Source organism: Macaca nemestrina, chromosome 10 (assembly GCF_043159975.1).
Source record: "Macaca nemestrina isolate mMacNem1 chromosome 10, mMacNem.hap1, whole genome shotgun sequence".
Lineage (NCBI taxonomy): Eukaryota > Metazoa > Chordata > Mammalia > Primates > Cercopithecidae > Macaca > Macaca nemestrina.
This window is the reverse complement of record NC_092134.1, coordinates 134,618,451-134,762,629: the sequence shown is the minus strand read 5'-3', so window position 1 is coordinate 134,762,629 and position 144,179 is coordinate 134,618,451. Positions and strand designations below refer to the sequence as shown.

Genomic DNA, 144,179 nt, shown 5'->3' with positions numbered 1-144,179 from the left:
CAGACTATAATCAGTTGGATGGTGCTACACAGGAATACGTAAGAATTCATGTGAGAAAGGTGATAGGTGCAGATCTGTGTGACCAGCAGGTGTGGGGGGAGGTTTGAGAAAAGCTTTTGGCTGAAGTGGTGTCAGGTGCAGGTGCTGAAGTGTGATGTCTGGCTGGATGGAAGAGCACATGCCTCTAGGCTGCAGGAAACAGATAAAAGAGGAGGTGGGCACACGTGGGTCATGTCTTAGGAATGGTAGCAATTCAGGCAGACCCAGGATCAGGCTCCCACGGGGGAGGAGTGGACTTTAGGACCCAGGGAGCATGGGGTGGGGGTCATGCCCAGGCTGCTGCAGGGCTTGCTGCTGTGTCAGTAGGGCCCTGTGCTTGGCCTCTTTAAAACTGTTTCCTGATCCATAAAATGGGCACTACAAAATCCACCTTGTGACACTGAAGCTTAAATGAGATGATCTACATGGTGCCTTCCTTGCCTTTCTGACATCATAGGCTCACAGCTATGGTGGCAGTGACAGGCTGGATGGAATGCTGGAGCCACTTTGTGTCTGGTGAAGCCACATGGATTTGTGCAGTGCTCGTGACTGTCTCTGAAAGCCTTTGGTCATGGCAGTGGCAGCCTCGAGTGGCTCTTGGCATATTTCAGTCTGTAGAGTGCAAGGTTGGCTGGAGCTCCGAGGCCATTGATACTATCCAGGGGTGAGCTGATGGGACCCTAAAACTTGGGGGAAGGTCGAGAGGAGTTGGCCGCCAGAAGTATTGTAGATTTCTGGCTTCAAGAACTTGTTGATTTATGGACACAGGAAGGTAAACCCAGATGCCTCCAAAATTTTAAGTCCAGAAGAAAGGTGGGAGTGTACAATTGTTGACTAGGTCATGGTTGCCCTGTCCCTTTCTTTCTGACCATCGTTTCTCCTCCCTCCCCTTGCCTTTGTGGGCAGGAGGGCCTGAGTCTGTACAGTGGTCTGTTTCATGGTGATGATGGCCGATTATTACCCTGCAGTAAGAAGTCTCTCCACTTTATTTTGCAGCAGTAGTTAAATAAATTTAAGGAATAATGGTGAAGTGGAATTTGTTTTGTTTTTGCCTTTTTTTTTTTTTTTTTGAAGTATGATTTATGTGAATGTTCTTCCCAATTTCACTGATCACTTTGAGAGGCCAAAACATGCTTTGGTTTGTTATTTTGTGTTTGACTTTGAGCTAGTTTATTTTCTCACAGAATTACATTCCTTATTTGGGCTTTTACAAAACTGAAACACAGGATGGTGCATCTCCATTGAGGGTTGTTCTGAAGTGTGACTTTTCTTGGCATGCTTGAGAATCAGTGACATTATTTTATAGAAACACTTTGTAACTGACAACAAAGCTTTAGAAGCTGTTGTAAAGGGCAAGGTAGGCAACGTGTTATGCTTTGTGGGTCACAGAATTCTCTGCATATTTTTCTTTTGTTAAAACTTCAAAGTGTAAAAACCACTTGTGGTTCCCTGGCCAAGGCTGGTTCGGGGATCATGGTTTGCAGACCCTTGACAGCACCTTACCTGAAAGCTGATCTCCCTGCTCAATGAAGTGAGTAGGAGCCCACCTCATTGGTTCAGCTAGAAAGATGCTGCCCTCATGCTGGAATTTGCTTCAAACAAACTTGAAAGTTCTGGCACCGCTGCTCATTTCCGTACTGTTGCAGGTCATCTAAAATACGGAGGGTGCCTTGGCGTTTTGATTTTGTTACTCCTCTTTATCGGTTCTGAGATGGCTTATCGAGGGTTAGACATTTTCAGAAATGATCAGGCAGAGCCGCAGCCATCTTGCAGATCAAGTGAGGTTTTTTCTGAAAGTTTGTTACAGGCTTAAATTTCTGATCCCTTTCCATCCACTGATTTTGTATGATTGGTTTCTTTTTGTTCCCATTTGGGTCTATGAAACTTGTTGAACAGCGTCTCCCCACCACGGTAGAACTTTAGCTCTGATTTCATGCATGAGTAGGTATCCTCATTTCTCATTTGCGATGAGAAAGTGCTGCAGGTCCTGCATGGCTTCCGTCTCTTCCCTGCACACGGATGGATGTGGGAGTTATTTGAGGTGTGTGAACTTGCTACCCTTAGAGCCTCCAGGTTCACTCCCCTGGACCACACTCCTCCCTCCTGGTTCACGCCCCTGGACTGTACTCCTCCCTCCTCCCCTGGACTGCACTCCCCCCTCCTGGTACACTCCCCTGGACTGCACTCCTCCCTTCTGGTTCACTCCCCTGGACTGTACTCCTCCCTCCTGGTTCACTCCCCTGCGCCGCCACCCCTGCGCCGCCACCCCTGCCTCCTGGTTCACTCCCCTGGGCCCCCACTCCTCCCTCTTGGAGCTCAGTAGTTTCTGCTGTGCTTGTGCCAGCATGATAAGGCTGAGTGGCAGCTCCAGGGCTGTGGCAGCTCACACAGCTGTGACGTTAGTGCAGAGAACCACGGGGATGCAGCTGCCCTTGCTGTGACGCTTTGAGTGTTGTAGTCGGGGTGGGAAGCTGGGTGGGACGTGGATGTCCCAGGGTGGGACAGGAGCCTCCCCTCAGCCTCTGTCAAACACTTCTCAGCCAGGTGTGGTGGCTCATGCCTGTAATCCCAGCGCTTTAGGAGGCCGGGGCAGGCGGATCACCTGAGGTCAGGAGTTGGAGACCATCTTGGCCAACATGGTAAGACCCTGTCTCAACTAAAAATTAGCCGGGTGAGGTGGTACCCACCTATAGTCCCAGCTACTCTGGAGGCTGAGGCAGGGGAGGATCCCTTGAACCTGGGAGGTGGAGGCTGTAGTGAGCAGAGATCACACCACTGCATTCCAGCCTGGATGACAGCAAGACTCTGTCACAGAAAAACAAAATGAAACTTCTCTATATCATGCTCACAGCTTGTAAGCAGAGGAGAGAATGTTTGTTTGGTAGAAATATTCAGATTTAGGAAGTCTTTTCTGATTAAGAGAATCAACAACTCAGTTAATCCTCTGCCAACTTTCAGTCGTGTTGTGGCTGGGAGCAGGGGTGGCTGTTAAAACAGGTGCCTGTCTTTGGGAGGCCGAGGCGGGTAGATCACAAGACCCAGGAGCTGGAGAGCAGCGTGACCAACATGGTGAAACCTCATCTCTACTAAAAATATAAAAGCTAGCTGGGTGTGGTGGCGTGCACCTGTAATCCCAGCTATTCAGGAGGCTGAGGCAGGAGAATTGCTTGAATCTTGGGAGGTGGAGGTTGCAGAGAGCTCAGTCAGGGGTGGGTGCCGGCTCCCGCAGATAGAAGAGCCAAGCGTCCTGCAGGAGGCCAACGTGTGCACTGGGAGTTTCCAGGTGCGTGTCCTGGTACACGGCCCAGAGGCTCCTGACAAGGCTCAGTGCACCAGGCACACAGTGGACTGTTGGTGCCTGATCCAACGAGGGAGTGAGTGAGGGCCGAGACACAGGTGCGGGGATGCACGGGACGGTGTACAGTCAGGTGGAGAGTCATGCTGTGGGGTCCGGAAGAGACGGGTTCGAGAATAAATGGGACGGGGGTACATGTAGGTGGAGAGTCATGCTGCTGTGGTCTGGGAAATGTGTTTTTGCTTCTATCTGAGAAGGTGGACCTGAGCATTTCTGTGCTTTGGCATTTAATCTGTGCACTATCCTCCATGGGGTGCGTGTCTCTGTGGTAGAGGACACCCCGGGCACAGTGGATGTCAGCGGCCGTGGCTGGACTCAGGGTCCATGAAAGTTGCGTGATCGAACGTGTTTGGTACATTCTCAGCTCCTGCCCAGGTGCCTCCCAAGCATCGGGTGTTGTGGCTCCCCACAGCCTTCCCATCTGCGTGTAGCATGACCACCACCTTCCTACCATGTGTTTGTCCTACCACGGATGCCGTGGCTAACGGACGCTGTGCTCTCCAGCTACTTTCCTATAATCAAAAGCCTTGACTTTGCCTGTGTTTCAGAGACGACAGGGTATTAATCTTTCATGATTGCTCTGAGGATTTCCAAAAGCAAATGCATCTTACAGGATGCAAGATAGAGGAGACAGTAATTACAGATGACTTTTCTCAGTCTTTTGATTGTGGTAAAGTTATATAGCATTTGAACCATTTTTAAGTGTATGGTTTGGGGGCATTAAGTGTGTTCACACTGTCGTGCCGCGATCACCACCATCCATCTCCAGAGCTTCCTGGTCTCCCCATGCTTGAAACTCGGTCTACCGAACACTAGCTCTCCTCCTGCCGCAGCTCTGGGAAGCATACAGATTGCTTGCAAAATAGGCTTTTTCAGTAAGAGAAGGGGCGAGGAGAAGAGCTCTCAAAACTCTCTTGAGATTTGAGGAAGTGTTTTAGGTTTTGCTCTCTGGTTCCCAGTGTAAAGGAGCTATTGAAGACGTGGGAAGGCGAAGGTCTGTGATCTCAGGAAGTGCTGGGCTGGGCAGCTTTCCCGCTGTGATGGGGGCACTTGCCCTCAAACCCTCCTGAGATAATCGCGTGAGGATGGTGCTGTATTGTGACAGCTCTGAACTTGGTCTCCTCCAACGTTGCCAAGTACATAAACTTTGGTGGTTGCCGTCTAGTGTCTGCGAGAGACCTAGAAATGGAACATTGTTGACTTTAGAACACACTCATTCTTATAACACTCTACCTGTTCTCATCAGTAGGAAATACGCTGTGTCCTTTTTTTTTTTTTTTTTTTTTTTTTTTTTTTTTGCTTTAATAGTCTGTGTTGCAGTAGCAGTAGTTGCAGCAGACGCTACTTCTGGTTCATGGTTATTGCCAAACACAAGCTTCTGGAAACCGTGTGAAAAATGAAGGGGAAAAGTGGTTTTTTGCCTAAGGCTCTTTTGAACATCTTCTTTTTTCTGGAATATCTGTTGTGGTGTGAAACATTTTCAATTTAGGGAGTTGTAACGTGTTTTATTCTGGTTAGCTTTGAAACTCCATGTTTCTGCATGTCATGGGGTTGCTTTATCCTGTTATTCTATGATATAGCTGGTTTTCAAAACTATTGGTTATTTCACTTTAAAAACCAAAGCAGCTTACAGTATGAGTGTGATTCCCATAAGAATTTAATTGTAAAATCGATTCGTGTTCAATAAACTTACTGGAATGACTCGTTAGATCAATGGACAAAAAGATGATAAGAACATGTCAAGTCTCTGGGCCAGGAAGGACTTGCAAATAATACACGTGATACACAGGAATTTCTTAACAAAAGATTAGATTTGGTACAGAACTGTTTAAAACCTCTGTATTTTCTATTATAGCCATTCCACAGTGCCCACGGGGGTGGGCTGCAGGACTGCCTATGGATACCAAGGTCTGTGGGCGCTCAGGTCCCTGGTATAAAATGGCATCGTGTTTGCATATGACATACGCACATCTTCCTGCAGACTTTCAGTCATGTCAGGGTTGCTTGTAACACCTATACCATGGACATGCCATGCGAGTAGTTGTTAAATGATATTGCTTACTGAATAATAAAGTCTGAATGCTTGGTACAAACACCCTAAAGTGTTCTCGATCTATGCTTGGTTGAATCCACAGGCCTGGAACCCCGGGATAGAGTACAGACTCTAGAAGCAAAATGAACAAATAAAGAACTTGAGGTCAGCAGTGACGGGTGTGGGATCACACTGAATCTCTTGTGTTTTGCTGTCTGTGTCACTACAGAGTGTAAACGGGGACCATTTTTGGCTTAAGGTAAAATAGGTAACAGGAAACACTATGGAATGGGCACGAAGGCGCGCCCCTCATTACCACATGTTACAGCCAAGCCCCTGCCTCCTGGGGAAGAATCTGTTCTGTGGGGAGACTGGACGTTGATGATTTCTGGACATGTGAAGGGAAATGCCCTCCAAGAAGCGTGGCTTTGGCTGGAGCACATCAGACGAGAGTTAGCGTGGTGTGGAGTTGCCACAGTGCCCCTCACACCTGCTGCTTCTCTCCTCTCCTCACCCCTGGCCCTGGCTCTGACCCTGGCCCTGGCTCTGGCTCTGGTTCTTACCAAGGGAGGAAAGTTCAGCTCCAGCTGAACCCCACACAGGGCTGTGGGTCTCTAGGGCAGGTGCTGCCTTCTCCTGAACAGGCTGCGACAGAGGAGGGTCTGGCCGTACTTGAGCTGTGAGCGATGCTCTCAGAGATCCAGCATCCAGCAAACCCAGGTGCTGAAGGTCCCTTCTCCACCGTCCTGCAGGGAGAGGGGTCTGTTCCTGCTTCCCCTCCACCTGAGCTGACTTCTTGTCTGTCCTGTACACCTCGCTCTTAAGAGCAGTTATTGTTAAAAATAATCATCCAGCAGACAAATACCATAAGGTGACAGCCTGGGAGGGTAGATGGGGCTGGAAGGTGGTTTCCTGAATAACAGGGTTCAGGTTCCTGTTTTGGCGTCACTCGACCCAAGGCCCCCAGGCAATTGAAATATTGTTAGCAAAACACCCATGTTGTATCTGAGTTTTTTTTTTAAGGAATGGGCGCAAACTTCTAACAGGGACCTGCCAGAAGAGAAGGATTTCTTCTCTGCAAAGCGAAGGTCAGGGCTGATTGGCATTTGCCACCTGGGAGTAGCAGGGACCCAGGCTGCTTCCCTCCTGCTGCCCGACCGCTGCCCCTCCAGCTCCTGCCCCTGTTCCTGTTCCCACCAGCAGGAAGGAGAGCGGGAAGGTGCCTTTTCCCCTTTAAGGGGATGAGGTGAGAGTTGCACCTGCCATTTCGCTAGTCCCTGGAGTGCTTCTCCAGCATGGATGGGAGTTGGGTTTGGCGGCCTGAGCCCCGTGAAGCTGGGGTTGCTGTTCCCTGAGCAGCAGGAAGCCGGGACTCTGGGGAGTGGGGTCAGAGGGTAGCCTTTGCTGCATCCCCAGGAGGGGCCCCTCGTCCCAGTTGACATCACTGCAGAAGGGGGTGTGGGGTCTCATGGTCCATTGATAAATAGAACGTTCCTTTTTTTTTTTTTTTTTTTTAAGTACATCAAACCCTAATTCCTTTGGCCTTTACTAAAGTGGCATTTTGTGATTCCACATGATTGCATTATACCCGCAGGAGAGAATGCTTCCTGTAAACCAGAAGCGTCTGAGAGAGTTCTCGGCCCATTCAGAAAGTTCATTTTCCCAAGGTTAAAGACACAGCCTCAGGAGGGGTTGAGGACACACCCGGGACACCAGCCTTAGGAGGGGCTGAGGATGCGCCGTGACAGTCTCAGGTCCTGGACATGTGCCCAAGGTGTGTGGGGCACAACTTGGCCTTACACTTTTTAAGGAGATGTGAGACATCAATATATGAGATGTTCGTTGGTTTGGTCCAGGAAGGAGGGATGACTCGAAGCGGGGAGGGGTTTCCAGGTCACAGGTAGATCAGAGACAGATGCGTTTCTGGTGAACCTTTCTAGAGAAAGCAGTAAGATCTGTATTTGTCTCCGTGTGCAGATGGTGACTTTGAGTTCTGTCCTCTGTCCCTGAGGAATTTCCTTGTGGACCAACGGTTGTGAGGGAGGAACGTAGCTTTTTTTTTTTTTTTCCCTCTAGTCTCTGTTAGGAGCATGGGAGGCAGGTTTGCCCTAAGCCGTTTCCCACCTTGACTTCCCTTTAGCTTAGTGATTTCGGGGTCCTGAGATGTATTTTCACTTCATACTTCTGAACACACTGGCACTCTAAACAGCATAGTAGGAGGTTGTCTGATTTAGAAGAAGAAACTATTTGGAAGGACATGAGCACCTTTCCCCTTGAGAGAAACAAGCGTTTGTCTATTTGCCCCAAGGCTATTACGCTGCCCGGGGTGGGTTGCCTTAGAAAGCTGTGCCTCTCTGAGCACCTGCCTGTGGAATCTGGTGACTTTGAGGTTAATCCAGCAGCTACATGTTTTGGAAAGCAGATTGTCTCTTAAAGTGTTGATTATGATTCTAACACCGGAATTTCAATGTGTATTTTCCACCCTTCTTACTTTGTCTCCTCATACCCTGAGATGCTGCTGCATTTGCCCTTAGGCTTCATTGAGGGGAGGGTCAGTTCTGGCCCTTTCTTTAGGTGTTGATCTTGAATGGACAGAATCGAGATTCAGAAAAACCCTTGAGCTGTGAGAGTGTGCTTGTATCTATGTCAGTGGAATTCATGTGTTAAACTCAGTTAATAGTTTAAGAAATATCAATTCTAGGCTGAGCATAGTGGCTCACACCTTTAATCCCAGCACCTTGGGAGGCTGAGGTGAGCAAATTCAGTTTTGAGCCCAGGAGTTTGAGACCAGCCTGGGCAACATAGCAAGACCCTGACACTACAAAAAATTAAATAGTGGTGGTGTGCACCTGTGGTCCCAGCTACTCAGGAGGTTGAGGCTGCAGTGAATCGTGATAGCACCACTGTACTTACGGTGCACTGTGCCTGAGTGACAGAACGAGAACCCCTGCCACCACCCACACACACACGTCCACACACACACACGCCCACACACACACATACACAAAGTGTCAATTCTAAATGGACAAAAATGAGACCTTTTAAGTGGAAAAACATCCCGTTTGGTTGCTCTACTTGGGTAACTGTTGACTCTTTTGCCAGGAAGAAAATGCAGCGGCCAGGTCTGCTGGGACCACCTGTTAAGGCTACTCTGGGCCTCATGGTTTGAGAAGGCTCTGTCCAGGGGACAGTGGGAGGTGGGAGTGGCTTAAGGCCTAGAAGCCAGTTCTTGTGGTTCAGCGTGACTGAGGGTGTGGAGCTGGGGGCAAGGATCTTCAGGGCATGAGAGGGTAAATGGATGGGCTTCCAGGATGAGCCCCGGTGACTTTGCCTGGTTTACATCCATCGAATACAAATCCACAGGCTCTTACTCTAGAAGCTTCTGCCGGGGCTGATGGACTGGTCTGGGGACAGAGGGTGCCTTCTGGTTTAGGAAGAGCACTTAGTCACCTAGATCTAGGACTTATGGCACTGCAGGGGACTCATGACACTCGGAGCAGCAGCCATCTGCATTCTAGACTTGGTTCTAGGCAAAGTATTTTGGAGCCTGTTGGAACCCTGTGTTGTTTATCTGTAAAACAAGTTAGAGTTGTAAATAGCTAAAACCTATTTTTAAAATTTTGTCACAGAATATGGCAGTTGTGGTGGAGCCTGGCCAGAGACCCCCACACTCGGACACTGCCGCGTGCTGGGGTTGCAAGCGTTGCCTTCATCGGCTGCCTCTCCTGGCGTGTCTGTGTTCTTGACACGGGTGCCCATCGAGGTTCGGCCTGTGGGACTCGTGCAGCCATTTGTCTGTGTTCCTCTGAGGTTCCGCAGATTTCACGGTCCTGTGGCAGAGCGTATGGTATCTACTAGCATCCTGATTTCCCCAAACCCCAGGACAGACCAAGAATTCCTTACACACAGCTGCAGAGGGCCCCAGGGTGTGGATTTGTGGGTGACGCAGCCTTTCCCCAGCTCGGCCTTCATCTCCAGAGTTGGCTTTAGGGCGACAGAAGCTTCCGTCAGACTGGGGGGCCCTGAAGCTTTGGTGGTAGGAACTGGGTGACCAGCACGGATGATACCCCATTTCTTTGCATTTGTAGCAATAGTTGCTAATATGACCTATGAAATGTACAGAGGAAGGAAAAAAGGAGGTTTTATTTTCAGAGTAAGTCTGTGCTTTGGGAAATGTGGTCTCGGGGGAGCTGTAAGCACACATCCTTCAGGAAGGGGGGAGGCCGCGGCGTTAAACGTTCCGGTTTTTGTTTGCTGTGTGTGTTCATCGGGCTCATGGAATGTCTGAACATTTACAGGGAAAGTGGGGCTTCTTCATCCGGTTCGTGGAGTGTCTGAACACTTACAGGGAAAGTCTAGCACATGCGCGGTGAGTTAACCTGTAATATCCATACTCGCCTTGGGGCTAGTGTAACATTTGAAATGAGGCGGACTCAGCGTGTCATGTACAAAGGTGAGTTGTTGGGCACAGACGTTTATGCGCAGCCTCAGTCACAGACAGGACTGGCTCAGGGTCTGCGGCTTCTGGCGGGAAGGGACACTAAAGAGGCCATTCTCTCCAGTCGGCGCTGCCGGCAGGGTCCCAGGGTGGGGCTGTCTGGTTGGCTGGTGTCGGAAGTCCACCCAGGTCCCGTGGGCAGCATTCCTCTAAACCAGGCTTCTGTCTGATGGAGGAGACTTCAGGCTGGTTAACAAACTGCACAGGAGTTAGTGTCGTGGGGCTTCGGGGCTGACCTTCCTCCCTGTGATGCCGATTACATTTTTCTCCGGGCCTCATTGTAGCCACAGAGAATCCACCTCGTCTGACAGCAGGGGGTGCCATGTTGACATAGTAATTTATTGTATTAACCTTTTTATTACTATTTTAATAAAAGACTTTTTTTTTCTTTTTAAAGTGATAGGGTCTTGCTGTGTTGCCCAGGCTAGTCTTGAACTCCTGGTCTCAAGCAATCCTCCCATCTCAGCCTCCCAAAGTGCTGGGCTTACGGTCGTGAGCCACTGCGCCCAGCCTACAGCCATGTTTTTAAAACTCGACAGTTTAAAAACACTGCTCCTTTCACCCCTCAAGCAGGATGGTTGGCCTTGTACAAACTGGGGTGTCAGGACCTTGGTCCCCCTTTTATTTTTCCCTTTCTTTGGCCTCAAGTTCTGATGGAAACAGCAGAAACTAAATGGGCATTAGTTGAGTCTTCCGTTACTGAAGCCAGAATTCTCACTAGTTAGAGATGTTTGTCCCCAGGATCCCAGAAAGCTGTTTTGAATCAAGCCTATGGCAAATAAGTAAGGAACTAAAGCCTTAGTCCTCTGCTTAGTATCTGGGAAATGTGTTGTTGCTCACACCCTTGGATCTGTGCTCACATGTTGCATCTCATCACGGGAAGCAGAGTCACCTTGTGGAATAAAGCCCGGCTTACGGTGGCACGTCGGGATGCTTCGGGCTGTCAATCCCTCAGACGGCGGCAGACATGGAGACTCAGCATTGCATGCAGAGCCCGGGCAACAGGGGTGCATCCTCCTTAGAGACCACACAGCCGGTCAGCAAGGTGGACACCTGGGCAAATGGTCCTGATGGGCTCACCGCACGGTGGTGAAAAGGAATTGGTTAGCAAAGAAATGAAACTCGCTTGTGGGTCCCAGCTACTTGGAAGGCTGAGGCGGGAGGATTGCTTCAGCCAGAAGGTCAAGGCCACGATGAGTCATGATTGTAATACTGCACTCTGGCCTGGGTGACAGAGCGAGACTCCGACTCAAAAAATAAAAGGAAAGCAAGCTCAACCCTTACTCTCCATAGCAGGAGGGAGAATTTATCAAAGTAACTGAAACAAAAATCTTAGATGATGTAATTTCAGTGGCTAAATGAGCTGTCCAGCCCACGTGGCTGGCTCACAACGCAACAGAGCCAGGTGCTGCTGCAGCTGCCCTCCCACCCGATCGCTTGTGGACGTTTTCTGTTTTCCCATATCTCTTTTGGATACGTAGCTCCCTCCTTTATAGTTAAGCATCAGTAAAACAGGTTGTCTATTTTGAGACCTAATTATGGTGTCTTTTAAGGACAGAAAATGAAGCAGGTGACAGGAGCATGGAGATGTGGTGAATAGATTTAGATGAATATTTAGTACTTGGCACCACTCTGATCCCTTCTTCTTCTCTCATGCTTAATTACAGCTGCCGCCTCCTAGCACAGAACACTTTCAGCTCTGTGAGTAGGAATTAGATTTTCTAAATCAGAAGTTTCAGTTAAGCAGTATTTTACATGAATGGCCAGTCCCTAAGTGTTCTCTGTACTGGTGTGTGGTATAGAGGAAGGAACGGGGGCTTGGGGCAGGGTCTATGGTGCAGTGTCCTGGTTCCCATCTGTGAGATGAGGTCCATGAAATGGCCTAGAATGTTCAGACTGTGGAGATTGAATGGCTCTGCCCACTCCTGGGAAGCCTCGAGTCTAACTCGACTTGGGCTGGTTTTAGGGAGATGCCGGCAGCGCTGTCCTCACAGTTCACTGGGAGGGGCTCTGGCACCGTCCCCATCAGGTGTCTCATGATCAGCCCAGCTTGCTCATCTTAGAAGCTGCTGGTCGTGTTCTCGTTCCTGTTTGTTGCGTGTTACTTAAGTTCTGTTCATGTGGGGACCTAGGAAGTTCCACAGTGAGAGGAGAGCTGCTGAGCCGCCTTCCTGCCTGGACGCCAGCCCCACGGAGGACCGTGACTGCTTGAGGTTGGCTTCTGCCCCCGGCGTCACCTGTGGACACATTGATGCAGTGGTAGTTTCTAAGCTCCTGGGGCACACAGCGCGGTTGTGTGGATCCACAGGACACTCTGGCGTTCAAGCACGTGCTCCCGGAGGAGAGGACCCGCCATCTGCGCAGGCCCTCCTGATGCCAAGATGGTCGTGCGATAAATGCACAAAGCGCATCTCCAGCAAAAGGCCGCCGAGTGTCCACATCCAGGATATCCACCACGGTGGCTTTTTGGTGTTAATACGATGAATGTGAGCAGCAGGTGGTCTGCGTTCTGGGGGGGTGTGACTGTGCCACTGCAGTTTTGTTCTCATGTCTTGATGAGCATGAACGGCTCCTGACAAGGGTAGGTAAGGATGCTGTGACCGGAGACTCTGCAGGATTGTAGCTTCAGGAACAAAGGAGGTTTTCTCTCTTGCAAACCCTTCAGGGAGGAAGTTCCAGGCTGGTGACTACTCCATGAGGTATTTGGGGATCCAGGTTCCTTCCAGACCCCTGCTTTGCGTTCCCAAGGACACAGCTGTCCTTGCTGTGGTTGGGACTGGGTGAGTGCCACGCTGGCAGAGCGGGGTGTAGGGGTGAGGCTTAGGGTGAGAGTGGCCATGATTTACCTAATCTACATAATGACAGGGAGCTGGGAGTAAAGTGTAGCCATGGTCTGGAGGACGGATGTTGGTGAAGGACTGGCTGCACTCACCGCAGCTGGCCCAGGGATGGGGAAGGATGGCTGATCATGCCACTCAACGGTGCCTGGTTCTTTCAGATTTGACTTTCTTATGGATTTTCTGCTGTAAAGAGGAGAGAGCCTGTGGTTCTAGGCCAAGCATCTCACTCATCTCAAAGCATCTTATATCCCTTAGCCAACATTTATGTCAAGTTTTAGAAGTCCTACAAACTGGCAAGCATTTCTCAATCTGGTTTAACCATTGGATTTTATATCTGTCTGCATCTCTATTTACATCTATGTGGTTATTTGACACCCTGTAGTACCTTTGTAATAGGTTCTCTTTGGTGGAATTTATTTTCAACAAACCCTTGCTGCTACTAGAATTTTCAAGGTTGCAAATAGAAAGGAGAGAATAAAAACCACATCTTCTCTAATTTTAAAATTTGTTGTTCCTCAAATCACACCCGAAGTACAAATATTACAAATTACAAAAGCAGCCAGAATCAAGAGATTTCTGGGTGATTCTGGCTAATCAGCAGTATTTGCTGAGGTGTGTGCAGCAGAGCAACACACCAAGAAGCCCGGGATGGGGGAGAGTTGGGAGGCCAGGCTGTGACTCCAGAGGTGCTGTTGCCTCAGGGTGAGGAGCTAGATGCAGAGAGGATAAATGGCTGCAGGTGCCACCACCGCCGTCCTTACTGCGGTACGGGAGCTTTTGTATGGGGGCCTTTGTGAGCTGAGTTATGAACCAGGTGAAGGCCGTGCAGGCGTCAGAGAATCCAGGCCAGACACGAGGGGTGGAGGCTTGGCGGAGGTGAAGAGCCAGACAGCCTCACTAAATGCGGTGGCTCACTGCAGACAGCATCCATCAGTCGCTAGACAGACAGGCTTGATCTTCAGCTCCTACGACAGCTGCCCTTATCCTGTCTGCCTCCACCTTCTGAGGCCTATAGGCATCTCAAATGTGTGTTTCTTAAACAGATTTGGATGAGTTGCTTTCTGCATAACACACCTGGACAGACAGAGGCTGGTTCTTCACAATGGCACCAGGGACTTGGCGGGGACTGGCAGGACAGAGGCACAGCACCAGCTCCCTGGGAGAAGACAGTGCCTGTGGGATGGAGGAAAGAAGAGGCACACAGTGCTGAGGTGTGAACTCTAGTTTGCTCTTAGACATGACACACATGCTTTCCGGAGGTTTCCACGAAGCACCGTTAAAGCCACCAGTGTGGACGGGTCCTAAGATCAGGAGACCCAGAACATACGTGTATTTGAAATCCTTCACGTGCTGCAATCTCTTCAAAGAGGACCACAGGTCATCTCTAATAATGTTGTAAAATTAATTTTTTAATAAGTGCCATGGCTTTTTGTGTGTGTGTGTGTGTGGGGTAGGGCTGGTCTGTGACAGTAAAACAGATTCAGTGACATAGCTGGTGGGTGTTGGTTCTGGGCCCCAATTGGGCAGTTGTATGAAAACAAACCAAAAAGTCTCCACAGTGGTATGAACCGAAACACCTGGATTATGTGTTTTCATGTATTTAACATAAATGCACACATTTGTATTCTAAACACACATTTTTCTATATGTAATAAAATTCACACCTTTAAGTATTTAGCATAGAAACAGCTGTGCAGCATCTTCTCCATGCCCGCAGACACCCGGATGTTCTGAGTGGAAACCGCACTGTTGTGGACTTTGTGAGTGGTGAGCCGTGCACAGATACGTGCTGTGTTTGCTGTGTCCGCTGACACAAGCCCTGGTCAGTCCTGTTTCAGGTGGATGTTTTCCCTTGTAGTTCCCTTCTCTTGTTCTGTTTGTAAGTTCAGTAAACTCGGGACCAATGGTGAAGAGTAGGCGTAGAGGAGCACGGTGTCGGCAATTAAGGAAAATCCACGCCAGACCTTGCAGAAGCAGGAGGCGTGTGGAGTTCCAATGCCTGTGTGAGCCATGACTGGTGAGGGCCTCTGGGTAGCAGCTCATCTGGGCTACTTGGAAATGCAGATTCCTGGGCACAGACCTGAGAGGCCCTGGAGTGACCACCCTCCAGGGATTCCGCCCAAACTTGGCCATCTTGTCTTTTGGCAGATCACCCATGCCCAGCTGTCTCATTGAGATGCCCAGCCATCACAGTTATCTGCACAGCTGGTGTGGGTGTGCCAATGGGTGTACGGGACTGGCCTGTCTTCCTTTCTCCCCCTATGAAGTGTTTGAAGGTCTGTTATCCTACCCTGTTCTCTCCCTGTCCTCAGTGGGCAAGCAGGAGCTTCATTTTCACTTGCCGATGAGGAAAATTCTAAAAGTCTCATAAAGCAGGCAGGATCATCTTCAGAATCTTCTTTGTTCCAATCAGCTCTGATATTTTCACTTGGAAAGACTTTTCCTCAAACACTTTGCATTCGTTCTGTATGAGAAGTTCTGTATGAGAAGTGCTGTAGACTTTCCTGTTGTTTTAGTAATTAGGATCTGTTCTGTTGTCCATCACAAACGTATATATTTTCATTCTGAGACACGCTGAGTCAGTCTTTGCAGTCCAGAGGGATTTCATGTGCATTCATAGAAGCTTCCATCAGAAAACACATTCCAAATAGCTGTGGACATACAGCCTGCTTGTGACTTTGGGAATTGCCAAAGTCAAATTCTCTCTCGATTTGAGGCTTTAGGAGCTTTAGAAATCTTGAAATTATAAAATGAAGATGTGACAAAATTAAGTGTATGTCAAACAAAAGAGATACTATGCTGCGGGTTATAAGGGCTGTGGTGCATTATTTCGTTATCTTTAAGGATGTCGTGTTCCACCCAAGTTACAAATACATGAAATAATTTAAATATAAGGTGACCCCTTCAGAACATACTGGATTTGGTCTTGATCTTCTGCCCTTGAAAATGAGATTCTTTTTTTTTTTTTTCTTGAAAATGTGATTCTTTTTTTTTTTTTCTTGAAAATGTGATGGTCCTAAACTGTGTGTGTAGACCATCTCATCTGAATTGCTTTGGAAACATCTGCACGGGCATCTTTGTATTCTTGGGTATAGAGAGAAAGACATCATTATGCTTTAAAATAGCAAAAGTCCCGTAGAGCAGTTTTTCTGAAACTAATGAGCTATTGTTGGAAATCAAGGTATGTAGCAAGTTATAGAATCTCTCAGTGAAAGTGATTATTTACAATAGAAATCTTAGTTTTTAAAATAAAATGCTAATAGAGAACGTTTTGTTCACAAGAATCTAAAATGTTACGTCTTTGTTTAGAATTTAAGGATAGTAATTTGCTTCTGAGATCTTTGTGACTGAGATTTGAAATCTTAACTATGGTTTATCAATGTTTTATATATATGCATGTATGCATATATATATGTAAGGTATATAAAACAAAAATAAGCATGTATGTATTTACATTTATATACCCTTCTATAATGTGTATACTTCTAGTCACACAGAGGTCTAAGTGACTATGACTTTATTTGATGACCAAGAGGGTAATTGAATAATTTTCCTGCTCTTAGCCTTGCTTTTGCATCTGATCAGGGACCCTGCGAAGTGCGCCTCCCATGTTCCAGGCTTCACACAGCCCATGCCAGGTTTTGGAAGCAGGAGTTTGTCTGCAGCCACTTCGGGAAGCAGGTGGTTGCCTAGAGCTCCAGGCTGTCTCCAGTCCAAGCCTCCCTGGGTAGAAGCTGCCCCACTAGGGGCCTGGACATGGATGTTGGGGCCTGGAGCCAGGGACTGCTCCGGAAGAAGCGCTCCTGTCACTGCTGGGCATGAGAACCGAGGACAGGAGGTGGAACCAGCCTCGGGCCAGTGCACGGCCTCCCGGGAGTGCTTGCGGGAAGCCCCAGCCGTCCTTTCCTGCCCCCACAGCCAGCACCAAACTGTGAGATCCCCTTGGCCCACCCCTCAGGTTCCTAAAATGGTTAGGGTTTCCTGGGCTGTGAATTTTTAAGTCTAGGCTAAAAAGTCCTGGGACAGACTCACAGGGTTCTTCATGTAGAAACGACGAGGGTGCTGGTGACTCAGAGCAGGCACTGCACCCTCACTCCAGGGTCCTTTGCGTCAGGTGGAAATGAGCGTGTGGGTCACACAGAGTCCCTGCATCCTCGCTCCAGGCATTGTTCTTTGGTTTCTTAATTAATAAGCCTTGATAATGAAAATGTGTTCTCCCCAGAGTAGAGTTTCCGGTTATGGAGGTTCAACTGTAAATGCCGTGCCAGGTCAAATACGCTGAGATCTGGGCCAGGTCCTGCTTCCTGCCCATGGCCAAGGCAGGTACTTCATTTGGGAGGTGACCCAGAGGGACATCTGAGAGGCCTGCCTGTCCCCGAAGGATGAAGCCGCTGGCCTTCACACTCTGCTCCGGCCTCCATCAGCTCCTTCCTACCTGCAAACTGCCTGCTTTTATATTGCCATCGTTGGAGATATGTTAGGAACTTCGTATGGAGCGACCCCCATAGGACAAGCAGATCGTGGAAAGGTGGGAACCAGGGCTGGGAGGGTGGTGACCATGGCCAAAATGAGAACCGCGGTGGGCTGGGAGGTCCATCTTCTGTCTAAAATGTTTTTTAAAATAGTATCTCAGGAGCATGAGAGGGCAGGCCACAGACGAGGAGAACGTATCTGTAAAAGACTGATCTGATAAAGGCTGTTATCCAAACCGTGCAAGGAACTCTCAAAACAAGAAAATGAACAACCTGATTAAAAATGGAGAAAAGACCTGGACAGATACCCCAGCAAAGAAGATACACAGATGGCAAATCTACACGTGGAAAGATGGCCCACGTCTTATGTCATAGAGCGAGGCGCCAATGCACACCCACCAGCCTGGTCAATACTGGAACTCTGACACGACCATGAGCTGGTGGATGTGTGGGCGTCAGGACCGTCACTCATCGCTGGGGGAAGTGGGGCAGCTGCTGTGGGAGGCATCGTGGCGGTTTTCCATGGAACTAAGCACTCCGACCACAGGAGCAATCACAGTCCTGGACGTTCACTCAGAGGAGCTGAAAATTTACTTCCACGAGGAAATGTGCACACAGATGTTGACAGCAGCTTTATAGCTTTATTTACAATTGCCAAAACTAGAAAGCAACCAAGATGTGCTTCAGTAAGTGAACGGATAAACTGTGTTACGTCAGAAACTGGGATATTATTCAGCACTAAAAAGAACTGGACCACTAAGCCATGAAAAGACACGGATCTTAAACGCATGTTGCTAAGTGAGTCTCCAATCTGGAAAGGCTGCCTGCTGTGTGAGTCCAACCGCAGGACAGTCTGGAAAAGGCAAAGCTGTGGAGACAGTAAAATGGTCAGCGGCTGCCAGGGGTTGGGGAAGGGAGGGATGAATGGGAGGAGCATAGGGGGATGTGTAGGTTGGGGAAGCAACTCCGGATGGGGCTTTCATGGGGGATCCATGCCGTTCCATGTCTGTGAAACCCACAGAGTGAGCAGCAGCAGGCCGAGCCCTTGTGTGAGCTGTGGACTCTGGGTGGTGGTGCCGCGTTGATGCGGGTCTGTCGGTCATACAGAAGTGCTGCTCCGGTGGGGGCAGGAGAATGATGGAGGCTCTGCCTGTGCTGGGGAAGAAGATAGAAATGTGAGGACTCTGTACTTTCCTCCTGATTTTGCTGTGAACTGAAAACTGCTTCTAAAAACGTCTATTGAAAAGGCAAACAAGAAAGAGTGCTAGCCAAAGAGTGCTAGCCAGATAGCATCTGTGTGAGGGTGTGGCCTGTGTTCTACGTTCAGTATTTCCCTGTTAGAATACACATATCTAAATTACTCAGAAGTTAAACCTTTGCATTAAGTAACTCACTACAAAGTTACAGTATCAGCTTGAGCACTGCCAGGATAGCCAGGATCCTGTATCCTGACCAGCTTCTCCCCTTACAGGTGCAGTGACACCCACGGCCTCACCCCAGTGAGCAGCAGGGCTGGGACCAGGAGTCAGGCTTTGGGGGACGGAGAGGAAGTGAGATCTGTAAACCTGTGGCACGGAGGAGCCCATGGCAGGGAGCCGGCAGGGATTTTTTTTTTTAAACCAGTTTTCCTTATCGCTGAGGCCTTCCTAGACTTGGGGAGTTGGGAATCCCCACTCTCGGGCACCTCAGAAACCAAAGGCTGCTCTTAATCCTCATGTTCCAGATGCCTCAGGGGGGGAGGTACCTGGGTTGTTGGGTGCAGTTCATTATTTACTGCTCGGTGGAATTTGCCCCCAGCATTTCTGGTGGTTTTTAAGAGCTGATGCTTAAGCTGCTTAAAATCACACATGGATATTGATTTACCTGTAAAAGTTAAGAATGGAATTTGAGTTCAAAGGTTTGTGAAAATGTTCAAGTTTGTGTACTAATATATACGTTACATTTCTGGAAATATCTAAAAGTCCAGGATTTATATTAAACACTTCTCTTGATTTTTGTAATATCCACCTGTCATATTTCCATTTGGTTAATAGATGTCAGAGGGCTTAAATTTTGAGTGCCTGAATTCACTGAATTTAAAACTTCTTATCTCAAATGTAATTAAACTGAATGTAGCCAACAGTATTATAAGTTTTGATTAAAATATATATAAAAGCACATATCCATGAGCATGCAGATGGGGGCAAGATATTAAACCATGGAAGTAGAATTAGTGTTCTTTGTTTTCTGAGAAGACAAATTTTTAAAAAACCAAGGGGTCTTACAACTTTTTAGTTTCCAACTTATTTACCCTAAAGTGAAAGTTTGGCAGGAGAAGATTGACAGCAGCAGAAGAGTAGATCCTGGGCGAGTGTAGGCTCTGGGAGCAGCGGGGTGAGTGCTGGAAGGAGCTGGCTGGAGGCAGAGCAGGGAGGTGCTCAGGCAGGTCAGGATGGCCTCAGGGAACGCGGCTCAGTGAGTGAGAAAGGGTTCACATTTCCTGGAGAGCCCTTGTCTCTGCCCATGGAAAACCCAGACTCCTTCCAACTGGGATGTGCATCTCATGTAAAAGTTACTACTCCCAGAAAGGAAGCCAGTGGATATATAATTTTTTTTTGTATGCAGAAATTACTTTAAATTTGTTTTTAATCTTATCCTTTTCTTCCCCCATCTTAGTGTCTAGTGACTTCCTGCAGGTAACGCACACATCTTAGGAGAGCGCTGTATTTCAGTTGCTGTTGGCTCTGATGTGACTTTGTGGTGTCTGAGGTTCTGCCCAGAGCGTGGCGCGCTCTGCTGAGCGTTGCTTGTTGAAGGCCCGTATGGAAACTTTGCCTGTAAGCTCGTCGACCCCAGCAGTCTTGGTTCAGAAACCTTTGGATTTGCTGAGACTTCACAGGGCCTTCTAAACTTCTTGCGTGACCTTTTCGTTTTAGTGTTCCCTATTAATTCAGATGTTTTCCAGAAGGTAAGTAAGCTGCTGAATGTAGGGTGGGGGGTGCCCTCCATTGGCCCTGGGGAGAAGCATCGCTGTTTCTCCGGGTGGAGCTTCCCTCCCGCCATGGTGTGCTCCAAGATGGAGCAGGGTTCTTTGGCAGAAGTGACCGTCAAAGGCCCTTGTCTCAGCGGCAGGGTGGCTGTGGGTGTGCGGCCTCGCGGCCATACGGGCCCCTCCCTGTCAATGGCACCGAGGAGAGGAGCAGGGGGAGGCCTGGGATCTGTGCTTCCGAGACTGCGTCGTCTGTTTGTAACTAGACATGCAGAGAAAGTGTTGGAGATAAGCAGGAGACAGTGTCTGTCCCTATTGAGCTCAGGCGTGCTGTCTGAATCGGCCCCCTTCCAGGCTCGCTGTGCCAGCTGAGCGCCCAGGCCTGACTTCCCACCAGGGCAGAGGCCCCGTGTATGTGGTGGGGGGAGGGTGGGGGGGAGGGTCTTGCTTTATTGCCGTATCCAATGCCACGCGGGGTCAGCGATTGAGTTCAGAAACCTCAAAAACTCAGCAGTGCAGACTTTGGACATGACCCGTCCAGCCCTGGGGCTCTTTCTCTGAATTTCCTTCTATGGCATCCTCATCCCAGAGGCTCCTGTCCCCACACGGCTGTTGGCAGCTTCACAGCTTTCTCTGCCTCCCCTCCCAGGCCCTGGTGTGGCTGGGGCAGCTGGTGGCTGTGCAGACCCCACAGCCAGTAGATCGTTGGTGCCAATGGCTTGGGTCTGGGTTACCTGAGCCAAGGACTCCAGTGCATGGCTGAGCTCACCCTGAATGGCTGGATTGGAAGGCCTTGGGCTGTAGAGAGGCAACCAGAAGATTGCGGATCGAAGGACAATCTGCAAAGGAGAAGGGGAAATAGGTGTGCTGGATGGGCAACTGGAGAAGTCTGTGCAGAGCCTGGGACCCGGTACAGATGCAGAGCTGGCATGGGGAATCCGGTGACACGGCCACCGTGGAAGTGGGCAAAGTCAAAGGCTTCAGACTGACAAGGAGGGGCTGGTCTAAAACGATCCTCCTTTTCCTTTAATCGTAGCATCTGCTGGCTTACAGGGTGGGGGAATGAGATCTGTGGTGGTGGCGAGGAGAGACAGGGATTTTAATTAAACCCCTCTTTCTGGGAGAGGGGAGTAGCCGTCTCTGTAGGACGGTGAGCATTGTCATCTCAGGCAGCTCAGGCTGCTGTAACGAAACACCATTGACTGAATGGCTTATGAACAACAGGAATTTGTTTCTCGTAGTTCTAGAGGCTGGAAGGTGGGATCAGGGTGCCGTACGGGTGGGTTCCGGTGTGGGCCCCTTCCTAGTTCACACACACCTTCTCTCTGGCCCTGACACAGTGGGAGGGTGACGGATTTGCTGGGCTCCTTGTCTGAGGCACAAACTCCATTCACGGGGCTCCAGCCTCGGGAACTCATCACCTCCCAGAGACCTCCTGACAGCATCGCATTGAGGGTGAGCATTTCAACCTGTGTTTCGGGGGACAGGCAGGTGGTTCATAACTGTCAGCCTCTTTGTGTATTTCTGACTCAACGTTGAGTCTGCATTGGGCTGTCCAGGGGACAGAGCCTATGTGGACACTGAGCGAGGTCAGAGCTGCAAGCATGTACACATCGGGGGTAGGGGAGCTGCCAGGGCTGCAAGAACGGTGTTTCAGCATCAATCGGAGCTACTTTCCTGGCAAACGTACTCATAAGCTATCCTGGCAACATTAGCTTTTCATGAAGAGTCGATCAGGCAGTGGGGGCAGCAGGCGGTGTTGCCAGAAGCTTAGAACTGATGGTCAGCAGAGAAGGGGCAGAGGCCATGACCTTGGTGTGGTCAGCAGTGCCAGGTGTCTGCCCTGTAGGCCTCACACCTGTGACTGTGCAGAGACTGAGCCGACCGGGGCTTGCCGGCCAGTGTGGCACTCATGCAGGTGATTATTGGGGTGTGCTTTCTATGTAATGTTCCCTCAACCCCATCCCCACCCCTCCAGTTTCTGTGCCTAGCAGAAATCATGCTGCTCTCCTTGATGAAGCATTGAGTTTCCTATGGAGGTGTAGGAAGAGCACGATTTGGCTCACGTCAAAATACTTTGCAGTGAAGCTGCATGGAAGAGGATTTTAGGCTTCCATTTGATGTTTTAGACAATGCCTGAGTGTTACAGGGCCCTCTTGCTTGTTAAAAAACACCAGATGAGAAAGGCTACTGGTTAATAAGGGAGACGTTTTACATTAGCGCAGAGAGGGTGGCTTGAGATAAATTCAGTGTAACGTAGGTGTGTTTGTAAGCCGTGAAAGGGACCATCTCTCTGCTGGCGACACATGTTGTATGGATTTTGTTCTGAAAAAGGATGACTGGCTTTCAGTAGAATCATTCCAAAATTCACCTGGAAGGCGTCCACATGGTGCCTTGTTTTCTCCTGACATTCTGGGCACCACGAGGAATCACTCTTGTCTTCAGCACTAGCAGGAGACTTTTCCTCAACACCTGCTCCTCTTTGGCGTTGTGGGTGTGAAGGGGTCAGAGTGACCCCGTCTTCATGGAGCTTTCGGACACCATGGGGACAGTGTGGCACGATGTCGGGCTCGGGTGGGATGGAGGCTTTCCCCAGAAAACAGCTGCCGATTCCAGGGCGGCCCTCGACCCTTCCTCCCTCTGTTCCTCCACGTCATGTCTGAATTAAGGCTGTTCTATCATAGCGGGGGTGTCATGTTAACTGGAGTGTGCTTTTGTTCTGGGCAGTAAATAAATTAATGGTACATTTGCCAAGGACAGCGAGATTTGATTTGATGAATCCAGTGTGGAAAAGGAGAAGGGGCTTGGCTGGGTGGGGACATGTGTGATGGGAGCAGAAAGGAGCAGCCATGAAGGCTGGTGGGATGGAGGGGCCGCACCCGCATTTCCATGGGGTCCATCGATGTTTGTGCCACTAGACCTGAACCTCTGTCTCCACTTCTAAAACCTGCATAGTGAGGAAGCCCCTGATGGGCCTGAGTTGTTACTTCCCATGGCCATTGCTGGGAAGGGCCCCGGACGCCTCTCCTGGCTGGTGACGGCCCCGGGACTAGACACTGGCTTCGTCCTGAGCTCTGCGAGGGGCTTGGGCTCCACGCACAGCAGGTACCTGCGCATCCCTTTGGACGTGAGATGTTGGCGCTTGGCTTGGAGGCCACCGCGATCTGGGTGTGGTCAGGACTGGCTCATCCTTTGGGGAGAGAGCACCTGCCCGGGGGCCTCTCTGAGGTGCGTAGCCCTGCAGTGCCCTCACAGGATGCCCTGTCCTGCGGGGACTTCCTGCCATTCTCCTGGACCCTCAGGTGTGGGAGCCAAGTGTGGTGTGTGTGTGTCCCGGGTGGGGGTGCTGAGGACAACACGTGCCTGCTCGTGTGAAGACCCGAGGCACTGCATGGGCTCGTTTCCAGGGGACCGTTGGCGTCTGGGGGCCTGTGGGTGTCTTTCCACTGGCAGGAAATAATGGGTGGCCCATGTTACCTTTTTTGTCTTTTTTTTTTTTTTTTTTTGCCAAAAAGCCCTAATGCCAATGTTGCTGTCCCTCTGTGGGAACCACCCATCTCAGGCTCACTGGTCCTTCTGTTTCTGGGCTGTTGCAGTGTTGTGTTGGGATAACAGTGTTAACTTCGTTTGAATTTTCTTCCTGTTCCTTTGGAATAAGTGTCGATAGCTTGTGCTGCTTGTTCACCCCAGAGGCAAGGGTGTCCTTTAGGCCTGGCAGAGCACAGCGGTGCAGGGAGGTGCTGGGCCTTGGCCTCCCTTGTCCGCAGCCCTCACTGCACGTCTGCTCTTCACTCCTCATGCACAAGGCCGGTGTCAAGGGCTGCTCACTCTGCTGTTTGAGATCCTCTGAAAAGGTGATGCTTACACTGAAGGGAGATTGTGGGTGTTCGGCTGATTTTAAATAGGAGGAAATGACGGTAACAGAATGAGCAATGCCTAGCACTTAGTCTCAGGCCTGAGAAATTGTGTTTTAGAAGCAAGGTATCCTCAATTCCGGTTTTCTTCAAATTAAATCTTTTAAAGTGTCCACAAACAACAAATAGTTAAAGCCTAAAACTATGTAACAGAGGGCCTAGAGCCCAAGCCACTGCCACCTCTGACTCCAAGACACCTCAGCAACTTGGTCCTCCTCCTCAGAGAACCCCCCTTCTGCTCCTCCCTCCATGCTCCTCTTCCTCCCCCTCCCTTTCCCTGGACAGCCCTCCCCTTCCCCCCTTCCTCGGACAGCTTTCTTCCTCCTCTTCCCCCTGCCTGTCCTTGGGCAACCTCCTTGGAACTCCAGTGGAAAGTAAGTCACTGGTCTGTGGGGCCGCCCATTTGACAGACGAGCATGCTGAGGCCAAGGCACAAGTGAGTGACTCAGACCCGCACAGAGGCTGACCCAGAGGCCGTACCAACGGGTTGTCACTAATGCAAGAGAAGCAATGATGCGGCTTCATGATCTCCAGGGAAAGCAGGTCGATAACAGGTTATAAACATGGGAACATTTTGGAAAAGCCGTCGTCCACCTGTCAGCTCCATCTCTCCTGCCCGGAAGATGTAGGGAGAACCTGCCTTCAGCCCACCCTCATCCCGTAACAGGACAGAGGACAAGGGCAGAGACCCAAGTCCTGTCAGTGCCCTCAGGAAACCCCCGTTTCCTCCTCGTGGTGGAAGTGGAAACCATCCCGCTGGATGATCTTCCCGGGGAGACCCTCCACCCTGAAAGCGAGGAATCTGGTTTGAGCACACACACATTCTTGGTGCCATCACTTTCTGCAGCTGAACACTGTGTACGTGCCCATTATTCTTGCTAGTCCGGTGTTACTGGGTCCTGGGAGTTTCTGTGGGCTGATGGCAAGTGTTTACCATTGTGTTGAGAGAGAACAGAACTTTTTTGTGTCGAAATCACATGATAACCATTGCCATGTGATTCCTTGGGTTGGTTGGGGCGGGGGATGCTCAAGCTTTTTCTGAGGTCTAAGTGCTTGTTTGAGACAGTCTCACTTTGTCACCCAGGCTGGAGTGCAGTGGTGCGATCTTGGCTCGCTGCAACCTTTGCCTCCTGTGTCAAGCAGTTCTCCCTGCCTCAGCCTCCCGAGTAGCTGGGATTATAGGTGTGTGCCACCACGCTTGGCTAATTACAAAAATTTTTAATACAGGAAGGGTTTTGCTGTATTGGCCAGGCTGGTTTCGAACTCCTTACCTCAAGAGATTGGCCCACCTTGGCCTCCTAAAATGCTGGGATTACAGGCTTGAGCCACTGTGCCCGGCCCGATCCTGACATCTTTTAAAGCTGCCTTCATGTATCAAAAGCCAGTCTATGTTTGAAAATCAGGCTTGTTGAAGAGCCTAGGAGGAGAGGGATATACTTCAGCTAGATAAATAACTATGCATATGTTAAAAATATGGGCCAAACTCTATCCCAAATATTAACTCTTCTGCTTTGCGTTTTATATCCATTTATGGTTATTCTTTCAGTATTAAGATTTTTAAAGATTCTTTTGATAATTGTGGACAAATTACTATTAAAACTCAACTGCATTTGTAACACTTTAAAGAACTAACTAATGACATTATTTTTCTCGGAGGCATTTTGGATAGTTACATAATTGTTTATCTCTTTGCCAGAAATCTTTTTTTCCAGAGCAGAAACCTGAAAAGAAACATTCCTTTGCATTAAGTGCTATTTCACTGTGTGACAATCAAGTTTTGAATGTGAGAACAAGATCATCTTGTATTTTTGGGATAATTCTTGCTTAATAGTGATAATGCTAAGTGTTAAAATTATGGAACAATTTGTTTCTTTGAAAATTACCATTTGCCTGCTCATCAGGTGGGAGCTGATGAGAATGTGGATGTAAAAATTAAATTGTATTTAGCTTGTATAAAAGAAGTTTAAAAAAGCTTTTTTGTTTTGTGCTACTACTGAAGTTGCTTAGCTGTGGAAATGAGGTTATTGCAGGCACCTAGAATTTGATCCCCTTCACTTCCATGATGGGAAGAAATTCTCCAACAAGCACAGGAATCTGACTTTCTGATATTGAGACTCCTAGGCGTCAAGCCCCATGGAAGGGGTGGTGATTACATGAGCGTTGGCGTTGATGTGGGCATCCTCCAAGCCGGACGCAGGGAGCAGGGAAGGGCAGAAAGAACAGGCCCCTCAGGAGCCATGAGAAAATAAAGTGTTGGCAGCAGTGGTGAGGGTTGGTGTCAGGGGCCAGGAAGAGGTGGCAAAGGGAGCATGTGCCTCAAGACGGCTCTGGAACCCGCGGTACCTGCAGTGAGGTCTGGTCTGCAGGGGACGTGGACGGCCACATGGCAAGGCCCACAGACAACCTGGACTCAGCTGCCTCAGAACTCTGATGGACGTTGCAAATGGCCCCACAGGGTTGCAGTGCACATTCCTCGGACAGAAAGAAGATGCTTGGAACTGTTCCCGGCACGAAGCCAGCACCCTGTGAACAGTGGCTGCTGCTGTTGTGACTGAGTGCCATCCAACTGGGAACATTTGCTCTGCTCAGTTCACTGTCTTCAACAAGCTTGACGCATTGAACGAGGGTTCAGTCGATAATGTACTCTGTAAATATGCTCTCCCGGCTAGAGTGAGCAAAGCCCAGGGAGCGGGTGGTTCTTCAGTATTAGCCAGGTGTTTGTGGTGGGGCCAGCTGTGTGGCTGCCAGAGCGAATGTGACCAGGAAGCCTCTGTCCCCCCGAGGTGGCCAGCGATCCTGTTACACGTGCCATAGGCAGAAGGTGGGCACTGCTGGGGAACTTGCTCATGTTCCTGTTTTCTGATTGGAAATTCAAGGTTTCTGAGCATCTTACATTGAATTTGTACATTGCTGAGACCTGTACACCTTTCAACGCTTGTTTTTCTCTGCTTTTCAGATCTATACAGCCTGGCATTTGGCCGTGGCTTCCAGGACAGGCTGGATGCAGAGTGAAGTCCTCTCCTCACTGTCAATGTTTGCAGATGTCTTCTTGTATAAACTTCGCATTTCTTGAGACTTTCAATTAGGTTTTTACTTAACTGGACTTTTAAAATTGCCATGCACATAACTCTACCAGTTACAATCGTGAGCTAACATGGGTTTTTGGTTTTTGGTTTTACTTTGATGAATGTCTAACATTTGCGTGCTGGATGTGGGGGTGGAGGTCATTTATCTGCTTTTCATTTCCTTCTTGGTTATACTTAGTGACTTTCAGGTAAGGTGTGGAAGGCGTGGTACAGGGTGAATTGCAGGCCCCACTGTGGCGCCGTGGAGGACAGGCGCCAGCTGCAGTGGTGTGCACAGTGGATGAGAGACAAGAGACTTCCATCCTTGAGGGAAACACACAACAATTTAAAAAACTGATCATCTAGCTTACATGAGGTCCAACAAATACAGTTTGCAAAGTTGAACTTCCAAGTTAATTTAGTAATTTTTCCCCTAAGTCATTAATTTAGTAGCTTACGTTTAAATATATTTCTTTTGTCTAAAGGAAGTAATAAATTCTAAAATGAATGACTAAACATGTAATAATTTAGGCATACAGCACCTGAAGGGAAAACTGCCAGTATGCTAAAATATTGGATACAGATGCTTACAAAATATAATGTAGCATTCTTACAATGCATGTGCTCTTAGCGTGTAACTTGGTGAGTAGTTTTGAACTATATTTGTGGGAATGTGTATCTTGAATACTTGAGGCCACCACTGCAGATGTGTGTGTGAGATGTATAAATACTGCCAGTTCTTCTCCTTTCCCTTAAATGAAAAACATTAGCTCCTTTTTTATTTTTGAAGAGGACTCTTGCTCTTGTTGCTCAGGCTGGAGTGCAATGGCACAATCTCGGCCCACTGCAATTTCTGCTTCCCGGGTTGAAGTGATTCTCCTGTCTCAGCCTCCTGAGTAGCTGGGACTACAGGCACCCGCCACCATGCCCAGCTAATTTTTGTATTTTTATTAGAGATGGAGTTTTGCCATATTGGCCAGGCTGGTCTCAAACTCCTGACTTCAGGTGATCTGCCCACCCCGACCTCCCAAAGTGCTGGGATTACAGGCGTGAGCCACTGTGCTCGGCCAGCTCCCTTCTGTAATGATTTTTTATACAGTTGTTTTTGCTTTTTGTTTTTTTGAGACGGGGTCTCACTGTGTCACCCAAGCTGGAGTGCAGTGACGCAAATCTAGGCTGACTGCAGCCTTCACCTCCTGGGCTCAGGTGATCCTCCCACCTCAGCTTCCTTAGTAGCTGGGAATAGACACATGTCAGCACACCTAGCTAATTTTTTTTTTTTTTATTTTTTTGTATTTTTAGTAGAGACAGGGTTTTGCCGTGTTTTCCAGGCTGGTCTCGAGCTCCTGGGCTCAAGCGATCTGCCCGCCTCAGCCTCCCAAACTGCTGGGATTACAGGCGTGAGCACCACATCTGGCCCATTTTTTTTTTTTTTCTTCCAGGATTAGAAGTCGACTTTCAGAAAACCCTTCAACCTTGCAAACTTAATTTTCCATAATAATATGCTTCTAGGATAAAAACAAGACTGAAACAAAGAAGTATGTGTGGACTGCAGTTAAAATTTTTCAACACAACATAGCTTAGGAGAGTTAACATTTACAAAGAGCAGGAGGCCCCTTCAGTGCCTTCTAGGCATTGGGAATGGCGGTCTGTGGGTGACCTTAACGTGTGCGGCGTCCTGATACGTGATCGTGGTGCTCACGCTTTTACCGAGGGCCTCCTCCCAGAGTACCAGAGGCTCTTCTTCAGTCGGCCAGCCAGGCAGCAGCTGCTGGAGAAGGAACAAACAGTAAAAGACAGATGTACACGGTGTTATTGTGGCAGAGAGGTTAAAACCAGGCTCACTCTGTTCTTACAGTTTTAAAAAACTAATAATGAACTCCTTGAATATGTATTGCATTTCAGGATTTTAAAGCAGTTATGGGTGTGTCTGTGTGTCTCTCTAGCTCCCGGGTGCTCCCTGTGAAGAGATCTCAGAGACGCCACCTTGCCTTGTTGAGATGACAGGGCCTGGAGAGGTGTGAACCCCGTGGTGAGGGGGGTGACTGAGCTGGGGGGAGGCTGGGTCAGCGGTGGGGATCCACCCCCACTCCACGTTTCTGTAGGGAATCCACAGTTCTAAGTCTTTATGATATGGGTAACATGAACCTAGAAGAGGTGTTATTTTTTAAGAAGTAAGTGCCATGCTCTTTTTTCCTCATACTTCGTGTTTAAGCAGCATTGAAGGATAAGGCACTAGTAGCACGTTGGTTTGGAAACAATCTTGTTGGTTATTTTACCTTGAATCTGATATTAAGGTTGCCTGGTAACAGAAATTTTCCTTTAACAACATGAAACTCTGTTGAATCTGTTACCCCATTGGCTGAGCAGTCTGAAGTCAGTGCTGTGGCAGCTGAAGAGGCCTTGGAGGAAGCCGCTGGATGGGCAGGAGGCACCCCCCTTGATTGAGGGAGAGAGGCGCAGTTTGCAGGGACCCCACGTGGCACTTGTGGCTCTCTTCTGCCCCCTGCTGGCTGGCCAAGCGGCCTCGCCACAGTGTGCTCAGTGTGAATGTTCACGCAGCAGGCCAAGGCTTTTGTTCCAGAAACACTTCAGAGAGGGCCAGCCGAGTGTGTTAAGCATGGCAAGAAAGACTTAAGTGTGTCTTAAACCTCTTGAACAAAGCAAGTTGATGTTTCAAATGCATCTCCAAGGCTAATGACTTTGCTATGGTCAATATTCAGGAGAAAATAGGGTTTGATGAAATAGAAGCACAAGAGTGGCAAGTGAGGTGTTGTGCCCCCTATGACTAAGCGATGTCCTGGCCGTTCCACACCATGGCCTCTCAGCAGCCAGCGTGCAGATACTGGGTCAATTTAAATGGGACTCCTGGAGCTGTCGGCCGTCCGGGAGAAGTACGAGGAGTTCTCTGTGCCCATGGTCATGGTTCCCGCTACTGTGTCGAGCAATGTGCCGCGTTCGGATTTCAGCATGGGGCAGGCACAGCCCTGAACACTATCACTGAGGTAAGTCCCTGTGCGCCCTGCCATTCGGGCGCCCGCTGAGGCTAACCCGAGGGCCCCGGCCCTTTTTATCTACCAGTGCGCTAGAAACAGGCTTTTACAAATACCCTGAATGAGAGCTTCTCGTTCTTTTCTCCCCCCTGGAAAAGTAGGTTTTTAGACTGAACATTTTTGATCTCACTCCCAAAAAAGTTTATCGCCTCTTCTGTGTGGCCACCGGCCCGGACTTAGCGTGGCCAAGACCCCGGATGTGCCCGTGAGTACCTGCAGCGCTGAGGATGGCTGGGCCGCAGTCTCCTGTGATTGCACCAGCATTAAAATCCGCTTTTTTTTTTTTTTAATGTTGAGCCTAAATTTTCTTTGAGCCTCCAATTCCCATTATGAGGAGCCCCTACCTTGATGCTGAGGGTAGAAATTGAACTGAATATTTTATAATTGTAGTCATTGTCCTGAACGCGCCATTGCATTTGTTGTCTCTTTGGTCTTGGCTGTTGACCTCATTTTCCCGTTTGTAAACTGGGGATGTTCAATTACATCCAAGGCAATATTGGGGCTAGTTTAGTTTTTTTGCCAAGAGACAATAATGAAACAAACTTTTCTGTTGGTTTTTTTCTTTGTGAGACAAGGTCTTACTCTGTCACCCAGGCTTGAGTGCAGTGGTGTGATCTCGGCTCACTGCAGCCTTGACCTCCTGGGCTCAGGTGATCCTCCCACCTCAGCCTCCCGAGTACCTGGGACCACAGGCACATACCGCGATTCCGGGCTAAAAGAAATATATGCCTATCCTCATGTTTGTGTGTCACACTTGGTGATTCAGGTGGGAATCTGAAGATCCGTACCTAACACAGGAAGCATTTCATTTTTTTAAAACTTGATGTCTAAAATTTTTCAGAAATTCTCAAGTTTTGATTTGTGCGACTTAGTTCTCACGAATATTTTTCAAAGTTTTTTTTTTTTGTAAACCCTTGGCATGCAACTTATTTCTAGCACTGGTAGTTAAAATAACAAGCTTTTAACATACAGCTCATATGGTTAGAAATGCTTAGCACTCGTTTCTTGCTTTTCTGAGTGTCTTAAACTTTCTTTGTGAAGGAAACCTGCCCAGGTTTTCCCGTGTTCACTGGCTTTGGGGGCAACTTTCACCTTATTTTTGGCAGTCACTAATCTCTGACCTAGGCATTGCTTCAGTAATCCTGGTGACGGGCGTCACGGCTTTGCTGCTGTGGGTCCAGCCCGGCTCTGGACTGACCTTCATGCTGGGAACGTGAACATGAGTGTCTGTTTCACAGAGGGGATTCCAGCATGGCTTTCACTGCTCTTTCACCGGCTTTAGCTGGATTTTTGGGTCTGTGAAAGTTGGGTGTGCAATGGGAGGGATTGAAGCTTCTTTTTTCCCTAATCGTTACCTAATTGGCACTTGCCCAGAGGGAATAGGTGGAGAATTTGAGAGCAGTCACTGCAGTTAGCTGAGCATCTGAAGATGTGGGACAAAGCTGGTGTTGATCTCCCTGTGACTTGTTATTTTCAAGTTTCCACACAAAGCGTAGATGCTTGTGGTACGTGATGTACACTTTCATTCAGGAAGAAAATCTCTCTTTAATTCCAGCGTCCTCTGCTATAAATAATTTTTTTTTTTTTTTTTTTTTTTTTAGATTGTAAATATGTAACAAACGTGTAGGGTCAAAATTTGAAAACCAAAACACGTGAGGCAAACACCCCACAAATGGTCAGTTCCACCCGCTTTGAGGGACTGTGTGATTTATTATGCGATTGTTTTAAATTCAGTTTTTCATTCATTCGAGTTTCTGAAAGCTAGGTTAAAAATTTTTGTTTTCTTTTTCTTTTTTTTTTTTTGGAGACAGGGTGTCACTCTGTTTCCCAGGCTGGAGTGCAGTGGTGAAATCATGATTCACTGCAGCCTCGACCTCCCAGGCTTAGGCGATCCTCCCACCTCAGCCCCCTGAGTAGCTGGGACTATACGTGCATGCCACCATGCGTGGCTAATTTTTTGTATTTCTACAGAGATGAGGTCTCCCTGTGTTGTCATGGCTGGTCTCAAACTTCTGGGCTCAAGCAATCCCCCTGTCTTGGCCTCTCAAACACGGGGGTTACAGGGATGAGCCACTGTCGGACCTTAAGTTAACTGATTACAATAGAGAAAGAACTGGAGCGTGTAGTTAGTTGAGCCTCCCGTTGGCCAGGCACAGCCACCTTAGTGTGTATGTGTGTCCTCATTGCCCTTCTGATCCTGAGCTCCGAGGAATGAGGCGGTCTTGGGAGTGCTGTGGTTCTAGTCTCGTGATGGGTGAGTGATGCCGGCTGAGGTGATCGAGGTCGCCCTGGCGAATGCTGCAGCTGCTCAGGAGCCGGGGCAGGGACGAGAAAGCCGCTGAGGATCCCTCTATGGACCCCTGAAGGGAGAGGGACCGAGATGTGAACATGGCAGCTGTTTTCTCCAGAGCCCTGTTTACTGACGGCCAAACATGCTGAATCCTGAGAAGGTTTGAATTTGGGTCTGAACTGGGCTCGTCTGGCCGTAGAACAGGAGCTGGTGGCGAACTCGAAAAATGAGGGCATGAGGCGACTTGACGTGGGTGACTCCAGGTCACTCCAGCCACTGTCCTGAAGCCGTCAGAGGCTGAGGACGTGTGGGAGTGAGCGTCTCTTCCCTGTCTGGCCACACCCTCTGTGACCCATGACTCCTGGCCTGGCCCTGGGCAGCATTTATGTTTGGGGTCTGTGGATGGCTCCAGTTGTTCAGTCAATTTGGTGATTCTCATGGGGTGATTGTGCCCCAGGGGATGTTTGCACCGTCCAGGGAGGTTTCTGGTTAGAACTGGGAGAAGGGATGCTCCCAGCACCTGGGACTGGAGACAAGGGACGCTGCGGAAAGTTCCTCCAAGCACAGGGCAAGCTCCATAGTAGGCGTCTGGCTCAGGACCTGGTCGTGTTGCACTTCAGAAGCCCTGGGCGGATCTAATGTGCTGAAGTCATCATCTGCTTTAGACACGTGTGTCCTCATCCTCATCCTCACTGATGATTTGCTTCTTGCCAGCATTGATGCTTAGCTGACGCCGTAGCCCCTCAGAATCTATGCGGTGCTGGCGAGTGGGTCTTCCGGGCAGAACGGAATGAATGAAATACCTCAGAGCAGGTGCTACATATTCTCAGGATATGGCTGCAGGAAGTTTCCGTTGGACTCCTTTCATTCCTTAGCGCTGGCTGGTACATTACTCTGTCCTGTAAGCTTGATCAGGTCACATCAGAAACACAGTAGGTGGGTGCCATGCTGCTGTCAGGTGTCGCGAAGGTGGCGGTGACCACAGCCTTGTAATTCCTTGTCATAGTGGCCCCACCACAGACCCAGGGGCCCGGCTGTGTTTGGTCTTGAGAGTTTTATGCTTTCCTGGGCAGGGTCTCCCCTGTCTTGAATCTTCCCTCCCCTTTTTTGGAGACTGAAGGAAGGAAAAAGAGCGATAGGGAAGAGGGGAGAGAGGATTTGCAGCAATGTGGCCATTCCCACAGATTTCAATGTGGAGTTAAGGAGCTGAGACCCCCCCACCTGCCCTCTTGTCTGCCTCAGGCCCCTCCTGGCCCCGGGTCACCCACACCCTCTGGCTTCCAGCCAGAGCTTCTTGGAGAAGCAGCCAGTTCCCCGCAGCCAGTCTTGGTCCAGCCAGTCTTGGTCAGTCCTGAGCTAGGGTATTCCACAGTAAAGGAGTGACATCACCTCTCTGAAAAGCATAAGATAGAGCCCCCCACATGGTGGTGCTGAGGGGGCCACATCCTGGGCACCAGGCCAGCGAGTATCCCCAGATGAGTGTTTCTGGCTGGGAAGCAGGCTGGCATTTGGATTGAAGTCCTGCAAAGACTGCCATGGCCAGAGCCTGTACAGAGCAGCCCAAGAGCTGGGCATGTGCAGAGCCTGGGTGGACGTGGAGGCCATGCCATGGGGCACGGGGGTCCCTGTTCACAGCTCACCTCGTGGTCACCCAGCACTGACCCACCCACCTTACCCTCCTACCCACAACGCTGTGAACTCACCTGCCACGGATCTCCACTCACTGTCCGAAGCCCTTAGCCCACACGGGCTCCTGGCCTTGGGATGCTTTGGGCTGCACCAGGGCTGCAGAGCCTGGGTCGCTCGGTGTCCAACTCTCCCGGGGAGATGTGGGCCCCACCCTGTGTCCCAACAGTAGCATTTCTGCAGCAGATGTGGGGATATTCACAGGAAGAGGGACACATCCAAGTCCATAAATAGTTGGTTTTGCCACCAAGTGGATGACAAAACACCTTGCTGTGTGGGGCCGCTTGGACGTGGGAACAGTGGGCATGTGGACCTGTCCTACTGTTACCTTGGTTAACACCCTGAGGTGGAGTCTGAAAAACCCCGGGGCACACGGGCTTGAGAACCGCTCCCAGTTCTGACACCAGAGCCCATTTCCCAGTGGAACCCCAGAGCAGCAACTCAGGTTCTTGCTCGCGTGTGTGGCTTTGTGTGCGGCTTCCCGAGGGCAGAAATGGCAGCCTCCCGCCAGAGAGCAGAGATGCGGCCAGGGGCTGAGTGTGGCCCACCGGTAATCCAGCTGCCTGCCTCCTTCCCTGCCTGCGCGTGGAGGCCTCCTCTGCACGATGACGGTGGTCACTTGGTGTGGTCCTTACAGCTGTGGGCCCCATCCCACTCATCCTTGCCTGCCTGCAGAAAGCTACAGGACTGGCTTTGCCTTTAAACGTCCTGACCGCCCTGGCCTCCCTTACCCACAATGAGATGCTGAGAGCTGAGCTGTCCCGCTCGTGACTAACTCGCCACTGCCTGCAACCTGCTCTGCTGCTTGCCTCACACCCACCCTGCTGTGCTGCCTGCAGGCCTCCCCTTTCACGAGGACCTGGGCTGTGCCCAGGCAGCCTCCTGTGTCGCTGAGGCCTGTCCTGCTCCCACACAGCCTCCAGAGCTTCCCTGGGCCCCTTGACCCGCATGAATGGGCTTCCCCTGGTGACTCAGGCCCCTCCTGTCCCTTCCTGGACCTCAGTGCAGGCCCTGGGGCTGGCAGGTGAGCACCCAGCACCCCCGCTAACGGCTTGGCCCTGCTGCTTCAGGCTTACAACAGCGCGTGCGACATGGCCAAGGTAGGAAGCCACCATCAGGAGCTTTGCATCCCCCGTGTGTGGTGCCGGCCACGATTAGCAACAATGTCCCAGGCACAGAAATAAGCCTGGGCGCGGACACTGGCCTGAATGCTGTTGTCCAGGTAAGAGAACCCCGTTTCCTTCCATTGCTTTCTTTCCCTTATTTTAGCAACTTGTTTCTTCTGTGCTAAGAATGAGCCAGATTTATTATTACTCTTCCCCCCAACCCTTTGCTAGCTTGGCTTTATGTCGGTCACACTGGCCAGAACGGGGTAAATTTTTAGCTTCTCTGCCTTAGGGAGAGCCTATCTTTATTGATTGAAAGCGAGATGATATATCCAGTCCTTGGGGTCCTGTTTCTATGCCACCTAGACTAGGGGAGCGTTAGCACCATTTCTCTGGAGCCGGCCTCTCCTGCCTGCGTTGAGGAGCGAGGCTGCAGGGCCAGCTGCGGGAGCCTGCAGGAAGGGGTTTGAATGCCTGGTACCTACGAGCTCTGGGACAGAGCCGGGCCCACTGGGGGCTGCTGCCTGGAACCGTAGCCTTCCTGGTGAGATGAGAGGTTCTTTAGAGAGCTGAAATCATGCCCTCCTTGGCAGGCAGCTTCACCAACATGTGCTGTGGGGGGAGTGGATTCTGCTGGTCATGGGCGTGGTGCTGACACCTGCATGGTGGCCCCTCCAGTCCCTGATAAGCTGACCCACCTCTATGGTCAGGTAGTTCCACAGGCCTTTGCTGCAGAGAGGGTCCTCACTCAGCTGCAGACGGGATGGTGGCCACCTTGGCACGTGGGGTCACGTCAGTGGCTTGGCCGCCTGGCGCTTCCTGGAGAGCAGCCGCTGGCCTTTACCTTAGATGTTCACATCCAGAAGGGCTCCAGAGTTTGCGGTGAAAACTCCCAGCCCTGTTGAAGACTCCTTAGTTCAGCTTGGCACAGAACCTCAGAAAACAGTAGTTCTGCTCCGGGTTCTTCCTTCAGAACTGAGTTCCAGTGCAGGGAAGGGAGCAGAGGGGCCGTGAGGTCAGCTGAAGCCTTGCGTGCCTCCCACTCGAGCTGAGGGCCATCTCTCTCCTGGGCTTTTCCCTGTTGCTTTCCCTAGTGCTATGCTGGCCTTGCCGAGGCTGGCCCCGGCTCGTTTCCTGGACTTCCTTGGGCCCCGCGCTTGACTCCTGTTCGTTGAATGCCATTAGGGTCCGGTCATTGCTGGCTTCACTCTCCTTCAGCACCTTGTAGATGTCCACACGTGCTTCCACCCTCGCACCCCGCACGTGGTGCAGCATTACCCCGGCCAGCCAATTTTTTGGTCAGACACTGTTTATCAGGCCGTCATAGGAGATTCCATAGAAAGGCCACAGGTCGAAGAGGCTATTACTCCCAATCACGCAGGGGCCGTGGCTCTACACCCCTCCTGTGATATTGTTAATATCCTAGGGAAGAGAGGATGATACTACACCCAATATCGCAGGGGGTGTACCCCCACCCAGTGATACTGTTCTTAATGTACTCCACCCCCCACCACCAGGGATATTGTTCTTAATATCCAGGGGAAGACAGGATAACATTATGCCCAATATTGCAGGGCAGTGTACACACCCTCTGTGATGTTGTTCCTCCTATCCAAAGGTAGAGACGATGATATTACTGGCCATATCGCAGGGAGTGTACACCCTTCTGTGATATTGTTTTTGATACTCAGTGGGGGAGAGGATAACATTAATCCCAATATCGCAGGTGTACAGACGCCTGTGATGTAGTTCCTACTGTACAGGAGAAAGAGAAGAATATTGCTCTCAGTATCGCAGGGGGTGTAACCACCCTGCCCCCCGAATATTGTTCCTAATATGCAGCAGGGTGGAGGCTGATAGTACTCCCAATATCCCAGAAGGTGCACACACACCTGTGATAGAGTTCCTAATATCCAGCGGGAAAGAGGCTGATTTTACTTTCGATACCGCAGTGGGTGTACACCGCCCCTAACCCTGGGGCATTGTTCCTAATATCCAGGCGGGAAGAAGATGACACGGCTGACAATATCAAAGGGGGTGGACAATTCTTCTGTGATATGGTTCCTCTTATCCAGGGGGTGAGTGGACGACATTACTCCCAATAAAGTAGGAACCTTACAGCCACCCTGGGATTTTGTCCTTAATATCCACAGGGGAGAGGTGATATTACTACCAATATTACAAGGGGTGTACACCCCTCTTGTGATACTGTTTCTTATATCCAGGAAAGCAGAAGATGGCTTTACTACCAATATTGAAGAGATGTACAACCCCCATGGGATATTGTTCTAAAGATACAGGTTGAAAGAGGTTGAGATTCCATCCAATATAACAAGGGGTATACACCCCGCCTGTGATATGCATCATAAAACCTAGAAGAGAGAATGACATTGCTTTCAAAAACACACGGTGTGTACACCCACCCTGTGATATTGTTCCTGTCATCTAAAGGAAGAGATGATACTACTCCCACTACCAGAGAAGGTACACACCCCCCTGTGATATTGTTCCTCATAACTTGTGGGGGAGAGCATGATATTACTTCCAATATGACAGTGGCTTGACAGCCAGTCTGTGACATTGGTTCTGCACACCAACTCCGTGCCCCTCGTTTCCCATGCGTTCTCTCCTCACTGTTGGAACCTCGGGGGAGGCTTTGTCTTTGGTTACAGATGAAGAGATGAAGGGTCTGAGAGGTTAAGTTACTGGAAAGGGGTCCCGATCCAGACCCCAAGAGAGGGTTCTTGGATCTCACAGAAGAAAGAATTCGGGGCAAGTTCATGAAGCGAAAGTAAGTTTATTAGGAAAGAAAAGAATTAAAAGAATGGCTACTCTGGCCGGGCGCAGTGGCTTACTCCTGTAATCCCATAACTTTGGGATGCCGAGGCAGGTGGATCATCTGAGGTGAGAACTTCGAGACCAGCCTGGTCCAACATGGCAAAACCCTGTCTCCACTAAAATACAAAAGATTAGCTGGGTGTGGTGGCAGGTGCCTGTAGTCCCAGCTACTAGGAAGGCTGAGGCAGGAGAATCGCTTGAACCCAGGAGGCGGAGGTTGTAGTAAGCCAAGATCACGCCACTGCATTCCAGTCTGGGCAACAGAGCAAGACTCCATCTCCAAAAAAAAAAAAAAGAATGGCTGCTCCATAGGCAGAGTGCCCCAAAGGCTGCTGGTTGCCCATTTTCATGGTTATTTCTTGATCATACGCTAAACAAGGGTTGGACTATTCATGAGTGTTCCAGGAAAGGGGTTCCAGTAATTCCCAGAACTGAGAGTTTCTGTCCTTTCCTTTTTAGACCATGTAGGGTAACCTCCAGATGTTGCCATGGCATCTGTAAACTGTGGTGGCGCTGGTGGGAGTGTCTTTTAGCAGCTAATGCATTATAATTAACACATAATGAGCCATGAGGACAATCAGACGTCACTCTCGTGGTCATCTTGGGTTTGGTGGGCTTTGGCCGGCTTCTGTACTGCAACCTGCTTTATCAGCAAGGTCTTTATAACCTGTATCTTGTGCCGACTTCCTATCTCCTGTGACTAAGAATGCCTAGCCTCCTGGAAATGCGGCCCAGCAGGTCTCAGCCTCCCTTTACCCAGCCCCCATTCAAGATGGAGTTGCTCTGGTTCTCGTGCCTCTGACAAGTTGGCGTGGGTTGAGCGTTCCCTAGTGTGTGGTTGTTGGAGCTGTTCCTAGGAGTAAGAAGTATTGTCAGTAGGAAATAGGCCTCTATTAGCCCTGGGGCTGGCACTCTGCCCCAGTAGGTCGACCTCATTTTAGTGGTGACCAAACTGGGGCTCAGAGAAATCAACTCCCTCACCCCGCACCCCCAGACTGTGAGTGGTGGGCTGGGGTTTGAATGTGGGGCTTGAAGACCCATCATCTCCTCTGGTCCCCCAGTCTCTGCTGCCCAAGAGGAACAGGATCCCAGGATCCAGGGCCCTCATGGCACCAGCCAGGGTGGGTGGAGATGGGGAGGCACAGTTCCAAAGCCCCCCGGACTCTGAGGCAGGTCGGGGGCCAAGAGCAACCCGGACCTGCGGACCCCACCCTGAGAAGAATGGCTGCAGGCTGGGCCCAGCGGGCAGGTGGTCTGTGTCCTCAGTAAACGTGACGGCGCTTCCCGCTGCTCCAGCCAGGCCCAGCCTTCTTCATGTTTCCAATCATGTGGCCTCCAATTCCCAAGCTCAACCCACAGAGACAGCGATCTGGGGTCAACATGAATGAGGCTTGTCAGCAGGTCTGACCCACTGCTTCCCGCCAGCCCCGCGGCCGGCTCTGGAAAGCTCTCTGCTGCCCCCTGGTGGGGAGGCTCCGGGCAGGGCTCTGGCTGCAAGCATGGGGCTCCCCTGTGGCGCTCCCAGAACCTCCCGGCTCTGTCACCTCTGCTGGGTGGAAAACCAACCCAGGACTGAAGCAGCAGATGGGTGCCTGATTCCTTCTCAGAGCTCCGCCCACTGGCAAGTCTCCCTCCGGGCCTCAGTTTCCCCTTTCATTAAACGAGGGGCTTGGGGGATACCAAGGAGGGGTAACTGCTTAGTAACGATGGGAGGTTTCTTCTGGGGAGATGAATACATTTTGAAAGTAGATGGCGTGAGTGGTTGCACAGGACTGTGAATGCACAATTGCCACCACATGATTTGTGTTGAAATAGTTAATCACATGCGATGTGAATGTCACCTCATTTAAAGTGTTTAAAAGAGGGGCCTGGGAGAGTGCAATGTATGTAAGAATCACGTGGGACACCCACAGTCTCTGAACCTCGGTTTCCTTGCCGTAAACTGGCAAAGAGACCATGTGAGCTGTGTTCCCTGGGGCCAAGAGATTCCAAGAAGGAAAACCTGGGACTCCTGGGACTGGGATGAGGGCCGGGGGCCGGAAGAGGAGGGGTATGTGGGGGCGGCTTGGGGGGCAGCCCAGATAAGGCTTTCAACACTGGACAGCAGTGTCTACACAGGCAGTCTTTGTAGATCCCTGCATCTCACTTCCCGCAGGGCTGACCAGTGGCCAAAGGTGGGACTGGCCAGGCTTGGCCCAGCCAAGTCTGGGAGCAGAGGACACTGAGTGAGGGATCCCGGGGCCACCCTCACGGGCCTGTGGCTCTCCTGACATCACAAGAGAGGACAAGGAGTTGACTTTGGGTCCTAATGGGGGACACCTTCCTGGCAGCAGGCTGGCAGGGTGGTGTGTTGGTCAGTGTACTGGGCTCTGTGTCTCCCCCCCTACCTGCTGTGTGACGGTGGGCCAGACACTTAACCTCTCTGTGCCCCTGTTTCTTCAATGGTGAACAGGGGCACTAGCAGCCCCCACATCCGGGCACAGTGGCCTGAAGGTTAAAGGCAAGGGCGGCACGAGACCTACAGCAAAAGCTCCGAGCAGGGAGCTGCCCAGGGAGTTCCACCACCATCTCCCCTCTGGCCGCCAAGGAAACCGAGGCTCATGGTGACCTGGCCCAGGTGTGTTGGACTCAGGGTCCTTCCCATCCCCAAGATCAGAGGGCTGCCACCAGAAAGGAGCTGGCCCCTAGACACGCCCCAGGAAGCACACAGGGAAGGATGCCCTGGGGACTTCGGTAGGTTATTGGGAAAAAAAAAAAAAAAAACAAAACAACAACCTTTATTGCTATTTGACCCCTGCTTTCATGCCTCCATTTCCCAGAAAATGAGCCATGGAGACACCAGGAGAGGCAGGAGACCATCCTCCTTGCACAAAACCCACTCTCTCAGATGCTGTCCTCAGCGAGGGTGGCTGGGGGCCAACCTAAGTGGGCCCACCCGCAGAGTGGCAGAGGAGGCAGGTGGACCCTGTGGACGTTGAGCTCTGTGGCGAAGGTCCTGGCCTTCTGGTAGAAGAAGAGCGACTTCTCGTGGTCCAGGAGAAAGTTGTGGGAGATGGTGGCCGGCCACGTGTAGATCTTCAGCTGTGCCTCCTTGTTGCCCAGGTCCACGGTGAGTGCCAGCTTGGTAGTACCTGGCTGCATCAAACGGGTCCTGAAGGGGACAGGCCATGGTCAGCAAAAGGGGGACTCGGAGCCTGTCTTCCCAGAGGCTGTTCCTGTCTCCGGGTCCTTCCATATGTCCAGCCAATCCTGGCTCACCCCATGAGCCCTGAAGCCTGTGACACTGCTGTGGTCTCAGCTGCAGGAGGTGGGGATGACCCTGACACCCCTGGAATACTTCCTGAGTGTCCCTACGCCCCCACTCACATGAAGCCTCCTGCCCCAGTCCCACCCTCTCTGCAGGCAGTGGCTGCTTTCCCCATGGACTGAGGTCAGGGCCGATCCTGCCTGCTCTGAGAGTTCCATGCAGGACCCATGGCTCCAAGCCCCAGCAGGGGCACAGCGTTGAGTGACCCAGGCTCCCCTCTGGCCCCTGTCCTTGCTGACCATTTCCAGGCCCTCCACGGGCCAGGCCAGGTACACAACCATCTCCCAGGTGTCCTCTCTGGCAATGTTCTCTGAAATATTGACGGAGTGTGACTCCCCAGACATCCACTCTTGTTTTCAATGCATCTTTGGCTCAAGCTCACCATCCCTGGGTTGGCCTCCCATACCTCCTCCTTGACCGTCCCATCCCCCACCCGGCTTCTCCCCAGGTGCCGCCTCCACATGGGGGTCACCCAAGGGACCTAAGACTCGAGCCTGGCTTGTCCCCCTTTACCATCTCAAGATGGCTCCCAGGGCCAAGGACAAAGTCCAAGATGCAGCAGTCCATTCCCTGACTGCCCCGCCCCACACACGGAGCAGGGGCGTGAGAAGGCCCTGAGTCACCGCCCAGCCGAACACTGGACTCTGTGCTGGGTGTATGGCTGAGCCTAACATCCTTGCTCCCAGGCTGAGGGACCTGGGAGTGAACACTGACCATACAGGGTGGCCCGGGCTGTGGTAGAGGGAAGCCCAGAAGCCTGTGGGGGGCCCAGGAGGCCCCAGACTCAGCCAGGGGTGGGAGGCAAGGGCTTCCTGAAGGAGTGGGGGCATCCCAAGTAAACAGGAAGGAGCCAGCCAAAGCGTATGTCTCTGCGTATGCGTGTGTGTGCGCCTGTGTGTGTCCTCCAGGAAGGAGTTGCTCAGTGCAGGCAGGCCTGTGTGTGTGTATGCCTGAGTGTGTGTGTGTCTGTACATGTCAATGTGCCTGTAGTGTGTGCAGCAACTAGTGAGTGGCAGGCTGAGCCAGGACACACCTAATCCACCCTATTCCAGGGCTCACTCTCATGTGTAGACTAAAGGGGACCCCATTTTAGAGGCAATTGGCAAGGATGCCCATTTACCCCTGCCTCTCCGCCAGCCTTCCAGGCCCCATCCAGCCTGGCTTTCTCTCCCACTCCTCTGGGCCCTGGGTCCAGAGCCTCCTATACAAGGAGGGCGTGGCCTTGGAAAGACAGCCTCCCTTGGGAATTCCGAGGGGGCCTTCCTGTGGGAAGCTGGCCTGTGCTGACAGTATAGTCACAATGAGGCCCAGAGGGCTGTGCCCCTCGCCCCTAACCGTGGACTTTGGCCTCTCAGGTACTACTTGGCCCTTTCCTTCCTCCCTCCTGGGCAGGCGGAGTGGGCGGCAGGCTTGACCAAGAGAGACAAAGGCCTCTTCTGGGAGGCCCGTCCCCTGGATCCCAGGTGAGCCCCTGAGCAGTGAGCAGCGTCCCTCTGGGCCTGACACCTGGCACCTCCCTGTCTGGCTGGGACTTGGGAGGCCACCGGGACAGCTTCTGAGCACCAGGTGTCGCCAGCACTGGGCGGGGGCCTCCCGGGCAGCCCCAGGCCTGTGGTGGGGGATTCGGGGTGGGGTCTTAGGGCTGCCCCTGCTCATGTTGTTCTAAGGCCCCCAAGATCTCGGTCCCTGGACTGGAGCGCCCTGGCCCCTCAGCCCATAAGGAGCACTGACGCGGTGCCGGTGCGATGCTGAGGAGGGGTGGGCACCTGCTGGCCAGAGGGGTGCAGACGTCCCAGGTCTGAGTCTGCCAGTCCCAGCTCTCCACCCTGCAGGGCTGGGGGCAGAGGGAGTACAGGTCCCAGCACCTTTCCTCGAGACAGACCCGACCCAGCAAGGCCTCAGTCTGGCTGGCTTGGGCCCCACCCCATTGCACCTGCCCTGCGCTGGGGTTTCCCTGTCTGTGAAGCACATGGTAAGACACTGGCCCCACCCCACCCTTCCTGGGTGATGTGAAGATTCAAGGTGTCTCGGGACTCCAGGAAGGAGTTGCTCAGTGCAGGCTGGCACCCTGGGCAGGCTTCCTAGAGGAGGCGCTGGGATTTGGGTTGGATCTTGCAATGTGGATTCAACATGAGGATGATGCCATCCTCCTAAGTGTCCTCCCCCCCGACCCTGTTTTTGTTAAATGCAACTTGACACTTGACTGTCAAGACTCAGCTTTGGCGTCACCTCCTCCAGGAGGGCCTCCCGACTACGATCCCCCTTTACCCAGAGGCCACCATTGCCCGCTCATGTGTCAGCCTCCCTGGCTGAGACTGAGTTCTTGAGGGTGGGGCCTGGCCACCTTGGGAGCTGGGTTGTATCTGCTAACCTTGCCGGCTCCTCCAGCTGGGTGCAGAGCTCCAGGGAGGCCACTGGGTCATTCCTAAGGAAGGCTGGAACCCAGGACTCTGGGGTCTGGGTGGAGATCCCACTCCAAGGGGGCCGGGAACACCCGGAGCCCTGCCCCTCCCACCCACCTTCAGGTCGTAGAAGATGATGTCGCCGAGCACCAGGTACACCTTCAAGTAGTAGAGGGTCTCCTGGTCGAACTCCAGCGGCGAGTTGCAGAGCGACAGGGCCTTGAGGGTAGAAGTGCTCCGCCAGCTCGCCGTCGCCCAGCCGGTGGTGCAGGGCAGCCAGCCGGTGGTAGGCCACGCACTCATTCAGCCGGTCCCCTGGGGTGCAGGCCAAAGGGGCAGGTGTGAGGACGTGGCTCCCTGGGGCAGGCAGGGCACAGGCCCCTCAGGAGCAGGTATGCAGACCTCGGGCAGCACCTGGCTTGCCTCCAGGCACCTGTGGTCACCTGGGAAGCTCTGCCCAGTCCCTTCCAGGTTCCCAGACTCACTTTCCCATCTGCAAAGCAGAACTAATAAGGCCTGCCCCCGTCTACTGTGAGGCTTTGGCAAGTCGGACTTGGATGGCCCAGCTCTGCCTACACATAGCCACCTGCCTTTGCTCACTGGTTTTAACCAGGGGAGCCCAAAAGCCATGCAGTCCAGGTGCTCCCGGGCACCAGGGCTCCAGGCAACCCACAGACGTGACATCCGACTCCTGGGTGTGTCACGATCAGAGCCCCCTACCCTGGGAAGTCACTGCGTGCCTGAGCTCCAGGTCCCCCCACAGATGCGCAAACCCACCTAGGCTGTCTCTGATATCCTCCCCTTTTCAGGGCGAGTGCCGTGGAGCCTGCATTCAATGCATTCCCACACAGCTGCACACCTACTGTGTACTGGGACCCGGGGCACAAGGTGCTGGTGCATGTGGCCTGCCCAGGGCTCCCTGTGTCTGGAGGAAGACAGACAACCCTGGCACAGCACCAGGGGATGCCCAGCCTTAAGGGGCAGGCTGCTGGAAGGGGAACTGGGACTTCATCAGCCAGAGAGCCGTGTGGTTGATGAGGGTGGGAAGGGCACAAGAGAAAGGGAATATGCCATTCAGCCAGGCACAGGGGCCAACGAGATGCCTGGCATGTCTGGAAGGCAGAGGCCACACTGGGCAGCCCTTGTGGTCAGCAGCGGGAAGAGGCAGAGGAAGCAGAGCTCAGCCAGGCAGGGGGCTCTGCACCGCGTGAGAGACCTCGGGATGTGCCCCACGGCTGGACTGGGAAGCCAGCTGGGCAGATGTGCCTGCCTGGACAGGAGACCAGGAAAATCTGGCAGGTGTTTCAGCTCCTGCCCTGAAGACCTGGAGGCTGGGCTCTGGCAAAGTGTGGCTCCTGGCAGGGTGGGGGCTCAGGGGACTTACCCAGAGTGATGCTGAGTGCTAGGGCCATGTGGGCAAACTCCAAGCCCTCATGGGGCTCCTCCAGCGTGGCCAGCAGTGCCACCAGCTTGTGCACAGCCGCAGCTCCGCCTTGCGGTTCCCCGTAGTCACTGCCAGGAGCAGCGCCCGGTCCTACCACACAGGCAGGTGGGGTCAGGCGTCCCGCAGCACCCACCTTGCCCAACGCCCTCCTCAGAGCTCGAACATGTGCTTGGAGCTTCCCACGCCCCAGCTACCCCTGGATCTCGACACAGCTCTGTGCTCTGGGATAACGCACGGGTCAAACGCCCAAGTTAGGGGCTGAAGAGTCACCTGAGGCCCATCCAGCTACACCCGGCAGCCTCAGACCAGCCTCTCCCACCTGCGCACCGGGGGTCTGACTGGGGGGAGCCGGCACTCCTCTCTGCTCTAAAAGCACCACATTTATCTGTGCCCAGGGCTGAGCCACACCGTGAGCTCAGAGGAAGGGAGAAGCCGTCCCCGCTTCGGGCTGCATGCAGTCCTGGGCCTCCCACTGACATGCTGTGCCCTTTGACATGTCCCTGTGCCTGAGCCTCAGTTTCCTCATCTGTAAGATGGGGACAGGACTTCCTGCTCATGGTTGCTTGAGATCAAGTGCAAGGGTAAGGCCATTGCCATGTCCAGGCTCCAAGCGTTTGTCCCGGGCAGGGGGCACAGTCAGTATCATTCCTGGTGAGACCACTAGGAAACTAAGCATGTGCATGGGTGGCCCTGCCTCCAGGTGCGAGGCCTCTGCCCTGCCACACCTGTGCCTCAGCCCTCCAGGTGCCCCCCTGAGGCTCACCCACATCAGCCCACAGGCCAGCTCACCCGGTAGAAGGACACGGCTTTCTCCCGCTCCCAGGCCCATTGAAAAAGATGTCTCCAGCTGCCTCAAACGGCTCCAGCCCCAGGTTGAGGTCGCCTGTGTACAGGGCCACATTCTGTGCCCCTGAAAGGAGGCAGAAATTCCCTCAAGACCCACACCTGGCGAGGTGGCCATGCCCACCTTCACCAGCCTCCTTCCTGTCACACACTGCAGGTACACCTGAGCATTTATCAGACCCTGGGCATTAGGGCTGCCCCCACCACTGGCATGAGGACAATGAACTGATGAACCTGAGTGATAGGAGATGACTGAGCAGCTGCAGCCCGGGAGCCCGACACCTGTGAATCCTACCACCAGGGCTACCCCTAGCCCACTCTCCCTGCACTCAAACCAGTCTCCATGGCCCCCAGATTGCTGGGAGCCCATCCCCTGGCTCCTTTCTGCATTGCCACATCCCTGTCACAGCTCCGGGCCACACACCAACAGTGTTTGTGGGTGGGCCTGGTCCCTTCTTGGCCATGAGCTCTTGATCCCTCTCCTCAGCTCAAGGAGGTATACAGCATGTGCTCAATGATGAAAGCTTCATCAGGTTCGTGGGCTTCACAAGTTGTTCCAGATCACACTTTGGGAAAGCCTCTGTAAACAGCCGCTACGATAGATGCATTTTGTAAGGAGATGTGCCACGTGTCGCCTGGAGCAGGTTCTTCTGTGTGTTAACTGAGTGGCCACATTATTTGAGCATGTGCTGTATACCAGCAGGTGCTGGGCACTGAGGGGCCACGCCTCTGCCCTCAGGGAGAAGATGCTGGCCACTGGGGGAGGATATGAGGGAACCAGTTAGACGGAGGGAAAAGGCATACAACAGATGCTCAGCAGTGGCTTAGGAATGAGTGGATGGATGGATGCTTGGGTGGATGGACAGATGAATGGAGGGATGTATTAATAGGTAGATTGGTGGGTAGATGGATGGATGGACGAATGGGGGAATGGATGGAAGGATGAAGAGGAGGATGGATGATGTATGGATGGAAGGATGAACAGGTGAATGGATGGACGGATGGAAGGATGAACAGGAGGTGAGTGGATAGATGGATGGAAGGACAGACAGGTGAATGGATGGATAGAAGGATGAACAGCTGAATGGATGGATAATGGGAAAATGGATGAACAGGTGAACAGATGGATGGACAGGTGAATGGATGATAAAAGGATGGATGGATGATTGATGGATGGATGGACCCACAGGTAAACAGATGATGGAAGGATGAATGGATAGATGGGTGAATAGATGGATGATAAAAGGATGGATGAATGGACAGATGGATGAACAGGTAAATAGATGATGGAAGGATGAATGGATGGATGGACAGAGAGTGAACAGCACAGGGGCCCTCCTGCAGCCCTTGCCACTCACCTGGATGTACAGGTCCACCAGCTCGCTCTGCCGCAGGATGTAGTAGATCTTCCCTGCTTGCAGCCAGGCATGCGCCGCCTCCTTTTTCTTCTGGAGGTCAATGAAAATCCCCAGACTTCGTTTGGTGTAGTCCAGAGCGGATTTGTAGGCCCTGGAATCAGACACGGTGTCAGAACAAGGGCTCTCATCCTCCTGGAACCAGTCTGCCTCCTCCTGGGTCTGGTGACAGATGAATCTGGAATGTGGGGACTGGGAATGGCCCTCTTGTGTGTGCAGTGTTCTGCCCTTCCCAGGCTGCTGGGAGGGCCAAGGTGAACACACACGGCATGGAAAAGATGAAGGACATCCTTCTGAGGGAATCGAGCATCGTGCTGCCCTGTGGCAGGAGGAGTGTGCTAGTCCATCTCCCCTCCTCCCAGACATGGCCTGTGTCTTCTCCAGACGCACCAGGAGCCGTTAGTGTTCAGTGGCTATCTAGGCCGATGGTTCTTGAGATGTGCAGACATCGCAGTCACCCCGAGGCCTGTCTGTATAGCTTGCTGGCCCTGCCCCCAGAACTTCCGGCTTCACAGGCCTGGGGCAGACCCTAGAACTCCCACTTGCCACAAGCTCCTAGGTGACATGGATGCTGCTCTCCTGGTCCAGGCACCACACTTTGAGAAGCATGGCTCTAGCACACTGGCCCATTTTCCTTCTGTGAACCTGAGGCCAAGACTGGAGCCAGTCTCCCAGGTCGCCATGGAATCTGGCTCCTTCCCTGCTCTCTCAGTAAGTCTGACACTCGAGGAGGTGTAACTGCAGCAATGTCACCAGGCCCTGTGAGTGGGGTGACCAGGGCCATGGTTACCCCACCACATCAGGATGCTCGGGGGAAGCCGAGTGGGCCACATATGGGATGTGAGACCTTGAAACCCTGCCCCAGGGAAGCAGGTGACACAACTGGCTCTGTCTTCTGTGGAAAGAAGCCACAGGTGGCTGCTGTGGTCACATTTAAGGGGACAGATGAAGGCCAAGAGTGAAGACTTGGGGCAGGCAGAGGTCAGATGACAAAAGCCACCCTAGTAGGAAGAACAGCCCAGACTGCACGTACTGCCTCTGCTGGGGTTGAGATGACCTTTGGGGAGGTGTGCAGGCAGGGATGGGAAGACGTGTCACCCAACAAGGGAGGCTCAAGCTGGGACTCATGGGCCATCTGCAGCCCTGGGATGACCCCAGGCCCAGCAGCTCAAAGAATCTGATGCCAAGAAACCAAATGATCCCAAGGACAGGGGCTACTGGGGCCCTGGGCCAGCTTCCCTGTGCCCCCCTCCCTGCCCTGCTACCCCACCCCCTTTGTGCCCCTCCCCGCAGTGGGGGCTTGGGCGCTGGGTTCCTGGAGGGTCTCCTTCCAGTCAGAGAATGCCCCTGGGGAAGAAGCCTGGGTCTGAACCCCCACTCTCCTTGGGCAGATGTGTGGGACTGGGGCCCCTTCACACGATCCTTTCCAAAATCTCATCCCTCCTAGGGCCAGGAGTGGGTGACAGGCCTGTGCTGGGAAATGGGCAGATTTAGCCACAGCCCCTGGGGCTCTGAGCCAGGCCACAGGAGGCACCTCTAGTCTCACTATGCCATGACGTCCATCCTGGGAGGATGGACAAAGCGCTGCAAGGCAGAGGGGATCCGCAACAGCATCCCTTGTCTTGGTCATTTCCCTAGACTCAACTTCCTCATCTATCCTCTGCAGCCTAGATTTCGGACAGCCCTGCCCACCTACTGTCCGTTCACTGCTCAGTCTGCAGTGACTGTTCTATAGCACTCCATGGCTCCCCAGTGCTCTTGGGGAAAAGGCCAAGCCACAGCCTAAGGCCCCAGGCCCTGCTTAGCTCTCCAGAAGAGCTTCTCACCATCCAGCACCCAACCCACCCACTCCCAACTCTGCAACTCCCTGCGTAAGCCCGACTCACTCAACCCTGCTCACACTCCCGCTCGCTCACCACCATTCACCCACCGCCACTCATCCTCACTAGCTCACCCCTGGGCCTTCACACAGGCTACACCACCAGCCCCTCCCCGCCCCCACCACCACCACCTATTACTTGACTAAATCCAATCAACCCTCTGGTCCCAGACTGAAGAGTCTTCCCGAACCCGGGGCCAAGTGCTGCCCCACCATCACGCCACTCACCCTTTTGTGGCTTCTCTGGCCTGAAGCTCACATTCCTACATTCAGCCACTGCCAACTGAGGACCCCACAAGCCCCATTTGTGGGTGGGGCCTGGCCCACTCTGCACAACAAGCTTTTGCATGAACTGCTCTGTGGCTTTGGGCAATCACCTCCCCCGTGTCCTCTGTAAAGTGGGATGACAGGTGTACAGGCTGCCAACATACCAAGCAGATAACACGGGCACAAGAACCGGCATTCAGGGCCTGGCTCATGGAGGGGCCCCAAGTCCCAGCTCAGCAGAGCCTGCCTCGACCCCAGGGTTATGTCTAGGGATTCCCAGCACGCAGGCCTTTCAGTGCTCAAGGCAGGATGGTCCCTGGGCAAACCAGAAAGAGCTGGCTGCCCCAGTAGGCACAGAGGGCCTGGCCCTGCATGGGAACGGCCTGTCTCCAGGGCACTTGCCAACATCTGCTGTTGGCCATGACTCAGCACTTTCGATGGTGGAAAAACCACTTGTTTCTGAATCACAAATTCCAGGTGTGCCCTGACCCGAGATGGCACGGACTCCGGCAACAGCACTGGCTTCCACCGCCTGCGTCATGAAGGTGATGGCCGGGCCGTGGTAGCCACGGTGGCTGTACAGCTGGGCCAGGCTGGCGTGGAGAAGTCCGCGCATTGCCTGGCCTGTGCCCGGGGTTAGGGAGGCCAGCGCTCGCCTGAGGTAGTGGGGAGGCTGTGGGCTGAAGGACGTTCTGGAGCACCAGGTTCACGCTCCTCAGTGAGCCGGCCAGCGAGTCCTGTGCCCTCAATGAGGTCACCTTGACACAGCTCAGCACCAGGTGGGGCAGGCACTTGCAGCTGTAGATGTCAGCTAGGAGTAGGTGACAGTCTGAGAGCCACGCAGCCTCTGGGGCTCCCGAGTCCCTGTGCAAAAGCAGTAGCCGCTCTAGGACGGGCAGGGCCTCCTCGGGCTGCTTGAGGTGCACGTGGTGCCTGGCCAGCAGGAAGCAGGCCCGGGCCTCGGCCTGCAGGCTCTGGCCACCCACCGCCCACCGTAGCACCAGCTGCAGGAGCTCTCCCTCCACCTCAGTGCTGCAGATGTGGCCAGGTGTCCCCAGGAGCAGGGCCACAGCTTTGGGAACCACCTGTGTACACTTCTCCCAGTTCTTCTGCTTCCAGTAAATGCTGGCCAGGTTGGCGGACACAGCCACCACCAGGAACAGGTCCCCAAAGCTGCCCTCCAGGGCCCCCGGTGCTTCCTCAAAGTACACCCAGGCCTGGGACAGCTTGAGCCTCCTGCTGCACAGCCGCCCCAGGAGGAAGCAGAGCCTGGCCAGGGCCGTGACGAGGCCAGCTTTCTTGGCCACCCCTCGGGCCTGTGCCAGGTGCCCAGTCAGCTCCTCGTCGCTAAAGCTGCAGAACACGCTGCTCAGCCATGGCAGCGCCACGTCAGCTGGCCTCGTACCCGGGGGCGTTCAGGAACAGCAGCAGTGAGTTCAGGGCCTCTGGGTCCTAACCAGTCATCCTCAGCTTCCAAGCAGAAGGAGGGCTCCTCGGGGTCCTGCAAACTCACGTTGCTGGATGCTGGGGGCAGCCTGGGCAGGTCTTTGTTATATTGTTCCAGAACATTCTTCATCTTCCGCAGGATCTCCTGTGGCCCCGGGCCCAGGCAAGGTGGAGGTATTTCTGCAAGTCACAAAAACACCTAGATTGATTAGAGTCCAGCAGTGAGTCCTTGGTCCACTGGGGACAGGGTCCCCGCATCCCCGCCTTCTGTGTCCCTGGTGCAGCTTGCCATGAGCCCTTGAGAATTATGTGCAATGCAAACCCAGGGCCTGGAGCACGTAGGAACTCCGGCACTATGGGGACAGAATACGCAGGCCTGTGGCCCGACTCTCCTACAAAATCACCCTCCTGTCCTGCTTTGTCACCCACCTGACGGCATGGTTTTAGGGCACTATGTCAGCTCAGTGATCCCTCAGAGATGCCTTTTCAGGCCCCCCGATGGGGTACAGGAATCCATGAAATCCTCAACAGCCAATCAGAGCTATTGATCAGCTCAAAAGTTGCTATGCAAAATTGGTAAAGCCACTGATGGCACAGGACAGGGGTGTTGTAGCCATGTACCCAGCTCCGTGCAGGGAAACGGACCATCCCTGCAGGAAGGATGGGAAAGCTTCCAGGCCCCTGTGGCCACCTTTACCTTGGATGGTCTGAAAACCTGAAGCCCACAGTTCCTAAAGGGTTAACAAAGGCCAGGCTGCTCAAGCAGCCCGCTGACGCCTGCTGGCTTCTTAGCCAAAGCCCCCTCCCAGAGGTGAGCAAACAAGCGCATTTCCTGTTGGAAAACCTGGGATGAAAGGAGGCATTACTGGGAAGGAAAAAACCTAGATTTAAACAGACTCTGTTTCAAGCTCACATGTAAAAGGTATTTTCAATACAAACTGTCTCCTTATTCGTCTGTAAAGCCTTGGAATTAAATATGATTCAGAGACAAATGTCTGACTTGACTACACTAGATTAGCTAAGAAATCTCCCCCACTCGGCAGAGGCACACAGCCCCTCCCAGCCACTACCCTGGCCTCCAGGGCAGCTGGAGAGCCACGTGCCATTGCTCCAGGGACTTTGGCAGAGGGTGGAACTACCCTGTCCCTGAGGCAAACCTACAACAGCCTTCCCTTCCCCAGTGGCTTCCCGGGCTGCCTCTGGGACCTTGTGCCTGCATCCCAAATGTACTGGGATGGATCCCATTCCCAGGGAACTTCCAAGGGCCCTTGGGGCGTCCACATCACCAGGCTGTCCACATACGGACCCTGTGTGATGGGAAGAGACAGAGCCATAGAGGGGAGAAGGGAGGGTCTCCCTGAATCAGCCCCTCAGGAAGGAGCAGACCCTTCAGGGACCTCAGTTGAGGCCCCTGGAACCTAAGGCTCTCAATTCTGCCACCCGCTGAGGGCAGTGTGGCCTCCCATCTCTGAGGCAGAGCACAGGGCGAGCTGCAGCTTCTCCAGGTCATGAGAAAAGAACCCACAGCTACACGTGGGCCCCAGCAGTGGAAAGGATGCCCCACCTCGCTCGGGGACCAGGCGGGGGCCAGCATGTTCACTGGAAGAAGTGTGGGACCCCACAGCCTCCAGTGCCAGAGTAGACGGGAGGTTCAGGCCCACCTCAGGTGACGTCCCCCAAGCCCCCAGCCCACACCGCAGAGGGGTTATAGCCGGATCCAATGCCCACCATACTCAGCTCTGTGACTTCCCCCAGCATTACTCCAAGGCCCAACTCAACCAGAGGAAGCCTGAGCCACCGGCAAAACCCACCTCGTTCCTGCGGCTGCTCGGTCTCAGCTTCCTCTACTGAGTCTGGCAAGGGAGAAAAAAGAAGCCATCAACACCCCCAGCCAGCGCCTCTGGTCCCACGTCAGCTTGAGCTGGGTGTCGGTGCTGCAGGGTGAGAGCATTGCAGGGTGCAGGGATTGAAAGTCATATCATCCTCTTCCCTCCTGGATCATGGGAACAACATCACTGGGGGGTGGACACTTTCTGCGATATTGGGAGTAACATCGTCTTCTGTGCCTTGGAATATTAAGGACAATATCACGGGGGGGGGGCCGTGTACATCTTCTGCAATATTGGGAATAATATTATCCTCTCTCCCCCTGCAAATTCGGAAAGCTATCACAGAGTGGGTGTTCACCTCCTGCGATATGGGGATTAATACCATCTTCTCCCCTTCCGGATATCAGGAAGAGTATCACACGGGGGTGTACAGTGTCCGCGATACTGGGAGTAATATCAACCTCTCGGCCTTGAGATATTAGGAACAATATCCCAGGCTGGGTGTATGCCTCCTGCTCTATGGGGAGTCATATCATCCTCTCCCTTCCAGGATATTAATAACAATACCACAGGGCGGGTGAACACAGCCTGTGATACTGGAATTATTATCCCCTTCTCCCCCTCTGGATACTAGGAACAATATCACAGAAGAGCTGTACCCTCCTTGCGATATTGGGAGTAATATCATACACTTCTTCTGTGAATATTAGGAGCAATATCACCGGGTGGCTGTCCGTTCATTGCTATGTTGGGAGTCATGTCATACTCTACCCCCCTGGATGTTAGGATCAGTGTCACGGGGTGAGTGTACACCTACTGCGATATTAAAACTAATATCATGCTCTCTGTCCCTGGATATTAGGAATGACATCACAGGTAGGTGTACACCCCCTGCGGTATTAGAAGCAATAATATTATAAATTAGTAAACATCAATGATCGATTTTAATAATTATCAGGCTGGTCTCAAACTCTTGACCTCAGGTGATCTGCCCGCCTCGGCCTCCCAAAGTGCTGGAATTACAGGCATGAGCCACTGCGTCCGGCCAACACTTCTTGACATCTCTTTTTGGACCTCAAATTTAGCATGCCCAAAACGTACTTTTGATTCCCTCTGCTATAACCCACTCCTCCCAGTCTTCCCGATCCCAATAACAGCATCTCTAGTCTTCCAGTTACTCAGGCCAAAATCCTTGACATCATCCTTAAAACTTCTTTTTCTCTCTCTTGCCATCCAACCCATTTAAACTCTTCTTTCAAAATATATGCCAGACCTAACCACTTCTCACCTTCCTCATCATTTCCAACCAGGTCCAGCCCTCATCATAGCGCTCTAGGTAACTGCAAAAGCCTCCCAATCGCCAGGCACAGTGCCTCACGCCTGTAATCCCAGCACTTTGGTAGGCCAAGGCAGGTGGATCATGAGAGGTCAGGAGTTCAAGACCAGCCTGGCCAACATGGTGAAACCCCCCCTACTAAAAATACAAAAAATTAGCCGAGCATGGTGGTGGGTGCCTGTAATCCCAGCTATTTGGGAGGCTGAAGCAGGAGAATCACTTGAACTCAGAAGGCAGAGGTTACAGTCAGCCAAGATCGTGCCATTGCACTCCAGCCTGGGAGACAAGAGCGAAACTCCATCTCAGAAGGTTAAAAAAAAAAAGCCTCCCAACGCACCTCTCTCCTTCCGCCTTTCACCCTACCCTGCATTCTACCTTCCACTCTCAAACATTTCAGAAAAAAAAAAATTATATCCACAGAGAGAGAAAGAGAAAGTACAAATGGGGTGAAATGTTTGGGGAATCTGAGGGAAGAGCATACGGGAATTCTCTGTACTATTTTTGCAACTTTTCCAAAAGTCTGGATTATTTCGAATTCAAGAGTTAAACAAAGAAGAAAAACAAAAAAACCACTATCTCCCTTTGTGAACCCATCCTGTCTTTCCCCTGGCAACTGAAGGACGTTCTCAACTAACACATCTATTTTTTCATGAACAGTAAAAGAATCCTTGCCTAGATTTGTCTTTCTGTGCTTGGCAGTAGAAGTGTGTGTGTGTGTATTTCATATATATATGTGTGTGTGTGTGTGTGTATATGTGTGTGTGGTATATATAGAGAAGAAGAAATATATATGTGTGTGTATATATATAAAAATATATATTGTATATTGACAATGGTAATGTGTATATATAAATATATGTGTGTGTGTGTGTGTGTGTGTGTGTGTGTATAATACATACCCCATTAGCCTGTCCTTAACTAGTTCTAAACTTAGTGGGAAAAACAGATACCTAAGCAGAGGATTTCAAAATAATATGATGAATATTTTGACAGAGGGATGCGTTGCTATGGAACACGCTGCTAAGACACAAAACCTCCGAGATGGGACAATGAATGAACTAAGTTTTGTACCTATAGGCACCCCCACTGATATCCTCACAAACTTTTATAGTTACATGCTTTTGCTTCCCCCGGGACCCCCATTTCATAAGGGTTAGTCCTAGAGCCTAGTAAGTTCCTACTACAGCTGGCACACATATGTCATTCAAGAAACAGTGGCTGAGTGAATGACGAGTTAAGAACCATTTGTCAGCCAGTGCTCAGTAATACAACACGCACTGGTATGCAAATTATATTTGTGTTGAAAGCAAGGGCAGGATCACAAATTGTCATTCCAGAGAAAGCAAACCTCAAAAACCTCTTTACCCTACTAAAGCACGTTATAAGAAGTTCCCCTTATATAACAGAAAACCTCCTCATTCGTTACCAATGGCACGTAAACCTAGTACGCCTCCGCCTCTGATGACATCTCTTCCATCCCCAGGGCTAGATAAAGGAGGTTCTGGAAAACCTGGTAGTTGTGAAGGTGGCTCCCAGCTCTGACAGTCTTGAACCCTGCGGGCGCGGAGGTCACACAGCAGAACGACAACGGAGGGAAGCATCAGCAGGCTCCGAATATGTTTGAACCTGAGACGGCAAATAAGCTGCAACCAACTGAAAACACCAGAGATTCACGGTAGCCACCTGAGGGGTTGTACTTTTAAAAAACAAAAACAAAAAATAAAAAGTAAAAAAGTGAAAAAGGAAGGGGTCAAGAATCCATCAGGTCTGACTGAGACATGTATCAGTGACTAACACCACATATGGCAAAAGTACTCCGGTGCACTTTGGGTCCCCACAGCTTCAGCAGTATTCAAAGGTGTGTGTTTCCCTAAGACTAAGCCACGGGAATACCCCCAGCAACTCTCCAAGGAGAAACAGCTCACATGGATTTGGCTAGAAATACAGTTGTCTTTAACAAATTAACACTGAATAAATCCTGACTTACTAGAGCCTGCGAGAATGACATTCTCAATGATAACAGTTATCACTACAATCTCCAAACATCTGCGATCCTGCAAGGAGGAACTGTGACAGCGCAGGCCACATGTCCAGAATGCTTCCCAGACTGCCTGTAACAGAATAAAAGAAATGAAACCCCCCCTAAGAATGTCTTCACTCACATTTAGCCAGTTGTTCCTTTGTGCATCTCTGTGCTAAAATGGCCATTCTTCCCCACAGCCTGAAGTCCTATGCTAAAATAAATGAGACTCACATGAAGCCAGAAACGTGCAGATGTGAGGAAACCCGCACAAAAGAAATGGGCTGGAGAGTGTGGCCAGGAGGATGGTACTTCCCAGGAAGCAATTACTTCATCTCTGCCCACGAAGCAGGCAGCTGTCACTGTCCCCCAGGCCCACGCCAGCCACTCGAAGTAAGTTCTAACCAAACTACCTCCAACGATCAACGTAAATACACCACACAATTGGCTTCTGAAAGGACACCTTGTAAACAACAAGAAACTGTAAGCACAACTTTGAAAAACTGTGCAACTGAAAACCTTGGAAAGGGATAAACATTGCCACATTTTGACTCAAATACTGTTACATGGTAGCACTGCAATAATTCACTGAAACGAAAGAATGAATGAGGAATACCTTTATATGGGAATCAGAGGAAGCATGACTAATTATTTAAAGAAACAGGTCAAGAAACTGCTAGGTTCAAATGCTACCGTGAGACACTGTCATGGCCTTAGGCAAATTCACTTCTCTTGGTCATGTTTCTAGGCTCATCAAAAACCAGCTTTGGACTAAGGAACCTGTTGCTTTCCAATGCCTTCCTTCTGCGATTCCAGCCCAGATTTTAGGACTGCTCTCCCACTTGGTATATGAAAGCGCTTTCAGTGTATAATAGCAAGAGTACATTTCTGTGTTGAATGCGGTCTGGGACCTACTCTATGAGGAACAATATCACCATGTAACTGAAAGCATGACGACAAGGTGCACTCTAGATAAGGATAACACATAAGATGTGGCCACACGCCTGTGCGTGCCTGGCAGGCAGATGGGGAAGTCTCATTTCATAAGGCCAAGGGGGCCGGCTGCACCTTAACATCCTCAATCCACGTCAAGTTCACAACGTCCTTCTGACATCAAACCACAGGTATCACATACTTTTCCATCCTTTCTACCCAAGATTAAAATATGCAGAGCACCGTGATAAAGACGCCTCCATCACCAGCATGTTGGCTCTCGTTCTGTAGAATTACATACTTTCAGTGCAAAATGATCACCAGGCTGCAGCGGCAAGCAAGACTGGCCTCCATGGGGACAGCAGGCCCTGCAGCAGCCACCACTCCTGTCACCACAGTCTGATGCAGCTGCAGAGAAGCTGTGGCTGAGGCCATTCACTTTGTGAGAGAACCGCACAGGAGGGAAAAGGTAGGGAAGGTAGGGAAGAGGGCCATGTCGGCCTCTGAGTCCAAGCCAAGCCAATCCCCTGTGACTTGCACGTATATGCCCAGATGGCCTGAAATAACTGAAGAATCACAAAAGAAGTGCAAATGCCCTGCCCCGCCTTAACTGATGACATTCCACCACAAAAGAAGTGAAAATGGCCAGTCCTTGCCTTAAGCGATGATATTATCTTGTGAAATTCCTTTTCCTGGCTCATCCTGGCTCAAAAACCTCCCCCACTGAGCACCTTGTGACCCCCCCACTCCTGCCCGCCAGAGAACAACCCCCTTTGACTGTAATTTTCCTTTACCTACCCAAATCCTATAAAACAGCCCCACCCTTGTCTCCCTTCGCTGACTCTCTTTTCGGACTCAGCCCGCCTGCACCCAGGTGATTAAAGAGCTTTATTGCTGACACAAAGCCTGTTTGGTGGTCTTTTCACATGGACGTGCATGACAGGCAGGTGCAGAGCCAGGGAAAGACCTGTGATGAGAACAGAAAGGAATGCGCCTCCCTGTACACACTCAGATTTTATGACAATGTGGGCAGGGGGCTGAACTAGATGCCTAAGAACATTCCTCTAAGTTATTTTGCTGATTTGCTAAATATTGATGTAAAATCTGAACTCAGACAAAAATTTTTTAAATCGCTTCAATCAATATCTTTGTCTGGTGCTCAGCATCATGTCTACATGATCATCTAGAAAACCAACTTCTGTTCTAAGGCTCACATCTTCCTATGAAGTCCCAGGGATTTTACAAGGGAATGCACCTCTCATTCGCATCAAGAACACACACAACTACCATTAAAGAAATGCTTGATTTGCTTACACCATTTTTTTAAACACCCAGATTTGAAATACAATTGAGAAGACAACTTTTTGATAGCTCTGCTTTGGAACTGCGAACTGCGGATGGAGAAAATAACCTGCCGTGATTTCTAACCAGTCAACAACCCGTCTTCCCTGGCTGCAGTAGGAGCAGTGTTTCTGAGCTCTTTCTCGGTTCTTTCTGAAAAAGAACCCAGCTGGTTAGGGGACAGATAATCATCAGTTGTCAGTGGGCTTCCTGGGTCCCACATCCCCATGTGATACGTGGAAGTAAAAAGCTATCAATGACCAAGCATCTGAAAGCTTATCCCACCTCGCCATCTGCTTCTCCTGCCACGCAAATTTAAAATTAATAAGGCTGCTATTAGAGAACAGAGTTGGTGCTGCATCTGTCTTCCTAAAATTACGGATAATTACCAGCCCATAATGGCTTCTAATCAGATTTGAGTAGTCCCTTAGACAGGAAGCTAAAGTGCCTCAGCCCTAAACTGAGAAGAAAACAGAAACTAGAAGGCTCTAGGTTTGATTTTTTCCCCCTTGTTCTAAAGTTGCTGTTCCCGAATCTCCTTCTGTTATGCCTAGACCGTTTATTCCCCGAAGAAGACCACCAGAGTCCAGAGTCAAAGCTAAGCAACAAGGATCTTTATTACAGGTTCGAACCTGGAACTCTCCCTCGCTCGTGAAATGAGACGGGCAGGAGAGCTCCCCCACTCAGCTCCGAACAATGTTATATAGTCTAAGAAAAGTGGGCATAGAGTTATTATACAAATCAGATATATGATTGGCTAGTGTTTGAACAAGGCGATTTGGCTAACTATGATTGGTTCCTGCCATTTCTGATATTTTGGTTCAAACTTTGAGGCGGGAGAGCAGGTTTATGGCAGCAAGAGTTTATCTTACTTAAACACGTCTTGTGACCTTGCCTCAGAACTTACAAAATCTCTGGTACGTGCAAAACAAAATCTCTGGTACGTGCAGAAAACCAGGTACTCACAGAACTTACGAAATCTCTGGTATGTGCAAAGATTAGAGAACAGAACAAGGGTGTAGCGGGTGGGGGGCGGGTACACATCTATCTTTGTGTCCTTTCACTTCTACTGTCTTGTTTATAAAATGTATGAGAAACAGGGAATTTAAAGACACTATAGAAATGGCCACTTTTTCTAGGTACAAACTTTGTGAACATGATTTTCAGCTGCTGGGCTTTTCCTCCACAAACTGTGAGCCTGGAGTACATTTTCTCCCTCGTGGTTACACATTCAGAGTCAGGGAAGGTGGCTTTAGCAGTAAAGAGGGGAGTGCAGTGAGAAGTGACCGGACACTGAGAAGGGCAGACAGGGACTCTACCTCGGTGGCCTGCAGTGCTCCCGGGCCTCGGCCTTTACTTTTCTATCTGTACAAGGGATCTAAAGGCCCGTGATTCTAGGCCACGACAGCTCTTCATACACACACACGCAAACATCACACGCCTATGTCAAAAGCTGTGACACGCGGCTGATTTCCTGAAGAAGTTATCTTGTATCATTTCTACTCAAGTACTCCACCTCCTTCCAGACAAGTATCTGAAGATGATGGGCTATCCCACAGCAATGTGTGTAACCTCTCCTGCTTACGATCCCTGTTCACATAGCATTTTTCAAAAGCATTTGGCGTGAAGTGACAGAAGAAAGAAGAATAAGGTTCTTTCAGCCCATTCATTCATTCATTCATTCATTCAACAAATACTGACTAACTATCTACATGCCGGGTACTGGTATATCACCAGGGAGATATACATAGATCTCAGATATAACAGGGAACATATATTTTTGTAGGTGGAGACAGACAGCCAAAAAGTATGTTCAAGAGTGATCAATGCTGTAGAGGAAAATACACCAGGAAACAGGAAAGAACAATACCCCTAGCCACCCTGCACTGGGGTGACGCTAGCATTACAAAATGGAAACAGGGGCCAGGCGCGGTGGCTCACACTTGTAATCTCAGCTCTTTGGGAGGCTGAGGCAGGCAGATCACCTGAGTTCAGGAGTTCAAGATCAGCCTGACCAACACGGCGAAACCCTGTCTCTACTAAAACACAAAAATTAGCTGGGCATGGTGGCACACGACTGTAATCCCAGTTACTCAGGAAGCTGAGGCACAAGAATCACTTGCACCTGGGAGGCAGAGGTTGGAGTGAGCCGAGATCGCACCACTGCACTCCAGCCTAGGCCGAGATCACACCACTGCACTCCAGCCTGGGTGACAGAGCAAGACTCTGTCTCAAAAAATAAAATATAAATGTAAACAGAGAATAAGATGCCAAAAGAAAGAACATGAAAGATTAATTGTAACAAAAGGCTTTGTAAGCTGATACTTTCCTTTCTTGTCCCTTACAAATGAAAAAAAAGGGCGGGTAGGGGGTAGCATCAAAATGATGGTGATGTTTTAAGCTGGCTTCGGGTTTCAGATGTCTGACAGCCATACTCATGTACTTCAAGAAAAAGCTCTGTAAGCCATCTGGGCAATGGTTTAATGTCTTTTTTTTTTTTTCCAGAGAGTTTTTAAAATACAGGAAAACGTGTGTGTTTCTTTGGCTGCTCTGTGCCCGCACACGTGCAAACTGTGCTAACAGATTTTTCCACGTTTTGCTGAATTTGCCAGCTTGCCATAAACAGGCTTCCATGTCTTTTCTTAATTGTCTATAAATAGCACAAACACCCAAAAATGCAAATCAAGACAAGCTGTCCCTTCAACTGCTGCTGCCACGATGACAGCGAGCGACAATTGGCCAAATCAATACGCGGAGACTGAAGCTGTCGGGCAGAGAGCACAGGGCCGACTGCTTTTCCCATAGCGTTTAAAGAAACAAGCGGAAATGGCTCTCCACACAGGACAGACACGTCCTTTGTTCTTTGAATAAATACTGCCAATGCCCAAAATACTTTCTCCATCACACCATCTATATGGAATTCAAGTTCCTTCCAATACCATGAGTAACGCCAGTGATAGACTACGTTTAGCCATAATGACCCATTAGCATTCTTTTTCCTCTAAAATGTTGAAATAATAACATTGAGTGTGCACTCACGAGGTGCCAGGCTCTGAGTTTTATCTCATTTAGTTCTTGTTGAAATCCTGTAAGATCAATACCATATTCTCTCATTTTTCATCAGTGAGGAAACTGAGGCCTAGAAAGGCTAAGTAAGTTGTCCATGGTCACAGGTTATTTAGGAACTTTTCTCTAAACTTTCAAAAGTTAACTACTGCCACTATTACAAATGGGTTTCTCTTTGTTTGTTTGTTTTGAGACAGGGTCTTGCTCTGACCAGGCTGGAGTGCAGTGGTGTGATGATGGTTCACTGCAGCCTCGACCTCCCGGGCTCAAGTGATTCTCACACCTCAGTCTCTCCGGTAGCTGGGGTTACAGGCAGGAGCCACCACACCTGGCTAATTTTTTAATTTTCATTTTTTGTAGGGATGGGTTTTCACCATGTTGCCCAGAGACTAGTTCTGAACTCTGGGCTCAAGAGATCCTCCCAGGTCGGCCTCCCAAAGTGCTGGGATTACAGGTGTAAGCCACTGTGCACAGCCCTACAAATGTGACTTATACAAAGTCCGAGCAGTGACAGGAAGAGAACAGAGACTTCAGCGAGTCTCCTGGCTGTTGCAACACCATATCCCTCCTCCATACTGTAATGTGTCTACACCCACCAAGCTCCTAGACGTTGAAGGCAGCTCAGAGACGAAACAGCAGTTAAGAGAAGATGCAGACATGCATCTTGATTTCGGCTCGAGCGTGCCTCTTTGCAGCTGCACAGGCAGAAACCAGCGGCCGTGAGTCTGAGGCAGTGCGTTTGGTTCCTGGCAGGTAATCTTTTGGGAGACAATCCCATACAATTAGTGTTACACTTCTCAAAAAGGAAGTGTCACTTTTATAGAAAAATCGATTCCATTTGGAAGAAAGGTTTAATAAAACCACAAAAGGATAATACATTCATACAACAACAAATTAAATTCATCCACTACAAACTGAAATCCAAAGCCCTCTGGGCACACAGTTGCTTTTCTGAGCTGAAATTCAACTCCAGTTGAGAAACAGGTCAACTTTTCTAAAAAGATTTCTTTTTCACATGCCTTAAATAAAAATTCCTTTCCCTCACTTGTCATTTTCCAGATTTAATGGCTCTGTTGGCCTTCCTCTCATTTAGGCCATGAGTACTGACTGCATGTCTGCTACAGCCGGGACTCCAAGGGAGGCACCCTAGGGAACACAGATGACCACAGCACAGCGACACCCTCAGGGAGCACACACGGGGAAGGCAAGATGATACAATCGCAGCCTTCACACAGAAAATAACTTGGCATCCATACCCCGTCCCATTTCTAGAAAACAACGATGCTGAGTCAGCAACATTTACCGAACAGCCTGCAGTGTGGAGGGGGCTCCATGTGGGGAAGAGCACCTTCAGAAGGGGGCATACAAGCAACATGGAGGCAGGAGATGCCCCCACCCACAAGGGCCAGCCTGGGGGTCTGCAGAAATGCCCATGCATCTGGGAGGAGGGAGAGAGAACAAGATACTTAAATGCTCCTAAATGAATAGAAGCCTCCCAAGATCCTCCCCCGAAATGGGGCAGGGATTTACAAAAGACCAAACCGAGCATGCGCAGTTACCTGAGCATAGCGCCACGAGAGCGAGCTATCGAGGAAGAAACAGGGTCCCTAGAAGCCTGAGCCTCTACTCCCAGCTCTGCGACTCATTCACCCTATGACCTTGGTGAAGGCTCTTAGCTTCTGTGAGCCACAAGAGAATCACCGGAAAACAGAAGATATGAAAACTGCTCTGTCTTTTTCACAGAACTGCTGAGGGAATAAAATCAGATAATGGATTTTAAAATTCTCTGTGAATTACGAAGCAAAATACAAACGTATGAAATCATTCTTACCATTAATAACAGCACTGTAAAATTAAGAGCAGAGTTAAGACCACAGCATTTTCCACCCCCCTACTCCCGAGAGAAACAGCGAGTCCAGCCAATGTATTCGGGCAACTCCAGTATCTAGGCTTCCAGAGCCTCAAACAGCTCATGAACTCTGACAATATCACTCCAGCCCAGTGCTCATTAAGTTCTCCAAGAGAGCCAACTGACAGAAAATACTACAGCTTTTTCAGCTGGGCTTGAAGCCCTCCAAGCTCACAGCACAGCTAAACAATGAAGAAGAGGTTTTCTGCCACTAGGCTCAAAAGCTGGCTTTTGTAGATTCCCATAGACAGAACATTCAAGGCCAGGCGTGGCGGCTCATGCCTGTAATCCCAGCAATTTGGGAAGTCGAGGTGGGAGGATCACCTGAGGTCAGAAGTTCAAGAACAGCATGGCCACTATGGCGAAGCCCCGTCTCTACTAAAAATACAAAAATTAGCAGGGCCTGCTGGCGGGCACCTGTAATCCCAGAAACTCGGGAGGCTGAGGCAGGAGAATCGCTTGACCTCAGGAGGCTGAGGTTGCAGTGAGCTGAGATCACGCCACTGCGCTCCAGCCTGGGCGACAAGAGTGGAATTCCATCTCAAAAAAAAAAAAAAAAAAAAGCATTCTTTTTTGCTGATGTTAAATTTCCTGTGCTTAACACAGAGAAATCATACAACACTGAAATCCTGAAAAACATATCATAAAAAGCATTTAGTGACTGAAAAGACATTCAATATAATTTGTAACAGTGAGTTCCCCTCCTCTTTCCAGCCAGCTCCACTAACGCTGTGACCCTTAACAATGCTTTCACTAACACAGAGGAAAATTAATAGGACTGCTTACCCCTCTCAGCTGACAGCTAAAGCAGTGCTTCTCCCTGGGCTCACTAAAGATGACCTTTACCCAAAACCAGGCTGCAACGACGCCGTAAATGTTGACTAACAATTTCAAAATTCCCACGTTCTTTGTCCACTCCTAAGGAAGATGAACTAAAGCCAGGTGTCTCCAAGTCAGAACTAACAGAGGCCTTAAATATCAGATGGCCCATCCCCTTCTTTCACAACCGGGGGATCTAAAGCCGAGATTATGGAAGAAAACAGCCTGTTTAGTAACAAAGCGAAAACCAAAGCCTAGTCACCTAACCTCTGGTCCAGAACTGCTGCGACAATCCAGCACCCACACAGGATGCGTCTCCCTAACCGGAAACTCCGAAATCCACAACTTTTTGAGTGCTGACGTGATGCTCAACGAAATGTTCATTGGAGCAGCTCAGACTCTGGATTTTTGAATTCAGGATGCTCAACCAGCAAGTATAACACAAATATTCAAAAATCCAATAATGTAAAAAAATCTAAGACACTTCTGGTTCCAAGCAGTTTGGATGAAGGATATTCAACCTGCATTTTTTCTTTTTTTTCCCTCTAATGAAGGAAATTTAAAATGAGGCCAGAGCAAAGCCATTCAATCCATACTAAAGCCATTGAATAGTTTAATTAGTACCCATTTAAAGTTAAGTGCTACCCACAGATATTTAAAAGGATGAATACATACATGCCTATAATCCCAGAACTTTGGAAGGCTGAGGCAGGAGGATCACCTGATGTCAGGAGTTCAAGACCAGCCCGGCCAGCATGGTGAAACTCCATCTCTACTAAAAATGCAAAAATTAGCTGGGCCTGGTGGCTCACACCTGTAATCCCAGCTACTCGGGAGGCTGAGACACGAGAATCACTTGAACCTGGGGGGCGCACGTTGCAGTGAGCCAAGATCACACCACTGTACTCCAGCCTGGACGACAGAGCAAGACTCTGTCTCAAAGAAAAAATAATAATAATAATAATTTAAATTGTGTTTTCACATGGAGCCTATGTTCTCAAAACACAAGCTCTGCCCTATGCTCCAAGGGCACACAAGGTGCCCCTTTATCTTAATACTCACCATATTGCATGGCAGCCGTTGGCGCGTGTCTGTACATCACACTAGACTTCCTGTGCATGAGGCAGGGATCATATATTATTACTTCTCTGTCCCCAATGTCTGGCCTAGAAGACACTCAGTAAATGATTAATGAACTAAGTCAGTTACTAAGATATGTTAAACTTGTATTAACAAAATTGATTTAATAAGTTTGCCAATGCAGCGTTCATACCACACAGCTTAAATCTCAACCTGCGGATTTATCTTGTGTTCTGCTAGATTATCACCTATTAACATTCAGGAGGCACCTAGTGTGTGCTGGGCATTACTAATTGCTGGGGACCTAGCAGTGACAAAACAACATTCTTTGTTCAAAGAAAAGTTCTAGTGTAAAGAGGAATAGAAGGAACAGGCTAGATTGATGAGAGAGCTAAGAAAAGGACAGGCTGCCATGGGAAGCACCTGGTCTTGTCTGGATGGTACACAGTTAACGAAGTCTGAGTGCTTCGTACAGCGTAAGATCATCTCCTCCAAAGAAGCTAATGAAGCTTTGATTCCCCAGTACCACAAGTCACCGCAAAGGTGCGCACAGCCACATGCTTAGTGTAGGAAGTGAAACCAAACAAACAAACAAAGTTCCAACTTCCAGAGGCAACGGTCCAATTATGAAATCCTCTGGCTATGTTCAATTGAAATTCAAGAGGCCAATACTTAAGTGATAAATTAACCCAACCACTTAAAACTAAAGTAGTCTTTGGTTCAAGGGGTAAGGGTATACTACCTTTTACAAATTTATTAGCTCTTAATATTTACATTAAAATATGATGATGACAGTGTAATAATAACTTCACTGAGTAGTTACTATGTGTTAGGCACCAAACTAAGCACTTTACACACACATTTGCACAATCCTGTGAGATGATAATGACCCCTTGTCATCTCATTTCACAGATGAAAGTCAGGTTTATATAAGCTTAAAAACTTGCCCCAAATGACACAGCTAGTTAGCAAAACCCAGGCAGCCTGACTCCATAGGCTTTGCTTAAAGAAGTAATATTTATAAACTGTCCAGCACAGCGGTGGTACAAACAAGAGTTCAATAAATGCCTAAAGAGCACTTCATACCCAAAATCGTTTCCCGCCAATCAAACTACACTTACTCTGGTTCTGCAGAACCAACTGTCAAATTAATGTTCCATGAAGAAAAGGTGGAATGGGTAGAGGTCACAACAGAGTGAATAACTGGTAAATATACTTCATGGCAGGTAGTAACAGGATGTGGCATTTAGGCTATTTCCACATTTGTTTGCATAACACTTTTTTTCACAGTTCTAAAGCACAAGAGCCATTCTAAGCTGGTGAAAGCATAAGGCATGTCTACGATCCAGGACTCCAATTCACTGTGGATCAGTGGATCTCAGCCTTTACGCTATATCAGAACCACCTGGGGGATTTTAACAGCACTACAGCTGCCCAGGCTCCATTCCTGCAGATTCTATTTCAACTGGTCTGGAGTAAGCACGCATGCTTTTTTCACAGCCCCCCAGACGCAGCTAGGTTTGCAAACCACTGTCCAAGACGCTCTCACACTTCTGTTCAGTTCAACACACACTCATTGAGATTCTAAGCACTACGAATCAGGCTAAGTTAACAAGTCAGGCTCCACTCCCTAATAATGCTGGCAAAGAAACCAATATCAGAGATTTATTCCAGTCCAAACCAAATAAATTGCCGGGTGAAAAAAATGCCCTGGCATAGTTTGCCATACAAAACAACTTCCTGTATCTTCCCGGTCAGTAGCCTGGAGACTGACTCTGAGCCACGAGAATTCAGAATCAGGGGAAAATGCCAGTTTGAGGCATCTGCCACACTCCTAGCACACCCCCAAAAGTGCCCAGCTACATTTCACACCCACTGTCCTAACAGGGGACGAAATAGGGAAAAGCAGTGCAATACAGAAAACAGAGCCTGCTGGACATCAAAAGGCTGGGGAATTCCAGTCCTAGCCCTGCTACCAATCGGTCTGGTCACTTCTCTCTGGTCTTGATGTGGCCAACAGTTACACGAGAGGGGGAGGCATAAAAACACAGATGTTAGGCAAGCTCCAGTATCCAAAATATATAGAAATTAAAAAGCATTAGGGTGATATCAAAGAATGTATACCATCAACCAGAAAATAACTGAAGTAGTCCTTTTCCCACTCTTAAGAAATCAAAAGTGAGGCCGGGCGCGGTGGCTCAAGCCTGTAATCCCAGCACTTTGGGAGGCCGAGACGGGGGGATCACGAGGTCAGGAGATCGAGACCATCCTGGCTAACACGGTGAAACCCCGTCTCTACTAAAAAGTACAAAAAACTAGCCGGGCGAGGTGGCGGGCGCCTGTAGTCCCAGCTACTCGGGAGGCTGAGGCAGGAGAATGGCATGAACCCGGGAGGCGGAGCTTGCAGTGAGCAGAGATCCAGCCACTGCACTCCAGCCTGGGCGACAGAGCAAGACTCAAAAAAAAAAAAAAGAAATCAAAAGTGGAAGCAGAAAATTGAGCAATCAGCCTACCAAGTTGACTGGGGCAACAGAATATACTCACGGATTCTGTTCACAACAGCAGGGCTGACAGACCAAAAGGAGAACTGCAGAGCGTCCCTCTCTCCTCTGTCCACCCATGCCACAAGCACGTGAATGCATCCACACGCAGCGCCCAGTCTCCTGTCCCACTGACGCCAGCGTCCACTCACCACAAGCCTACTAAGTGCCACATGTGCTATGATGCTCCCTCATCTCATCACCATAGACATCCCAGCTGGAGGTGAGTACGTGACAGATGAAAATCACGGAGGCCTAGGGAGGTTGAGACCCGCATTCCCACTGCAGTGAGGGCGTGCTTGAGAGGGACCCCACGGCTGGGCCCTCCATGCCGCTCTCCTCAGTAACCACTCCCAGACCAGAGCAGCCAGGGTGGATTTTCTTCCTCTCACTATTTTCAGCCCCTTGGCTGACCCAGCATTCCCCAGAAAGCTATGGAGTCCTGCCAGCTCTGAGGCCACAAAGCCATAAACGCACGGGACACACAGCCCATCTGTCTCTAAAGGGTCTTTTACTTGTCATGCTGGTCATTTCTAAGAGCAGATGGGTTAAGAAGGACTTGGCAAGTTATCACGAAATGACCCCTCCACTCCTCCTCCCTGGGGGAAGGCTGACTAGCGAGCAGTCAGGCCGGCTTTCTTCCCCCACTCCCTGCATTCCTGTCCCTAAGGAGCCACAGACAATCCCACCAAATATAGGCAGGAGACAGCCGCCTCCTTCCTACAGCTGGAGGGGGGAAGGGTCCTCTCAGGCCTTTCAAACCGCATGAGAACCAAACTGTGAGCTGTACTGACCCGGGCCTCGCCCATGTTGCAGGCATGTACAACACAGGTGCCCAGTGGTATCATCAGGCAGAGCTACGAATGTGCTTTCCATGGTTTTCATAAAATGATTCCAGAACCGCTATCCACACAGCTCCACTTCTCACACATACGACGTGCTTCACGGATTACACAGCATGTTCACCATGCCCCTCATCCGCTCCTCCCAGCAGCCTTGTGTGATCCCTTGAGTATGCTTCCTCATCTCCGCTTCTTAAGAAATGGAGTTTCTGAGGTTATGAAAACAAAACTTTCCCAAGAACATCCATCTAGAATTAGAACCAGGATATGAGGGCTTCAGATTCTAGAACCAGTATTTGTGCCACTATTCCACATGGGCCCCTCCAGGGATTTCTGCCTAATCTTAAAATGCAGACAGCAAATCCGTCTCTCTACAGTCCTGGGGTTCCCTATAGACAAGAAGTCAAACTTCTAACAGAAAGCTTGTACTTATTTGGAAGCCTACTTGGGATATTTCTTTTAAGTTAGTTTGTTCATGTTTTGGAAAGATTGTTCCAATGGCAATGCGGGGCATGAAGTGTAGAAAGGATTCCATGATGAGGCAGAGAAACAATTCAGTGGCTCTTACAACAGTTCAAATAAGGCATGAGGCACAACCAGAAAGGACAGAGGGAAAATGCATTGGAAAGAAATGCAAAATGAAGTCCACTCAGACCCAGGATGGAAAAAAGGGGATTAAGCATGATGGTGGTTTCTAGTTTGAAAGACTGATGAACACGGATGTCATTAACTACTGCAGAGTGGTATCTGGGGCCTGGGTGCACCAGTTTGTTTAACCATTCACCTGCTGAGCAGTCTCCGGGCTGTTTCCAGTTTCTAGCCTTTATAAATGCTGCTGCTATGAACAGATACATAGAGGCTTTTGTGTGAACATAAGTCTTCATTTCTCTGGGATAACCGCCCATGAATGTGAGTGCTGCATCCTACGGCAATTGCACGTTTATTTTTTAAGAAACTGTCAAACTGTTTTTCAGAATGGCTGTACCATCTTCCATTCCCACCAGCCAACTGTGAGTGATCCCATTTCCCCGCATCCTCACCAGCATGGTCTTGTTACTACTTTTTATTTTAGCCATTCTGACACGTGTATAGTGACGTGGCTTTAGTGTGCATTTTTCTGATGGCTGATGGCGTTGAACATCTTTTCATGTGCTTATATGTTATCTGAAATGTCTCTTCTGGTCTTTTATTCATTTTCAAAGTAGATGGTTTGGTTTCATTGCTGAATTTTGATAGTTCTTTATAAATTATAGATATGAGTCCTTTATCAGACATGTGGTTTGCAAATAGTTTCTCCCAGTCTCTAGCTCCTCTTTTCATCTTTATTTTGCATTTTACATTTTGGTCCATGATCCATTTTGAGTTAATTTTTGTACGAGGTATGAGGTTTACATCAGAGTTCAGGTTTTTTCCTATGAATAATCAGGTAGCCAGTAATTTTTTTTAAGAGACAAGGTCTCACTCTGTCACCCAGGCTGGAATGCAATGACAAGATCAGAGCTCACTGCAGCCTCGACTCCTGGGCTCAAGTTATCCTCCTGCCTTAGCCTCCTGGAGTAGCTGGGACCACAGGCAGGTGCCACCATGCCCAGTTAATTTTTTTAGTTTTTGTAGAGACAGGGTCTTGTGTCATGTTACCCAGGCTGGTCTGGAACTCCTAGGCTCAAGTCATCATCCCACTTATATGGGGCCAGGCAGTGGCACATGCCTGTAATCACAGCACTTTGGGAGGATGAAGCAGGAGACTCACTTGAACCCAGGAATTCCAGAGCAGCCTGAGCAACAGAGGGAGGCCCTGTCTCTGCAAAAAATTTTAAACATTAGTTGGGCATGGTGTTGTACACCTGTGGTCCCAGATACTTGGGAGGCTGAGGTGGGAGGATCTCTTGAGCCTATGAGGCTGAGGCTGCAGTGAGCCATGATCACACCACTAGACTCCAGCCTGGGAGACAGTGAGACCCTGTCTCCAAAAAAAAAAAAAAAAGCTAGAGCATCACTCATATTAAAGACAGATATTATCTTTTTGAACATTTAATTACAGTTATATAATGGACATGTAAAATGTCCAGTTTGAAAGTTTGAAAATATATAACTCTAAGTATTCTTACCTTAAAATTCTGATTCCTATCTAAGATATCACATACTGCTTATGTAAGTATCACAATGCCTGGACAACAACTAAAAATGTGTACGAGGGAGAAAAATGAGCATGTATGCCTATTAATTAAGGCACATTTCCCCCTTATTACATAAAAAATTCATCACTGCAAACCCCTGTGACTGTATCCAAAGCAAGCCGACAGTTGTACTTCTCTGTATTAGAAAATGCAGGGCTAAAATTCAAATACTCTACATTTCCTGAAGCCAAGGGTAGTTTACTTAAAATAAATGCCTAGGGTCTATATCAAAAATATGAAAAAGCTAGCTACTTCATAGCCATTCCAATCTACGTTCAGCTTTTCCTTTTTTAATTGACACGTAATTGTGTACTCTACATATGTATGGAGTACACATAGTGATGTTATAATACATGTAATGTATGTGATCAGTGTAATTAGCATATCCACCATCTCAATCATTTATCATTTCTTTGTGTTGGTAACGTTCAATGCCCTTCCTCCAATTATCTGGAACTATATACATATATATATTTTTTGAGACAAAGTCTTGCTCTGTTACCCAGGCTGGAGTGCAGTGGTGCAATCTCGGCTCACTGCAACATCTGCTTCCCAGGTTCAAGCTATACTCCTGCCTCGGCCTCCCTGGTAGCTGGGGTTACAGGTACCCACCACCATGCCCGGCTAATTTTTGTATTTTTAGGAGAGACGGGGTTTCACCACATTGGCCAGGCTGGTGTCAAACTCCTGACCTCAGGTGATCCATCCACCTCAGCCTCCCAAAGTGCTAGGATTAGAGGCATGAGCCACAGCGCCCAGCCTGAAACTATATATTCTTGTTAACTATAGACATCCTATGTTATAGAACACTAGAACTTATTCCTATCCAGCTATAATTTTGTATCCTTTAACAAATTTCTCCCTATCTCCCTCTTCCCCCACCCTTCTCACCCTCTAGGATCCTCTGTTCTGCTTTCAACTTCCATGAGATCCATTCTTTTTTGCCTTTCCCATAAGAGAACATGTGGTGTGTAACTTTCTGTCCCTGGCTTATTTCACATAATATCTTCCAGTTTCATCCACGTTGCTGAGAATAACAGGACTTCATCCTGTGTTATGGCTGAATAGTACTCCACTGTGTATAAAGACCACATTTTCTCTATCCATCATCTGCTGTTGGACACCGAGGCTGATTCCATATCTTGGCTATGGTGAACAGTGCTGCAGGAAACACAGAGGTGCGGATGCCCCTCCGACACTGGTTTCCTTTTCTTTGGGTATCTACACTGTAGTGGGACTGCTGGATCACACTGTAATTTCATTTACAGTTTTCTGAGGAACCTCCATACTGTTTGCCATAGTGGGTGCCCTAGCTTACGCTTACTCTTTTTCTCTTTTCTCTTTGAGAGTCTCACTGATGCCCAGGCTGGAGTACAGTGGTGCAATCTCGGCTTGCTCACTGTAGCATCCACCTCCCGGGTTCCAGTGGTTCTCATGCCTCGGCCTCCCAAGTAGCGGGGATTACGGGTGCCCGCCACTGCACCCAGCAAATTTTTGTATTTTGTAGTAGAGATGGGGTTTCACCATGTTGGCCAGGCTGGTCTTGAATTCCTAGCCTCAAGTGATCCGCCCACCTCAGCCGCCCAACAGTGCTGGGATTACAGGTGTGATCCACCGTGCCCAGATAATTTTTGTGTTTTTAGTAGAGACGGGGTTTCACCATGTTGGCCAGGCTGGTTTCAAACTCCTGACATCAGGTGATCTGCCCACCTCAGCCTCCCAAAGTGCTGGGATATCAGCGTGCGCCCCGCGCCCAGCCAGCTGCTCTAGTTTACACCCCCCTACAGGGTGTAAGAGCTCCCTTATCTCCATATCCTCGCCAGCACTTGTTATTTTTTGTCTTTTTGATAATACCCATCCTAACAGGTGACATGATACCTCACTGCAGTTTTGATTTGCATTTCTCTGATTATAAGTGATACTGAGCATTTTTTATTCACATATTTTTTGGCTATTTGTACGTCTTCTTTCAAGAAATGTCTGTTCAGTTGGGTGTGGTCACACAAACCTTTAAGCCCAGCACTCAGAATGCTAAGGCAGGAGGACAGCTTGAGCCTAGACCAGCCTAGGCAGCATAGCAAAACCCTAGCTCAAAAAAAAAAAAAAGAAAAGAAAAAGAAAAAACGAAAAAAGAAATATCTGTGTCTGTTCAGCTTTTTGACCTCCAAAAATTAAGAGCCCATTTTGGAATCGGACGACCTGCCTGATTCAGAGACAATCTGTGTTTGGTTCTACTCTGCTACTTCCTATGTGACTTTGGGAAGTTCCCTTAGCCACTTTTACCTCAACTTCCCCAACATTAACCAGGAATAAATAGCACCTGCCTCTGCTGGTTAACGCTGAGGACTGAAAGGAGAACCTCCACAACGCCACTTGACAATGCCGCCTGGTGGAAGCCCCTCAATGCTGGACTGCTAGGATCATCTGAAGCCAAGTACAACTTTCCTTTCCACTGTCCCAGGCTCACTCTACATACGATTAGCAAGGAATAGCGAATAAAGGAAACCAAAATAATTGCTTAATTTTTAATAAGAAATTTTTAAAAAGTGGGGGTGGTGGAAAAATAGGAGGGAGAGGAGGGGAAGGAAAAGCAGCCGGTCACAAGTTCTAGTCCAGGGCTCATCCCCGGCCTCCTGACTCAGGTAATCACCAGTCCCCACCTCCTGGGGAGGGGTACTTTCTCGGCTGGCTTCACCCACATGGAAGGCACTGCCACAAGTGTTCAGAAACCAGGAGCACCTTGAAATGGGCAATGTGCTTTGGGTAGGAGACCTACAATTTCCCCAAAGAAACCACGGCACAAAAGTGACCCACATAGGAGGTACCAACGGCTGTAAATACTTAGTGGCAAAAACTGATGTCATACCTTCTGTACAGGAGACACACACCCAAATAAAACTTGCCAAAATAGCAGAGAAAAAAACACAGCAGACATCCAGTGCCATTCTGTTACAGAAATATTTATATCCCAAAGCCAGGGACCTCTCTGGAACACTGTCTTTATTTCCACGTTTCATGGAAGATGTTTGAGTGTACTCACCGGTGTCTCAACAAACTTCCAGCCCCTGCTCTAAACCCTGTGGCTCCTCAGCAAAACCCAAAAACAAGCATCAGTTTTCCTTCCAAATGGGAAACTTCCTGACCTAGCGAAACCAGCATCAAACCCACTTATTATGAGATAGTTGATTACAGGCGAAGCCCTCTAGTCCAGGATGACTCCCCTCCTGCAGGAGCGGGAAGGGTGGGCACAGCACTGGCCTGCCAGACCACATCTCCAGGCAGTTTGAAACCATGGCTGCTCAGGTGAGCCATGACAAAAATCAGAACCAAGTATCTCTGAAAAGTATGTATGTCAAGAACCAGACCTCGGACCAGACTCAGCAGAAATGGATGTTGCAAGATTTGTTCAGAGACCTCCTCTCCATGCCCCCTCTCCCCGGGACCTCCCTCCTTTCACTAGGGGCCCAGGGCCAATGGACCGCTCCCTTTACCTCTAGTCCAGTGCATTTTCAGGAATAGCTCCCAGACTGTACCAGACCCTGAAATGTATTCACTGAATGCACTATTTCTTGAAATGATCGTAAATCACCTGACTATAACAATAATTGTTTTAAAAGTGTTCTCTCTCTTGGGAATCGTGCCATGAGTTTGAGCAAGCAGCTTTGCTTCTCTCTACTGCAATTCTATCATTTGCACAATGTTCACAATTACTGTGTTCACCCATAGCATTGTTGTAAAAAGCCTTAAGAACCACTTCATGTAGCCTGCCTGGAGCACAGACCCTGTCACACGGCAAACGTCCACTGAAGGTGAGTTATCTGTAGCTATTATTACCTAGCACTCCAGCGAACAAAAGGAGTCAATCAGGTCTCATTGTATCACCATGAAAGGATGTCCACGTAGACTGCAGAGTGGGAGTAGGGGGGCTCAATGTTTATCAGGCACTATTTTGTTTTTTACAAAGTGTACATATAGATTTGTAGGTACACTGGAAAAGATCTGGAAGGAAACACACCCAGTGTTAATAGTGACTACCCCAAAGACACATTCATCCAAACACACAACAGAAAAAATTCACCTTCTTTCTGTCTTCCATATCATTTGAACTATTTTCAATAAGCATCTATGGCTTTTGTAAAGTTTTTGAAAGGAATTTATTGCAATTTTTTCTGGAGAAACAAGCAGGAGCATGAAAAAGGTGGAAACAGAAGGTAAAATGGAATGGGACTCAATGGAATTGAGTCCCAGCCAGGCTCAGCAGGCACACGAACCACGGACCTCTCACTACAACTCAACACCAGCTCTCTCTTCTCTTGGTCCAATGGCCCAAGACTTAGAGATAAAATGTCTATTGTGATCACATCAATCACACCAAGGAGCTTGGAACTACCCTTCCAAACTCCTGTGGTTCTGTGTACCTGCCCGGGGCTGTTAGCTTTCCTCCTGTGTCTTCGGCTGGCCTGTAATCCCCTAGTGGTGGAAATGCACCCTGACACTTACCATCATCCCCACAACACTCAGCACCGCAGAGACCAGGGCAGTGATGCCCACTCGGACTGTGATTCTACTTATAAAGCAAAGGACCAGGGGCCAGATGCGACTTGTCTGTGGTAACTCACCAGCTGTTGCCTGAACCAGAACAAAGCCAGGTCTCCTGATGCCCAGAGAAGAGCTAGTGCCTGTCCCCCTAGAAACGTGGTGAAAATGTTTTCCTTGCTGTGAAAAGATGAACTACTGGAGAAGATGGGTGCAACTTCTCACGGAGCCGCTCAGCCCAGATCAGCAGGCAACAGGGCTGCCAGATGAGACACTCAGCCCAGATCACTAGGAAACAGGGCTGCCGGATGAGACACTCGGCCCAGATCACGAGGACACAGGGCTGCCGGATGAGACACTCGGCCCAGATCACTAGGAAACAGGGCTGCCGGATGAGACACTCAGCCCAGATCACTAGGAAACAGGGCTGCCGGTTGAGACACTCGGCCCAGATCGCCAGGAAATAGGGCTGGCGGATGAGACATGGGGCCCAGATCACCAGGAAACAGGGCTGCCGGATGAGACACTCGGCCCAGATCACCAGGAAACAGGGCTGGCGGATGAGACATGGGGCCCAGATCACCAGGAAACAGGGCTGCCGGATGAGACACTCGGCCCAGATCACCAGGAAACAGGGCTGCCGGATGAGACATGGGGCCCAGATCACCAGGAAACAGGGCTGCCAGATGAGACACTCGGCCCAGGTCACTAGGAAACAGGGCTGCCGGATGAGACACTAAGCCGTCCACCAGAAAGCAAATCTGGCAAGGCAGTGGAGGGAAATTCACACGGGTTACCCCGGCCCAACGGCAGCAACATGAACAAAACAAAAAATACCTGACTGGAAAGTCGTAGCCTGGCTAGCAAATTCGAAACAGAGCCACAATCTCCTAGCAGCACACATCACTGCAACACAGAGCTTCAGTCAGTATGTGCACGCTTTAAGTAGAAATGTAAAATGTCCGTGTTTTTGGAACAAGGGGGCTATTTTTGTGTGTGTGTGATGTTAAACAAAACAGCTGAGAAGAAACTGTTGGCAAGGAAATAGAAATAGGCGCCCTTACACATTGACAGTGAGATAACAGTATGGCCCTAATGGAAGGGAATCCAGCAACACCCATCAACATTTAAAATGCGCAGAACCCTGGATCCCACAATTCCATTTCTAGCAATGCATCCTATGAACATATTCTCACAAATATGCAAGAATTACGTACAACTCAGCATTGATTAATCCAAACGGTTGGGAACAACCTAAATACTTACCAGTGGGGAACTGGTGGAGAACAGTGTTTATCTTATGCCAACATCTATGTTTTTAAAAAGAAGACACATAGGCTGGGCACAGTGGCTCACGCGTGTAATCCCAGCACTGAGAGGCTGAGGCAGGTGGATCACGAAGCCAAGATATCCAGACCATCCTGACCAACATGATGAAACCCCGTCTCTACTAAAAATACAAAAATTATCTGGGTGTGGTGGTGCACGCCTGTAGTCCCAGCTACTCAGGAGGTTGAGGCAGGAGAATCGCTTGAACCCGGGAGGTGGAGGTTGCAGTGAGCTGAGATCACGCCAGCCTGGTGACAGAGCAAGACTCTGTCTTGGAAAGACAAACAAACAAACAAAAACTGGCAACAGTGGTCACAGGGCAGTGATGGGAGTAGGACTTCCTTTCACTCTCCAGGACCTTTTGAATGCCGCTCATATTACATATTCAAACTATATGACTACAGTAAGTATTTTCAAAGTAACTATGAAAAACTGGGGGAATAATGATATCTAACACACAGGACTGCTGTATAATTAAAGGATGAAAAACATTAAGCACTATCAGAGTTCAAAGGAAGAAAGATTAATTCTAGCTTGGATGTCAGAGCGGGGATCATGTAAAGGAAGTGAGTGTTTCAAGTCTTGAAGGATGGAGAAGATTTAAAGAGGCAGAAGTGTGGAGATGATGTCCCAGATGGAGATAAGAACATAGGCGAAGACGATGTCCCAGATGGAGATAAGAACACAGGTGAAGAAGATGAAGAGATGAGAAGGTATAAATTCTAAGTGCAGTTCTCAGGCTGGGCTTCAGAACAGGGCTTAGGCAACAAGCTGGAGTGCAAGGCTGATGGTGGGAATGGAAACACTGAAACCCAAACTTGCATATCACGCCCAGATCATGAGCCTTGAATGTCAAGCCAGGGAACCCGTCCTTGATCTTAACAACAAAAAATCACTGGGCCGGGTGCGGCGGCTCATGCCCGTAATCCAGTGCTTTGAGAGGCTGAGGCGAGAGGACTGCTTGAGGCCAGGAGTTTGAAACCACTCTGGACAACACAGCAAGACTCTGTCCTTACAAAAAATTTAAAAATTAGCTAGGCAGGATAGCAAACCTGTAGTCCCAGCTACTCAGGAGGCTGAGGCAGGAGGATCACTTGAGCCCAGGAATTTAGGGTTACAGTGAGCTGTGATGGCGCCTGCATTCCAGCCTGAGCAACAGAACAAGGGCATGCCTCAAAAATAAAATAAAATGAAATAAAATCACTAAAAGTTTGTATAAAGTATAAAATCATACCATATATGATTTAATCCAGATATATAATATAAATTAGAGGGGAAAAGAGAAATTAGGAAGCTATTATAAGAAGACAAGACTCAACTAAGACATGAGCAAAAGCCCTGGGCTCACAGCGCTATCTTTATATAAAGGAATGAACTACCACATTTATTTTCATGGCATCACCAACTTAAATACAGGCTACATTATTCTGGAACCATCTCTGTATCAGTCAAATCAGATGGCCATAATACCACAGGCAAATACCATAAAAAACACCATAGGCTGTGTGGTTTAAACATTAGTCTATTTGTCCAAGATCAAGGTGTCGGCCAACTCAGTTCTGGGACAGGGACCTCTTCCTGGCTTGCAGACAGCCACCTTTCTTCTTGTTTCCTCACACGGGGGCAGTGGGAGCTCTCTGCTTTCTCCTCTTTTTTTTTTGAGACAGACTCTCGCTCTGTCACCAGGCTGGAGTGCAGTGGCACAATCTCAGCTCACTGCAACCTCCGACTCCCTGGTTCAAGCAACTCTCCTGCCTCAGCCTCCCGAGTAGCTGGGATTACAGGCACGTGCCACCACACCAAACTAATTTTTGTATTTTTAGTAGAAACAGGGTTTCAGGCTGGTCTCAATCTCCTCACCTCGTGATCTGCCCACCTCGGCCTCCCAAAGTGTTGGGATTACAGGTGTGGGCCACCACACCTGGCCTGGTTTCTCTTCTTCTAAGGGCACTAATCCTGTCAGACCAGGGCCCACGCTCATGACCTCATCTAACCCTAATCACCTCCCAAAGGTCCTATCCCCTAATACCATCACACTGGCAGTTAGGGCTCCAGTACAAGAATCTGGGGGAGACATAAACATTCAGTTTATAACAATGTCTTTTCAATCCTGTTGAAAAAACAACCAACTGAGTAGGCGAAGAAGTACCTTATATGTAAACAAGTCAGGACTTTTCATATTGCTGCTAACATATTAAGGTCAATTTAAAATGTCTGATAACAAGAGTCAGAAGCAGAGATAAATGAAAGTCAGTTACTCTGCATTTTAGACCCACATTGAGCTGTCTTTCAATGACATTGTGGCACAAAGAACACTGCTTTCTATTCTCGGTTTTGTCACCAAAAAAGCTGGAACATTTCCCTGTGTTTCCATTTATCTCTAAAATCACTAGGCTGACCTAGCAGACCTCCAAGGTCCCTTCCATTCACAAATTCCACAAATAACTTCCTACCAACAGAGGCTACACAAATAAACTACACTGACGAGGGGGAAAGCTAACACCAGCAAACAATGAGATGCACACAAGACAAGACGTATAGAGAACTGGGTCAACCACAAACTGGTGGACGATGAGCCGGCGGTGGATAAAAACACATTCCCTAACGATGGACAGACAGGCAGTGGTGCCGAGGTAGTATTGTTGAAGATCTCCTGTTTTAAATCTTCAAGATAAATGGCCCAATTGTTTGTATTCATTCTGATTAAATGTGAACGTGAAAACTTCCTCCAGGGGACACAGACATCTAAAAAGTTCCCAATGTATCCAATTTGTCATTTGATATTTTTAATGACAAGAGAAATGAGGGACTGAATATACAAACAGACCATGCCTGATCATATGTATAAAGACAGAACTCAGACCACAACCTGTAGCTGCCCACCTAGGAAACCAACCCCCTATCTACAGTAAACAGCCAGGAGGCCAGCCAGGCTAGCACATCAGACAGGAAGCCAGACTGCTCTCTCTCCATACCAACCCAGAAACTAAACCGCAACTCTGTCCCACGTGGCCAGGACTTGACTCAAAACTAACAGCCACCCTAATTTTGGCACTTGTTTCCCAGGTAGGATCATTCAGAGAAAGCCAAATATGCCCCTAACCAATCACATAGGACACCCCGCTTCTGCACAGCCATGTCCAGCTCCCACAACAGCCTCCACTGGGAGCCGTTCTTTTCCATCCTGAAGCTTCCCCACTCCTCATCTGCCACTCACTTGCATGTCAGTCTCTGCCACACGCAAGTGACGGTGCCGACTCCCTTACCACAGCAGCTCTGAGAAAGTCGCCTCTGCCTGTCTCATGTGGGCGGCCTTCCTTTATTTCCCCCAAAGAATAAGTCTTAAATGAGGGGATTCCCTCTATATGGCCAAGCTACACAATTCAGAAGCCCAGCATGGCAGATTCCAAGCCTGGAAAGACCATACACCCCTCAGGTCCTCTTTCCACAAAACACAGCTTCCTGAGTCCTTCAGTCACTCCCCGCCAACCAGGGAAGGAACCACGTGTTATGGAAAGATCAAGGGCCTTGAAGTCAAACTTCTGAGTTCACCAAGTACTTCATCTTTCCATTTAAGAGATTACATGGCCTTGGCCAGGCGTGGTGACTCACACCTGTAATCCCAGCACTTTGGGAGGCTGAGTCAGGCGGATCACCTGAGGTTGGGGGTTCAAGACCATCCTAACCAACATGGAAAAACCCCGTCCCTACTAAAAATACAAAATCAGCCTGGTGTGGTGGCGCATGCCTGTCATCACAGCTATTCGGGAGGCTGAGGCAGGAGAATCACTTGAACCTGGGAAGCAGAGGTTGTGGTGAGCCGAGATCGCGCCATGGCACTCCAGCCTGGGCAAGAAGAGCAAAACTCTCTCTCAAAAAAAAAAAAAAAAAAATGGTGTGACCTTGAATAATCTTCTTAACTTCTCTAAGCCTCTATCTTCATCTTCAATAAAATAATTTTACCTCCAAGATTGCATTAAATGGAATCCCACATGTAAAACAGCTGACAAATATTAGGGGCCCAACAGCTGTGCGCTCCTACTGCCACCCCACTTTACCCCAAGGGAGAAGCACAAGATGTCCAGAAAAAGCCTGTTGATCCCTACACCTCAGCATCCTGTGTTCACACAAGGCACAGTGGTATCCAGACTTACCGGGGTCGCCCAAATACAAGACATGTTTTGATTTTTCAACTTAGGTACACATGGCTTCTAACATTCACCATATATGATCCACAATTTAGAAGAGATTTTCCTACACTACCCCGAGGTTCTATTTTAGCAGACTTAGATGTGCCATAATAGCTCACTCTCTTAAGCCCTCTTCAGTATCAAAAACAAAACTTTAATCTGTAACACAGTTATCAGCAGTGAAAGTGGAAAAGGTACCTATGAGTCAAAATGACCCTCTGCTCTGCCCCGCCCCACAAAAAGCCGTTCAGGAGTATTTGGGCTGGTTATGAGAATGTTGTCTGTATTCCCAGGGACAGACAAATGCCTACCCTGGTTAGAAGCTGCGCTGCTCAGCCTCCAGGGTAGAAAGCTCCCCACACCCTCTACCCAAGGAGAAGAGAAGCAAATGGGGTGGCCAGGCTCCAGGATGTGGACTGTTTTGTGTGGTTTCTGCAGCCCAGGTCACCGCCATGGGTGAAGCTCTTCCTTCCTTCTTTTCCACCCAAGTGGCCAAGGTCCTATGGCTGCTGTAGGGCCTCTTCCCTAGGATGAGTCAGCCCAGCCATTCCCCTTCTTTTTTTTTTCTTTTTTTTTTTTTTGAGACGGAGTCTCACTCTGTCATCCAAGCTGGAGTGCAGTGGCGCAATCTTAGCTCACTACCACCTCTGCCTCCCGGGTTCAAGCAATTCTCCTGCCTTGGCCTCCCAAGTACCTGGGATTACAGGCGCCTGCCACCACACCCAGCTAATTTTTATATTTTTAGTAGAGACAGAGTTTCAACTTGTTGGCCAGGCTGCTCTCGAACTCCCGACCTCAGGTGATCCACCTGCCTCGGCCTCCCAAACTGCTGGTATTACAGGCATGAGCCACCGCGTCTGGCCGAGTCAGCCCAGCCATCCTGACTTTTTGTTCTGGCAAAATTACTCTCTTCCACGTCTACCTTCCAAGTAGCTAAATCAGAGATCTGGCCTTGGGGCAGGCTTGAAGAATCCCTATTTTAGTCCTCAAGAGGTCCTAACAGGGTCTGGGACAATTCCAAGGCTTGTGTTCTTAAAGAGGAAAGAAACCTCATATACACAGCTGTCGCAGAGCTCAGGCGAGCCCGTATCGGAGGCAAGGCTTGGGAGGCGGCCCTAAGGTTTGGGTGTGCATCTATGGTAACAGCTAAGAGATCTGAAGCCAGCTGTCTGGGTTCAAACCTCAATTCCAACAGCACTGGCTGTGTGATGTTAGACAACGTCCCCAGCCTCTCTGTGGTTCCGTTTCCTCACGGTAAAAGGGCCACAATAATAGAGCTGCTCTCAAAATTAAGTGAATTAGTGCATATAAGGTATTCAGAACAATGCTTGGTACATGGAGGAGTTCAACAGACACGTATTGAACAGAGTAACTCAGCAATTAGTAAATATACTCATGCAGGCCAGGCGCGGTGGCTCACGCCTGTAATTCCAAAACTTTGGGAGGCTGAGGTGAGAGGGTCACTTGAGCCCAGGAGTTTGAGACTAGCATGGGCAACACAGCAATATTCTATCTCTAAAACGGTGTTTGTGTAACATATATGTATATATACACTCATATATTCACAGTGTATTTATAATATACAAAATAGTTGGAATACAGACTTAACTATTCACAATGGTTACTTCTAGAGAAGGGGGAATGCAAATTTCAGCGTTTTACCCCACACATATATTCTTGTATCATCTGAAATATTTAAGCCAATTGTATGTATAAATTTGCCCTGAAACACATAGCAGAACAATGTAGTTTTGACACAAAAATCTTCAAATCATGATGGAATTGTTCTGTGAAAGTTAGAGAGATGAAAAGTCTCCCTCCAGCCTAAATGCTCTTTCATATGACCTATGTTACACACACCAATGCAGACACCCCAATCCTTTCCCCACTGTCACAAGAATTTTTCAGTGAACTGCATTCCCCTTTACAAACTAGATGATAGTTAGAGTTACCAGGCAAGAACGTGGATCCAGTTCTGCTTTTTCAAAGCCCAATGTTCCTCACATAATAGCAATGCATTCTTCAACCGGTCAACTGCCCCCAACACCTGAGCTCTCTGTTGTACACAACTCAGCGAGGCCTGGGAGAAAGCAGGTGCAAATTTCACTTACTCAGTAACAACACATCCCGCCTGATTCCTCTGCTGGGCTAGTTCTCAAGTCATCTTTTTCTAAGCTTTCATTCGGCTCTACCACACATACCTAGGCTGGGTCAAATACTTTACCAGGCTTTTTTTTTTTTGAGACGGAGTTTCACTCTGTCGCCCAGGCTAGAGCGCAGTGACACCATCTCAGCTCACTGCAACCTCCGCTTCCCGGGTTCAAACGATTCTCCTGCTTCAGCCTCCCAAGTAGCTGGGACTACAGGTGTGCCACCACACCCAGCTAATTTTTGTATTTTTAGTAAAGATGGGGTTTCACCATATTGGCCAGGCTGGTCTCAAACTCCTGACCTCGTGATCCGCCCGCCTCAGCCTCCCAAAGTGCTGGGATTACAGGCGTTGAGTCACCGCACCTGGCCTACTTTACCAGTTTTATTCCTGAATTAAACCTGTTATTACTATCGATAACGTCAATCAGTGCCATTTCATTCACCGTATGACACACACACACAAAGCACTTCATACTCGCTCCACCTATCTGCTTTTCTGCAATGGCCACAGTGTTCCCCATCTTACATGAGAGGCACAGACAAAGACAATGACTTCTCCAAGGTTCTGTAATTCACAATCAGTGGCAGAACCAACATGCCCAACCAGGTCTGGCCAAAGCCTGTGTTTCAGCCACACCACCTGGTTGCTGCCCCGAAGGTTCAGTGGGCAAGTAACAGATCACTCCGATGGCAGAGGCTTCAGAAATGCCCTCCGCCATGGTACAAGGGACGGTTCGCTCTCAGGAGGGGAGGCAGGGGTGGGAATCAGCACACAGTTCTGCTAGGTTTCTCATGCAGGGCACAGACTATATATTTTGTGCCTTGCTTTGCAGGTGAAATGTCTCCTGCCCCCTGTACAACAGCTTTCTTTGTCCTCTCCACATAAAAGTACAACTGAGTTCCTCAGGGGCAGGCAGTGATCACTGCCCTGTGCCACACCTGACTGATGTCCAAACAGGCGGACACACAGGCTCTTCTCTTATGGCCCAGGCTGCCCCCATCTGCTAAGCATCAAAAACTACACACAGGATTTGCAGAATATTAATGACACGGAGGTGACTGCTTTATCTCTGTTGAAAACTTACTGCACTGTCCTAAAAAAGAGAATTCAGGAAAAGCTGAGCATTTGAGGCTGGCTGGCTGTAATCTTCAGCTGCTGAGAAAGCCTCAGCTGCTCGGTTCCACTGTGGAAATCCAACTCCTCCCTCAAAGTCCAACTCAAGTACACCTCCACTGTGGTGCCTGTCCCTTCCTCCCTTTCAGAAGCACGTGTTCCCTCTGCAGTCCCAGAGCATTCTATCGTCACCTCTGGAGCCACACTGTCCCAGCCTACAGCCAGCTCAGTGCACAGCTGCCTCTCCCTGTGTGTACCTGCAGGCCCCACCTGGGCTGGAAGGCTGCCTCCTTCTCCTCCACACAGAGGCGGCACTCAGGAACTACTGAAGGAGGGAGGGAGTGGATGAGGAAGATCACCCAAGGGCCACAGGGAGTGGCCTGCAGCTCCCAGCAGGAACAGCCCCTGCCCTGCCAATCCGGAGGTGCTGGCTCTGTTCTCAGCAGGGCCGCTAAAAGCTCCGTTATAATAGCTCTAGGCCACAGCGATCAACTTGGTGTCAGGCCCTAAAGACACCAAACATCCTAACAAATAAAGAGGCCGCATAAGCAGCATGCTGGTTAAAAGCACAGGCTTCACAGTCAGAGCTTGAATTCCACTTATGTGACCTTGAGCAAGTTACTCAATGCATCAATCTCATTTTGTCACCGGCAATCACACCTGTAATCTCCGCACTTTGGGAGACTAAGGCAGGCGGATCACGAGATCAAGAGATGGAGACCATCCTGGCTAAAATGGTGAAACCCCATCTCTACTAAAAATAGAAAAATTAGTCGGGTGTCGTGGCAGGCACCTGTAGTCCCAGCTACTCAGGAGGCTGAAGCAGGAGAATCACTTGAACCTGGGAGGTAGAGGTCGCAGTGAGCTGAGATCACGCCACTGCACTCCAGCCTGGGCAACAGTGCGAGACTCCATCTCAAAAAATTTTTTTTAAATAGGGCATAGAACTTTCTCCGAGTGGAAGAAGAGAAATGCACACAGGGAAACTGGAGAGCCTGACCAGGTCCCTGGCCTAGCTAGTCCTGAGCTGATAGGACCACATGCAAAGACCAGATAGAGGCCTCAGGAGCTGAGAGCAGCCCCAAACAGACGGCCAGCAAGGGAACAGACACCTCAGTCCTGCAACCACAAGGAACTATATTTGGCCAAAAGCACTTGGAAACAGTTCTACAGTGAGGAATGCAGCCCAGCCCACGTGGTGATTTTTGCCCAGTGACACCCACGTCAGACTTCTGCCCCACAGAACTGTGAGATGATACAATTTCAATTGGTTTAAGCCACTAAATTTGTGGAAATGTGGTAAAGCAGCAACAGAAATGAATGCAGTGATTTACGTGGAAACCCCTAGAAGAGTGTCTGGCATGGTGTTGACACCTTACAATCGTTTCCTGATTTCCTTACATCGCAAGGCAGGGTTGGCCACACTCCATCCAAAACAATAGATGATAGACTTGTTCTGACAAAACAGATTCAGTGAATTATAAATGGCCCAGAACACCTACAAATTTCAGGTTTCAGGTAAGTGATTGCCTTTCCTTTCACTTAGAAACCTCCTAATGCTCATCTTACTGATAAACTCTAAGTACCAGGCAGGAGACTAAACACCAGACAAACCCAGCCCCAGATGCTCCGAGGGAGCCCATCCCAGCACTCACTCCGCTGCACTGAAATGATGTCCAGGTCAGTTGATCCCACTAGACCAAGAACTCCAGCTCACCAGTGCTGCCTCTGCATCTCTGCTTCTAGGATGGTGCTTCTGCACTTCACAGGAAATCTGTATCAATGTTTGTCAACACTATGTATGACAGTGTCATTTAATATCTGCACAGAAAACATCAATTCTTTGAGGACCAGGGCCGGGTTTATTAGCCTTTGTACTCCCACTGCCACTGTCTGGGACATCAGAGGCACTCGGTAGAAGTTGGTGAAGAGAAAGAAAAGGCAGAGGAGAGAGAGGAAAGCAGGACCAACACCACAGACACAGATTCCGAGGGGGTTGGAGGAGAGGCAGGCAGGAAACTTCCTGGATGCTGGAACGGGGTTCACTGTGATACCTGCTGCTGGATTTCAAATGTCAAAGGTGATGTTTTGCTGACCTTGACCTCTGACTGCCCTTTAGCTTTCCCAACCTCAAGACAGGGCACTTAGAAACTGCAATGTCAAGAAATTATGCTTCATTAAAGCATGGGAATGTTATTTACATGGATGTTCATTACTTCATTTTTTACATGGGAATGTAAATAATTGAAGAGATTGTTAAAGACTAAATCATGCACATTCAATAACTTTGTAAAATATTAATGATAACTAAAACACAAATTTTGATGTTCCCCAAAAATGCTAAAATATAAAACAATACTGGCCAATTAAAGATAGAAAACAATCCTAATGAAGCTCCCCAACAGACACATTAAAACTTCTCTGTACATTAAACACTTGGGATTTCAAAGGAAAACCCAAATTCATTCCATTCTTAATACGGCATTTTTTTGCTTTTTGTTTTTTGTTTTTAAATCTTAGGTAATACAATATTTCATTTAAAATTTACAAAATTCCATTACATTCATAATTTCGTTTGATCCTCAAAACAATCTCCTGAGTTAGGCAGAACAGGTATTACTAACAACTAACTCCATTTTACAGGTAAGGGATCTGAAGTTCAGAAAGTACTTGGACTTAACAAAAGCTTTAATAGGGCCACATATCGAAACCAAATCCTCTGCTCAAAAGAACTAGAGTAAGTTATCTTTTACATATTATTCATACTTATATCCTGTCAATATCCAAAAATGTTTTGAGGTAGCCTGCAATAATAGACACCTATCCAATAAAAACATTAAAAAGAAAAACGGGGGGGGGGGGAAACCAGCAGGTGACATGGGAGACAGAGGAAGGTAGATAGCAAAGACTGAGTCTTATAATCTAAGAAAACTTCATCTCTGACCTTCCAGTTCCAAGGAGATAATACTAAAGGAAATAAGATGGTTTACAGACTCATAAACTGACAAAAGACAAGTCGCATCAGTTCTTAACTATGAAACACTCCTAGCAGCCACAGCAAATCTCTAGGACAACATACCAATGGCATCAAAGCAAGAGTATACTTCAGTGATAGAGTGAATTAAGTTCCCTGTTTGGGACCCTGGCCAGGGCTAGAGAAAAGAATGCTGAAATGTAGAGTTCAAAAATACATCCTCTGTCAGCCAGGCGCACTGGCTCACGCCTGTAATCCCAGCACTCTGGAAGGCCAAAGCAGGCGGATCACGAAGTCAGGAGATGGAGACCATCCTGGCTAGCACAGTGAAATCCTGTTTCTACTAAAAATACAAAAAATTAGCCAGGCGTGGTGGCAGGCACCTGTAGTCCCACCTGCTTGGGAGGTTGAGGCAGGAGAATGGTGTGAACCCAGGAAGAGGAGCTTGCAGTGAGCCGAGATCCCACCACTGCACTCTAGCCTGGACGACAGAGCAAAACTCTGTCTCAAAAATAAATAAATAAAATAAAACCCTTTAGAGAAAGGGTTTCACTCCATCACACAGACTGGAGTGCAGTGGCATGATTATAGCTCACTGCAGCCTCTAATCTTGGGCTCAAGTGATTCTCGCACCTCAGCCTCCCAAAGTGCTGGCATTACAGGTGTAAACCACAGCACCCAGCCTTACTATTTTAAAGAATTAATTACTATATTCCTTAGAGTTGTAGTTCCTTTATAGGTCATTCAACATGTAATGCAATTTTTTACAAGTAGTATTTTTTTTTTTTTTGAGATGAAGTCTCACTCTGTCGCCCAGGCTGGAGTGCAGTGGTGCAATCTCAGCTCACTGCAACCTCCACCTCCCCGGTTCAAGTGATTCTCCTGCCTCAGCCTCCCGAGTAGCTGGGACTATAGGCATGTGCCACCACACTCGGCTAATTTTTTGTATTTTTAGTGGAAACGGGGTCTCACCGTGTTAGCCAGGATGGTCTCCATCTTCTAACCTCGTGATCTGCCTGCCTTGCCCTCCCAAAGTGTTGGGATTACAGGTGTGAGCCACCACACCCGGCCGCAAGTGGTAATTTTAAACTATGCTTCAAACCATTACACAAAGCCAAGTACATCTACTCAAGGCACTCTCAAATTTCCATTTACTCCCGTTTTACTCAACAAAATAAAATGTTAAATTGGAACATATTTCACATGACACTTAAAAGATCAACAAAATGCTCCTGAAAAGTTCTGAGCTCAACAACTCCATTAATGAGAAAAAAACAAACCAACTGGATATAGTGAAGATGCTGCACATAAAACACAATTGTGAAGAATATGCAAGATATTCCCAAAAAGCTGCTTAAGGTTTCATCATAGATACTTGTCCTTAACTCCGAGATAAAGTATATACTCATGTGACTAAACTCGTTTAAAAGGAAAAAAAGGGGAAGAAGAAAAAGAACTTCCACTTTAGAATCCACATTTTCAAAAGCCTCCATTATTTACACCATTGCCGGGAAGAGAATTTTTCTCTGCTATATTTGCTTGAAAGAATTACAGGTGTAGGGCAAAGATTCTTGGAAATTATGTAGCTTGCCGTCCTCAAAAGTAAGAAAAATGAAGCCCAGAAAAGAAGGCCTTCCAGGAAAATTCCAGAGCCGGAGGTAGACCTAGTACATTGTTTTTGTTTTTGTTTTGAGACGAAGTCTCACTCTGTGGCCCAGGCTGGAGTGCGGTGGAGCCATTTCGACTCACTGCAACCTCGGCCTCCTGGGTTCAAGCTATTATCCTGCCTCAGCCTCCTGAGTAGCTGCGATTACAGGCGCCCACCACCACGCCCAACTAATTTTTGAATTTTTAGTAGAGACAGGGTTTCACCATGTTGGCCAGGTTGGTCTGGAGCTCCTGACCTCAAGTGATCCACCTGCCTAGACCTCCCAAAGTCCTGGGATTACAGGCCTGACCCACCGCGCCCGGCAGACCTGGTAAGTTTTAATCAAGTACTCTAAACAATGCAACACTAGGAAGTAATAGAAAAAAAATTAATCTAAAAGCCCTCTGGAGAGTCAAAGAATTGCAGATTTAAAATAGCATGAATACTTGGATTCATGGTATTGAAAAAGGACCTCGCATTTACCCGCATGTACAAACTGCCTGCCCACCTCTATCAGAGCATTTTTCAAGCTGTGCTACAGTTAACTATGTACTACCCAAAGCCAATCTGTCCCTGCAGATCATAAGCTCTTAAAGACCAGGACTTCAGGAGAACAAGCAAAACTTCAGAGAGAAGGGAGCCACCGAAACAGAGTTCATAGCAATGGGTCGGCAGGAGCTGATGCCAAGTGCGCGGTAGCGTTGGGGTCTGGGGCAGCGGAGGGCAGAGAAGGCAAAAGTGCCTGCATGACACGCTACAGGGCTAGGAGCCACAGCTGCGGTGATTACTTCAGTTTTGTCTTATATGCCTGTTACTTATACACCATCTCTTGTTCAGAAAGAACTTCAGGTTGAGTATTTGGACTCCTTGAGCCTTCTGCTGTTTGTCTCCGGGACGTTTAACACTCTTAAAAGGCGGAAACTGTCCAGTTCGATTTTGCTTCCTGGGACATTACAGGTTTTTCAAAGGTTTGATGAAAGCATTCACTAAGGAGTGATTCCACTTTCTTTGGTGGCTGAGAAATACAGCGTCTGAGGGGCAGCATCAGGTCTTCCCATCAAGCTGAGGTCGGAGTCTCCCCACCCATGGACCTCACCCTGGCTCTCTCCTCATAAATCTGACCTCTAGCTGTAACTGCCTCATTCCGTGGGTGCGGATGCTCCTGCTTGAAACGCATTTTCCAGCCCGCCAAATTCTTGGGAGAGTTTCTTCCACTCTCCAGCCGCTGCCAGCTACAAAGTTTAATCTGGCTTTCCAGATTTTTTTTTTTTTCTTCCCATTACTAACCGAAGAAATCAAGAAGCGCCGGGCAGAAGGGCCCTGCTCCCTCCAATCAGTGTCCAGCCCGGGGCCAGGGCAGGAAGCAGGGCGGTGGGACGCGCGGTGACAGCCCCTCGACCCCCGGGACACGCCGGACAGGGCAGAGGTAGGTGCAGCCGCTGCGCGACAGCTCCGGGTCGCGCCTCTCGCTTCCTCCCGCCGGGCAAGAGAGAGGATAAATCACTGGGCGGGGGCAGTGCGCCCCCACCAACCGCGCCCCCTGCGAACGGACCCCCACTACACGCGCGTCCCAGGCAGGGTCGACCCAGACGAGCCACTGGGCGGCGCACAGCCCCACTAGCAGGGCGGCCAGGACCCACGCGAGCGGGTTCACGCAGCGACCTACAGGTGACAAAACACTCAGGAAGCCGTCATGCGGTGCCGGGAAAGAGCCCCCACCCAGAGTCACGGACCCCCTCCTCCGAGGGTCCGCGCAGTCCCCTCGGTGAGTCTGGGGGAGCAGTATCGCTGCGAGGGAGGGCGGGGAGGGCGGCGGAGTCTCCCACTCGCGGTGACCCGGACCCCGCCCCATGAGTGGGTCCTCGCAGGGCCCCCTCTGCCGCACATGGGGACCAGCCACGCCGCGGGAGGACCAGGCAGAAGCCAGCGCCCGGGTCCATGCAGTCCCCTCCGCAGCAGACGCGGGGAGCCGGGGAGCAGTGGGGACCGGCCCCCAACCGCAGGGCGACCGGGACCCCCGCGCGGGCCCACGCGGTGTCGCAGCAGGCGCGAAGCCCTCGGTGCCACCCGAGCCCGAGACAAAGCCCAGGCGCACGGACCCCGGATCCCGACCCCGGACCCTACGGAGCCCAGCTCGGAGCCGCCACGCCCGGGGCAGAGACCCCCGCCCGGTCCGGAGACCCGGTCGCCGGTCGCGCCGTCTCACCTCAGGCCGCCGCCTCGCAGCGCTAGCTCCTCGCCGCGGCGCCTGGGCCGACTGGAGGGCAGCTGAGCAGCCGACAGAGCCGCGGCAGCCTCAACAATGGAGCCCCGAGGCGGGGCCGCCGCCGCCGCTTCAGCCCGTGTTCCCCGCTCAGTATCCGGCTCGGATCACTTAGCTGCACCTGGCGCTGGGATGCGGCCGGGACACACACCGCGCAGGCGCACACGGCCTCGCCCGCCGCCCCGCCCCCAGCGGAGCCGTGCGCCCAGGGCCCGCCCCCCGGCCAATGGGGAGAGAGCTGAACAGAGAGGGCGGGGCCTGGGGGAACAAAGGGAGGGGCGCGCCGCCGGGCGGCGCGGGGCGGCGCGGGGACTGGGCGTGCGGGGTCCCGCGGGAGGACCGGACCCAAGAGCTGGCCGGATCCTGGCTTCGTAGAAGACCCAGCTCAACGTCCACTTGGAGTCTGCTCTACAGGACGCGCTCATCTCAAGCCTAGAACTCAGGCTTTTAGGTCAGAGAGCGAGAGACAGGCTTGCTTTACAAAAAGGGAAACTGAGGTCCAAGTAATAGAATTGCCTGCTGCCCGAAGTCACGTAGTCCCATTCACTCGTTCACCTTGTCATTCAGCAAACATTTGGAAGCACGTATGGTGGGCGTTAGGAGTGAAGTAGGGCCGGGCGCAGTTACTCGCGCCTGTAATCCCAGCACTTTGTGGGGCCGAGGCAGGTGGATCACTTGAGGCCAGGAGTTCGAAACCAGCCTGGCCAACAAGATGAAACCCCGTCTCTACTAAAAATACAAAAACTTAGCCGATCGTGGTGGTGCGTACCTGTGGTGCCAGCTACTGGGGAGGCTGAGGCAGGAGAATCATTTGAACCTGGGAGGTGGAGGTTGCTGTGAGCTGAGATTGTGCCACTGCATGCACTCCAGCCTGGGCAACAGAGTGAGACTCTGTCTCCAAAAAAAAAAAAATTAATAGATGGGAAGTAGAAGCGAACTTAGGCCTTCCCTGAAGGAGCTCGGCCAAGGAGTACCTGAAATGTCTCTGCATCTCTTTAAGGTCTGATAAAGGAACGAGGAGCGAGCACTAATCACTTCCCTTTGCTGCCTCAGAGCTTTCATGTGTTTGCTGTTCCCCGCCTGAAATGCCAAGTACCAATGGTATTTATTTGTTTATAGAAATGGGGTCTCCCTATGTTGCCCAGGCTGGTCTCAAACTCCTGGCCTCAAGCTATCCTCTCGTCTGAGCCTCCCAAAGTGTTGGGATTACAGGCATGATCCACTGTCCCCAGCCTTGATCGTCTTTAAAACCTCTTTCCTCATCTTATATGAGCTTCCTGCATCATGTGACCCCATACCCTTGGTGTTCCTGTCCCTCCATAGTTGCTCCTCTGTGGGTCCCAGGGACCCACCCCCTTCTCTGCCCAACTTGTATATGTCTGGGCTCAGGCCAAATGCCCTTCCATTTGCAGTGTGCACTGCTACAGGAAATCTCATGCCCTTTCGGGCTTCACAAACCATCCACATGCTCTGCTGCCTGCCAGAGACATCCATCCCAGTCAGATGCCCAGCCCTGACCTTTCCCAAAGCCCCAGCTGGACACAGGGAAGCATCTCAAATTTTCTGCGGGCCAAAACAGAGTGCTTTATTAGTGCCCTAACCTGCTCATCCACATTCTTGTGATTCTCTGTAAACAGCCCCTTCATCCACCCAGCTGCTCAGGTGAAAATCTCAAATCCTCCTCCAGTCCTTCCTCCCCGAACCTCTCAGCAGCCCTCTGCCTTCCTAGGACGCTGAGCACCCCTCACTCCCAGCACCAGCTGGGGTGCTGTCTGAGTGGCTGCCTCCCATTCGGCATGAAGTGTGACCTCTCGCCCAGTGTGGTGGCTTACGCCTGTAGTCACAGCACTTTGCGAGGCTGAGGCGGGCAGATCGCTTGAGGCCAGGAGACTGGGACCAGCCCGGCCAATATGGTGAAACTAAAATACAACAATTAGCCAGGCATGGTAATGCCTATCATCCCAGCTACCCTACTCAGGAGGCTGAGGCAGGAAAATTGCTTGAACCTGGGAGGCAGAGGTTGCAGTGAGCCAAGGTCACACCACTGCACTCCAGCCTGGGCAACAGAGCGAGACTCTGTCGCAAATTTTAAAAAAAAAAAAAAAGCAAGAAGAAGAAGTGTGACCTCTCTAAGGCAAGGCCGCGTCCCACTCTGATTCACTTCCATGTGCAAAACAGGACCTGCACCCTGAAGGCACTCTCTCAGGGAGGCTGCTGGGATGGGTGGATGCACAGTTAAGGTCTTCATGGTGGCTGGGGCTGACCCCATCCCCATCGCTCTTCCCACACACACCTGCACACTCATCACTCCCACACTCACACCCACCACTGAAAGCCTGGCTTCTAATCTGATTTGCCTAACAAGGTCCCCAGATGAACAACACATGCTTCCCTACCTCTCCCCTGCTAGGGCCCCACCGTGTTCTGGGATGTACTCAGGGATCAGGAGAACAAAACCTCAGAGAGTGAAAGGACATTCCAGGGTGCAGGCCTCTGCATCCCCCTCCATGCCCTCACCCCTGCCTGACACACCCTCACCCCTGTACCTGGCCGGCTCCTACCAACCCTTAAAGTCTCACCAAGTTCAGTGGTGGCAGCCACACCCTAAAGTGACTGACCCCCCAGTGACCTATGCCCTTGAATAGTCTTCCTGACCTTGGGTATGAGCAAAACCAGTGACTGGCTTCTAACCCACAGAGCCTGGCAAAAGCAATGGGATGTTACTGTCACAGTGCATCACCTTCGCACACTAGAGAGAGAGGTTCCTCCTGCAGGCGCTGCAGGAGGGAGATGCTGTGCTGAGAAAGGACCTTTGGAGGGGCCCCGTAGGCAAGGAAGCAAAAAGCTGGGCCCTTGCCAAGCGGGTCTGAGGAAATGAATTCTGCCAATAACCTCAGTGGACCTGGAAATGGATTCTGCCCTGGTGGAGCCTCACATGAGGATGCAGCCCAGCTGCTTAGCGTGAGATCCCAAGCAGAGGACCTGCTAAAATGTGCTCAACTCCTATCTTGCCAAAATTGGCTTAAAGGTGTGTATTGTTTTAAGCTTCTAAGTGTTTAGTTATTGCCTATGAAAGTGTTAAAATATGAGACAATAACTTAGGTCCCCTCCCCATCACACACTCTTCTTTCTGGCATTCATCACAATTATACTTATTGATTTAAAATCTCCCTCTTGGCTGGGCACAGTGGCTCAGGAGTTCCAGACCAGCCTGGCCAACATGGTGAAACCCCATCTCTACTAAAAATACAAAAATTAGCTAGGCGTGGTGGTGCAATCCTGTAATCCCAGCTACTCGGAAGGCTGAGGCAGGAGAATTGCTTGAATCCAAGAGGCAGAGGTTGCAGTAAGCCGAGATTACACCATTGCACTCCAGCCTGAGTGACAAGAACAAAACTCTGTCTCAAAAAAAAAAAAAAAAAAAAAACATTGTCTCTTGCCACTGGCATGAAGGTCCCTGAGAAGAAAAATGGAAACTCTTGCTCATAACAGTGCCCCAAATGCCCAGCACGGTGTAGCTCTAGGGCAGTTGGTCGATGGTGGACGCTGCTGGTTGGAGGGCCCAGCTGGCCCTCCCAGCTGCCTTCTCCCTGGTCATGTTCCATTATAGAGAACAGAATAGTTTCTTGCCTTTCCAGAGTCCCTCTTAGTGGGCATTGGCCAAGTGACATTGTCCTGCCCTGGGAGACGTAAGTGGAAGTTGGCTGAAAGGTTTCTAGCTGTGGTGTGCTGGGGCAATTTGAACCAGGACATGGGAGCTGACCGTCCATTGTTTGGGAATTCTGCAAGTTGGTTGTTCAACACCTTCAGTACCTAAAAATATTAAATAATATAAACTCGCAAATTAAAAAATGCATTAGACCAGATGCAGTGACCCACGTCTAACACATTGGAAGGCTGAGGCAGGAAGATCACTTGAGCCCAGGAGTTCAAGACCAGCTTAGGCAAAAAAGGAAGACCCTGTCTCTACAAAGAATTTTAAAATTAGCTAGGCATGGTGGTGTGTGCGTGCAATCCTAGCCACTCAGGAGGCTGAGGTGGGGGCATCGCTTGAGCCCTCTGTGCAAGGCTCCAGTGAGCTATGATAGTGCCACTGCACTCCAGCCTGGGTGACAGAGCCAGACCCTGTCTCAGAAATAAACATATTTTATATATTAATAAATTTATAATAAATGTATATTTATATATACATTTGTGTATTATAATTATATATTTAGACATAAATATATATTTTTTATTTTATTTATTTATGTGTTTTGAGATGGAGTTTAACCCTCGTCACCCAGGCTGGAGTGCAATGACGCGATCTGGGCTCACTGCAACCTCCACCTCCAGGGTTCAAGTGATTTTCCTGCCTCAGTCTCCTGAGTAGCTGGGATTACAGGCACACACCACCACGCCTGGCTAATTTTGTATTTTTAGTAGAGATGGGGTTTCTCCATGTTGGTCAGGCTAGTCTCGAACTCCCGACCTCATTGATCTGCCCACCTTGGCCTCTCAAATTGCTGGGATTACAGGTGTGAGCCACCGTGCCCAGCCTATATTATATATTTATATATTATAATTATGTATATTAATTGTATATAATTATATATAAATATAAATATAAAAACTTTCCCTGCCTTCTCTTGTTTTTACCTACAGTCAGTCCCATGACTTCCAATACTATCTACATGTAATAATTTTAAATGTATATTTTATATATATATATATATTTTTTTTTTTTTTTAGACAGAGTCTCGCCCTGTCGCCAGGCTGGAGTGCAATGGTGCAGTCTCCGCTCACTGCAACCTCTGACTCCCGGGTTCAAGCGATTCTCCTGCCTCAGCCTCCCAAGTAGCTGGGCTTATAGGCGTCCACCACCACATCCAGCTAATTTTTGTATTTTTAGTAGAGACATGGTTTTGTCATGTTGGCTAGGTTGATTTCGAACTCCTGACCTTAATTGATCGCCTGCCTCGGCCTCTTAAAGCGCTGGGATTTCAGGCGTGAGCCACTTTGGCCAAAATATTTTTCTGTTTCCAAACATTTTATATGAGAGGAAAGCGGAGAATAAATCATCTGACACTCTACTGTAAAAAAAAAAATCTTTGTACCTCTTTTCATCTTTCCTAAGTGTACATATTACCAAAATGTCTTTAGGTTGAGGTCCCCCCGTGAAAACTTTACAGGGTGTTGTGTCCTCAGCCACCCTCCTGTCTTTTCCTAGTCCTGGCATTTTAGAACTGTCTGGGGATGACCCAGGATACCCACTGTGGCCATGTCTATTGGAGGGTCTAGTGAGTATGAGTATCAGCCCCGGGGTCATCTCATCGCCAAGGACAGCCTGAGGTAGGGGGTAGAGTCTCTCAGGGGAGCAGCTGGATGCTCTTGGCCTTAGAGGAATCTCCTGGTATAGTTTCATCTAAAATGGTGACCCCTTAGGGTTATTAAAATTTTAGGACATTAAAATTAATGGACAATACAACATAATGTCGTTAAAGCTACATCATTAAAACTGTTCCTCCAGCCGGGGTTTTTATTCCTCGGAGACACGTTGATGGTCTGCCAATCGGATACTGATATTGAGAGGAAAAGGCAGAAATGATTTCTGCTCTCTAGATTGTCTCAGACTTGTGAAGAGAGAAAAACTGTCCCAAAGGACAAGGAAAACCCACCCCAGAGAGGATGTGCAAGAACCTGAATATTCAAATGCACTTAAGACACACAGGAGGACAAAGAGCAGTGCCAGTGCCTCCTAGGTACTTTACTGAGTACTTTACTGAACAGGATGGGTGTCCCGAGGGATAGAATGGCCTGCCGTGACACTTAGAAAGGTCTGTGTTGGAGTCAGCACTGCCTCTCCCTGAGTTTGTTACCTTGAAAAGGCTTGTCCGCTTATTTGAGTTTCAGTTTTTCATTGACTGTAAGATACATTTTGTCAGTACAGCTTAAAAGATAAAAATACTATTTCCAAAGAGGCAAGGTAAAATGATGCATTTTATTTGCTAAAAGTTCATATTTATTTCTTCCCCAAAGTGAGTGTAGTAAGTTTTAAAGGTCTGTTCTTTTTAAGGGTAATTTCAAATGGAATTGTAGGGCTTAGCTTTGTAAATGCTACTGGTGAAATAAAAGTGTGATAGATAAATTGATGATTTACAAAGATTCACCAAAATGTCAGTTCCCCTCTTGTAGCATGGTGAAGAATTTATGACAGTAGACAGATCTGTATCCTCTTATCTGGATATCTGAGGGGGTTTTTTTTTAGTTGTTGTTGTTGTTTTGGAGACGCTGTCTTGCTCTGTAGCCCAGCTGGAGTGCAGTGGCGCCATCTCTGCTTACTGCAACCTCCACCTCCCAGATTCAAGTGATTCTCCTGTGTCAGCCTCCCGAGTAAATGGGATTATAGGCATCCACCACCACACCCAGCTAATTTTTGAATTTTTAGTAAACATGGGGTTTTAGGCCTGGCACGGTGGCTCATGCCTGTAATCCCAGCACTCTGGGAGGCCAAGGTGGGCGGATCACGAGGTCAGGATTTCCAGACCAGCCTGGACAACATGGTGAAACCCTGTCTCTACTAAAAATACAAAAAAATTAGCTGAGTGTGGTGGCAGGCACCTGTAATCCCAGCTACTCGGGAGGCTGAGGCAAGAGAATTGCTTGAACCCAGGAGGTGGAGGTTGCAGTGAGCCAAGATCTTGCCACTGCACCCCAGCCCAAGCGACAATGCGAGACTCTGTCTCAGAAAACAAACAAACAAACAAACCAACAAACAACAAAAAGACAGGGTTTTGCCATGTTGGCCAGGCTGGTCTCAACCTCCTGACCTCAGGTGATCGTCCGCCTCAGCCTCCCAAGATGGTGGGATTACAGGCATGAGCCACCACGCCCGGCCCACTCTATTTTCTTTTTATTCCCTAAATTTTAATATGTTTGAGTTTGTCTGTTCCTTTATCACTTTTTTCTTACATAAAAATTCTGCCTAATCCTTCGTGAAAAAAAAAATCTTCCTGTGACTTCTGAAAATGTTCTGGTATTATCTTTCATGGAGTCCTCTCTCTAATAGTGTACTTGACATCTTCATTTGGATGTCTGACAAGAACTTGAACTAACTTGTCTAAACCAAATTACTCATCTTTCCTTCCATCCCCAAATCTGTTTCTCCTACAGTCTTTCGTTTTGTTAATGAACACTTCAGACTTTCAGATGCTTAGACGAAAAACATAAACATTTTCTTTCACATCTCATCTCAGCAAATTTGAGAGACTGTGTCTTCAAAAACATACATAATCTAATCCCTTGTCATCACTTCTGCCATACCCATCTAAACTTCTCCATTTCTTGCCAGGATAATTGCCATCAACTCCTAATTATTTTTTCTAGTTCTTCACGTTCCCCTGATGTATTCTCAAGGTAGCAGCCAGAGAGAGCCTGTTAAATGCAAATTTGATCATGCCATTCTTCTGCTCCAGATTTTTCAGTGGCTTCTCAACTCATTCAGAGTAAGACCAAAATCCTTATGAAGTCCTATAATCATCTGAGTGATCTGATTTTGTCTGCCTGTCTGTCCTAAAATGCCTGGCTCCTCCCATGCGAGCAACATTGGCCTTTGTGTCACTTCTTGAATATGCCAAGCATTACTTCAGGGATTTCATACTTGTGTTCTTTCTTCTTGGAATGCTCTTTCTCAGATATCAACACTAAACGTTACCACTCCTCAAATATCACTAAATCACTAAGTCATTGAGGTCTCCAATACTGCCTTGTTTAAAGAGAAATCTCACTTCCCTCTGCGGTTTTTAATTTTTTTAGATTTTATTTTAGGTTCAGAGGTATATGTGCAGGTTTGCTATATAAATAAATTTCATGGCATGGGAACTTGGTGTATAGATTATTTCATCACTCGGGTGATAAGCAGAGTACCTGATAGGTGCTTTTTGATCCTCACCCCCTCCTGCCCTCTGTCTTCATGTAGGGCCTGTTGTCTGTAGTTCCCTTCTTTGTGTCCACATGTATTTAATGTTTAGCTCCCACTTACAAGTGAACATGTGGTACTTGGTTTTCTGTTTCTGTCTTACATTCCCACCAGCAGTATAAACGCACAACCTTGACAGAGTGTGTTTTTTGTTGTTGTTTTTGTTGTTTGTTGTTTTGTTTTGTTTTTAGTAATAGCCATTCTGGGGGGTGTGAGAGGGTATCTCATTGTGGTTTTGATTTGCATTTCTTTAATGATTAATTCATATTGAGCATCTTTTCATATGCTTGTTGGCTGTGTGTATGTCTTCACGTGAAAATTGTCCATGTCCTTTATTCACTTTTAAATGGGGGTGTTTGTTTTCTGCTTGCAAAATCAAGTTCCTTATAGAGTCTGGATATTAGGACTTTGTCAGATGCATAGTTAGCAAAATATTTTTGCCTATTCTTCAGGTTGTCTGTTTACTCTGTTGATAATTTCTTTTCTTGTGCAGAAGCTCTTTAGTTTAATTAAGTATTCCATTTGTCAGTTTCTGTTTTTGTTGCAACTGCTTTTGGCATCTTTGTCATGAACTGTTTGCCAGGTCCTATGTCCAGAATGGTATTTCCTAGGTTATTTTTCAGGTTTTTTTTTTTTTTCTTTTTACAGTTTTAGGTTTTACACTTTAGTATTTAATCCAGCTTGCTTTGATTTTTGTATATATATAATGAAGGTGTCCAGTTTCAGTCTTCTGCATGTGACTAGTCAGTTATCTCAGCATTATTTATTGAATAGGGAGTCTCTCCCCATTGCTTGTTTTTCTTAACTTTGTTGAAGATCAGATGGCTGTAGGTGGGTGGCATTATTTCTGGGCTCTCTATTCTGTTTCCTTGGTCTATGTGCCTGTTTTTGTAACAGTGCCATGCTGTTTTGGTTACTGTAGCCTTGTAGTATGGTTCAAAGTTAGATAATGTGCCTCCAGCTTTGTTCTTTTTCCTTGGGATTGCCATGGCTATTTGGGCCCTTTTTAAAATTCCGTATGAACTTTCAAATAGTTTTTTCTACTTTGGTGAAGAATGTTGTTGGTAGTTTGTCAGAGATAGCATTGAATCTATAAATTACTTTGGGCAGTATGGGCATTTTAGCAGTATTGATTCTTTCTCTCCATGAGCTCGGAATGTTTTTCCATTTATTTGTGTCATATTTTATTTCTGTGAGCAATGTTTTGTAATATTCTTTGTAGAGATATTTCACCTCACTAGTCAGCTGTATTCCTATATATTGTTTTCCTTTGCAGCTATTGTGAAAGGGATTGCTTTCTTTATTTGTCTCTGCCTGGATGTTGTTGATATATAGGAATGCTACTAATTTTTGTACATTGACTTTGCTTCCGGAGAATTTGCTGAGTTTGTTTATAAGATCAAGGAGATTTTGGGCAGAGACTGTTGGGATTTCTAGGTATTGAATTATATTGTCTGCAAACAGGGATAGTTTGACTTCTTCTCTTCCTATTTAGATGACTTTTATGTCTTTCTCTTGCCTGATTGCTTTGGCCAGGACTTCCAGTGCTATTGATTAAGAGTGGTGAGAGAAGATATCCCTGTCTAGTTCCTATCTTCCAGGGGAATACTTCCAGTTTTGCTTATTCGATATGATGTGGCCGTGTTTGTCATAGGTGGCTCTTATTATTATGAAGTATATAGTTTCCATTCCTAGTTTGTTGAAAGTTTTTAATATGAAGAGATGTTAAAATTATTGAAAACCTTTTCTGTGTCTATCAAGATGATAATGTGGTTTTTGTTCATTAGTTCTGCTTATGTGATGAATCACACTTATTGATCTGCATATGCTGAAACAACCTTGTATCTTAGTGATAAAGGCTAGTTGTTTATGGTGGATTAGCTTTTTGATGTGCTTCTGGATTCAGTTTGCTAGTATTTCGTTGAGTACTTTTTCATCTATGTTTATTAAGGATATTGGTTTGAAGTTTTCTTTTTTTTGTTGTGTCTCTGCAAAGTTTTGGTATTAGGGTGCTGCTGGCTTTATAGAATGAGTTAGGGAGGAGTCTCTTTTCCTCAATTTCTTAGAATAGGTTCTGTATAAATCGTACAGTGCTTTGTTATACATTTGGTAGAATTCAGCTGTGAATCTGTCTGGTCCTGGGCTTCTTTTGGTTGGCAGGCTTCACTTGGGTAATGAGGTGGTTTGGTTTGAAGGCTCAGAGCCCCATTTCTACATTATAAGCAAAATAAAAATTAATTCATGGATTACAAGGGTGTACCTGTAGTTGAGATACCATATTTTATTTATTGGAATGTCATTTTGAGATCCAGTGCTGTACATTGAATTTTCCTATAAGGAGAGCTTGTGATTCTCAGGAATATTTACAAAAATGTTGGATATTTTAATGAAATGTCAAATATTTAGACATTAAGTAGACTTGAGAGTAACTTTAACAAAGGTCTAAGCATGAGAGATATGTTTGATATATTTTTATGGACTAAAAACCCTGAGAGAGAAAATAGGACTAATTTCACCAGGATGACCTCCTGGAAATTCATTTTCCATTTTGGAAATTATTTTTAAAATTCATTTTTTCTGGATAGGTGTACGTATGTGTGTGTGCCTGTCTATATGTGTATGTTTTATGAACTTGTTAACAATAATGTCATACAAAAGAACTGGTTAGCAGGAGTAAGATTTTAAGGTGTATTGGTCTTCCCATGGTTCCCAAGAAAACTTTCGATGATTTTGATTAAAAAGTTTGGATTCTGTCTATTTAAATCTAGCATAAAAATTGGTCATAGTGATGATCCTAGTAATGACTAATTTCCCTTTAAGATTTAGATGTTTACTGTATGAACTATGTGGTACATTTTCCATAACTAACAGGTAAAGTTGCTGAACACAAATTATGGAGATGTGAAACGAGGAAAACATTGCAAAACACGAAAAGAATATGTCTTTATTTGCATGCTGGCAAACAAAAATTCAAGTTTCACTTCAACTTCAGTATGAATATTTCCAGTCTCTAACAAGAACAGACATTGAATAAATGAGTTAAGTTGAGCTGTTTGAAAATTAGAATGTTTTCCATAAATACATTATCGAATTCATCAATTAGCATAAATTTGTACTTTCTTGTTTGACACTGGTCACAATATTTGAAAGTAAAAAGAATGTTACTGCACATTCAGAAATCAGGTGCACATAAAATTTAAGGTCAGGATATTAAAGGAATCACAGCCAGTGTTGTTAAGCCTTCATTTTTTCTATCTTTTTGTCTGTTCAGACAAGATAACTTTTCTACCCATATTTTCCATTCTAGTAGTGGTTACGTTTGTTCTTGGAAATTTTGCTAATGACTTCATAGCACTGGTAAATTCCATTGAATGGGTCAACAGACAAAAGATCTCCTCTGCTGACCAAATTCTCACTGCTCTGGCAGTCTCCAGAGTTGGTTTGCTCTGGGTAATATTATTACTTTGGTATGCAACTGTTCTGAATCCAGATTCATACAGTTTAGCAGTAAGAATTACTACTACTAATGCCTGGGCAGTAACCAACCATTTCAGCATCTGGGTTGCTACTAGCCTCGGCATATTTTATTTGCTCAAGATTGCCAATTTCTCCAACTTTATTTTTCTTCACCTAAAAAGGAGGATTAAGAGTATCATTCCAGTGATACTACTCGGGTCTTTGTTATTTTTGGTTTGTCATCTTGTTGTGGTAAACATGGATGGGAGTATGTGGACAAAAGAACATGATGGCAATATTGAGTTGGGAGATCAAATTGAGTGATCCAATGCACCTTTCAGATATGACTGTAACCACGCTTGCAAACTTAATAACCTTTATTCTGTCCCTGATATCTTTTCTGTTGTTAATTTGTTCTTCGAGTAAACATCTCAAGAAGATGCAGCTCCATGGCAGAGGATCTCCAGATCCCAACACCAAGGTCCACATAAAAGCTTTGCAAACTGTGATCTCCTTCCTCTTGTTACTTGCTATTTACATCAATTTGGAATCTTAGGAGGAGGCTGCAGAAAGAACCTGTCCTCCTGCTCTGCCAAACTACTGCAATTATATATCCTTCGTTTCATTCATCCTAATTCGGGGAAGCAAGAAGCTAAAACAGACCTTTCTTTTGATTTTGTGTCAGAGTAGGTGCTGAGTAAAAGACCTGAAACTCTCAAATTTCTAGATTCACAAGTGGGACATCGTGTGTCTCCAAGAGAAAACAAACTGATGCTGTCTGGAGCATTTTATACTTTCTACTGGTTTTTCTGTATTGTATGTTTTTGAGTAATTTCCAAAAGTATATCTAGAAAAGTCTTTTACCTAAAGTTAGTCTAAAAAGTATCTATATATGCATGTGTGTGTGTATATGAAACACTGAAGAGAGAGTGACAATAACATAATCTTAATCATTTTTTACAAACTGCCAAATTATAGAAAATATAAGAAATTTTTCAGAATCATCAAGCCATGTGTATTTCACATATACATTTCATATTATCATATTTCATTTGAAAAATTTATAATCTCTACTTTTAATTGTTAAGAACTTGCAGCTTATTTCACAAAATCATTTCTCTTTTCCACTGTTATTTGTACCATACATAGGTACCATAGTGTGCTTAAACATGATTATTTTAACTTCTAGTTTTTTGAATGGTATGAGCATTCTATCCTAAATCAATAATGAGGTTTTATCCTTGGGGTAGTTTTTATTTCATAATGAATTCTAATTTTATGTTCAGTTTAAAGCAAACAATTATTGTTAGAACACTGTGCACAAAATAAAATTCAAGGATGACAAATATATTTGAAATACATTTTGTATATGTCTACCATAATCAGTACTGAGGAATATTAGATTTTATACAAGTATGTGAACAACTGAGAAAAAAGTCATATCTGTAATAGGGATGAAGAAAGAAACATAATACTGACCTCTTAAGTGCTGTTATAAGTCTCCATATACAGTCAGAAGAGTCATTTCTTTCAGTTTTTGAGGTAAAGAAAACCTTTTTGGAAATTGAGATCTGATACCAAATATTTCAATTTTTTTTCCTAAACCACTTCTGAGTTCCTGAATTGCCAATTATCTCCACTATCTTCCACATTTAACATTCTTTTTAAACATCACATAAATGAACTCAAATCTTTGTTACTTGAAAACATACTTAATGTAAAAATAGTATAGAAATTAGGAAAATCATTTGAATTATACATTCTGCAAATTTTTTTTTTTTTTTTTTTTTTTTTTGAGGCGGAGTCTCGCTCTGTCGCCCAGGCTGGAGTGCAGTGGCGAGATCTCGGCTCACTGCAAGCTCCGCCTCCCGGGTTCCCGCCATTCTCCTGCCTCAGCCTCCCGAGTAGCTGGGACTACAGGCGCCGCCACCACGCCCGGCTAATTTTTTTTGTATTTTTAGTGGAGACGGGGTTTCATTGTGTTAGCCAGGATGGTCTCGATCTCCTGACCTCGTGATCCGCCCGTCTCGGCCTCCCAAAGTGCTGGGATTACAGGCTTGAGCCACCGCGCCCGGCCACATTCTGCAAATGTTAAAATGACATCTATGAAATCTATGTATTGATGATAGGAAATGACTTAAATATATGTTTTATTATAATGTAGTTGCAAATAATGCAACTATCCTTCGTTTCATTCATTCATCTTAATTCAGGGAAGCAAGAAGCTAAAACAGACCTTTCTTTTGATTTTGTGTCAGAGTAGGTGCTGAGTAAAAGACCTGAAACTCTCAAGTGGGACATGGTGTGTCTCCAAGAGAACACAAAGTAAGAGAAAGTGTGTTGACATATTCAGTGATAGCAAGTTCTATTATAGGAAAAAGTGTATAACATCATTAAACAAGTTAATTCTATAGACTGTGTCAATTCTTGGAGTTATGAAATTTTAACAATGTTATCTAAACCTTGAGGTAAATCATCTTATTTAGTTATTTATTTGTTTATCATATATCTTTCTTGGTACAATAAAAGCACCATAAAAGCAGAGATCATGTAGTTCTTGCTTACTGTTGACTCCCAGGACCTAAAAGATCGCATAAAAAATAGGTAGCCAAAAATATTTTGATGAACAAATAAATTAGTGAATACATGAATAAATTACATATATTGGGGTGGTGAACCAATGAAAATGAACCTCATCACAAAATCTACAGTTGCTTGAATTTTCCTGTTCTGGTTTCTGGCTGAGATGACAGGATTATCTAAGAAGAAGCATTTATCGGAGGAAAAGTGCGGCTATTCCATAATTGTAGGGGAAATATCACTATAATATAACCTTGATGCAGTTATATCAGATGAAAAACATGGAGACAAGGTGGAACATCAAAATCAGATGGCACCTACTACAATACCTACAAAAAAGCATATATTTGTGGATATTTTTATATATTTTCTCAATTGTGAATGATATATTTATATTGTGATATTTCTAGCTAGTAATTATGTAAAGAAATGGCATTTAAATTTTAAAAATTGAGTTAGTTATGCATTACCTTACTAAAATGTGATTTTTATATAATATTTTAAATATCCTTTCTAAATGCACATTTTAATTGCTATATTATAAAAGTTACAGAAAAGTGAATGAATAATAAATTATACCACTGAATGAATATCTTAGCTTTAGGGGTCTAGAACTAGAGCCAATGTCTAATATTAATGTGATAACATTTCTTTGGAAAGTAAGTCCAGGGCAGCAATGGCAGGGACACGTGGAAATTGAGGCAAGAGGACGTGGAAATTGAGGCAAGAGCAGATGTGAAACAATGTGTTGGGATGCATTATAACAATGTATTGTGTATATGTGACTGTGTTGTGTCCATTTCACCACAAGGTGAGAGAGAGAGCATGGTGGTCATCAGATGCATGCACTTGGATCCCAGTACTTTTCCAGAAAGCTGCAAGAGGAAACCACAGCCGCCATTAGTCCATGGAAGTGAGAGAGGAGGGAGAATATATCTGTTCAGCTGTCTTCTGTCTTCTATTTCCCATTGGCAAGGGTTTCCCTGAGGCAGAACCACCATCTCTGCTGTTCTGTTTTCCATCCTCCGGTCCCTTGGTGGCTGTTACGAAAGACAGACCTCATGCCCACAGTGTGGTGTTCCATTCACGCCCCAATAGGAGGGATGGTAGGATGATCTAGATCAGGCAAGGTGGTGGCCCAGAGAATAAGAGAGAGTTAAGGGAATCTGAGGAAGCACATGTTTGCGTCCAATACTGTCTACTCCTTGTACCACTCAGATTTGCTTATGTCTTCCAATCATGGCTGGCTTTATGGGCATATGATTTCCACAGTTGCACAGAGTCTTGTGCTTAGAGGCGCTCATGCTTAGAGGGGCAATGGTTAGTCTTCATATTGCCTGCTCTATTAGCAGCATTGAACCTGGTTTATTTGGGGAATGCTGCCCTCTTCTGATTTTATCATTGTTCACTGGGCACCTCTTCTCAACCTCCTTTGCTAGTTCTTTCTCTTGTCTCTAATCTTCTGCCCCTGCTGTTTGGTTTTTGAGACAGAGGGCGCTCCTCTGCTGAAGAGGGAATGGTCTTGCACTAATTCCCTAGGGGTTTTCCCTCCCCTCTCTTGTGGATTTGTCAGAAACTTGGACAGAGTCCTATAATGCCCACTATGCCTGCCTCTAGAATGTTTGAATTCTGCTGGATCATCTGGCACAATGGGCAGAGCAGCTTGGGCCAGATCCTATATCTGCTATGGAACCCTTTTTTGTTCTGGGTTCCACTTGAGACCAGTAGCCTTTGGAAACTCCATTAGTGAGTCACAGTAATATCCTCAAATGAGGAATATGTTGACTCCAAAATCCCAATAGGTCCAAAAAACACTGTGCCTTTTTTTTAGTGAGAACAATTATGTATCAGGCAACGAGCCATTTACTTTAAAAAGGATGTTTTCACACAAGGACCAGGAGCATTGGACCTCTAAAAACACCATCTATGTTATAAGTCGCTGAATCTTCTGAGGTTTATGTCTCTCTTCTTCCAGTATTTTACTTCTGTTCAAAGTAATACTATTTCACTATATTTAAGGAACTTGCTACTTCTTCCTTATGAATACCAATTAAAGTAATATTATTAACATATTGACTTAGCGTGATGTTTTGCAAAATGCCAATTAATCTGAAAACAGAAGTGACATAGCCCTAACATAAAACAGTGAAACAGTGCTTTTCTTCTTACCACACCAAACAAATTGTTTTGATTTTCTCTCATAATGCGTGTAGATTAAAAAGCATTCACCAAATCAAAAACCACATACAAAGTGCCAGAAACCACGTTCTGCTCAGTGAAGGTACCACGTCCTAGAGAGCGTCTGCAAGTGCGATTAAGTTTATGCTAATGTGCATTCATCCTATAATCCATCTGATGTCGGCAGAGGCCAGATAGGCTAACTGAATAGGGATATAAAATGTACCAACCCCCTCAGTGTTCATTATCAAGAGGACTTAGGCTTCCTTTCAGTCGTTTATCTCTGCTTCCATGAATTGGCTCAGTCCTGAGAACTGGCTGAGGGTCTTTGATTTGTCACACCAGAGGCTGATCTCAGGACTCAGCTTTTTCAGCTCTTCTTTCCTCTTGGTTTATAGTCATTTAGCAAAGTATGAAGCCTCTTCAACTATTGGCCTATCAGCCTATTCCAATGAGTCTGTTGCTGTCACCACTCCATTAAATCTGACATTTGTTAAGATCACCAGTGAGTGCGTGTTGCCAATGGTTAGTCTTCATGTTGCATGCTCTATTAGCAGCATTGAACATGATTTATTGGGGGGATGCTGCCATCTTCTGATTTTATCGTTGTTCACTGGGCACCTCTTCTCAATCTCCTTTGCTGGTTCTTTCTCTTGTCTCTAAACTGAAAATGTCACACTCCCCAGGCTCTCAATTCTTCAATCTTTAATCAATCAGGCTTGTTTTGTTGGTGATCTCATGCCGTCTCCTTACTGATAATGTAGTCAAATGGTTCGATAGAGAGGAATAAGGCTGATTATTCATTTATATATTCATATATATTATTTTAATATAGCAATGCAGATATTGGCAGATTAATACATGGGGGATTTTAATTATATAATGATCTACATATAATTATATAATGATATAAGTGAAGAAATACATAGATAGAATTATGGTTTACTAACCCATTTTTGACTTCTTGCATTTTGTACAATGTCTCAGTATCTATTAGTATCTTATTTCTTAAGTTTTTTTCTCTATGATCAATTACTTATGAGTTAATTTTTGTGTACAGTATAAAATAAGGTTCTAAATTTATGGTTTTTTTCCTTCTCTTTTTACTCCCACTTCTTAGGTAAGTTCCTCTAGTCATGGCCTTACTTATTTTCTGTGTGTTGATGATGCCAACATTTAATCTTTCAGCTGAGATTTCAACGCTGGTCTCTGGAATCCTTTCTCTAGTAGCCTATTTGACATCTTCATTTGGATGCCTAACAAGAACTTGAACTAACATGTCCAAATCAAAATACTGTTCTTCTCTCCAATTGTCAGAATTGTGTCTTCTATAGTCTTTCCCTCTTCTGATAATGACCGCTTCAGACTTTCAGATGCTTAGACTAAAAAAATGGAGTCAACATTTTCTCTCTCAGAACTCATCTCTAAGGCATCAGCAAATTTTGTTGACTCTACCCTCAAAAACACAGAATCCAATCCCTTGTCATGACTCTGTCATACTAAACTGCTGCATATCCTGCCAGAATATTTGCCATCAGCTTCTAATTATTCTTTCGAGGTCTGCACATCCTTTTATCCTGATGTATTCTCAAGGCAGCAGCCAGAGAGAGCCTGCAAAAATGCAAATTTGATCATGCCATTCTTCTGCTCCAGATTTGTCAGTAACTTTCATCTAATTCAGAGTAAAGGCCAAATTCTTACAAAGTCTTACAATCATTCGAATGATCTGATTAAAACACCAAACACCTGGCTCATCCCATGCTAGCAACACTGGCCTTTGTGTCACTTCTTGAATATGCCAAGCATCGCCTCAAGGACTTCATACTTGTGCCCCTTCTTCTTGGACTGCTTTTTCTCAGATATCAACACTGAACATTATCACTCCTCAGATATCGTTGAATCATTGAGGCCTCCAATACTACCTTATTTATAAAGAAATCTCATTTCACTTTGCAGTTTTTTTTTTCTTTTTTTTAGCTTTCATTTTAGGTTCCGGGGTGCATGTGCAGGTTTGTTAAGTAAGTAAATTGCATGTCTCAGGCACTTCATGTGCAGATTGTTTTGTCACTCGGGTGGTAAGCAGAGTATCCAATGATATCTCCTTTATCTTCACTCTACTCCTTTCCTCTGTTCACAAAGACCCTGGTGTCTGATGTTCCCTTATTTGTGCCCATATGTACTCAGTGTTTACCACCTGCTTATAACTGAGAACATGTGGTATTTGTTTTCTGTTTCTGTGTTTGTTGGCTTAGGATAACGGCCTCCGGCTCCACCCATGTTACTACATCATCTTGTTATTGTTGTTTTTTTTCCTACTGACTGCATAGTGTTCCATGGTGTATATGTACTATATTTTCTTTATCCAGTCTACTATTTATGGTCATTTAGGTTTATTCCCTGTCTTTGCTATTGTGAATAGTTCTGTCATGAATATTTGCATGCATTTGTCTTTATGGTAGAACAATTTATATTTCTTTGGATATATATCCAGTAATGGAATTGCTGGTTTGAATGGTAATTCTGTTTTAAGTTCTTTGGAAAATTGCTATACTGATTTCCACAATGGCTGGACTAATTTACCTTCTCACCAGTAGTGTGAAAGCATTCCCTTTCACCACAGTCTTGCCAGAATCTGTTGGTTTTTTTTTTTTTTTTTTTTTTTTAGTTTTTAGTAATAGCTATTCTGACTGGTATGAGATGGTATCTCATTGTGGTTTTGAATCACATTTCTTTAATGATTAGTTGTATTGAGCACTTTTTTCATGTTTGTTGGTTGTGTGTTTGTCTTCACTTGAAAATTGTTCATGTCCTTTATCAAATTTTTAATGGCGGTATTTGTTTTTTGCTTGTAAATGTGAATTCCTTGTATGTTCCACATATTACGCCTTTGTCAGTTGTACAGTTTACAAAATAGTTTCTCCCATTCTGCAGGTTATCTGTTTACTCTGTTGATAGTTTCTTTTCTTGTGCAGAAGCTCTTCAGTTTAATTAGGTTCCACTTTTCAATTTTTGTTTTTGTTGCAATTGATTTTGGTGTCTTTGCCATGAACTCTTTGCTAGGTTCTATGTCCAGAATGGTATTTACTAGGTTATTATTCTATGTTTTTAAAAAAACAGTTTTAGGTTTTACACTTTATTTAACCCAGCTTGCATTGATTTTTGTATATGTATAAGGAAGGTGTCCAGTTTCTATCTTCTGCACATGACTATCCAGTTATCTCAGTACCATTTATAGAGTAGGGAGTCTCTCCTCCTTGCTTGTTTTTGTTAACTTTGTTGAAGATTAGATGGTTGTAGGTGGATGGCATTATTTTTGGGGTCTCTATTCTGTTCCCTTGGTCCACGTGCCTGTTTTTGTATCAGTACCATGCTGTTTTAGTTTCTGTATCCTTGTAGTATGGTTCAAAGTCAGGTAATGTTATACTTCCTGCTTTGTTCTTTTTGTTTGATATTGCCTTGGCTATTTGGGCTTTTTTTTTAAAAAATTCACAATGAATTTTAAAATAACTTGTTTCTAATTTTATGAAGAACATCAATGATAATTTGACAGGAATAGCACTGAATCTGTACATTGGTTTGGGCAGTATGGGCATTTAAACAGTATTGATTCTTCTCATCCATGAGCCTGGAATGTTTTCCCATTTGTCTGTGTCTTATCTGATTTAATTGAACAGTGTCTTGTAATACTCTTTGCAGAGATATTTCACCTCCCTGGTCAGCTATATTCCTATATATTTTATTTTTTGTGACTATTGTGAAAGGGATTGCCTTCTTGACTTTTCTCTGCTTGAATTTTGTTGATATAGGAATGCTACTAATTTTTGTACATTGATTTTTGTATCCTGGGAATTTGCTGAGTTTGTTTATCAGTCCAAGGAGGTTTTGGCCAGAGACTGTAGGGATTTCTAGATATAAAATCATAATATGTGCAAAGAGGGATAATTTGTCTTCTTCTCTTCCTATTTGGATGCCTTTTATTTCTTTCTCTTCCTGATTGCTTTGACCAGGACTTCCAGTACTATTGAATAAGAGTGGTGAGAGAGGACACCCTTGTCTTGTTCCTGTTTTCAAGGGGTAATGCTTCCAATTTTGCCCATTTAGTATGATATTGGCTGTGGGTTTGTCATGGGTGGTTCTTATTATTGTGAAGTATATATCTTCAATGCCTAGTTCATTGGGAGATTTTAATATGAAGATATATTGAATTTTATTGAAAGTCTTTTCTGCATTTACTGAGATAATAATGTGGTTTTTGTTAGTTTTACTTAAGTGATGAATCACATTTATTGATTACATATGTTTAACCAACCTTGTATCCCAGTGATAAAGCCTACTTGATTATGGTGGAATAGCTTTTTGATGTGCTGCTGGATTCAGCTTACTAGCATTTTGTTGAGTATTTTTTTAATCTATGTTTATCAAGGATGTTTTCTTTTTCTATTGTGTCTCTGCCTGGTTTTGGTATCAGGATGATATTTGCCTTGTAGAGTGAGTTAGAGTGGAGTCTCCTTAGTTTTTTTGAGTAGGTTTAGTATGAATGGTACCAGTTCTTCTTTATACATGTGGTAGAATTCTGCTGAGAATCCATAAGGTCCTAGGCTTTGTTTGTTTGTTTGTTTGGTAGGCTTTCTATTACTCTTTCAATTTGGAACTTGTTATTGGTTTGCTCCGAGATTCAATTTCTTACTGATTCAATCTTGAAAGGTTGCATGTATGCAGTAATTTATCCATTTCTTCTAGTTTTTCTAGCTTTTGGGCATAGAGGTATTGACAGTAGCTTGGTAGGATTGTTTGTACTTCAGTGGGGTCAATGGTAATACCCATTTTGTCATTTTTGATCGTGTTTATTTGGATCATATCTCTTTTTTTCTTTATTAATCTGGTTAGGGGTCTATCATATTAATTTTATAAAAACATCAAATCCTGGATTCACTGACCATTTATATGTGTTTTTAAATTACAATTGCCTTCAGTTCAGCTCTGATTTTGGTTACTTATTGTCTTTTGCTAGCTTTGGCATTGGTTTGCTCTTGTTTGTTTAGTTTCTCTTGTGAAGTTAGGTTATTAATTTGAGATCATTCTAACTTTTTGATGTGGGTGTTTAGTGCTACAAACTTTCCTCTTAACACTGCCTTATCCATACCCCAGAGATTCTGGTATGTTGTATCTTTGTTCTCATTATGTTCAAAGAATTTATTGATTTCTGCCTTAATTTCAATATGTACCCAAAAGTCATTCAGGGAAGGCTGTTTAATTTCTATGTAATTATATGGTTTTAAGGTATTTTCTTAGTATTTATTTACATTTTTATTGTGCTGTGGTACAAGAATGTGGTTGGTATGATTTTCTCTGTTTTATATTTGCTAGGAATTGTTTTATGTTAGATTGTGTGGTTGATTTTAGATTATATGTCATATGCAGATGAGAAGAATGTGTATTCTGTTGTTTTGGGGTAAACTGTTTTGTGGATGTCTATTAGGTTCATTTGGTTAAATGTCTATTTCAGGTCCTGAATACCTTTGTTAGTTTTCTGCATTGATGTTCTGTCTAATGCTGTTGGTGGGGTGTTGAAATCTCTTACTATTATTGTGCGGTTTCCTTAATTTTTTAATAGGTCTGTGAGAATTTGCTTTATGAATCTGGGTTGGGTGCATATACATTTAGAATAGTCATGTCTTCCTGCTGAATTGAACCTTTTTCAATTATGTAATGCCCTTCTGTTTCTTTCTTGATCTTTGCTGGTTAAAGACAGTTTTGTATGAAATTAGATCATCAAGGTCAGGTGCCATGGCTCAGACTTGTAATACCAGTACTTTAGGAGCTGAGGTGGATGGATCACTTGACCCCAGGAGTTTGAGACTAGCCTGAGCAGCATGGCCAAATCCTGTCTCTATCAGGAAAAAAAATACAAAAATTAGCCAGTCATGGTGGTGCACACCTGTGGTCTCAGGTACTTGTAAGGCTGAGTTGGGAGGATTTCTTGAGACCAGGAGGTAGAGGTGGCAGTAGGCTGAGATTACACCACTGCACTATGGCCTGGGCAACAGAGGGAGGCCCTACTCAAAACAAACAAACAATCAAACAAACAAAAAAACAAGAAAAAAAAAAGAAAAGTTAGAATAGCAACCCTGCTTCTATTTTCCATTTGCTTGGTAGATTTTTCTCAGTCTTTTAAATTTGAGCTTATGGGTATCATTGCATGTAAGTGAGTCTCTTGAAGACACCATACCATTGCATCTTGCTTCTTTATCCAACTTGCCACTCTGTGCCTTTTAATTCAGGGGTTTAACCTGTTTACATTCAAGGTTAGTATTCATATGTGGGAATTTGATCCTTTCATCATGTTGTTAGCTGCTTATCATGCAGACCGGTTTCTGTGGTTACTTTATAGGATACTGGTCTATGTCCTTAAGTGTGATTTTGTTGTGGCCAATAATGGTCTTTCGTTTCTATGATTAGCAATCCATTCAGGACCTCTTGTGAGACAGGTCTGGTGGTAATGAAATTCCTTAACCTTTGTTTGTCTGAAAAAGATCCTATTCCTACTTCATTTACATGAAATTCTTGATTGGACATTCTTTTTCAAAAAGTTTCTGAATATGAGCTCCCGTCTCTTCCTGATTGTAGAGTTTCTGCTAACAGGTCCCCTGTTAGCTCGATGCTGTCCCCTTTGTAGGTGACCTGCCCTTTCTCTCTAGCTGCCTATGGCATTTTTTCTTTCATTTTCACCTTGGAGAATCTGATGACTATGTGTCTTGGGTATAGTCTTCTTGTGTAGTATTTCGTAGGGGTTCTTAGCATTTCCTGAATTTGAATGCTGGCCTCTGTAGCAAGGTTGAGGAAAATTTTATGGACTATATCCTGAAATAGGATTTCCCAGTTATTTGCCTTCTATTATTCCTGTATTTCATGGATGCCAATGAGTCATGTATTTAGTCTCTTAACAAAATCTTATATTTCTTGGAGGTTTTGTGCATTCTTCTTTCTTTATTTATTTTTTTTAATTTTTCCCTGACTAATTTCAGAGAGCTGGTCTTGAGCTCTGAGATTCTTTCCCCAGCTGTGTTGATTCTGCTAACACTTGCATTTGTATTCTGAAATTCTTGAAGTGATGTTTTCAGCTCTATCAGATCAGTTGGAATTTTTCTTAAAATGACCATTTTGTCTTGTGTCTTCTGTATCATTTTATGGCATTCCTCAGAATCTTTGGATTGTGGTTTGACTTTCTGCTGAATCTCATTATCTTTGTTCCTATCCATGTTCTGAATCATATTTCTGCCTTTTCAGCCTGGGGGGGAACTAGTGTGGTCATTTGGAGGCTTTTTGAGTTGCCACAGTTATTGTGCTGGTTCTTTCTCATCTCTGTGGGCTGATATTCTTCAGTCTTTGAAGTTGCCATTCTTTAGATTTTTTTTTTTTTTTTCTGTTTTTATCTTCGTTGATGCACTTTGGGCTTTCACTGTGGATTCCATAAAATGAGTTTGTTTCTGGTAGATTTTTGGAGGGCCAAGGTTTCTAACTCTAACTCTGGGGTCTAGTTTTGGACCCCGGACTTTGTTCTCTAGCCCCTCAACATTGGGAATCTGCTGTGCTGGAAGGGCCATTGTGTTCCTGAATTGCTGGCCACAGCACTCTGAAGGGAGGTACCAGCCAAAGCTCTTCATTGAATAGTGACAGTGTAATGCAAGCTTGTTAACACATGCCAGCACCAGCAGTGTGGCAAGGTATGGGCTCTTGGACTAGGATGGGTTGCAGGCTGGCCCAAGGCTGCCAGCTTCCATGTGGGCATTGGCAGTAGCCTAAATTCATCTTTATACATGTGGGTATTTTCTCAACTAATTAGTTGAGAAAAATGATTAATTCCTGTTGAATTGCAATGGTGTGATTTTAAAAATCAGCTGACCATGAATGTCATTACTAATTTCCGGACTCTCAATTGTGTTTCATTGTTCTTTTGTCTCTCATGATGCAGTTACCACACTGTCTTGATTTAGTCCAGCAAACTTGTAGTAAACTTTGAAATTAGAAACTAATCCTCCAAATTTGTATTTTAAAAAATTATTTTATTGGCCTAATCACTTGGCATTTCCAGGTGTATTTTTGGAGTAGTTTTACATTTTCTGCAGAAAAAACTTTCTGTGATGTGATAAGGATTGCTTTCTAAATTGCTCTTCACACATAAAGACTCTTCTTATACTGGATTTCAGTTCAGATGGTCCTTATTGCTTGCAAGCTCTTTGATGAATACACACACAATTTTGGCCTTTTATTTACCTTATCCTTGTTGTTGCAGAAGGACATCTTGCTTTCTGGAACCTACTATATCTATTCAAAAATGGAAGTTTTCACACGTAACTTCTACATATCAAGTAACATAGAATCAAATAAAAAACTAGCAGTCCTTGTTTCCTGTCTGAACCAGACAGGTGAAATTGAAATTAGTTATACAAGTGTGTACTAACTCTTCATAAAGACTATCCAAAGAGGGTATTATTATCATCTGCATTTAACAGATGGCTATCCTAAGGCTGATAGTTGTTGTAAAATAGATTCTCAGATCATACCTATATGAAGCAGAGAACCTGATTTCCTGTCCTGGCAGTCTGACTCCAAGATCCTTTCTTAGAAACAATTATGCTGTAAAAACTTAAAATGAATAAAACCCAACATGGGATACTGATTTTAACATCTGTTAGTGTTAAACCATTAAATAATAAAAAATAAGTTAAAATGAAAGAAAAATATCCAAATAATCGTATACAGAGAAGTCAATATTCTTCAATCGAAAACACTTTTTTTAAGTGCTCAAAGAATATTTGCAGAAGTGCTGAATATTTAATTAATTAATATTTGAATATCAAATTGACTTATGAGAATGAATTCCTTAAAGGCCTAAGGATGAGAGATCAGTTCGATAAATATTGAAAACGGGCTGAAAATTCTGAGTGGGAAAATAGGGTCATTTCAACCTGCATGACATCCCTAAAGTTTATTTTTCATTTTGGAAACTGTAGGACAAAAACTATTCCCATTCATGTGGGGTGTGTATATATGTGTATGGGTGTATATGTCTTCCCAAGAAAATCTTGAATGCTTTTGATAGGAAAAATTTAGATTCTGTTTACATGTATCTGGTATTGAGAAAAATAAATTAACAGCAGTCATGATGCAAGTTATGATCAAGCTTCCTTCAGAAATTTAGACATCCAATATACGATCTATGTATTGGGTTTAAAAATTTCCATAGCAAGTCATGTTGCTGAACACAAATTATGGCTACACAAGGAAAATATTGCAAAACAATGAAAGAGAATATGTCTTCATTTGCATGCTGGCGAATGAGAAATCAGCTTTTACTTCAAAATTATTATGAAAAAATGTCAGCCTATTGCAAGACAAGACTTTGTTTAAATAGTAGTTAATTTGAGCTGTTTTGAAAATTACGTGTTTTCCATAAAGACAGCATTGAACTCATCCATTAGTATGCCCCAGTGCTTTCCTGTTTGGCACTGGTCCCAGAATTTAATTTAGAAGAACCAAGAATTTTACTGCACGTTCGGAAATCAGGATCGCATGGAGTTTAAGATCAAGACCTTAAAGGGAATCATGACCATTGATATTAGGCTTGCCCTTTTTTTTTTTTTTTTTTTTTTTTTTTTTTGAGACGGAGTCTCGCTCTGTCGCCCAGGCTGGAGTGCAGTGGCCGGATCTCAGCTCACTACAAGCTCCGCCTCCCGGGTTCACGCCATTCTCCTCCCTCAGCCTCCCGAGTAACTGGGACTACAGGCGCCCGCCACCTCGGCCGGCTAGTTTTTTTGTATTTTTTTTTTTTTCAGTAGAGACGGGGTTTCACCGTGTTAGCCAGGATGATCTCGATCTCCTGACCTCGTGATCCGCCGGTCTCGGCCTCCCAAAGTGCTAGGATTACAGGCTTGAGCCACCACGCCCGGCCTAGGCTTGCCCTTTTTTAATGTGTGTTTGCTCAGACATGGGAAGTTAACTACCAATCATTTTTTTCTATACTAGTAATGATAGAATTTGTATTTTCCTATGATGCCCATATTAAATGTATAATCATTTTAATATTTTAACACTTTTTTCATGAGTTCTTTCAAGGGTTGTTAAACAATTTAAACAACCTAATTTTCCCTTATGATATGCTGATAACTAATCATATTTTCACAAAGTCATTTGACACAATGTTTCATTTAAGAAAATATCTCTGGTATAACTCTACTTGCTGATAACAAAAGAGAATTTGAAACTTCAAGAAAGAAGATTAGAAAAGTTAATAATGCAATATGAATAAGTATATATATAATGCAATATGAATAAGTATATATAATTTATTCTTAAGAAATGTATGTGAAATCAGAGTCATAGAATGAAAAAAGAGTAATATGTAATTTTTAAACTAAAGTTGCATTTCAAATGTGAATAAAAAAGTATTGTAAAATGTTCAATAATATTTTATATAAATATAAAAGTTCAAAAATTATTCTGGTGTTTCTAATTTTGAAAAGGACATGAAGCACTGAAAATTTTCAGACACTTCTCTTAGGATTATCAATTGAAAGAATTTCTTTGTCTGAGCATGACGTTATCTGATTATGATGGAGGATCACCTCATAAGAACCAATATTTGTACTCCTACTCAAATACATATGAAAAAAGTGCATATCACTTTGTTTTAATAGCTAAAGTTGAGAAGTCTTCCAAATGACCATCAGTGATAAAATGATAAATAAATTATGGCATACTCAAACAGTCGAGTACTGTACAGCAATCAAAAAGCAAACCAGAGTGACATGTTTACAAAGAATTTACATAGCAAAGAAAATGAACAAATTTGAGCTAAATAGATAATATTCACAGATGTGAGAGGAATTACTAATATCGAAAAAACATTCAATTTAAGTCAATTTATATGAAGTTTTCAAAAATACATTTTTAATACATTGTAATTTATTACATGTGTGGTAAAACTCTAAAATGAAATGTATGAGTGATTATCATAACAATTGGAATAGTTGGAAGGAAGAAAACTAAAGGGAAACGATATCAACAAGAAGGTATATATGGGGAGTGTCTGGATTTTTGGCAAATTTTATTTTTTGGCCAAGGTGTGGTAAACATGGGAGATACATTTGTAATTGTTTTCTCTAACTGTGCATTTAAGTTTTATTACTTTCCATAACTGTGTTATGTTCCACAATAGTAAAAATATTTAAAAATCAGAAAATAAAGTAAAATAATAAATAAAAAATTAAGCCGAAACTACATATGTGCATAGATACAATGGTATTATAATTATTGTGGTTTTCCTTAACAAAGAAGAATAGTGCATTGCAGCAGTAAGAAATACAAGCTAAAATTATAAGCTTTTCTTTAAATTAATTTTAAAAAGAAAATACGTGCTAGAAGTGTGAATTTAAATTCTTAATGCTAATCTTGGGCAGAGCCTTCAGGAGCAAGTGAAACCCTCTATGCCATTGCCTCCACAGTGGAACTGCTCTTGCCACTCTTGGACTAATGAAGGAGCAACGGTCTTAAGTCCCTTATTCATACCTCCAACAAGATGTAGTCAACCCAATGAGAGAAGCCCACTTAGACTCCCATGGGTCCCACAACTCCCACACCTCCCAATGCTGGTCATCAGACAGGGAACCCCTGACTCAGGCCCACAGCACAAACCCTCCATCTTGGACTGACTGCACTGAGCGATTGCTGACCTGCATCTCTCTGGGATGGAGCCCCCAAGGGTTGACTCTTGGACACAACCACTACTAAGATCTCTTCCAGTGCTGCCTCTAAGCTGGGAAAGGAACATAAACACTGAGATTGCACCAGAGCTGCAGTTGGCTGCTCAGGAATGCTAAGTTTTGAACTGTAGCCAGGACTGAAGGGCACAAGGAACCTACATCTTCAGAACACTGAGAGGGAACATGGCTGCAACTGTGAGGAAACATAGGGGAACCACATAATTGAGCAAGAGTCTATCGACTGACCAATAAGCTGAAGTGTCACCTGCTGGATTACACCCCAAAGCTTCAACACCAAAAATGCCTCACTAACATAACACCCTCTGAAACCAGAGACACAGAGTCAGCTTCAGATAGACACCCTACACAATGCCTCTCCCTGGCAAAAACATCCAGAAAGGAAGTCTATTTACTGTACTCAGTATACACTGCAGTTAAAGAAACACCCACATACAGAGAAGAGAAAGAACCATTGCAGTCATTCTGGTAACTCAAATGGCCAGAATATCATATTTCCTCCAAAAGACTGTACCAGTTCTCCAACAAGAGTTCTTAACAAGGCTGAACTGGCTGGAATGACAGAAATAGAATTCAGAATATGACAGAAACGAAGATGATCGAGATTCAGGAGGAAGACAAAACCCAATCCAAGGCAAATAAGAATCACAGTAATGTGATACAGCAGCTGAAGGATGAAATAGCCATTATAAAAAAGAATTTAATGGGTCTGATAGAGCTGAATAATACAAGAATTACTCAATGCAATCACAAGGATTATCAGCAGAATATACCAATCTGAGGAAAGAATTTCAGAATTTGAAGACTGGTTCTGTGAAATAAGACTGTCAGACAAAAATAAAGAAAAAATAATAAAAAGGAGTGAACAAAACCCCTGAGACGTATGGGATTATGAAAAGAGGTTAAATCTATAAATCATTGGAATCCCTGAAAGGGAGAGCCAGAAAGCCAACAACTTGGAAATTATATTTCAGAATATCGTTCACGAACTCTTTCCCAACCTTGCTAGAGAGGCCAACAGACATATTCAGGAAATACAGAGAACTCATGCAAGATTCTACACAAGATCATCTCCAAGATACATAATCATCAGATTTTCCAAGATGGAAATAAAAGAAAGAATGTTAAAGGCAGCCAGAGAGAAAGGGCAGGTCACCTACAAAGGGATTTCCATCAGGCTAACAGCAGATCTGTCAGCTGAATTCTTACAAATCAGAAGAGATTGGAGGCCTCCATTCAACACTCTTAAAGAAAAAAATCTTCAACCAAGAATTTCATATCCAACCAAATTAAGCTTTTTAAGTGAAGGAAAAGGAAGATTTTTTTCAGATAAGCAAATGTTGAGGAACTTTATTACCACCAGATCTGCCTTACAAGAGATCTTGAAAGGGGCACTTAGTATAGAAAAGAAAGACCACTACCAGCTAATAAAAAAATCCCCTTAAACACAGAGACCAGTGTTTAAAGCAACCATACAAACAAGAAAATGTAATGACAAGCTAACAGCACAATGACAGGATCAAATCCACACCTATCAATATTAATCTTGAATGTAAATGGGCTAAATGACACAGTTAAACAGCACAGAGTGGCAAGCAGGATTCCCACTACTGGGTATCTACCCAGGGAGAAAAAAGTCATTATACAAGAAAGATACTTGCACATGCATGTTTATAGCAGCACAATTCGGAATGCAAAATCATAGAACCAGCCCAAATGCCCATCAGTCAATGAGTGGATAAAGAAACAGATATAGATATAGATATAGGTAGATATAGATAGATAGATATAGACATAGATAGATAGATACCAAATATATAATCCTATATATATGTATATATGTAATGGAATACTACTCAGCGATACAAAGAAATGAATTAACAGCATTTGCACTGACTGGATGAGACTGGAGACTATTATTCTAAGTGAAGCAACTCAGGAATGGAAAATCAAACATTGTATATTCTCACTGATATGTGGGAGCTAAGATATGAGAATGCAAAGGCATAAGAATGATACAATGGACTTTGGTGACTTGAGGGGAAGTGTGGGAGGGGGACAAGGATGAAAGACTACACTGTTAGGGTGATGAGTGCATCAAAATCTCACAAATCAGCCCCAGAGAACTTACTCATATAACGAAACACCATGTGATCCCCAATAACATTTGGAAAAAAAGTTAAAAAATAACATACTGGTGAGGTTGTAAAGAAAAGAAAACCCTTATACACTGTTGATGGAGGTGTAAATTAGTTCAACCATTTTGGAAAGCAGTATGACGATTTCTGAAAGAGCTCAAAGCAGAACTACTATTCGACCTAGCAATCCTATTACTGGATATATACCCAGAGAAACATGAAGCGTTCTACCATAAAGCTGCATGCATTCGAATATTCATTGCAGCATTGTTCACAATAGCAAAGACATGGAATCAACCTAAATGGCCATCAATGACAGACTGGATTTTAAAAAGTGGTATATATACACCATTGAATATTATGCAACCCATAAGAAAGAATGAGATTGTGTCTTTTGTGGGAACATGGATGCAGCTGGAGGCTATCATCCTTATCAAATGAATGCAGAAACAGAAAATCAAATAACACATGTTCTCACTTATAACTGGGAGCTAAATGATAAGAGCTTATGAACACAAAGAAGGAAATAACAGATACTGTGGTCTACTTGATGGAGGAAGGTGGGAAGAGGGAAAGTAGCAGAAAAGATAACTATTGGGTACTGAGCTTAATACCTGTAATAACATGTACAACAAACTCCCATGACACATGTTTATCTATGTAACAAAGCTTCGCATGTACCCCCAAACCTAAAATCAAATTTTGTATATCTATATGTTGCTAGGCACCTTTTGTTCTTATTTCCAATTTAATTATTTACAATGCACATTTTGAAGTGGCAGAAATTAGTAAATTTCTAACACACTATATGACCAGAGATATTAAATATATAAAATAATTATCCCTAAATTTATCCCTAAGTAAAATAATTATACTCATATTGTTACCATTCAAATATCACAATTTGTGATCAATAGGTGCATACGTGTGTTTGACAAAATATTTTTCTGCTATACATTTCTTGGCTCTCTATTAGAGAAAAAGCAGGGAAAAGTAAATGCTTTAAGGTATAAAACTTGTTTAGTGCAATCTTTGGGTTTTTTTTTTTATTTGTCATGCTACTTTGGCTGCTATAACAAAATAATCCAGATTTAGTCATAGTAGCTGAGAATGTAAATAAGTATTTGAAAGAATTTGGCTTGCTAATGATGCTATTGATATATGTAATAAAGTTTATGTACTGTATAAATGCAGAGTCTTTGTACATGTTCAAATGAAAATTAAAAAAGAAAGAAAGAAACCAAACAGAGAGTACTATTTGTTGGAGGTCATGTTTGGCTTGATGTTTAGAATTTAAAAATCCCTTCAAAAATCAAAGAATCCAGTACCAACCCCAAAAAGTCCAGGACCAGACGGATTCACAGTCGAATTCTACCAGAGATACAAAAAGGAACTGGTACCATTCCTTCTGAAACTATTCCAAACAATAGAAAAAGAGGAAATCCTTCCTAACTCATTTTATGAGGCCAGCATCATCCTGATACCCAAACGTGGCAGAGACACAATAAAAAAAGAGAATTTCAGGCCAATATCCTTGATGAACATCATTTCAAAAATCCTCAATACAATCCTGGGAAACAACTCTTTTTCCAGCTGGAAGCATGGAGGGTGTAGAAGAGAAGAAGAAGAAGGAAGTTCTTGCTGTGCCAGAAACCCTTAAGAAAAAGCGAAGGAATTTCGCAGAGCTGAAGGTCAAGCGCCTGAGAAAGAGGTTTGCCCAAAAGACACTTTGAAAGGTAAGGAGGAAGCTTATCTATGAAAAAGTGAAGCACTATCACAAGGAATATAGGCAGATGTACAGAACTGAAATTCGAATGGCAAGGATGGCAAGAAAAGCTGGCAACTTCTATGTACCTGCAGAACCCAAATTGGCATTTGTCATCAGGATCAGAGGTATCATTGGCATGAGCCCAAAGGTCCGAAGGGTATTGCAGCTTCTTCGCAATCTTCAATGGAACCTTTGTGAAGCTCAACAAGGCTTCGATTAACATGCTGAGGATTGTAGAGCCACATATTGCATGGGGGTACCCCAATCTGAAGTCAGTAAATGAACTAAACTACAAGCGTGGTTATGGCGAAATCAATAAGAAGCGAATTGCTTTGACAGATAACGCTTTGATTGCTCGATATCTTGGTAAATATGGCATCATCTGCATGGAGGATCTGATTCATGAGATCTATACTGTTGGAAAATGCTTCAAAGAGGCAAATAACTTCCTGTGGCCCTTCAAATTATGTTCTCCATGAGGTGGAATGAAGAAAAAGACCACCCATTTTGTAGAAGGTGGAGATGCTGGCAACAGGGAGGACCAGATCAACAGGCTTATTAGAAGAATGAACTAAGGTGTCTACCATGATTATTTTTCTAAGTTGGTCAGTTAATAAATAGTACCTGCTCTCAAAAAAAAAAAAAAAAAAAAAAAAAACTGGGAAACCGAATCTAGCAGGACATCAAAAAGCTTATCCACCACGATCAAGTCGACTTCATACCTGGGATGCAAGGCTGGTTCAATATACACAGATCAATAAACGTAATCCATCACATAAACAGAACCAATGACAAAAACCGCATGTTTATCTCAATAGATGCAGAAAAGGCCTTCGACAACATTCAACACCCTTCATGCTAAAAACTCTCAATAAACTAGGTATCGACGGAATGTATCTCAAGATAGTAAGAGCTATTTACGAAAAACCCACAGCCAATATCATAGTGAATGGGCAAAACCTGGAAGCATTTCCTTTGAAAACCGGTACAAGACAAGTATGCCCTCTCTCAGCACTCTTATTCAACATAGTAATGGAAGTTCTGGCCAGGGCAATCAGGCAAGAGAAAGAAATAAAGGGTATTCAAATAGAAAGAGAGGAGGTCAAATTGTCTCTATTTGCAGATGACATGATTGTATATTTAGAAAACCCTGTCATCTCAGCCATCTCCTGGTCATTAGAGAAATGCACATCAAAACAACAATGAGATATCATCTCACGCCAGCTAGAATGGTGACCATTAAAAAGTCAGGAAACAACAGATGCTGGAGAGGATGTGGAGAAATAGGGACACTTCTACACTGTTGGTGGGGTATGAATTAGTTCAACCATTGCGGAAGACAGTGTGGGGATTCCTCAAGGATCTAGAACTAGAAATACCATTTGACCCAGTAATGAGATTACTGGGTACATACCCCAAGGTTTATAAATCATTCTGCTATGAAGACACATGCACACATATGTTTATTGCGGCACTATTCACAACAGCAAAGACTTGGAACCAACCCATATGTCCATCAATAATAGACTGGATAAAGAAAATGTGACACATATACACTGTGGAATACTATGTGGCCATAAAAAAGGATGAGTTTATATCCTTTGCAGAGACATGTATGAAGCTGGAAACCATCATTCTCAGCAAATTATCACAAGAACAGAAAACCAAATACTGCATGTTCTTACTCATAAGTGGGAGTTGAACAATGGAAACACGTGGACACAGAGAGGGGAACATTACACACTGGGGCCTGTTGGGGGATCCGTGGCTAGGGTATGGGGAGCATTAGGAGAAATACCTAACATACGTGACAGGTTGATGGGTGCAGCAAACCACCATGGCATGTGTATACCTATGTAAGAAAGCTGCACGTTCTGCACATGTACCCCAGAAGTTAAAATATAATAAAAAAAGTTTTAAGAATTAATTAGGAGAAATATTCCATAAAAATGGTTAATTATGCTGCTCATCATATACCTAGGAAAAAATCCACCATTGATATGCATTCACATACAACTCTAAGAGAGCTGAAGTAGGAACTTTATTTTAGCTACAACCTGTGGAAATAAGAGAATGTTTTACCTGCAGTACCAAGATCTTTCCAAAGGTTTTCTACTAGCTTTATTACCTACCTCACATGTCAAAACTTTGCCATTCTTCATCTGTTCTTCTTTTGGTTCCTGAATTTCTGACACAACAAGAGTGGATGTATTTCCCACACTCTTGGTTTAGCAGAGTACCTATATTAGTTAATTAGTTGGTATTTTTGTTTGTTTGTTTTGCTAGAGGAACTCCTCCAAAACTGCATTGGATATTGATATCTCACATGTCTTTTGGGTTCAGTTTTTCTAAGCTGGGTTTGGTAGATGGCTCTGGTGGTTTGATGGGCCAAGTTCTGCATCTTGGAGCTAAAGTTTCGCCAGTTTAGGCCAGATCAGGCAGGGGCAATCTGACTCCGTTAGTTTCTTTTCTCCTTCTGGGAACAGTGTAGTAGCCAGGTGATGTTCTCTTGATAAATGGAAAAGAGCAAGGTAACCCGATGTAGAAACCATCTCAAATCCCCGTGTAAATTCTACCAATATTCTGTTCATTAAAATAAATTATGTGAGTGAACTGAGAATCCAGGGGTAAGATAGTTAGTTACCTTGCCTGTGGTGGGAGGATACTGTAAGACTAAATATCAAAGGGTGTGATACTCAGAAACATTTACAAAATTGATAAGTATTTTAATGAAGTAATAAATACTTAAACATCAGATAGACTTGAGAGTAACTTTACTAAGGACCGAAGCATGAAAGATATGTTTGATACATATTTTCGTATGGGGTGAAAATGCTGAGTGGGAAAATAGGACTAACTTCACCAGGATGACCTCCTGGAAACTCATTTTCCAAGAAAATAACTCCTTCCATCCCTGAGGAGTGTAAGATTGTGTGTTTGTGTGTGTATGTGCGCATGTGCGTGTGTACATGTGTGTGTGTTTGTGTGTTTATGAGCTTGGTAACAATAAATTCATCCAAAAGTATTGGTTAGTAGCAACCAGATTTTAAGGTAGATTGACCTTCCTGTATTTCTCAAGAAACCTTTGGATAATTTTGATTAAAAAAAAGTTTGGATTCTATGGATTTAAATTTTGTATAAAAGTCAATCCATTATTGGTGATGATCCTATTTATGAATAAGCTCTTTTAACAATTTAGACATTTGCAGTATGAACTATGTACTGGGTGGTAAAATTTCCCTATTAACAACTGAAGCTGCTGAACACAAATTATGTATTGTTAAACAAGCAAAACATCGCAAAACAGTGAAAGAAGATACGTCTTTATTTGCATGCTGGCAAATGAATATTTAGGTTTCACTTCAACTTTAGTACAAATAATTCCATCCTGTTACAAGAACAGACATGGAATGAATAAGCTAATTTAAGCTGTTTTGAAAATAAGAATTTTTCCATAAAGACAGTATCAAATTCATCCATTAGCATAAGCTGGTGCTTTTTTCTTTGACATTGGTCACAGTGTTTAAAAGTAAAACGAATATTGTTGGGCGCGGTGGCTCACGCCCCTAATCCCAGCACTTTGGGAGGCCAAGGCGGGCGGATCACGAGGTCAGGAGATTGAGACCATCCTGGCTAACACGGTGAAACCCTGTCATTATGAAAAATACAAAAAATTAGCCGGGCGTGGTGGTGGGTGCCTGTAGTCCCAGCTACTCGGGAGGCTGAGGCAGGAGAATGGCGTGAACCCGGGAGGCGGAGCTTGCAGTGAGCTGAGATCGCGCCCTGCACTCCAGCCTGGGCGACAGAGCGAGACTCCGTCTCAAAAAATAAAAAATAAAAATAAAAATAAACAAATAAAAAGAATGTTATGGCACATTCAGAAATCAGGTGTATACAACTTTTAAGGTCAAGCTGTTGAAGAAATCACAACCGGTTATATTAAGCTTGTATTTTTTTCTTTCTTTTTTTTCCATTCAGATATGATAACTTTTCTACACATTGTTATTTCAATTACTGTAGTGGTCCTATTTGTTATTGGAAATTTTGCCAATGGGTTCATAGTATTGATACATTTTATTGGCTGGGCCAAGAGACAAAAGATCCCCTCAGCTGATCAAATTCTCACTGTTCTGTCAGTCTCCAGAGTTGGTTTCCTCTGGACAGTATTGTTACATTGGTATTCAACGGTGTTTAATCCAGCTTCATAGAGTTTAGAATTAAGAATTGCTGTTTATAATGTCTGGACAGTAATCAACCATTTCAGCATCTGGCTTGCTAGTAGCCTCAGCATTTTTTATTTGCTCAAGATTGCCAATTTCTCCAACTTTGTTTTTCTTCACCTAAAAAGAGACTTAAGAGTGTCATTCCAGTGATAATGCTGGGGCCTTTGCTATTGTTGGTTTGTCATCTTGTGTTGGTAAACATGTATATGAATGTGTGGATAAAAGAATATGAAGGAAAAGTGACTTGGAAGATCAAATCGAGGGACACGATACATCTTTCAAACTTGACTATATCCACGCTTGCAAACTTAATACCTTTTACCATGTCCCTGACATATTTTCTGCTGTTAATGTCTTCTCTGAGTAAACATCTCAAGAAGATGCAGCTTCATGGCAAAGGAGCTCAAGATCCCAGCACCAAGGTCCACATAAAAGCTTTGCAAACCGTGTTTGCACAGTTTGCAGACTGTGTTTGCAAAGCTTTTATGTGCAGTTTCCTCTGTTCCTAATCATTTCGCTTTGGAAACCTAGGAGGCTGCACGATAAACCTGTCGTCATGCTCTGCCATGCGATTGGAATCATACATCCTTCATTCCACTATTCATCCTAATTTGGAGAAGTAAGAAGCTAAAAAAGTCCTTTCCTTCTTTGTTATTATTATTTTTTATTTTGGTCAGATTATGTGCTGAGTGAAAGAATGGAAACTCTCAACTTCCTGGATTCACCTTTGGGAAATCCTGTGTTTTCTAGGAGAAAACAAACTGATGGTGTCTGGGACATTTTATACGTTTTACTCGTTTTTCCGTAGAGTGTGTGTTTGAGTAATTTCCAAAGACTTAGAAAAGCCTTTTGCCTAAAGTTATCATAAAAGGTATGTATGTATGTATGTGCGTGTATATGTGTATAAAACACTTAAGAAACAGGTACGATAACATAATGTTAATCAAATTTTTTCCAAACTGCCAAATTACACAAAATATGGTAATAAGTTCCTCAGAATTATGAAATCATGTGTATTTCACATATGTATTTCATGTCATCATGTTTTATTTGAAAAATTTATGATCTTGATTTATAATTTTTAAGAACTGACAGCTTATCTCAGGAAATCATTGCTCCTTTCCATTGTGATTTGTACCATACATATGTACCACAGTGTGCTTGAATGTCATTGAACCTCTAATTTTTGGATAATAAGGACATTCAATTCTAAATCAATAATGAGGTTTTATCTTTGGGGTAGTTTTTATTTAATCATGAATTATAATTTTATGTTTAGTTTAAGGTGAACAGAATTATTGTTAGAAAACGATTCACACCATAAAATTCAAGGGTGACAAATCTATTTAGAATACATTTTATGTATGTCTAATATAAACAATACTGAGGAAAATGAAATTAGATATAAGTATGATATAAGTATGTGAACAGTTGAGAAAAAAATCATTTATATAATAGGGATGAAGAAACAATTATGACTTCTTCAGTGCTGTCATAAATCTCAATATGCAGTTAAATATGTCATTTATTCCAGTTTTTAAATCAAAAAAACAGTTTTTGAAGTTGAGACCTGATGTTGAATGTTTCAGTTTTTATTCTAAACCACTTCAGAGCCTCTGACTTGTCAATTATCTCTTTTATCTTCCACATTTAAAATTATTTTTAAACTTTACGTAAAAGAACTCGAATCTTCCCCACCTTAAAAATTTTTCAGTGTAAAAATGGTATACAAATGATGGAACATAATGAAAGGACATTTTCTGCAAGTGTTAAAATGATGTGTATGAAATCTAAGTATTGCTGATAGAAAATCTCTTAAATATGTATTTTATTATAATCTTGTTTTAGGTGATGAAATGAGAGAAAGTGTGTTGACATATTCAGTGACAGCAACTTCTATTATAGGAAGGAAATGTATAAACTTGTTCAACAAATAAATTCTACATGACTGTATTAATTCTTGGTGCTATTAAATTTTTATAATGTTATCTAAACTTTGAGATAAATCATCTCTACATGTGATTTAGTTATTTGTTTATCACACATTTTTCCCGGTTCAAAAAAACCAGAGATCATACAGATCTTGCTTATTGTTGACTCCCTGGACCTAAAAGACAGCACATAGAATAAGTGGTCAAAACTGACATTCTGATGAACAAATAAACTGGTGAATATATGCATAAATTAAGTATATTGTGATGGTGAACCAATGAAAATGAAAGTCATCACAAAATCTATAGTAGCATGAATTTTCCTATTCTGCTTTCAGGTTACAATTGTAGGCTTATCCAAGAAGAAGCATTTCTTAGACCCAAAGTGTGGCTATTCCACAATTTTAGGGGAAATATCACCATAATATAGACTTGATGAAGCTATATCAGATGTATGACGTGGAGACAAGGTAGAACATGAAAATCAGATGGCACCTATTACAGTACTTTTTAAAAAGCATATTAAAGATTTTTGTATATATGCATATATTTTTATTGTGAATGATATGTGTGTATTATGATATTTTCTAGCTGGTTGTTGTGTAAACAGTAATGATGTTTGATTTTAGAAAATTCAATTACCAAACATCTTACTACAATGTTATTTGCATATAGTTTTAGTATCCTCTCTAAATGAATACTTTAATTGCCATATTATAAACTCACAAAAATGTGAATGAATTATAATTATAGAACTGAATGAATATCTTAACCTCAGGTTTCGTTTCTAGAACTAGAGCCAATGTCTGATATTAAAGTGATGATATTTAATTGGAAGGTAAGTCCAGGACAGCAATAGCAAGGACATGTGGAAATTGAGGCAAGAGCAGATGTGAACCTACGTATGGTGATGTATGTTATGACACTGCTGGTGTCCACTTCACAGTGAGGTGAGAGAGACAGCCGGTGGTCATCAGATGCATGCACTTGGCTCCCAGCACTTTCCAGAAGGGCTGCAAGGGGAAACTACAGCCAGCATTATTCCATGGAAGAGAAAGAGTAGGTAGAATGTATCTGCTCAGCTGTCATCTGTCTTCTATTTCCCCTTGACCAGGGTTTCCCTAAGGTAAAACTACCATCTCTGCTATTCTGCCTTCCGTCATCCAGTCCCTAGGTGGAGGTTATGAAAGTCAGACCTCATGCCCACAGTGTGATGATCCATTCAAGTCCCAAATGGAAGGATGATCTGGGTCAAGAAGGGTACTGACCACGGGAATGGGGGACGGTTCTCCTTCACTCCTTGTGCCACTCAGATGTGCTCACGTCCTCCAGTCATGGCTGGCTTTACAATCATATGGCACGTGCAGTCGCACAAGGTCTTATGCTTAGAGGGGCTTGTACTTAGAGGGCCTCTATGCTTGGATTCATGTTCTGCACCTGCTGTTTTTGTTTTAGAGACAGAGGGCACTCCTTTGCTGAAGAGGGGATGGTCTTACTGTAATTCCCTAGGAGTTTGCTCTCCTCTCTTCTATGGGCGTAACAGAGATATGTACAGAGTGCTATGATGCCCCCTATGCATACCTCTAGCAGCTTTGATTCTGCTGACTCATCTGGCACAATGGGCAGAGGAGCTTGGGCCAGAGCCTATATCTGTTGTAGAGCCCTCTTTTGTTCTGGGTTTCATTTGAGACCAGTAGCCCTTAAGAAAATTCTGTCAGTACATCAGAGCAATATCCTCAAATGTGGTCGATGTTGCCTCCCAAATCCAAATAGGCCCCCAAAATACTGTCCCTCTTCTTTAGTGGTAAGTATATAGAGAGAAACATTCCATTTACTTTAAAAATGATGTCTTGACATGTGGACCAGGACCACTGTACCCCGAAAAGCATCACCAGTGTTTTAGGTTCCTGAATCTGCTGAGGTTTATCTCTCTTCTTCTGGTATTTTATGTATGTTCATTGTTACAGTATTTTACTATATTTAAGGAACTTCCTACTTTCTGCTAATGGGTACCACTTAATGTAATATAATTAACATATTGAACTAGCATTACGTTTTGCAAAATATCAATTAAACTAAAAGTAGATGTGACATAGCCCTGACATAAAACAGTGACGCAGTGGTATTGTTCTTACTGTATTTACCAGCAGCTATACTCTGGTCAGTTAATGTTTATATATATATAATATACATATATTTTAATCTTAAGTTCTGGGATACATGTGCAGAAGGTGCAGGTTTGTTACATAGGTATACATGTGCCAACGGTCATTTGCTGCACCTATCCACCTATCCACTAGGTATTAAGCCTCGCATGCTTTAGCTTTGTATCCTGATGTTCTCCGCCGACTACTGACAGGTCCCGGTGTACATTGTTCCCCTCCCTGTGTTCAGGAGTTCTCATTGTTCAGCTCCCACTTATGAGTGAGAACATGTGGTCTTTGGTTTTCTGTTCCTATGTTAGTTTGCTGAGGATGATGGCTTCCAGCTTCATCCATGTCCCTGCAAAGGACGTGATCTTATTCCTTTTTATGGCTGCATAGTATTCTATGGTGTATATGTACCACATTTTCTTTATCCAGTCTATCATTGATGGGCACTTGGGTTGATTCCATGTCTCTGATATTGTGAATAGTGTTGCAATAAACATACATGTGCATGTATCTTTATAACAATGATTTATATTTCTTTGGGTATATACACAGTAATGGGTTATCGGGTCATATTGTATTTCTGGTTCTAGATACTTGGGGAATCCCCACACTGTCTTCCATAATGGTAGAACTAATTTACATTCCCACCAACAGTGTAAAAGCATTCCTATTTCTCCACAGCCTTGCCAGCATCTGACTTTTTAATACTTGCCATTCTGACTGGTGTGAGATGATATGGCATTGTATGCTAGTCAGATTGGTGATTATATGTATATTTTTATTCATTTATATATATTGACATAGATCATATTATGTAAAGTTTTTTTTTCTTGAGTAGTCAAAGTTACATTTAAAAGGAATATTACCGGTCGGGCGCAGTGGCTCACGCCTGTAATCCCAGCACTTTGAGAGGCTGAGGTGGGTGGATCACGAGGTCAGGAGATCGAGATCATCCTGGCTAACACGGTGAAATCCGTCTCTACTAAAAATACAAAAAAATTAGCCGCCATGATGGCTGGCGCGTATAGTCCCAGCTACTCGGGAGGCTGAGGCAGGAGAATGGCGTGAATCCGGGAGGCGGAGCTTGCAGTGAGCAGAGATCGCGCAACTGCACTCCAGCCTGGGCGACAGAGCGAGACTTCGTCTCAAAAAAAAAAAAAAAAAAAAAAAAGGAATACTACCAAAAAGCTAGGGAGATGAAGGAAGTTTCAATATTTTTACTTTAATCTCTGCTAAATGAGAGTTACGGTGACCTGGCATCTAAAATTTAAAAGCAATATAGGCCAGGAAGGATAAGGGGGAAGGGTATGAGGAGAGACTGATTAAGGGGTACAAATGTAAAGTTTAATAAAAGACATAAGACCTAGTGTTTGGTAGATCTGTAGGGTGACTACAGTTTACAGTAATGTATTTAAAAATAGCTGGGAGAGAATGATTCAAATGTTTGTAATGTAAAGGAGAGAGAAATGTTTAAGAAAAAGGATATCTGAATTACATGGATTTGATATTTATGAATTTTGTTAATATATAAGGTAGGTGCAAAAGTAATTGCAGTTTTTGCCATTTAAAAGTAATAAATTATCTCATGCACTCCCAAAATAAATTTAAAAATAAAAAATAAAGTGAGAAGAAAAATCAGCAATATAGGTGTTGATTGTAACATGGGGAATTTTCATTATAGATGTAATAATCTCAGTAGAGAAATATATGGACAGGATGATGGTTGTTCAACAGAGTTTCTACTCTGCATTTGATACAATTAGCACATAAATTTTGATGCATAAAAAAGTTAAAATGAAACACATTAATCAGTTCTGTATATACCTAAATGTAACTTCGACACTGAAATGGATTAAGACACTGCTCTTCTCTGAGGAACTGACTTGTTATTCTAATTTCTGGATGTAGTGTGTTGGAATTATTATTTTTACCACTCTTTTTCTGAACAAGATGGCCTTTCCTTAAGAGCTGTTGTTCCAATGAAAACCTAGTGTTTTCAACCCAGCATGAATGATGCAAGTGCTGAGGGCCTTTGGGCGAGACCCTCTGGGATTCTTGTAGCTGTCACTGGAGACTTGAGCTCTGCTCTCTTTTCAAAGTATCCATGAAGTCTCAGCAGAACCCACCACACAACCCCTACCCACCATGGTAGTTTGTCTTTCTCTTTGTCTTTTTTCCCAACCTCATCTTTATGACCTGGATATGGCAAGGCTAGGGTAACCTTCTTGTCTCTACATGGATAGTATGTTTGTACTTCTAGCCTTGGGATTTTTTCCTTAATATTTGCCCATGATAGCTGAGTTTGCCTTTTCAATAGCGCTCTTGACTAAATATACAGTAGTTTTCAAGATACTTTGGTTTTATTTTTATTTTATTTTTGCTCAGTATTGCTTCAGGGGACTGAAGGTGAGGGATCAGTTCTTCACAGTGGAACACCTTACTTCTTTCTCTGTCATCTTTGACGTTTATGAGGCATATTTTTCTACTTTCTTCGGTAGCTGTTGCTGAATTTGTTTCATTGGTGCTTTGCTCATTTTACTTACTTTTTTAGCTATTGAAGAAGAATGACTGTATCAGGTTGCTGATTTCCCCATCTTGGCTAGACAGTATGTCATCCTTTATCTGCATTGGTCCCTGTAGTGAGGATCATGGAGCAAGCTTGCTGGGAGAGTGAGTACATGTGAAAAAAATCTGAAGGTATTAGTTGCTGATGAAGCAATGTGCCCTACTGGGCAGGGGAGAGGCACAGAATAAGGATTCTTGCTACCTGGATGAACTCGTTCAAACACAGTGACTGCTTTATGAGACAACAGGCAGATTTCCACCCCTTCCCACATGTACAGAAAAAATATTTCCAAAGTCTCCAGAATATTTACGTTTAATACTATTTAATATAAACTTGCAAGTCTTTTTAAATGTGTTTAAAACTATCACAGTACTGCCGGGCGCGGTGGCTCAAGCCTGTAATCCCAGCACTTTGGGAGGCCGAGACGGGCGGATCACGAGGTCAGGAGATCGAGACCATCCTGGCTAACATGGTGAAAAACGTCTCTACTAAAAAATACAAAAAAAACTAGCCGGGCGAGGTGGCGGGCGCCTGTAGTCCCAGCTACTAGGGAGGCTGAGGCAGGAGAATGGCGTAAACCTGGGAGGCGGAGCTTGCAGTGAGCCGAGATCCGGCCACTGCACTCCAGCCTGGGCGACAGAGCGAGACTCGTCTCAAAAAAAAAAAAAAAAAAAACTATCACAGTACTAAACATGAACTAGATGCATAATAAATGCTGAAAATAAAAAGCCTGAATTATTAAAGTGAAGAGAGAAAAAGATTTAGATCCCAAATAAACGTGTGTGTGTGTGTGTGTGTGCACGCGTGCACACGCGCATGTGTGCGCACATGTTTGGTGTTCATGTACTTGTAAAATAATAGAAAAGTATTATTCTTGGTACCCAGCGTTCTAGGAATAATGTCTTCAACAAGATTATTAGAAAACTCTGCTACTTTGTAGGAGGAACTTTGGATAACTATGAATAAGTCCCTTTACAGACTTAACTTTAAAAAGCCATCTGATTTTTGTTTATTTTCTTTATTTTTATAATAAATTGACATATTTTACTTGCATACATTTATGAGGTATCAGATGTTGTTATGATTTATGAATACTATGTGGAATAATTAAATGAAACTAATTAACATATTCAAATGATAATATATTAACATAACAAATGTCAGGTAACTTTTTATGGTGACAAAACATTTGAAAGTTACTTTTTCAGCGATTTTGTAATATACAATACACTAATATTAACCATATTCACAATGCTGTTCAATAGATCTCAAAAAAGCAAAACAAAACTTATTACTTTGGTCTAATTGAGGCTCTGTACACTTTAACCATCATCTCCCCATTTTTATCCACCCAAACTCTGATGTAAAAATCCTCAGTGCTTAGAAAGTTTCATACACCAATTTTTGTAAAGATACTTCCCCAGAACTCAATTTGACAGACTGAAATATGTAGATAAGACAAAAAAAAAAAAACCACAAACCAATGAAAATAAATATGTCTTTATTTGCATGTTTGCAAATGAGAATTCAGTGTTTCCTTTCTCACCAGCTACAAAAGACTTCAGCCTACTGTGTGTGAGGCACACGGCATCTGGATGAAGCTCAGCTGAGTTATCTGGGGAAATACAGAGATCTTTGTGACGAGAGCTTTAAACCCAGCCATTAGCAAATCTGGATGTTTGCTGGTTTAACATTCCCTTTTTAAAGGGAATATTTTACTGAATTTTCAAGAACCAGATATACATAGCATTTTAGATGAATGCATTAAGAAGCCTTCAGCAGTGATATTAGACATTGGGGCATTCTCTTACAGGCAATGGATGGTGTCATAAAGAGCATATTTACATTCATTTTAATTGTGGAATTTATAATTGGAAATTTAGGAAATAGTTTCATAGTACTGGTGAACTGTATTGACTGGGTCAAGAGAAGAAAGATCTCTTTAGTTGATCAGATTCTCATTGCTTTGGCAATCTCTAGAATTAGTCTGGTTTGGTCAATATTTGGAAGCTGGTGTGTATCTGTGTTTTTCCCAGCTTTATTTGCCACTGAAAAACTGTTAAGAATGCTTACTAATATCTGGACAGTGACCAATCATTTTAGTGTCTGGTTAGCTACAATCCTAGGTACTTTTTATTTTCTCAAGATAGCCAATTTTTCTAACTCTATTTTTCTCTACCTAAAGTGGAGAGTTAAAAAGGTGGTTTTAGTGCTGCTTCTTGTGACTTTGGTCCTCTTGTTTTTAAATATTTTACTGATAAACATTCATATAAATGCCAGTATCAATGGATACAGAGGAAACATGACTTGCAGTTCTGCTTCATGCAACTTTATACGATTTTCCAGGGCTATTGCATTAACCAGCACTGTGTTCGTTTTAATTCCCTTTACTTTGTCCCTGGCAACTTTTCTTCTGCTCAGCTTCTCCCTGTGGAAACATCACAAGAAGATGCAGCACACTGTCAAAGGATACAGAGACATCAGCACCAAGGCCCACAGAGGAGTTATGCAAACTGTGATCACTTTCCTCCTACTCTATGCCATTTTCTTTCTGACTTTTTTCATACCAATTTGGATCTCTGTACGGTTGAAGGAAAATCAAATTATTATTCTTTCTGAGATGATGGGACTGGCTTATCCTTCAGGTCACTCATGTGTTCTGATTCTTGGAAACAAGAAGCTGAGACAGGCCTCTCTGTCAGTGCTATGGTGGCTGAGGTACAGGTTTAAAGATGGGGAGCCCTCAGGTCACAAAGAATTTAGGGAATCATCTTGAATATGTTAGAAAAAAATAGTTCATAAGAAATTCTTGTATATTATGTAAATTTATACTTCCTCAAGATTCTTTCATTGTGTATAACTTTGTGAATTTTACAAAGGTATGTTTGTAATCAACACCATCCAAACATATCACAAATTAGGATATATGAAAGTATGTATATTACCATACAGAGAAGAATGTGAATACTATAAAGAGTTCTTATACAAACAGATAATATAGGTTTTGTATCAATCATTAATGTGTTTTGAGATTTTTAAATGAAAAACCTATAAGGTATAAGATACATGTGTATGTATGTATGTGACACAGTTACTAAAAATAGACTGCTTAACCTGACATCTCAATCTGGTAGATAAAGTACATAAAAGAATATGGAATTTTAGTACGTATATTAAATGTTTTTAATTTTTGTATAATATTTAGTACCTGATTAACATGTATGCAAAAAAGTAATTTGCTTTGTTTGTTGAATTAGAAGTCAGCTGCCTTACTAAATGATCACATTTGCTTTGCTCATTCTCTTGTCTTTGCAGATAGAAAATTATATCATCTGCATATAGTGATTTATAATGATTATTTTACTTCTCCATTTCACTACTTGTAATTCTTTTTTTTGGGATCAGTTGCATAATGAAATGGTTTGAACATTCAAAGTGTTAAGTAATTGTGATCACAACTACTATCTTTGCAAATGGAGTGTTTTCTAGTGTTTTAACAGTAAACATAATACTGACTCTAGCTTTGAGATAAATTCTTTTAAAAATAATCTTCAGGGAGAATATTTGTTTCCTACATTCCTGTGTGTAGTATTATAATAAAATCTCTGTTAAAAACTATCAATTATTTTTGCTGTTTATTAAGATGATCATACTTTCGCTCTCTTCTGACCAATTAAAATAATACTTGTTAATGGTGGTACACCAAACAATGATATATCTTCTAGTCTATGCATTCTAGATTTAATAAAATACAATATATGTATTCATACACACACGCACACACACACACACACACACAGAGAGAGACAGAGAGAGAGAGAGAGAGAGAGAGAGAAAATTACAACCTTAGAGGCAAATTGGAATTCAGAAAGTAGCTGCAAGGTAATGAGAGGTAATCTCCAAAAGGGGAAAATAATCCCAGTTTGAACAACAAGAAAAATTGTGTCAAAGAATTGTATGCCAGAAGATGATTCATTTTTTCAAGGGCTAAGAAATGTAACTATAATCCTGAATTCTTTGCTAAAAATTTGTTCTGGGATTTGATTTAAATAATAACATTCCCCTCTCCCCTTAAAAAAAGACAAGGGCTGTTTACTAAGCATACCTCCTTACTGAAAATGCTACTAACCAATCTGCTTCAGAAAGAGTGTTATGGATGGACTTGTTTGTCTCCAAAATCCATGTGTTGAAGCCTACAATCTCAATGTGACTATATTTGGATATAAGACTTTTAAGTAGGTGGTTAAGGTTAAATTAGGCCATACAGTGAGGCCCTAATACAATAGGACAGGTTTCTTTATAAGAATAGGAAGAAACAGGCATCTGTGGGCACAGAGAAGACACAATGATGTATGATTCCATTTACACACCATTCTAGAATATGGAAATTAATCTATAGTGACAGAAAGCAGATCCACTGCACTCCAGCCTGGGCAATAGAGCGAGACTGTCCGTCCAAAAAAAAAAAAAAAAAAAAAAGGAAGAAAGAAAAGAAAAGAACCATAAATTATTACCATATTTTTTTATTTCAAAATAAACATTTGTACATATTTAGCATTGTGGAAATTGGGAGGTGTGGCACATTGCATTTTCCAAGGATAGTCAAACAGTATCCTTCATTTAACGTTTTCTTCCTACAGTGGGACTTTGACATCCTCTCTTGAAGGGGTGAGGTGTGACTTCACCGGATTGAACCCCTGCCATGACCAATAGCGTATGTCAGAAGTGATGTTTTGTGACTTTTGAGTCTATATCATAAAAATGCCATGCAACTCAAACTCGTCCTTTATAGAATCTGCCACAGGATTTGAGGAAGCCCATGCTGTGAAATAGAGATCTAAAATTTGTTTTTAAAATGATTGCATACCTAATTGTCCCCCCAAAATTTGGAAAAACCAAGTTTTTTTCAGTGATTGAATCACTATCTGTATCACATTATTTCTTTACATGCATAACTACATATCAAAAATTCATTTATCATTCTTTTCTACTGATCATGGCAATATTTCAGATGTCTTAGTCCTTTTAGTCCTTACAATAGTTTTGAGGATTTTTTTGCATTGATGATAACTTTTCAGAGGAAAACATAGTATCTTAATATGATTGGGTGACTTTCACAAAGCCATACATTTTATAGGTATCAGCATAGTTAGGAAATATGAGGGAGGTGGGAGGTGGGGGAGAGTAAAAGAGAGCGAGCGAGAATTACCTTATTTATTAAAACAGTTTAAATTCCTAGCATCAAATAACAAGAACTGCACAGGATTCAGTTGAAGAATGATCAAACTTTGATGCAGATTATACACTGCATCACAGTTTAATTTGTCAATCTGAATACATGTAAATTTCCAGATAGGAAAATACAGCATTAAAATAGAGCCAATTTTCCAGGTATTCCCATGTACATTGATTGCACCACTGTTCTCTCTTCCTGTCTGGGTTTGGTTTTGCTGATTCATAAACTCTGTTAATTTTCAATTCATCATTCCAATTCCACAATTTGATCTAAATTTGTGGTTTACTGTAATTTCTCTTTCATTTTCCTTGTTCTTGGGTATTAATTTCTTTTTTGCTTCTTCATCGCAAGTTTATTGGGACATTGGGAAGAGCAGAAATCAGTCCGTGTGTTCAATGCACTGTACATTTCAATACCCTAAGGATAAAGAAACACATTCCTATTACAGTTTAAAACAGAGTCTACAAATAGACCTTTTGTTTATTTGTTTTCTCTTTCATTTTAAATTTATTTAAGTTACTTTACAAGGCAGATTGTTATTATCTACGTTCCTAATTTCAACAGAAGCATTTGCTATCTTTTCTTCATTGGCTGCATAAAAATAACATGACCATAAGTTCATAATCAAATGGCTATTTCCACAAGTTTGTTGAGTAAACTGAACCTGTCTTTGCAACCCTAGAAACAATTTTAATTGACAAATAATATTTTATATTTTAATAAGCTGACAAATATAGTTTTCTATAACAAATGTACATGGTTTCAAGTCTATTACTTATCCATCTTTAGAACCACCAAAGCAAATCTCTCTGTATTGTAAGAAAATCGTGGTGGGGCTTGGTGCCTCACGCCTGTAGTCTCAGCAATTTAGGAGGTTGAGGTGGGTGGATCACTTGAGGTCAGGAGTTCGAGGCCAGCCTGGCTCACACGGCGAAACCTCATCTCTACTAAAAATACAAAAACTAGCTGTGTGTTGTGGTGCATGCCTGTAATCCCAGCTACTTGGGAGACTGAGGTAGGAGAATTGCTTGAACCAAAGAGGGAGAGTTTGCAGTGAGCCAACATTACTCCACTGCACTCCAACCTTGGAAAAAGAGCAACACTCCTTCTAAAAATAAAAAATAAATAAAAAATAAACAAACAAACAAAAAACAACCTTTATGCTTTTTAGTCAGCAGACATAGAAACACAATATTATAGTAAAATACATAAAGAGTTTGAATGTATCTTTCATTTTTCTCTAACTTTATTTTTTAGCTAAAGCTAATCTATATTCAGGTTTCCCTGATTATCTGAAAACACGTCTTTCTTACATTTTGTTGAACAGTTGAAGGCTTATTTAAATGAGCATCCAAACAAGATTGACATATTGCTTTTTGTCAGATGTAAATGGTCCATGAAACAAATAAAGCTTGAACTCTGAGGTCCTCCTTCTGCATAGACCCCTTCCAAGACTCTATTTATTCTAAACACAAGAAAAAGGTATTAACAAGTTTCATGAACTAGCATTGGCCCTATTTCTACCCATTTTTTAAACTTAAGCCTTTATTTTTTTTTTCTGTCTTCCACTTTCCCAAATGGTCATCCCCCAACACAAACTTCAGTAGTTGGGGGGATATCTGAAATTTTTTCTGAAAAGAAGACTTAGAAATTCCTACAGAAGTCAATTTCTAAATAATCTGATTCTTAAATCTACAGATAAGAGCTAACTATATTCCAGCACTGGTCTAAATGCATAGTGGGATTGCAGATTGTATAATAGATGGGGGAATCCAGAAATTATTCTGTATTGATGTTCAAGGGTCCTATTAAAGTGAGGCTGCTTGTATGACTTTAAATTTTTGCTAATCCACTAGTTTTTACTTGGCAGAACATACTCCCTTTGAAATGCTACCCTACATCAGTATCTATAGGATTCTCACTTCTCAGTATAGAATAGATGTTAAATGTTAGCTTATGTCTTTTTTCCTTTATAATCCACGGGGTCATTAGAGAAAATCTCATGTTTGAATAAACAAGCAAGCAGCAGCTTCATGGCCCAAATTAATCTGGTCCTTTTTGCTAGTGTCCTGGCCCCACCTGTTTCCACACCTTCCTTTTTAGAGATGATGCTGACTGTGACACATATCAACACAGGGAGGTTCTTTGATTTTTAAAGTGAAGAGCAATTTCCTTGGAGATTTTACCCTTTAAAAAAGAAATTTATTTTCTGACTTCTCATACATGTCACTATTGTTTATTCTGAAGAGCCCATGACTGGAATACCAGGTACAACCAGTTATTTTTATATGTTTCTTTATTCTTGGTCTTTTGGTTTGTCTTGGGAGACATTCCAGGACAGATTTAATAAGTAGAACTCTGAAATTCTGCCCCCATTTTGTACCCTTCTTACCCAGTCATCATGTTCACATAGCTGAGTCCACACTTGGGGAGAAGAGAGAATACAGTAGTAACTTATGAGGACAGGTCCAGTTCACCTGCTACTCTTAGGAAGTTCTGACTGTGAGCGGACCAAGCCTTTAACCAAATCCTTCTCAGAGAGTGTATCTGCACTCCATTTCCATTGGCAGGATATCAGCCATGGCAGAACACCTTGGTAGTTAAGAAAAGGAGGAATTTATTTTCACAGACTCAGGGGAATCCTACATTTACTAATTCTACTGGAGACAGATAGCAGAATGCTTAGACACATGGTGAATGAATCTTACTGCAAGTGAATCAAACTGTTTCTTAATTGCAGATCAACCCAGCTACTCCACAGGCAACAGAGTCCATCTCAGCACCTGTTTGTGATTTTCATCCTTTTCAACCCTCATACCTTACTAGAGATTTCACACCATTTTCAATGTGAATTTTAATCCTTCAAAAAAGAATTCAAAACTTCCACCAGATGTTAATATCAGCTATAAAATCGTATACAGATGTTAAAGACAATCTTTTTTCTCCCTGTTGCTGTTGTTGTTAAGAAGGTGAAGCAACTATTCTTAATTTAATTTAATTTTATTTTAAGTTTCACTGTACATGTGCAGCATGTGCCAGTTTGTTACACAGGTCATGGTGGTTTGCTGCACCTGTCACCATCACCAAGATTTTTTTTTTTCATTTTTTTTTTTATACTTTAAGTTCTAGGGTACATGTGCATAACGTGCAGGTTTGTTACATATGTATACTTGTGCCATGTTGCTGTGCTGCACCCATCAACTCGTCAGCACCCATCAACTCGTCATTTACATCAGGCATAACTCCCAATGCAATCCCTCCCCCCTCCCCCCTCCCCGTGATAGGCCCCGGTGTGTGATGTTCCCCTTCCCGAGTCCAAGTGATCTCATTGTTCAGTTCCCACCTATGAGTGAGAACATGCGGTGTTTGGTTTTCTGTTCTTGCGATAGTTTGCTGAGAATGATGGTTTCCAGCTGCATCCATGTCCCTACAAAGGACACAAACTCATCCTTTTTTATGGCTGCATAGTATTCCATGGTGTATATGTGCCACATTTTCTTAATCCAGTCTGTCACTGATGGACATTTGGGTTGATTCCAAGTCTTTGCTATTGTGAATAGTGCTGCAATAAACATATGCATCACCAAGATAATTAAGCTCTGCATGCATTAGCTATTTATCCTGATGCTGTCCATACCCCGACACTCCCCATAGGCCCCAGTGTGTGTTGTTCCCTTTTCTGTGTCCATGTGTTCTCACTGAAGCAACTATTTTAGTAACCATGAGTATCTGCCTTCTATCCATCACTTTCTAAGAAGGAAGTGAGAATCCTACAGATACTGATGTAGGGGAGCATTTCAAAGGTTTGATTCTATTTTACTTGAGCTTTGGAACAAGGCCACCACATAAGCACAGGACATAGTGAAGAATGAAATATATACAAAATAAATTAGTTAAGAAATAAAGCAAAGCCACCACTAAATTCTAGGAGACTGAGGAATTGTAGAAATCCAGAGAAGCACCGGATGTGCCTAGCTGAGGCATTGATCCTGGCTGAGTGGAGGGAATTGAAAAAGCATTGGGGAGGAACATTTTTTAGCTGTTCCCCATTTAATAGGGACTCAATAATTGTTCATTGGAATTGAATTTTGAGAGTGGTTTTTATTTTGTCAGGGAATTTGTCACTTAGCTGCCTTGTGTTAATAAGCATGGTAATTTTATTGGTCCCTGATACTTTACGAACTCTCATTAACACTTTACAGGGCCATCAAAAACATGAAATTAATCCGTGGAAAGTTTATTAGTTTTCCTATGCTGCAATAACACATTACCACAAAGTAAGTGATTTTGTAACTTCAAATTCAGAAATGTGTCACACTGTCTTACATCCATATGGAAAGGCTAAGTTTCATGCTAGAGTTTCTAGGGAAGAATAAAATACCTCTTTCTTCCACATTTAAGGACCATGTGACTGCATTGGGTCCCCCTAGGTAATCCAGGAAAATCTCTCAACATTCAGGTCAACTGATTAGCAAATGTAATCCCCCTTTGTCATGTAAGTTAACATATTCATTGGTTCTGGGAATGAGGAAGTGTGTGTCCCTGGGAGGTCATTATCCTTCATAGCACACAATGGATGGGCATCTTACTCTCCTAGACCTGGTTTGGTTCAGTGCAGGGTGGCGAGTTACCCAGGCTTCTTCCAGATAGTCACATGAGGGTGCAAATGAATTCATATAAAATTAGATGTAATGCAAATATTTGTACTTTAAAGTATATATCTATGCAGTAGTATAAGTCAGAAACTGAAATGGCAGAAATCTACTTTTAATAACCATTTCTATTTAATGTAATTGTTGGTATTTCTAAGCCATTTGTGTTTTTCATATTTACACTACTTTTGATTGTTTTCTTTTTCCCGATCTCCTATGGATGCCTTAAAATGTTTTTTTGATTCCATTTTACTTGATCTGTAAATTTTTTGCATGACTCTCTATATAGCATTGTTAGTGGTTGC

The 144,179-nt window shown here is 45.4% G+C and overlaps 2 protein-coding genes and 3 pseudogenes across 2 annotated transcripts; 4 read left to right on the top strand and 1 right to left on the bottom strand.

The window, feature by feature from the left end:
• Window positions 1-38,095: 38,095 nt before the first annotated feature.
• On the bottom strand, window positions 38,096-90,136 carry LOC139356497 (SH3 domain and tetratricopeptide repeat-containing protein 1-like). The gene is made up of 13 exons (XM_071070585.1): window positions 90,090-90,136; window positions 84,629-84,845; window positions 75,813-76,224; window positions 52,971-53,012; window positions 52,321-52,466; window positions 51,482-51,512; window positions 51,171-51,339; window positions 50,203-51,111; window positions 47,511-47,661; window positions 46,099-46,219; window positions 45,250-45,399; window positions 43,983-44,180; window positions 38,096-41,307 (listed from the first exon to the last, which is right to left on the bottom strand). The coding sequence occupies exons 1-13, from the start codon at window positions 90,134-90,136 to the stop codon at window positions 41,297-41,299; spliced, it is 2,604 nt and encodes an 867-aa protein (XP_070926686.1). The 3' UTR covers window positions 38,096-41,296.
• Window positions 90,137-102,278: 12,142 nt separating this feature from the next.
• LOC105463191 (taste receptor type 2 member 45-like) lies at window positions 102,279-103,351 on the top strand (annotated as a pseudogene).
• Window positions 103,352-122,946: 19,595 nt separating this feature from the next.
• Window positions 122,947-123,715, top strand: LOC105499955 (large ribosomal subunit protein uL30 pseudogene; annotated as a pseudogene).
• A 3,260-nt stretch (window positions 123,716-126,975) lies between these two features.
• LOC105463190 (taste receptor type 2 member 50-like) lies at window positions 126,976-130,512 on the top strand (annotated as a pseudogene).
• Window positions 130,513-135,746: 5,234 nt separating this feature from the next.
• On the top strand, window positions 135,747-137,604 carry LOC105499954 (taste 2 receptor member 14). The gene has a single exon (XM_011772851.3). The coding sequence runs from the start codon at window positions 135,803-135,805 to the stop codon at window positions 136,760-136,762; it is 960 nt and encodes a 319-aa protein (XP_011771153.2). The 5' UTR covers window positions 135,747-135,802; the 3' UTR covers window positions 136,763-137,604.
• Window positions 137,605-144,179: the final 6,575 nt, after the last annotated feature.

What these genes read in the sequence shown, in the direction of transcription:
- LOC105499954 (XM_011772851.3), top strand. Translation starts at nt 135,803, where the DNA reads ATGGATGGTGTCATAAAGAGCATATTTACATTCATTTTAATTGTGGAA.
- LOC139356497 (XM_071070585.1), bottom strand. Translation starts at nt 90,136, where the DNA reads ATGAGGCAGTTACAGCTAGAGGTCAGATTTATGAGGAGAGAGCCAGG. An exon ending in TTTATGAGGAGAGAGCCAGG is followed by an intron (nt 84,846 to 90,089) that starts GTGAGGTCCATG and finishes GCTGTGGCCTAG; the next exon opens with AGCTATTATAACGGAGCTTT. An exon ending in CTACGTGCTCCAGGCCCTGG is followed by an intron (nt 51,340 to 51,481) that starts GTTTGCATTGCA and finishes TGTGACTTGCAG; the next exon opens with AAATACCTCCACCTTGCCTG.